Here is a 144,179-nt window from a genome sequence, read left to right on the forward strand (position 1 = left end):
TGTGGTATAAGGGAAGCTCCCTGTATTGTTATGTGCTTTGATGATTGGATTTCCTTTTAATCTGTTCTCCTAAAGCTGCTACAACCACTGCACCAATTCAGTTTCAGTGTCACGACTCAGTCCTACAGCTCAAAAGAGAGAGTCCAAGGAATGAGGATTTATAAAGCTGAAAATTCATTTCAATGTTTACCAAAAAATACTTTGTAGCATTTGCACTTGCTGCTTTCCCATTTCAGATTCTGTTTTAGGGTGCAATCCAACCTGACTGCATTAAGGTCAAACTATTTTTCCCACCTAATTCACCTTTTGGAATTTGGAGCAGACTCCACTCCAGAAATGAGCAGCCCAACAGTATATCTCACTAATATCAGAAAAGGCAATGCCTGAAGGGGTTGCAAAGTGAGGGAGCTTTGGAGAGATGGCTGACATTTCAGCTATGCAAAGGAATGAAGCTACTGAAGAGGGAAAAAAATCACACTAAGGAACCAGAGACCTCTAAAACAAAGGTTCGGCTCCAATTCTATTGAAGATACATTAAAGTCATCATGATTTTTCTGTAGGGTACAAAGAAGGCTTACATTTCAGTTTGTTACTTTGTTAATAAAAGTCAGTCCTCCGCATATAAATAATCAAATGTTTTAAGAAAGGTGAAATATTTGCAATATTTTGGTGCTCCCTTGAGGCATTCTCACATCTTCCATGCGTAGACTGATTTTCCGCTCCTTTTTTCTACCCATCACCTGATAGTTTTATCCATTGGTTGGATTAGAGATTATTTTGCTGTGATGGTTAATCACTTGTAAAGGATAAAAATATCCCAGTGGAGCAGGATGAGTTAAATTTAATGGGTGTGTAACTGACAGGCCTGTACAGGATAAGCACTTTTATTACGCACTCCTCAGTGCCACTCAGTTCACAGTGTGCTCCACAAATATTGGCAAGAAAATATGTCATGTGCCAGGGAATGAGTAAGAGAGATTTGTGTGAAATATGGGTGCCAAGAGTGTCTATTTATAGCTCATGAAAGACCAAACAATAACCAATAACAAAAACCAACAGAATCATTCCCTCAAACCAAAGGTGGATGAATGATTTTTGCAGACAACTGACAATACCAATAGCCACCGAAATTCCTGTGTGGTCAAGAACCCATGGGTAAGGAGTTGGCCTAGATCTGTAGAAAAGAGGCTCTTGCCATGACAGAATGCAGGATGAAATCATCTTTACTTGTGCAAAAGGCACTCCAGCATCTTAAATATAAAACTGGTGTTAAGCTATGTTGGAATTGGGGAAGGAGCAGCTTTTTCCCAACTAGAAAAAATAAATCTGACTTGTACTTCCAACATTCAAAATAAGGCAGCAGATGGAGTTGCTAGGAGACAGAAGGCAAAGAACAAGAGCATGAATGTGCTCTAGTGTCTCTACACAATAGCAAAGAGTATATGAAATGAGCTGGAGCTTTAGATCTCACCATCAGCTATGACTGTTACAAGTGATGAAATGCAGTCTTTGTGCTAACCAGAACGCTTAATCTGAACAATTTTAATAAGGGCATCTATGAGAATTGTATTATGTGATATTTAATGCTGCTCTGCAGGCAATCCTTGTAACCAGGGAATTACAGTATAATTCAGATGGGAGGGACCTTGGGAGGTCCAGCCCAGCCTCCTGCTGAAATCATGACCAGCTCTGAGATCAGACCAGGATGCTCAGGGATTTATCCAGTCATGTCTCCCATGAATGGAGATGATGTAACCTCTCAGCACAACCTGCTCCTCCTGACAGCGCTCATGGGAAGAAAGGTTTTCCTCATATCCTCTCTGAACCACTCTTGTATTAATTTGTTAATTAATACAAGCTGGCTGCTGCCTCTCAGCCTCACACCTCTCACTGTGGCTCCCTCTCCTTAGTGACATCCCTGCAAGTGCTGGGGGCTTCTGTCATGTCCCTCCAAAGCCATCTCTTCTCCTGACTGAGCAAGCCCCAGTCTCACAGCCTCGCTTCATGGGACAAATTGTCCAGCCACAACCATCCTGGCTGTTCCTGCTGAACTCATCCCTGTTTATTGCTGCTTCCTGTACTGGAGGCCTGAAACTGGGCACTCTTATTCATGTGACCTAAGAAATGCTGGCTTTTCTCCTGCCAATACAGTTCAGGATGATGTCAGCCATCTTTGGCATCTTTTGCCAAGGTGCACTGCTGGCTCGTGTGTGGCTCATGCCTAATTTTGAACCCACCAACACAGGAGGTCAGCAGGAACCTGCTGCCACTCCAGGGATTTTTGTTGACTGGCCAATATGAGTGCAAGGAGACAGTGCAAGGTGGAAAGAGTAATAGGGTCATGTGCAATGTTGATGAAATGTGAAGTGAAAGTAAAGCCTGTCTGAGAAGTTGTTTTGGGAAAGATGAAATGGATGAGGAATGAAAGAAGTGTCAGTAGAGTTTGATTATAGCACACTTAGAGTAAGAAAGATTTTGTAGCAATTAATTTTCTTGTAGAAGAATCTCAGGTGGTTTTACCAGCACTGAATAAGAAACCATCATGAAATGGGCTTTGTGAAATAGATTAGAGAACATTTTTAGAATATAGGTATTAAAATATCTATTGAATGCTTAAGTTCTTAATCTACTTTTTATGATAATTCTAATTGTTGAAAAAAATGAAAAGATCTATTCAGTTATAGAAAAATACTTATATTTCATAATAAATATAAGAAGAAAAGAGTTTGTTAGTTATAGTATTATGAGGTCATCAGATTTTCAGACAGATGTCTGTAGAACAAAGAAATATGGTGAGCAATATCTAAGTCAGTACTTAATTGGTTCTGAGTGGAGAAAAATTGCCAAAGAAAAAAGTTTGCTGGAGAAAACACTGGGTAAAAGGCATAAAGAAATATAGCTCTTATGTGAATTTTAATAAATTACTTGAATAACTATCAAGAATTAATTTAAATATTTATTTCAAATGCAATTTTCAATAAATTGTCACTTTGTTTGAATAATAACTCATAAACCTACAAAGATTGCCACTTTTGAGCAATTTATTGAATGTAGATGATGTAGAACTCTACTTGTTCTGTACAGAGTTCAGAGTTATCATTCTAATCATAGTTTTTAATGATCAAAGAAAATCCCCAAGCTTGAACTGTGTGTTTGCGTTCTTATGCAATAGGTTGCAGGTAATCACAGAGCTGACATAAACAAAAGGGAAAAAAAACAAAACACCAAAAACCCAAATAAAAATAGATAAAAATATCAAAATTGTTTACGGATCTTAGAAAATGCAGATAATAAAGCATCTGGACAGAACCACAAGAAGGACAGAAAACAGAAACAGACATTGGGGTGAAAGTGGACAATGAATCCGGGAGGAGTCACCAAACAAGAAAAAGCAGGGTGTGCATGATTCCGGAATCTGTACACAGCACAAAGCCCCAGGGCAGTGCTGCTTAACCAAACCTGATCTACAGCATTCAGCACTGGCTCTATCAGTGGTTAAAATAAAAACAAACAACAACACCCTCAAAAAATAGGCAAGTAAGTAAAGTAAGTAGGGCATGCAGTGCATGACTGGCTGATACTAGTTCTCAAGCTGGGACTTAGCAGGAAATGAGCTTCAAATAAGCTTCAGTAGTTGGCATGACCAGGCTGTTCTCAGTTGCAGCTTCTCTGGGTTTGGCTTGCACACAACCTCTGTCTGTGAAAGGATTCAGCAGGAAAGGATGATTGTGTCTGTGCTGGTCCCACCACCTGCTCTGAGGATGGATTCCCACCTCTTCAGTCAGGGAATTGTGTTCTACAACTTGCTGCACGCCCCCTCAAGCAGCCTGGCCCTATCTATAGCACTAGGATATGACAGATGCAGCAGCTATCCCTTGCAGCCACTTACTCCCAGGCATCTTAAACAGTGGTGTATTTGTGCAGGATGCCAAGGGTGTGTTTGCATAAGGAGTTATGTATTATGACAGATCACTGCCTGCTAGGAAGGGGTTGGAAGGCTGGGCCAGGTGGAGGTGATGGGAGCTGGCTTGCTTCCACCCAGAATGCTTATTGGAGCAGGCCCTGAGCTGGTTTTATCGTTGAGTCATTTCCAGGTTTAGCTGGGTGGATACCAAGTTGCCCCATGAAGGATCCAGCATGTGCACGTGGGCAACAGGAGCAGGCCCAACTGACAGCTCAGATGTACCAGAACTCATGGTTGCCAGGTGCTTTAACTCAGTCTTACCACCTGGCAAGCCTTCAAAGTGAAAATAGGCACATCTCATCCAGGAAAGCAAATGTTCACAGTCTTCACTGCAGTATGGAAACCTTCTTTCTGTTAATTTTCAAGTCTCCTCATCCAGAGTACTATAAATATTTACAATATTTTCCCATGTGCCTATAGAATGTAAATACCAAACTTGTAGAGAAATAATTTAATAAGATTCAGACCCAGCACATCCCTTTTTAATACCAGTATAAAAATAAATAGCTGATAACATCCCTTATTTTATTATCCAGGGACATAATATCTGTGTTTTAAAAGGCATAAATTCTAGGATGAAATTAGATAAGAAAAAAACATTAACTGAGTGGTGAGAACACTTTGTGGTGTCTGCATGCTTTGTGAATGGAACAAGTTCCCTAAGTGCTCAACAGAAGGTTCACCAAGTCAGATTTGGGGCGAAGAACAAGGCTCTGCACTTTCTTTGTGTCCTGGCTGAAGGAAAGGTAGGAGGGAGAAGAAAGCAAAGGATGGACAAAAACTTCCCTCATTGCACTGTGGTTTCAGAGTTCCTTAATGCCCTTGCAGCCATGCAAAGGTGATGTAGGTTTTCCATTCCTTTCCCAAGGGTAATAGTGGTTCTCTGCATTGAGCTGGCATTCAAAGCCAGACTGACTAGCACTTCATGGTAGGGCACCACCAAGCCAAGCTCAGCATCTGAATTGGCACAGCCTGTGCTCTGAGTCTTTCTGTGTCTTTCTGCTTTTTACAAAGCCTTTTTCTACTTGTGATCTACTACTACAAGTCTCCTCCTGAAGACAGGTTTTGGGGTTTTTTTCCTTTTCGGTGGGCACACTCTTAATTTTAAAAGTTGAGATTATAACATGGAATTGTTCTCTTTGCTTTTTCCTTTATAATTCCAGCTCATGCTCAAGCATTGAAAAACTAGGATTCAGATCACTGCTCTGCTGATGTAGAGCTCAACCCCACTTTCTCCACATCCTAGATAAATTATTTCTCTACCAGGCTACTTTGGGTTCAGATGCTCCTTCCTTCTGTTTCTGGAGCTGTGGCACTATATAATTCTGCCATTTATTAGTTTCTCTGCATGACTTGTAGCCCCATAATTAGATTACCTTTTCAGAGAAGGGAGATGTGGATTTGAGTCTCCATCAGGTTCAGCACAAAAGGTGGGATATGTTCCAGATCCTGATGAGTGTCCTAATATTTGTATAATTTGACACAGAGTGGGTAACACTATCATTTTTGGCTTTAGAGGTACATAAAGAAAAAATACAAAGTCCATTTGCTGTTTTTATGGAATCTCACTTTATTGCAATTTGTATTATTCTTAGATCATGCACTGGATTGGGATCTTTGTGGAGGTGAAGCAGATGGAAGGTATCAGGTTATGGAAGGTATCAGGTTAAGGAAGGTTGGTGTGACACTTGGGATATGTATGTTAAGTCAATCCTCATAAAGCAAATTAATACCAAACAAGTAGGTGATTGGTGTGTCTGTGTGATTCTGGGGGTAGGGCACACAAAGCAAACTTGCTCTTCCAATGTTGGATACAGAGCCACACGTTCATTCTCAATACTGTTTCCACCCCAGGCCCTTTTAGGCAGAATGAAATTGGATCAGCACTGGAGGATGCCTCTGTTCGTCTTTCTCTCCACATGCACATCCCTGGTGTGTCTGTGGCACTTGGCACATTGTAGTCTGTCATCATTCCACAACTTGGCTTCCTGTGCTGTGAAATCATTAGCTGATTTAGACTTGTCAGGATTAGCTCTGCCCATGGTGCAGAGGGAGACATCCCTGCAGAGAGGAGTTCAAAGCAGTGCTGCCACCTAGACAGCAGATGCCACAGCAAGTGGCACTGGCAAATTAGGACACAGACTTTTCTCTCCTCCGACCATCTTAGCAAAACTTCCAAGGTATCTCCATTATATTGTCAATTTCTTGTGACTCTTGCTGGAAACAAAATTTGCTTGGGGGTCCCTACATTCCTTAGATTTGTGTATTCTATATGTTGTTGTCATAAATTGTTATATGGGTGTGGCAGTTTAATGAAGATGTGGTAAGGAGGTAATGGGTGAAACAACAATTTCATAAGGCAGTAAGAAATGCTGAAAGATAATCTCCTGCCTTTCATTAGAATCTAGTGTGTTATTTATCAGTGAAAATGCCATTGCAGAACAGGTTCATACAGGAAATGAAACTTCAGCAAAAGTAGATGGCAGATAAAATCAACATTCAATTCAGCTCACTCTATGTAAAAGGAAAATATCCACATAATTTTGGGCTCAGGGACATGCAAAATCTTTGCTGGTTTGGGGTTTAAATTAATAACTACTTAAAAGAGCTGTTAATATGCTTTAGTGGTTCCGTGTACCAAAACTAAATTTATCTTCTAATTAAATGAGATAGTCAAAACCTAGCATTTAATCTATCTTAATGAATTCCTAAAGAAGGAGTAGTGTTTAATAGCCTCTTTTGACTTTGTTGTATTAAGAATGATAAAGGAAAGGAATTTAAAGCTGGTGAGTCTAAATGAGGTTTTTTTCATTTACAAGTGTAATTGAAGTAGTCCTTATTTGTTTCAAAGTAATTTTAAAGGTGATAGAAACAGGTTTTTAACCTTGGCAATTGGATAATCTCAAAAAGGGGCAATGATATAAAATTACCACTCCCTCCTCCAACACAAAGCAATTATTAAAATGTGTCAACTTGACTTCTTACTGTAGAGGCAGTGAACCTAACCAGTAAATTCAAATTAATAAAGAGGGCTTATTTTTGCTACTCAACCTGATGGTCAACTTTGTCTACAGATAGAAAATCCATTTGAAAAGATTATAAAGCATGATAATTTAGTAGACGTGCACTTGCTCCTTTCCATTCAGCTTGATTAGCCTTTTATACCTCACAATAGTTTGTCTAAAAAAATTGGCAAATTTGAGGGAGTTTACTCAGCATTTTGGATTTATAACAAAAGCCCACGACATGGAGACCCCATCTTGGTTTGCTGTAATGCCAACAGCTCCCAAAGCCCTGAAATGTAGTTGACCAAGATACAAAGGAACACAAAAAAATTTGAATCCTGAAAATATTGAACACATCTGCAAACACTGAGAAATAAAAAAGGAAAATCATTGGACTTTTAATGTCAAAGATGTGCTGGGAGGAGGCTCTTTTCTCCCTCTCCTCTGAACAGCATATCCATTCACTCCATCTGCTATCCTCCCTACTCAAATCAACATTACTGTTCTACAGGATATAAGCTGTTTTTCACCTCTCTGGCTCTCTTGGCTCTTCCACAAGTGCTATTAATGCTGGGAGTCATGCTGATTTCATCCCATTCCTAGTAGTAAACACCACAGATTTTGTCTCATCAACACAGGGCTATCCCTGTACTTGCAAATACAGCAGTGCCAGGATCCTTGCTTCAATCCTCTCTGGCCAGCTGGCATGAACTAGTCTTGTTCTTACCACTGAAGGCTCATAAACAAGTTTGCTACATCCCAGCTAACTATTGGGAAATAGTGCATGGCTTTTTCTAACTCTGGGGCTAAGCTGAAGATTTATTTGGGAACTCATCAGGGCCTCATATCAGAGACTGTTTTACTTCTTTAACAACAGAGAAGGCAAAAGCATAATGCATCTCTCTGCCAATGTAGACATAACCAGGTGGACTGCTTTTTAAGATATTCCTGGATCTCTTTCTGGATCCAAAGTCTCCTCCGGAGCTGTGGGAAACCTGCATCTCTCTGCTCCTAGCCCAGGCAGTAGCAATACAAGCGCAGGGGACCCCCTCAAAAATATTTCTTCAGTATTCTTGTCCTGACTGTGAAAAAGGGAGAGAAGTCTGCCTTTTGTTGTACAGAGACAGTGTTGCTTCTTTTTTACAGACAGTGGCTTCATTTTCTGTCCGTTTTGGGACATAAAATATTTCTCAGGGGTCAGTCTGAAAATTTTTCAGAAGGGAAAACAGCACAGCACAGCAAGGAGGTTAATTTTTAGAAGATTCATTTCAACTAACATCTTCAACAATCTGGTAAAATCTTACATGTTTCCTAGTAAAAGATACTTCTTTATTTCAGAAAAGATATTTCTTTATTTGAGAAAAAGCAGGTTAACAGCCTGATATTTCCAACCCAATGCAAAGAGAGCATTACGAGAGCTGAGGCGGCACTTAAGTCCCACGCAAATCTGACTCTCTGAGATTTATTTCTGTAAACTGACAGCCACAAACTCCAAATCATGAAACTGAAGTGTAAAAAAAAAAAAAAAGATTCCTCTATTACAGAGTATCTTGCATAATATTAAGCTTTAAAGATTTCTGTTTCTAATTTTATCAAAGCTTTTTTTTTTTTAAGTTTTTGTCACACAGCAAGAAGGGCAGGGTTGCCACATCCTTGCATCTTGTGATGTGGTATGTAAGTCAGCTGAATCCTAGTGTGAAAAAGAAAACAAAGCGTTTCTAGTTTGCCCCAAACACTTCTTTTAATTGTACATTTAATTCATCATGGGCCTGCCAGATTTCAGGCAACAGAATAAACAGGCTTTCAGAGATGCTGATCACTCCAAGCATGACTTTTTTTATATTGGAACAGTTTTTAGTTCTGTTTGTTTGCTACATAGTTATTTCCTCAGTGTTGTTTTTATGCTGAACTGAGACTTGGCAATGATTTCCATTGGAATGTAACACTGTCATCATGTAAGGTCAAAAGGGAAAATGCCAGTCAGTGTTTCCCAGTGATTGTACACATGTAACATTATTTCCTTTCATTGAACTCAGCTTTTATTTCTGAGAAATAATTGTTATTTTAGCTTGCATCACTGCAGATATTATTAGTCATAAACCTATGCAGCTATTTATGTCTTATGTTCAGTAGTTAAAGAAATATTCCTTCCTTCCTTCCTTCCTTCCTTCCTTCCTTCCTTCCTTCCTTCCTTCCTTCCTTCCTTCCTTCCTTCCTTCCTTCCTTCCTTCCTTCCTTCCTTCCTTCCTTCCTTCCTTCCTTCCTTCCTTCCTTCCTTCCTTCCTTCCTTCCTTCCTTCCTTCCTTCCTTCCTTCCTTCCTTCCTTCCTTCCTTCCTTCCTTCCTTCCTTCCTTCCTTCCTTCCTTCCTTCCTTCCTTCCTTCCTTCCTTCCTTCCTTCCTTCCTTCCTTCCTTCCTTCCTTCCTTCCTTCCTTCCTTCCTTCCTTCCTTCCTTCCTTCCTTCCTTCCTTCCTTCCTTCCTTCCTTCCTTCCTTCCTTCCTTCCTTCCTTCCTCCCTTCCTCCCTTCCTCCCTTCCTCCCTTCCTCCCTTCCTCCCTTCCGCCCCTTCCTTCCGCCACTTCCTTCCGCCACTTCCTTCCGCCACTTCCTTCCGCCACTTCCTTCCTTCCGCCACTTCCTTCCGCCACTTCCTTCCTTCTTTTTTCTGTAAACTCTTTAAGAGTATCTGTATACAAATCTATTATAGTCTCTGCTAGAATCCCTCCAAGTCATGTTTAGAAGCTTTTAGAGAAGGAAATGATTGAATTAATTCATTCTTGGATTTATTTTGAAACTCAGCTTTTGAATGACAGAAATGCAATGCCCATTACCTTGGAGATGGACACATCTGCAAATCTGTTAAAAAGCAGAGTATTGCTTGCACAAGCTGTAATTTAAAGGTTGAAAAACCTTGCATCATCCCTGAAATATAAAACCACAGATGCTCAGTTTCCCAACACTGCATTTTACAAAGCTCTGAGCCAACTCCTTAAGTAAGCCCTTATGTAGTCCTGTTCAGTCCTTTTGAAGAGAAATTAAGGGTATCTTTTTATTTCAGTATGAATTAGTCTGAATAGACACAAATTAAGAATATATCTCCTTTGTTCTGTTTGATCACTGGAATGTCAGTGGGAAATGAATCTTCTTCATTACAAAATAATTTCCCTTTCACACATGACCTTGTCTGAGTACATTTTTAGGCATTTTGCACTTGCCTAGTGCTATATTACCATAGGTCTCTAGCTGCAACAGCCTGTGTGTTTATATGAGAGGTGAGATGTCATAGGACTCTAACTCTCTATGATAATTGTGAGGGTTTTAATTATTTCTGAAATATCCTTTAAATTAGAGACCGAGGTCCAGCTATCCAGCTACAAAATTGAGTCACACATCTCAGTTCTTGATAAATGATCTTGATGTGATTACTCTTGGTGTTCAAACTCTTGCAAACCAAGCAACTTTGCTGCAGGAATGTCAATAAACACAAATAAAGGAGGCTTGATTATTGTTTCTATTTTGTAAGGTATCATGTTTGTACTGAGCAAACTCTCCAGTGAGTTTCAGTGAAGCAGAATGCACTTGGAATGGGCAGGTATGGCCCAGTAAATATCCCGTTGGACCATCAGCTCTGCTCCTCCAAGCAGTAGATGTGTTTGTGTCAGCACGGCAGTGGCCCAGGGTGAGAATTCCCACCTCCAGGAAGGGCAAATTCCCACAGGTGTAGTGCCACATTGAAACTGCATTGTGTTGCAATTAGGCTAAAGCAAGCTGCAAGATCTTCACATAGTGATGCATTTCAGACACATGCACACCAGATATGTGCAGCAGGTAGAGACTGCTCATCTCCAAAAGTGTATTTACACTACAACGTTGGTGAACCTTGTGTTTATCCCAGGTTCCAACACCTTGCATTGCAGATGTGTTATTTTAGTCTGATGTGGTTCCAGCAGGGGGATGGGGGATGTAACTGTGAACTGCTTTGCACTGGAGTCCATGTTATATAAAATGGATGTGTGCCTGTACACTCTCCACCCCTGCAATGCAGGAGCCTTCATGCTTTGATTGGTGCAAGGAAGAGAGAAAAACCATGTCCACCTCACATTATAAAAAAGCTGACCTTTGTTTGAAAGATTCCTGGATCAAACACCAATTTCTGCATGATGTGGCCATTTTAATTTTCTCTCCTCTGCCAAAAAGAATAATTTTTTTATTTAGGTACCAGTGCAAGGTGGGTGGTTAGAAATAATTTGACTATTGAACAGCTTACAAATTGAATACAAATAACTTGCACTGATTTGGATGGCAAAAGCCTCTTACTTCTGAAATTGAGCTTAAAACTAGAAATCAGCTTCTCTGTTGCTACACTTTGCAGTTAAGTCATAATTGTGTGTTTGACATTAGTCTGTTGCCATGGATAGTAGGAATCAGGGTAGGATGTGATGACATCAAAAGGTCACTTCAATCTCTAATAGCTATGGTTCTGGGAATGACTAATGGCGTTGTGCTGCTACAAATGTAGAGCTGGAGCAACATGATGAACTGTAACTGACTCTTGTATAAGCATAAATACCTCTGAGATTTAGAAGAAAGGATGACAGAGCCCTGTTTAAAAAGTGAATGGGTTTGTTTTTCATCTTCTTCCTTTCTGAAAGAGATTGCATGCCTGGTCATTGGAGAGGGTCATTTTGTTGGTACAAAAATGTAACAGCAAAATGGATGTATCAATAAATGTTATTTCTGGTACAAACCCATGATTATATTTAAACTATTAATTCTGGATAATTATTTACAGGGGATTTTCTTGGACCAGTAAACATCACTATTTTGGTATCTCAGAAATTTCAAGACTCTTTTAAGATGTGGCTCTTTTCATCTGATCATAGGAAATAAGGGATAATGTTTATTTTCAGAAGGACATATTTGAAGTGTCTAACTGAAACCACGGAGTTCCTGCTTGATTTGGAACAGTTGGGCTTGATCTGGCAGAAGAACATGACCAAGTCATTCTGAATTGTTAACACAGTCCTGGTGATTATGTCAGAAAATCTTTAGGGGATGGGAAAGAGATTGAGCACAGATTTCTACTACAGTAAAAACTGTTAAAACAAAAATAAACTCAGAAAATGTAAATTGTGGCTGTTTGGTAGAACTTCTGTGATGCTCTAATGTAATCTTTTTATTTACTCATGCAGTTCATCAGGAAATTTAAAAAAATATATAAAACAATATATATTAATAAATCAAAGTTTTTCCACCATCCCTCTCCATTTTGTTTCATATTTTCTCCCACTTCCCTTCCCTTCCCTTCTATTCCCTTTCTCCCTCCTTCGCTTCCTCCTTTCTTTCCTTTCTTCCCTGAATTTTTGAAAGTGAAGGCATTCTATAATCTGTCCTTCTGTTAAGCTGGCTGTTTTACCACTTAGTTGTGTAACCTGTGATGTATTTATTAATCATTCAGTGTTGCCACATGTTTCATTGCACATTTTGCATTCCTGAAAGCTGTTTGTAGGTGGTTTCCTGTGTTTGCAAATCTGGGCAATCCAGCCCAAGCTGCTATTCCCTGCTGCTGAGAAGAGGGGGAATCTCCTGGCCATTTGCAGAGGCAGTTGCACTTTCTCTGTAGCAGGAGAATAACCAAAGGAACAGTAAATCCATTCTTTAATCTCGAGTGCAGAGGTAATTTTTTCTCCAGTATTAAGTTTCCTTCTGAGGGTGCACAACTGTACCCTTGGAGCATCTGTCTTGTGTCTTGGCACATGCTAGAGATGATCAAAGTAGCAGCTTTCATTTCAAGAGATAGAAAAGCAGGGTTGCAGAACATGCAGGGATGGGTATAAAACCACAGAGCACGGAAGAATCACAAGAGCCAAACTATATTAAATGCATTTTTTTCAGCAGTTTGCCAGCGTGCAAAATGACAAGGTAGGTCAGGTGACACAGTTCTGAAATAGTTTAGTCACTTGTATAGAATTTGGGCATGTATATTTTTTTTTGGTATCCATTTTTTGGTTCTATAGATAATCAATCCATCCATTAAAATACTGTTGCTATTTTCCATGGCAGTGAGAAGCAGCATTTTTCTTACCAATATTTTTTGTTACTTATGAGATGAATTCAAACTCTGCTATTAAATGACAATGAATAAACCTAGGCATCTATTAAAGAGAAAAAGATTCTCAAAAGGAAGCTGATTCCATTCATACTCATACTACTGTTATACAAACATAACATTGAATCAAGCAAAGCATTTCCATAGTATTTCTATAATTCATGTATTAATTTCATGTCATTAGAGATTACATTCTCAATACACAAATAATCATTGAAATACATATTTTAGGCACCTGGTTCTTTTCAGGAACTTGAGCTCTCAAGTATTGCTTGTGAGTAATCATCAGTATCAGTAATCTCCACAAGATTTATTAATGCCTTGCTAAAAAGCACTGACGTAACTGTCCAGCACTCTTTTTCTTTTCATATAGGGAGATGAAAATCCCAAGCTCTGTCAGCATCAGCTGGCTTGCATCCAATAATTTGAAATGGATTTAAGTGATCACTGGGCGTGAACTTCTCTTAAATATCAGGAGAGTAGGTAATAAAATAAAACCAATCAGTCAAATTGTAGCAGCTCTTCTCTTTGTCCTAGTGGGAGGAGAGGGTGAGATCATCGTTCTGTGAAGCTGGAGTGACCTGCTGACTTCTTTGTGTGCTCGCCTGCGTGCTCTCCTCTGGCACAGCAAGGGACAGGCATTGCTTAGTGAAGCTCAGAGACCTGGTGACAGTTCATGTCTCCATAATTTTACTTTTTCTTATGTCGCACTGTAGAAAGAAACAGGTTAATTAATGAGAAGAGTGATGCACAGCTTTGCTTCTCATTGTTATGTCTCAGAGCAAGGCCCATGAGAGCACTGGGAGTAATTATGTTATATTTCCTTCTGGTTTAGCTACCAGGCCTGGATTTGTTCACAGCAGATTTTACAAGAATTTCTTGCTGTCTTTAAGACTGGCATTCATCCTCGATGTCTTGGAATAGTTTAGGATGTGTCATTTCAATTCTGAGGAAAAGATTTGCTGAGCTACCTTCTATGAATGAAAAAATTGCACCTGTGGGAGTTTTCAATTTTTTTTCTCCTGAAGTTTCATGTGCCCATACTGCATTGTAATGGATGGCATGATTTTGTGATTTCTTTATTCAAGACCAAAAGCAGCCAATTTAAATTTCTATACAATATGCATTTTTATTATTTGTCTCCTCTAGAGTGATAGAAGGTACAGTACAGTAGGTTAACACAAAATACTACAAACTGAATTCTTAAAATACAAGTTACACTTCTATATATTGAAAATACAAGTTACACTTCTATATATTGTGTGTAGTAAGACAAGATTTCCTTTTTCATGTGCCAAATAGGCTTCTATTTAAAGCACAGCTATGAGAAGATATGCTATCAGTCAAAATTCAGCTTGGTTTTGGATTGTTTATCTAAAAACCATCTAAATGAATTAATCTAAATAAAACAATGAAAAAGGAGTTGTGTCTACGTGTAACTGAAAGTCTGTTGTGATTTCCTGTACTTTGAGGAAACACCAGTCAATGAGAACTCCTCAATAGTTCCAGTAATTTCAGCTGGAAAGAAAAATATTTTTAAGGATCTCCAGTTAGAAACTGCAGAAAGGGGCTTAATATATTGTAGTTACTCTGAATTAAGATTAAAATGTTGCTTGATAGCCCCTGGCTTTTTTTAGTTGCAATTATTCTGAGTGCATGATAATACTTGTAAGGTGACTGTGTGTGCTTTAAGCTCTCCAGTCCTTGATATGCTCTTGAACTTGTGCCACTTTGCACGGGGCACTGAATCAAAGGTGCTGATGGGGTGACAGAGGACTGACATTATGAAAATTAACACGTCCTGAATTGCTATCCAAGAAACACAGACAGTGTATATTTTTAGAGTTACACTCATTGTTAACTGACATTAAATACACTCTTGTCATATTAAAATGCTCTTAGGGCTGCTACTTAATGATTCACTGTGATTTTATGATGACACATGCTAAATATTCTAAGAAATTTTCACTTATGAACTAGTTCAATAGGAAAGGGTTGTATCAACCTAATGTATTATTATATAAGTGGTATTTTCAGTGCTGCTCACTGAGTATTGTCAGATACTGGTCTATTTGGTTGTATGATATCATTACAGTTTATGATAGCCAAGACTGCTAAGAGAAATTTGATATAAAGGCAATTAAACACGAGTATGTTCATGCATGTGCACACCTGTGTATGCAGAGCTCATAACTAACTGCTTTCAGGTATTTTAGTTACCAAGAAGGAGACCAGCATCCAAAAGGTAAGCAAGCCACATAGGTAAACTGCTTTTTGCTTTAGGTAAGTCTTCAGCTTCTAAATATGTCTTACAAGCAGCTCTGCATCTAAGATGCTTACATTTTAATCAAGTGCTGTCAAACTTTTGTTGACTAAGGGAGAGATTAACCTATAGCTGTTTACTCAAAGATCGAATAGCAAATAAATTTTACAGTGTTAAAGGATGGTGGAAAATTATCTGTGAACCATTTGAGAATTCTTTCATGCCCTGCCAGTTTGATGGTCCAATTTGAGTAATGAGCAAATTTTTTTTATGCCCTGTATACGAATTCTGCAAATACCTGGATTGCAGATTTAGTATCACTGCAAGGATCCAGTTTTCTGCTACCTGTGATAAATGTATACTACAGTGGCTGATAAATTATATTATCCACTTTACCTTACAAAAATGCATTCTAATATAAACAAAATTCAGAGCAGTTCACAGTTTACAGGATGCCAATGGCCTTTACAGGATGTCAGAGTAAAGATCAAAGGGTTCTTTTTAATCCTAAAATATTTTATGGACGAAAATGCACAGATTCATAAGTGGATAAGTAGGTGATATAAGTTGCCACTCCTCACAGAGGAATCCTGACTTCACTGGAGTCAATCTTCTTATTTCTTTCTGTCTTCTTTTCTCCTTGAATTTTCTTAATAAACATTTTGAAAACTGTGTTTATATCTGTTTGTTCTGCTTATTTGAGATAGCAGGATTAGGCAGAGACTGCAAAGAATATGGCCACGAATGTCTGTTTCTTTCTATGACCACCTTAGTTCTAAACATTTGAAACAAAAATTCCTGATGTCCTCCCCTGCAAAAGCACAGTAGCAGTTTGTCTATTGAATATACTTATATTTACTTAACATTCCATATATGAAATTCCATTTTTTCTGTGTCAATTTGTAGCTTCTATGAATAAATACATCTTACTGTGGTCACCTGCTTAAAATCCAGTCTGTCTGCAGAAGATATTCTACACTGCCAAGACTTGTGTGATACTAAACCCAGGAAAGCAATTGCTATCCTCCTGATGTGTAGCATAAAGACACACTCTAAAGAACTCAGCTGAATGACTCTTGCTTTAACACAGCTACACACCCAGAAAATAAAAAATTAGTATGTAAATATTCCAGATAACAGTATAAGCTGGAATTTCACTTGGTCAAAACAAACAAGAATATAAAAGAAGCCTGTTTGAGGAAACAGGACAGGAAACAAGGAAATTTGTCATGAGGAGTTTTCTGGTAGAAGATACTGGCTCCAGATGCAGAAGATTTAAAGAAGTGGCCAGAATAATACAATAGAGAGGAAAAAAATGGGTTCTGAGGGAAGTTTCCTCCAAAGTGATCTGCAGTGTCTTGAGGCAATGCCATTATTCTATTGAGATCAATGGGACTTTTCTCTTGGCTTTACAGCAGCCAGGATCTCACTTTTGATGCTTATCACTCATGCTTGACCTTGCAGGCAGGGAAGTCATTGCAATTTCAAGAGCCTCAGAAAAGAACCTGTGCCACATGACTGTTGGGCTGAGTATGAAGCCAGTCTTTATGTGTCAGAAAGGCAGAGATACACAATGCATCTGAAGTGCTTCAAAGCCAGATTTCTGTATCAGATCCCTGTGTTTACAGAGCAGGAGGAAAGCTGGGCATGTCTGGATTTATCCCACATGTTGACTCACAGCTCTCCTATTCAGAGCCAAAACCACTCCTAGTAACACTTCCAGTCACTAACAGCACTGCCAGCCAGCAAAAGCAGATAACAGCAGAGGTAAACTTCCAGTCTGCTTTAGCCTGAAAACTTGAATCTTGGTGGAAAAGGGATTTTAGATGTTGGAAGTAATTGGAAACACATCAGGCATCTTCTATTCAGCGGTCAAGTCTTCAAAGGCTTGGTGAACAGTGGAAGTTTCTGCATTGGAAAGCTCTCCTGAGCTACAGTCTTCAGTGCCAAAATTGGTAAGTCTGTGTTGTAGCAATAAGCTTACCTGAGGAACTTAAAATGGGAATGAATTTGAAATAAAAAAAGAATATCTGTGCTTGACTTGCACTGTTTTCCATATAATCTCTGTTTACAAGTAGAATTTCCCCTGTACTCCTGCTATCTGTAATTTGGGCTCTGACTATCCTGAAAGGTACTTTTTTCCTTCTTATTTTAGAACCAATACGTGAATTCTTTAAGTTGCTGTCATGAAACTGTTCAGTCATGCAACTAGACTGCTAAAAAGTCCCATTGATACAAAATCCAGTCTCTAAATACTTAGCAGATTTGGAAAAATAGGATAAATTGAATGCATGCCAGTATCTTCTGACACTATTTCAAGCAGAGATGATAGTGAATGTACACAAGAACCTCTTAAAGATGTGTTTAACAATTCCTGTACTTTATTTAGGAATTCATCACCTTTCAGTTGTAAGTAAAAGATGAATGACACTCTTTTATTATATTGCAAGGAGATTTTCATGCTATTTAATGTGTGTCTTCTCTAAAAGATAAACAATTATAAGGATTGTGATGACCACCTCATGAGGGACAAAGGACAAAGTAGACACTATTTGTCTGATGGAATTTATTATTTTTTTAACTATTTTCAAAAATCTTCATATAAAACATCTTTCGTATAAAACATCTTTCACAATATATAGTGTCCCACTGGCAGGTTTAATTTAATGGCAACTGGCACTGAATTCCTCAAAACCTTTACACAACCTAAGGTTTTACTTTATAATTGCATTTATGTCTTGACCTATCTAACCTTCATGGTACACATCATGCACAAACTTCCTTCAGGACTGTGGACAGGAGGTTTATGCACCTACCTGATATTAGCTCTTAGAGTTTAGTTTAGCATTTGCTCCTACAGAGTTTAGAAAATGTGTTTGAAATAATTTAATCTTATTGAATATATTTACCCAGTAGATAGAAGATGATATTTTCTTGGATCTGGAACAATAGTCTTAGTTACCCCCAAGCTTCAACAGGTTTCAAGTTCAGTTCAGCTTTTGATTTGAATTCCATCAGTATGAGTACTTGCTCTGGCATCTGAGCCGATTGACTAAGTCACCTCAGGCAGTTGAAATCTGCTTCAATTCGTAAAATTGGCTTGAGATATGAGTTCTCTGGCTTCTTCTTCATTAAAATGTGGGCATAGATGCAGAACTTGGGCAAACATGTATAATGAAATTGAGCAGCTTATTGGTAATCACCAGTGTTTTATCTAAAGAAAAAAAAAAAAGAAGAATGTGGAAGAAGTGAAAATGAAACAGGGTAGCAATCACAAATGAAACAAGAGATGTCCCTTGCTGTTGTACCAGCTTCTTAATCCAGACCTTTCAGGCTCTGCAGACAGAGTGAAAGGGTGAGGGATGACTAGGTGAGGCTCTTTTGAGGCTGCATAAATCATGACTACATCCTTTCAATGGATCTCACACCATTGATCTTGGAAGTAACATGAGAAGGCCTGGGTGTCCCATCCTGCCCATGAATGCTTGGACCAGAACTGCTGTGGTGTGTCTCACTTCTGCTTTGTGGTTTCCAGTGTAATGCCACATCACTCCTCCTCATTTCTGTGGGCTTTTGCTGCAGTTGCATATGGACTTTTCTGTAGCCAAGTTTTCCACAAGCAACATAATATATAAAATATGGCTGCCATCCAAAGCTAAATATTGTTCCAGGTCTATTTCCTGAGATGAAAAAACCCAAAAAACATTATGATAGAGTCTCCTAGAACTGTCTGATAAAAGGAGCAAAATTAGGGTAACATTTCTTGCTCTGATTTTCTTGTTGCATAAACAAGTGAAAGGAAAGCATTACATTTCTATTTTCACTATTTTGTTGGCTTAGAATCTATAACAAGGAAATGGGAGCAGACAAAAGCAGCAGTATATGTTCAGCATAAAATCTTGCAACACTACAATAGCAATAGAGGAAAGATTGCTTTGTGTCTAATTTCCATGGAAAAATTTTAAGAATAGCCAACAGAAACGTATCTGAGCACTCTGAATAATGGTATCCCAAAATTTAAGGCAAGAAAATTAAAAATCAATTTTAAGAAGACTAAGGATAAGATTTTCTCTCATTTGTGTGTGAAAGAAGAGAGAATGACAGAAGCCCCCCACCAAAATGAAGTGGATTTTAGCTGCCATTCCTCCCTTCTGGGATCTGTCACGTTTGTCGAGAAAAGCTCTTCCATTTCTTGTGCCGAAGGGTCGATACCGGGTCTCATTTCCATTGCTCTGTTTCCACCTAGTGCTCAGAGTGCACATTGCACCAAGCTGTGCGTATGTTCTAGAACCCAGAACGGCAGTTCGGTGTCGCTCTCTGTTTTCGGGGAATTTGCAGTACAAATAAGCAAATGTGAGATTAAATATCACTTTTATAAAAAGCACCTGTTCCCGGAACAAAATCTGTCAAGTGTCTATATGGTCTTTGCTGCATGATCTGTGCAGAAACAGGAGTGTGAGTTGTTTGGTTTAACTCGTAGAATCCCTCTTGTGGATGCATTTTTTGGTGGTAGTTCTCTTTTTAACTGAGGACAAATAAATGCATGTGCATAAAAAGGACCAAAATAATTGAGATACATTCATTATGCTCACAGGAAAAAGTGCATGCTCAGGATGCAGACTAGAAAGGGATTGCTAAGACACCTGGAAGCTCTGAGCTGCACTCATCTGGATAGTCTTTCCCCATATAGTTCAGGGTATAAAACACCTTCCACAATTTATAACAATCATAACTTCTTAGTAACACAACTGGAGGATTCAAAAACCTGATGGTGTTGCAGGATGAAAAAACGGAGAGATTTTGTGATGGACTATGAAATTTGTATTTTTTTTCAGGAGGTTGAAAAGAGCTAAAGACAACTTATGGATTTACTTTGTCAAATGTAGCAGGAGGCTGATGTACAGATGCAAGCATACACAGACAGGACAAGTGATGTTTTCAATAATTTTCGGGTTCTAAGACAAAATTTTTATGGTATATATGGTTATAAAAAGCAAAAAAGCTAAATAACTCCTAGCTGTACCACAGGCACCATCTGAAAAACACAGGACAGTTATTTCCCCTGATGTCTGATGTGTGGGAAGACGAAACCTTCTGTTCCACAATTTGTAGTTTGAACACTTTCTTTGGAAAAACAGCTTGAGCTCCTGCATTTCTATTGTGCTTTTGCTTTGAGCATGTGCAAAATATGGATGAGGTAATGCCCAGACTAAGAAACTGCCATGTCCTTGGTTTAGGAGAGCATAGTAAGCTCTGCTTTAACAGGTAGGAGGCAGCACAGCTGTGGCCATCTTTTCTTGGGTAAAAGCAGGGTACCAATCACAAATGAAACATCTTAACTCTGAATAACTGAGAGGCCCCTTCGTACTACACCAGTTGTGATAACATTTGTTTTATAATAAAGCTTCTGCATCTCCTCTGGTGTATTATGTGCCCGGCACTGACTGCTGCATTAAGCCACCCTGAAAACCTGTAGTGCACCAAACTCCTTTTAGGTCATCTGGGTACTTCTCTCCCAGTTTAGATGAGAGGCAGACACCAAGCTATTTGCTACAAGCCATGCAGATACCTCTACAGAGGCATATATGTATGTCACTAGGGAACTCCAAATACAGTGAACTTCCAACAGAATTTACATTTTTCTGGGTAGAGGCAACAGGCAAGCTGAGGTTTTTTTACAGTTCCAGTTTTAGATTTAAATTTCATTTTACAGAACAGCTTGTTTAATCTTACAAAAGACTAAGTGCATAGGACTGTATAGGTGAGCATTTTTCTAGCAGAACCTCCTTGTTAAAATACTGTATCTTTTTTACCACTGTGGACATTGCTATGAACTCTGAGCTACAGAATTGTTCAAGTTTCCACCAGTTTCTGTTATGCAACCTTCTTGCTCAAATAGCAAAATCAAAATTTATTTAGAGTCAAATTCTCCTTATTTGTGAAATAATATTAATTAAACAGTGTTTTCAATGGAGAATGCATGGGGAGGTATAAGTGTACTGTACTATTGTATTATACTGTTGCTACCTCAGTTCCTCATTCCTGAAAGAAAGTTTCCTGCATTGAAGTGTAGCTTTGGTTTGAGTCCTTAAATGATCTGGCAGGAAATGTAAACTAGGGAAGGGCAGGGTCTGTATGTGGGGTCTGTGAGAAAGTCCCACCCCTCTGGAACCAGCTGTTCTTCTCTTGGATCATAGTAAGGCGAGGGGCTGTTTTATTCTCTGCATTTGCTCAGTCAGGTGAAGACTGTCTGAGTCTTGTATTATTTCAGAGAGGGTGTGTCTTTCCAAGGGGATGGAACACACTACTTTGTTACAGGAGAAAAACCTACTGCCTGTGTCTGAAAGCAACTACCAAGTGGTGCAAGCAGAATAAATTAATTTTTTAAAGAATGGGATGCCTCAGTATTATCCAATATAATTAAAATTAGTACTTTTACTTCTAAATAATCTTTTGTAATAATATGCTCAGAGTTTCTTGCCGTATCATCTTTCAAGGAACTGCTCTTGGCAAAATAAAAGCTTATTTCCTTAGAGGACTGTATTTATGTAAATACTTAATAGATGATTAAATTAAATTAGCACTATGTCTCCTCTTCAGACTTGTCTATATAGTCCTGTCCTGTGATCTTTGCACTAATGAGTATTTGGATGAAAATGTGTTTTGGATTTTTTTCTAGAGAGAGTGTAGAAAATTAAATCAATTAAATTAATTATCACACTTAAAAATGAGGGGTAACCCTGCTTCAATATTTGTAACATTTCAATGGCAATATCTTGGTTTGAATCACTCTTTTCTGTTGCAGAGGGTGGTAGGAAGAAGCGCACTTCTGCTTTTAATGTTTTCCTTTAGAGAGGCACGGACACATTAGATTAGACCTACCCACCATCCAGGACAGTAATTTGTTTCCGATGGAGCCTGGAGGGAGATGCTTCAGAGGAAGGTGCAAGGACCTGCAATCAGAAGTAAGGGCACTGCTCTTCCTCTAATATTAAAATTAAAGTAATACATCTGTCCATACACCTTGAGCAAGCTCCTGAAAATTCATCTTGTGGTGCCAGAAATAATGAATAAACCCTTCACAGATTTTTCTGTTTATTGCACTGAGTGATTCTGAAACAGCAGAAGTTCTCAACTCTGATCCTTCTTTGAAGCTTCAGTGTTACAAAATGGGGTGGCTGCTGAGACTTGAAGGCACAGCATGGGGTTAGGAGGCAGGGGCAACAATAGCTGGGGCACGTCCCAGTCCAAGATCTGTAAAAATTCACACCTGGACATGCCTAGGTATGTTTACAGAAAATCACTATCCACTGAGAGAGGTGAGCAGATATTTCCTTGTGTCTGTTCCAAGGGATTAATCTAATCCCTTGTGTTTGGTGTTATGTTGTGATGATTTCAGAACTTGCACTTTTCTTGGTCTTAATCTCAACCTTCTCCCTGAATTTATGGATAGAACTTTCAAAGGTCTCAACAATAAAATTAAAGAAGTTTGAGGGAGGTCAGACATAACCAGAGGTTATGTGACCTCACCACACCAGTGACTTGTCTGCCACTTTACACTCAAACCTGAGTCAGGCTGTCTCCCTGCCTTAAATATTGCATGGAGCCAGAGATCCCTGATTATGGAGCCACCTGAAATTCCCTTTCCCTTTGTGCAGTCACCTAGGAGTGGTCAGTGCAGAATTACTGAGGGCAGAGAATGCCTTACATCTGGCTTGCAGGAGCCTTATTGTGAACTGTACCCATCTGAAACTGGAGACAGGTGGGTGTTCACCACCGTTTCCTCAAGGTATTATTGACTAAGGACCACTCCATTAACTACAAATTGATGAGAAAGTAATAGAAAGGACATGTGGCCACCTTGGGGTCAGAGACTGCATGAAAGGCCCAGGGGCCAGAATTGGGACTCCACCCGATTGTACAGTGGCACAATTTTCAGGACAACTGTAGAGAAAGCTGGTCATGTGGAACTTTAATTTTGTACATGACCATATTTAAGCTCAGTAAACTAATATTTATATTGTACATACATTAAATTTACTGTGGAATTAAAACACATAAATAGTGCTTAAAGTTTCACTCATCTGCATACTATCTATGAAGTCTGCTTCTGGTGTGTGGTCATGTATTTACCTGAATGCATATTCTGTACCTTGTTGATAAATCAAAGCAGTTGTTTATTTTACCTTCCATAGTACTATTGCTAATGAGATACAGTACATCTGTACTCTGATTAACTTGGATGTTCATCATGGAACAACTTCTCTAGTACTTACACAAAACTGCAACTGATTAAATACTTCAGTGGAAATACTGCAATAAAACATGCCTATTTATTATGTTCATCTCCTTTGCTTCTAATACAAATTTATGCTTACATTTAAACATCTTCCTCTGTGTGAATTTTGGATTTTGGGCTTCTAATATTCTTTCTTTTTGCAAACTTTTTAATAGTAATTTCTGTCATAACAGAAGAAAAAAATAAATCAGTACATTTTAGTAATTACAAGAAATTATTTAGAAGGCAGTAGTGAAGATGGTTTACATTTAATTGACTTTATAATTATAGAGTTGCCAATGTATGGGTGATTACCTCCTTCCTTCTTGTTTGTTATTAAATGAAGGGTTCAAGGAAGCCCTTAATTTTTTCTGCATGGTTGTCAGAGATGGGATGTGGCAAGAATGGGACAAAATGAGGAAGGAAGCAGGTTAATGCTGTCACATGAAAAGAAGATCTGTATAATTAAAGAGAGAAAGCATGGGCTTCTTTTCAAAGTTATTAATTCTGGCTTGGTCTTCCCTCTGGGTAGTAGCAATTTATATGGTGTACATGCTGCTTAGGGAGAAGAGAAATTGGCTTTCATCACAAGAAGCAGGATGGTCACAAGTGCTTTAGAAGGTTGGATCTAATCTGGTAAAGGCACTAGTGCTGCATGCCAGGGCTTAGTGCTGGGGCTGATACTGCTCTCCATATTTATGAGGGATGAGGACAAGGGGCCCAGTGCACCTGCAGCAGGTTCACAGCTGGTACAAACTGGCTGGTGTGCCAGTGGTGGTGCTGCCATTCAGAGGGACTGAAACAAGCTGGAGAGCAGGGCAGAGAGGAATCTCAGCTTCAGCAGTGGTAAAGGCAAGCCCTTATATCTGTGCAGCAATAACCCCAAGCACCAGTACATGCTGGGGACATGCTGCCTGGAAAGTTGCTTTGCTTAAAAGGTCCTTGGAGTGAAAGTTTTCAGAAAATGGAAAACCAGATGATCATGAGCTGCCAACACACCCTTCATGGCAAAAAAGGCCACCCTTCCTGGGCTGCATCAGTAAGAGCATTGCCAGCAGGATGAGGAAGAGGATCCTTTTTCTCTTCAGTGTTGGTGAGGCCACATCTGGAGTACTGTGTCCAGTTCTGGATTACCCAGTACAAAAACAGTGTGGTTCACTGGAGTGAGTCCAGTACAGTGATGATTAAAGTACTGCAGCACTTTTGACTACTTTAGAGGTCAGACAGCTTCTTTTAAACCTCAAGTGACAATAGTTCCTGTCATTCAAATCCTATCCTCAAATTTTACCCTTCCCAGAAGTGCCTGAAAGATATCAAAGACCATTTATATGAAAAAAAGTGTTGATATCAGACAAAGATGCTCCATATGGAAAAGGACATGAATTGGTAATAATTGGCAAATCACCCATATGTACCAAATTATATTTTTACTAGCCTTTCCCATACTTATGCTTGTAGAGATCTGAACAAAATGTGATTTGTAGATGGAAGAAAAGCTAACGCAATACTTCAAGAAACTTTGGATACCATCAGAAAGGCCATAGATGGTTCCTTCTAAGTGCTAGAAAATCCTTTCAATTGAAATCCTGTGGGACACCTCTTGTATTAAAAACACTGTAACTGTTAGGGGAGGGAAATTACTAATAACAATCACTTATAACAATAGGACTGAATTTAGAGAGAGGTTAAAATATTGGTTTCAAGGGGTTTTTTTGGTTCCAATTGTTACTAAGTTAAGGTGCTAACTTGAAAGAGCTGGTTTCCTGACTGATGTAAACCATCCAAACACGCTCTAGCAATGGAATGGACTTGGTCTACCTGGAATATTTTTTTCTCCACATGCTTTGCTTCAGTCCTTTTGATTATGAGACTTGCAGTGAATTAAATCTTAATATTTGGCAATCTGACCAAAGCAATCTAGTTGGAGAGCACAGCCAAAGGCAGGACAGGCCAGGCACAACTGTTACTTTTGGTGGGAATGTGGTACTAGATCAGTTTAAACTGATAAAGAAACCAACCTTTGGTGTTCACTGCCAAACCTATTGTCAACACCCATTTACTGGATCACTTCACTGTACAATTAGATAAATTATAGAGATACTGGTTCATGACAATCTCTGTGGTATTTCCTGAACATGCAGTCCCTGCAGTGATACCTTTGGCTGTTTAGGAGGCTGACCTTGCAAAACCCTGAGAAAAAATTGTATTGAGAGGCTATGAATGCCCTTGCCCTCGTGCCCAAACTTCTGAGTATTGCTTGTTTGCGGCATTGTCTTCCAATCACTTGGTTCCCTTTTTTGTAAGTCATCAACTCTCTTTCCTCATCCTCTGTGTTTGCCTTTATTTGCTCCTTCTACAACATAATTCAGATATTAATCTGTCCCAAACACAAGCCATGTGGATGGAATAGCTGACATACCATGCACTGTTCATGGCATAGTTCTCATGCTCATCCTGTCTCTCTTCATTTGATTGCAGTTTTTCTAAAGTGTATAATTTCCAGACAAATAATTTTCTATTTTTTACAAACATCTCTATTTTTTACAAAAACATCTCTACCACTTCTTAAAAGAGAAGGAGACATTAATTTTCATTTACAAGGATACTGTTCTTGAAACCCTTCATGAACACTGCCATGGAGGATTTGCATTGTCAGGATATGAAATCAGACTGATCTTTGACCTTTGAGATCGTTTCTTGCTTACTTCCATTTTTCCTTTGGCATAGTTTTCCTTCATTCTTATTTCAAATCCTCTTCAGTTACTTTGATACCTGCTTCCAAATTTCAGTCTCCCTCTGCTCTGTGTCTTCCCAGCAGTGGCACTTGCAAGGCACAACTCCACTCTCCTCTTTTCATGGACTAAGTGTTGTTCTGGCAAACAATGATTTGTGGGCTTGTCATGGTGCTCCCTTATTACCTTTGGAGGGAGAATTTAAAAGATGTATTTACTCAAATAACTAAATACTGAACAGGTTTCCTGGGAAGAGGTCATGACACAAAGCCTGCCAGAGTTCAAGAAGTGTTTGGACAATGATCTCAGTCATGGGGTGTGGTTCTTGAGGATGTCCCATGCACAGCCAGGAGCTGGACTCAATGATCCTGTGTGTCCCTTCCAGCTCAGGATATTTTATGGTTCTCCTGGACCTTCTGGTATTGAATCTTTTTATTTTATTGAATTTTGAATAACATTGCAAGTACTATAGCATAATGCCACAGGAGAGAGAAATAAAATTAATAGATTTACCAGCTTGGGGAAGAAAAAGTGGTTTCAAAATGTTGCCTAGAGAATAACATTGAATCCTTCCAAACAAAGACTTCAGTGTTGTTTGCAATAATGGCAAATGGCTTTTTGTATGTACAGAATTTTGTATATACACTTTGCTCAGCTGATTCTATTCTCCTACACTAAACAAGTTATTGAAATGGATATTCCAGACATCTCTTGTGAAATCTGTTTAAGAAAGTTTACTCTTATTTTCAATTCAATTGGAATTTTCCTTGGTTCCAGTAGGATATCCAGAAGAAGGAAATACCCACTTGGTCTCCAAGGCTCAAAATCAGTGCTATGTCTATAAAAGATTTAAAATTATGTCAATTCTCCGTGCAAAGCTTCCAACAAACAAAAAAGATTTAGGTTCAAAATCACGTCACTTTTCCTAGGTTCCTGGGAACTTGCAGCCCAGACTTTGTACTGGGGAGTTTCAGACCTTGAAGTGGTGGCCCCAGCAACACTATCAAATAACTATTGTACAACTCTGAGCAGAGAAATTGTTTGATCCAGAAGCTGCTTGTCCTCACCACAGCTATTTTTTGCAGAAAACCACAAGATTTTACTGGCTGAATTCAATGGCATGTGGATTGAGCTCTCCAAGGAGTGCAGAGAGCAGCAATTCTGGCAGTTTCGTTTCCCCGCTGATGGCCAAAATAAAGAAAAAAAGGAGAGCAACAGTGTGACACAAAACTGCTACACTGGATTTTGTGGTATTGCTTAAACAGAGAGTCAGTGTGCAACTCAGCTGTTTGTAACCACAGGAACAGAAAATGTTATTTGGAAGGAGGGAGGATGCACACCAAATCTACTATGTTTCAAACCTGACAGTGTTTCTTTAAAATGTTCTTAAACCTGTTTAACACACCCCTACTTTTCACCACTCCCTGGGAACATGCACCACTTATAGCAACTTGTAAATCAAGAAAAACCAAACCCAGCAATTTATTCTCCAGTGCACACTGGATATTTTCACACACCCAGCTTGGCCATATAATTAAGTTACAACAAAGCTCACTGGCTTGGAGGTTTCTGCTTCAACCTAAAATGAGTTCAGCACTGTGAGTTTAGAATTCTCAAATATTCTGGAGCAGAATTGCTTATTTCAAAGTTATATTAAGAAAACTAAGAAAAAAATTTAGAATTCAAAGATTGTGATTATGTACAATGCTATGAGGTTCTATTCACAAATTCACAGAACATGCCAAAACTAATTTATACTGTTTTATCTGGAGGTCAGGGATGTGAACACAGTGAATATAGACACCTACAAGTAAAGTAGTTAAACACCAAAATTCAAGCTATAGCTAGAGGAGTCAAATGCAGAAAAATAGGACATATTCTTTCTAAGAATAAAAGTAATATTTCCTTTGTACCCATGAGTGAAAGTGATGAAACTGTCAGGAAAGCACTTTTTTGTTTGTTTGTTTTTCTCTCTTCTCTATTCTCTCATCTTACAATTTCTTTGTGTGTTAGACTCCTACATGGGCAGATTATAGTTTTCTAGACACAGTTTTTGTGTGAAGGGCTACAGTGCAGTAGGGGAGCATGTTTTTATAGATGCAGTTCTGTTGAGGCTGCAGAATAAGCTTGAATTTTTTCCAGACAGAGAGAAAAAAAACCCCTGCATCCTCATTTCCTTTTCCTTTTAATTTGACAAGAAGCCATTGCTTTCTGCAAGAGAAAAAAATATTTGAAATTCTGCCATTACATGGAATTCATCTGACATGTATAGGTATCTACACTGTAGGTGCCTAAATCTGACTTGTCATTTTCAGGCTTCCTTTCAAAACAGTGGAGAGAAATGGTAACTTTCACAGCCCAAGCCACTGACCTACTTTAATCTGCTTTTGTGTGAGATTACTTTAGGGGTGTCTTGAGTGATGAATTTAGAGATAGGAGCCTAGCTTTTGATGTAGTCTAGCTTTTTTTGCTAAATAGGACCTGTGATGGAAAGTCTCGCCCAGCTCTGAGGAAACAAGTGGTTGAAAATTGCTGTCACTGCTCTCTTGTCTCCTTCATTGAGTAGAATTCAAATTCTTTACTTACGCATTAATTGGCATTTAGCTGTCCCAGACTAATAGCCTGAGAGATCCAGAGAAGATGACCTAATGGAGAGAGAGATCCAGAGAAGCCTACACCTGAAATTACTGGGTTCTTCATGTTATGCTCTTACTCACTGTGGCAGGATCTGGAACCTGAGGAACTTATCTGGGCCTCTGTGATTACATCCAGATAATTATAATCATTCTGTTTTGATTCTTTCCCTTGTAATATCACCCACATTATTTAAAAATCATCCAATTTCAATGCCCAGCCTTGTTTTAATTTAATTTAGCAGCAGCAACAAAAACAAATTAAAAACCCTTCAATTCTCTTTCATGTACTGAACATTAAAACTCCTGTAAAAGTTCCTTTTTCTGCCAACATTCTTTCCAAAGTACTCATAATTTGGAAAACAATTTTTAGAAGAATATAATTTACTCAAAATAAAAGGGAAGGAAAAATTTATATTTAAAATGTACTGAGTTTGATATCAGTCTATTGGCCAGTTTATATCAAAGGACAAGTTTTTTGAAAAGGCAGGAAGAAAACTCAGTTATTCCTTCAGCTTCCCAGCTCATAAGGCCCTGTTTGCAGATGTGTTGATTAAGGAAATGTATTCTCCTTTCCCTCACATAGTTAGTGATTGAAATCTGCACCTGAAGTTTATTCCTTGGAAGATGCTTGGAAATGCTACTAAACCTTCTAATTCTGTGGATAAGGGAGAACAATAAGTCAGCTGAATTATTTTGCAGGGAAGGGGAATGTGGAGGGCTGATGCCATTTCCATGGTACCACTTTAAATTTTACTCCTGCAGATGAACTACATAAATCTGCTTTGCTATTTTTTCTGATATTTGAACAGGTGAAAAATTTTTACTGGATTGCAAAGGTATTTATTAGCAAGGAAAGTTCGTACATATCTTAAACATGTACGAACAAAGTAAAATTCTCTCCATGTTTACATATTTGCATACTTTCCACATTTGTCATGTAAACAAAGACAGTCTGAAGAATTAAAGTGACAATGCTCTATGACTCTCAGTTGAGGGGCTGAATGACAAATCCTTCGCTAAGATTTGTTTTAATACCTGACAAATCAACATTCCACAGAAAAAATGGTATCACTTTGATTGTATTGCTAATTGTTTGCATTATCATCAAAGAATTAGGAAAGAATTTTAATGCAGTTGAAGTTATGTGTGTTATACAACTTTTGACCATAGAGGCATAACATGACAGTGGCACTCCTTGGTCAGCCCCGTATTCTGTCTCCAACAGCTGCCAAAAGCAAAATTCTGAAATTAAGGAAAGAGTGGAAGAACAGGGAGAACATTTAAGTTGCTTTCCCTAAGTGTCCTTAGAGTCTCCATCAATTTGCTTCTCAAGGTCCTCTTTAGCCCAATGGAATTTCTGTTTATTTAGTAACCATCACTGCTTTTCTCTTCCTCAAGCTTGTGTCTCATTCAGCTATTTGACATATGGGTACACACACATGCCTATATAAGTACATGCTTGCACACACACACACATGCACAAGTACAGGCAGGCATGAGTATAAATAAACTATTTCATAAACTATTGGAGATACATCTTCTTGCAGCAAGGAGAGCTTACATCCTACATACAGAAAGAAACACCTCTCTTTTTTTCCTTCTCCTCTCCTCTCCTCTCCTCTCCTCTCCTCTCCTCTCCTCTCCTCTCCTCTCCTCTCCTCTCCTCTCCTCTCCTCTCCTCTCCTCTCCTCTCCTCTCCTCTCCTCTCCTCTCCTCTCCTCTCCTCTCCTCTCCTCTCCTCTCCTCTCCTCTCCTCTCCTCTCCTCTCCTCTCCTCTCCTCTCCTCTCCTCTCCTCTCCTCTCCTCTCCTCTCCTCTCCTCTCCTCTCCTCTCCTCTCCTCTCCTCTCCTCTCCTCTCCTCTCCTCTCCTCTCCTCTCCTCTTCTCATTGATGCCAAATAGCTCTTGTACTGGGGAGAATTGAAATACACCCTTCTCATACTGTTTATGATGTTTTTATACTTACACCTCCTTTCACCACACTAAGACAGTCTTAGCTGATGCATTTGTTCAGTGTGGGGAGAAGTAATTATGCATCTTTAATCATCTTTTTTTTTTTCTTCTCTGAACCTCTTAAAGTTCAATTCTATCATTTCCGATTCACGTTTTTGGTCTGTGTCTTATTTTTGCAGTAATTGATTTTAGAACACATTTTCTACTAACTCTTTTAAAATAAACTGTTCTGTGCTAACTATACCACAGCCAGCATCTTCTAGGAACCTTCCTTTCTTCCATGTCCACATTCAGCTTTGATGTGGATGGAGAAAAGGATCACAATCTGTAACGTTTGGCTATCATGCACAGCAGATAAGTGAGCTGATAAAACCAGTATGGAATGTACATCAAAGGAAGATTTCAGTAAATAGGTGGGATATTGGTTTGTTGGGTTGCTTTGATTGGTATGGAATTTCCATGTAGGCTTTCAAATGACAATCGATTTTTCAGTCAACTAATTTGATCCAAATAATAAAAGAAGGAATTACAAGAGAAAGCTGCTTAGGCCTAGCAGAAAATTGAAACACAATACCAGGGCAAGGAGAGGAGAACCAGTCTATCAGATAAGTGTAATGTGAACTTCCCCACATGGATATCATTCTTTGGGGCAGATACATCTCCTTATCTGCACTATAAAAAAGAACAGCCTGTGGGGGTTGTCTCCTATGTATTTACAGTGCCCATGACCAATTAAATGCTATAAGAAAATTTCAGACAAGGAGCAGGAAAAAACTTTTCTTTTTTTAACTTTGCCTCTTCTAACATATTTTAGAGATGTCTTTTCCTGAGATCTGCACTGTTTGTTCTTTCCCAGTGCTCTTTCAGTGGGGATTTGATAGAGATATTACAAAGTCACTTTTTAATGAAAAAAGCCCATCTAATCCTAATTCTCACACTCCCTCTACTACTCTAGGTCACAATCTGATTCTTTAGCCATCTATGTGAATGTCCTTTGTTAATTCAGAAACTGGTAACAAATTAACAAATAAGCTATTTATCAATGACATAAGCTACAGAACTGGTTACACCCATTCATCTGGTGCCACACAGATGTCATTGGATTTAGCCAGATTTTCAGCACAGTTTTCCTCAAATAACTGATCTTATCAGTAACTGATAACACAAGTAACTATGTTCTTTAGCTAAGGCAGTAATAGCAGTGGTGCAAGATCAAAATACTCAAGTTTAGCATGCTATGTACTAGACTTTTAGGGACTTCTGAAATATATTTTACTTATTTGCAGAGTCAGGACCTATTCAAATTGTGAGAAAATCAGGCCTAATAACATTAAAGACTGTGTACCTCCATGAAATGCACTGGCACCTGCTATGAACAGAAGACACTGCTCAGACATTTTCTGGGGCAACCAGAAGATGTGAAAACTTTGAGACATTTTGCATAATATTTATGACATTTTTTCTTCCTCCTTTAGTTTATGAACTTTGCCACACCCTTTTGGGAGAACAATGGGCTGCAAATACATCTGTATTGTGACTAAGGTTTTCTTAGCATTCAAAAAATGCATATGAAAAAGCTCTGACAGTGCTCCTTCCTGTATTCAGAAAGGTGTGGTTAAAAAAAGATTGCATGCCTTAATTTATCCAGTTGAAAGGTCTTCCCCAGGAACAGCAACCTACAAGAACTAAAGGAAATGGCTTGGCTGGCAAAAGTTAATCCATAAACACAACATTATCTCTGGTGCATTATGGTATTTCATACCAGACTTTATGAAATGCTGTTCTCACTTTGACAGTAACTTAATCTAGTGAAAGTGCTTATAAGTTCTTCTGCCTCTGTACAATAGCTGTTGCTACACCATATTACAAAATAATTCTTATGTCTACCTATTTTAATCATTCAAATGAGAAAGTGCTGAGAAATTTCAAAAAGAAAAAATGAGAAATCCATACATATTATCTAAATATTCATTTTGACAGTAGTGAGGCGAATATTTGTATGCCATAGTAAAAGGGCTGTACCATTATTCTTTCTCCAGTGAATATTTAAACTTTCAGGAGGTAAAAAACCCCAGGCAATTGTGTTCCCTTACACAAAAAAATTATAACTCAGTGGTTAAGGTAGTCTGCTGGTAAAAATAAGCTGTTACCAAAAGCAGGAATGATTTGAACTTGGGTTTAGTCATATGCTAAGTGACTCTTCCAATTGGTGAGCTGTTCCTTTCTTGTCCTGTTCTTTGAGAGAGTTAAGTGTGTGTCGAAGAGTTAAAGAGCACAGTTGCCTGTCTCAAACACTGCTAGGCCACAGAAGGAACTTGCCATAAAATAAGCCACCACAGTGGGCAGAGAAGGGATGAATTTGAGACAGGAAGGCCCTAATTTCAGGCCTGGTAAAGGCAAGATCTGGTCAGCACATTCTGGTTAATGGATCTGGACAGAAATTTTCACCATGGCAAACTGTGTGAAAAGAAACAATGGCTAATAGGCATATCACTGGTCAAACAAGGATCACCCTAATTATGGGACAGATGGCATCTGAGACCACCAGTGGCCACCAAGGCCCCCCAGATATGTCTCTGTGGATACCTGGAACTTGGGCTGGATAAAGGTGGTACTGTTGTCTGTGTGTTGGAGGATGAATTACTTGCCTGTAGAACTTGCTGAAGTTTAGGGCTTGACACACTTCAGTGATCTCAGGCCTAGGGGGAGGTTAGGAAAGCTTGGGAAGAAAAATGTATCACTGATTGCAGACACAAAGAATGCAGAGTCTACAGGCTACAAGGACATTTGGCATACCTCCCAAGATAAGAAAGACTAATAAACACAATTCACAGGGGAGATCATGACAACCAACTCATAACCCACTGACCCATGAAACCCACCAACTCAAAAAAAAGACTGAGCATGCAGACCAATTTGCTTTGGAGTAGAGGGGATTGTTTAGAGAAAGAATAGAGAAAGAATTCTAATTAATAAGAGATGTATAAAAGGGGAAAAGTTTTGAACAAGCCTGGGACCCTCTCTCTAACTCTCTGTCTCTCTCTTTTCCCCCCATCCCTCTTGTCCCCTTCACCTCTTTTCCATTTATTTCTATCTCTCTACCTCACACTCATTGTTCAAATAAATCTGTATCATTGACTTGGGTATATGGTCTCTGCACCTAAACCTGTGCAGAGGCACCTCTTAATCATTGGGTTGTAAAAGCATGAGCCTTGCACATGAATTAGGCAGAAGAATTCTAATTTTTGAGCATAAAGGAAAGAACAAAGTTGTTACAAAGTACTGCAGGTAGTTGGCACTGCCAGCAGTTGCCCTTTGCAAGGAAGCCCAGGACATGGCTTATTTACCTTTAAAACCCATATCCTAGAAGGAGTAAGGAAGCCCATGAAGAAAAGGCCTTTCCATCTCATTAGTATCATTAGATCTAATGATAGAATCATATTAGATCATTTTATTTTGTCTTTCAAGGAGCACGAGGACCAGAATCTTCAGGGGGAATTTATAATGTTAGAATAACCTGCCATGGGAGAAAGTCATACTTATTTCTCCCTCTCCTTTGTGTTGCAGCCATGAATGTTGGGATTCAGATTGATAGAGACATTCATAATCTGGTTCTGAGTCACACATACCTCTTGGTAAGGGTGTACCCATAGGCAATATATTCTCTTGATTAATTATTTTGACCAGAGTGAAAAGTAACTCTGTATAAAGACCTAACACAGGTCTCAACCATCAGCTTATTTTATGCAGGGCTGGACTGGGAATTTAGGGAGGAGCAGGCCGTGTGTTAGTCACCTTCAAGAGGAAGGTGTCACCCTATGCATGAGCATCACTTCCTTTTCTATTTGCTGCACTGGGTTTTTTGCAATAGTGACCCCTTCCCGTTTGACTCAACCTGTTGGAACTGCTGTCTATGTACATAGGTGAGCTGACATTAAGCTTAAGGAAGAAAAATGTGCAGGTGGCACAGATGTGCAACCCACATCCCCAATAAAGATTACATTAACAAGCTGTGTTAGTTTGCTAAATGCTGCCTTGCACCATCCACTGCCTACACCTATCTGTGTGTTTCAGAGTGTTTAGTTTTAGTAATCTTTTGACATGAGCTCTATTGAACACAATTAAATTTGGAGAAATCAGGGCCAATTATTAGGACCATACTAGTTAACTTAGTAGGAATAGGATCTGGACCTGAGCAATATCCTCTGTTTGTCCATATTATTATCACACACAGTCCTTGACACAGTATTGTTAATGACAATTATCTGTCTCTGAAAAAAGACTTAGGCATGGACAGATCTCCCTGTTACAAGCTCTGGACTGCTTTCAGCAGGAGTGTGGATGAGGCCACACAGTTCTTTTTGAAAAGCAACTTTAGTGATACAGGTACAGAACATGCTGTGCTCCTTGTCCTCAGGCCAGATAATGGGCTTTGGTATGTTTCATTTAATAGCTTAAATGTAGCTGCTTTACCCTATCTTGAAACTAAAAAAAAAGAATATTATTTGCTAGGCTGTTGTCAAATCTTTTGGACATACCAGTTATAGAATCTCCTAACCCATAACACCACAGTTAACCTATCCTTCTTGGAAAGTCTGAAGTATTACAGGACTTCTCTTCTGGAGGACTGAGTGTATTAAAAATATATATTCAGTAAAGTATTCTTCCCTTTTTGGGAGGAGTCACAGAACCTTATTTGTCTAAAAATTTTTTTCTGAGTCACTGCTCATTCCCAGCTCTGTGTTGTGAATCTACATAAAAGCTCAATAGAGCTAGGCTACACTATGCTATTTTCATTATGCTGTCTTATAAACCTTAACAAAGATGTGGAGGTAGCACAATATTTTGCAGTAGGGTTTGTACTGAAAAATGGAAAACCAACAAAAATTGACAAGGAAATAATGTAGAGAAAAATGTATTTTATTAGCAATCAAGGGATATAGAATGTCTAGAAAAGTGGATAAGCTGAAGCTAAGAACACTGAACACAATCATCTTGTTCAGAAAACTATGAGAGTTGGGAAGTATGGTAATGTATTACCACTGTAGGGTGCTATAAGCTTTTGACTTTAATGACACTGAATAAGCCATTCAAAACTAAATTATGGCACTTGTGAAATACTTCTGTTCAGTTTTCTGCCAGTGCTACTCTGTTTTAAAAGTCAACATCCCCTACTGGCAGTTTCTTAGCAGGCATTGTGAGAGTTCCTTGGATGGCAAATAAGCCTTCATTGTAGATGGGGTATTTAGAATGAGCTTGCTTGAAATGTCTTCCAAACTGTGTCAAAAAATCTAAGCTGCAAGAGAAAGTGGCCTCTCATTACTGATCACTAATATGTCCCAATTGCTGGTTATTAATAAAGGATAAAGAGGATTTATTGTAGGGAGGAATTCTAAGATATTTCTTGTTTTCTGTCATAAATTAGGACAGGCCACACACTCTGCTAAATCAAGGTATCAGAATGATTTTGATGGGGTTCTATAAGCCTAGGATGTTGCCAGTTATGTTTGTATCTACTTTTTAGAGAACTTCCTCTTTTCTTCTTGAGAGAATGACAAGCAAAAGCAGAGTATTTACTGAAGTTCCAGCAAGTAGATAGATAGATAGATAGATAGATAGATAGATAGATAGATAGATAGATAGATAGATAGATAGATAGATAGATAGATAGATAGATATGAAACAATTTACTGTTTGCACCAAAGCACCTCACTGGTTGAACTAAAAAGAAAAAGAAAAATATACTTGAAATGTGATAAATCAATAGTAGTACATGCCCAGTGCAATGGTTAGGTAAATTACACACTCAGTTAATAGTCATCAGTTGTCAATACAAACTTGTTTGTATTTTTTGCTCTTTTCTGGCACTATGGAAAAATCTGTGTCTAGAATACTGCCTGCCTGTGCTTCAACTTGGATGGTTTCTTAAGAGTAAGAAAGGTAGTAAGGAAAATATAATTCAAGTTCTGAAATAGTCTGAGAAATTACATTTTGCTGTATTTCACTTCTATCCTTCCTTGAATTTAACATGGACCTTATACTAGAGAATTGAAAGAAAAATGAAGCCTGACTGCGGAACAGTTCTCACACTCTGGCCATGGCTGGATTTGTAAGTGTTACATGTTATACTGAGGTCCAAAGGCAAAGTTTGAGTTCCTCTGAATTTCTGAAAGCTGAATTTCTTCAGAGTATGAGAAGTTTTTCATGGAAAATAGTTATGTCATTTTCATTGTTATGGTTATGCTGAAACTGTTCAATTTCTGATATACATCACTACATCATATATTCTTTATTCCCTAGGAACATTGCTTGCATGTAGTTACAATACAGAAAATGAGACAGACTGTTTATAAGTAAGTCAGATTTACTTCAGTCTAAAAAAAGGTTGTATTATTTTTTACAGCTTTGAAATATTAAGTAATCAGCATAACTAACACCAAAAATTCCCCATCCAATTAATATAGTGGTTGTCACTAAAAGACAGCTGTCCTGCTTTATTCCTAGGCTGAGGTCAGCACCATTGCTGGAATTTCATATGTATGCATGTTCCTATAGGCTGTCTACTCTGCCACACCAGACACCAAAGACTTAGCAAGGACTGCCTTAGAATAAGCCTTGGGCTTATTTGGGGTAGCAGAACTGGCCTGCTCTGCCCCAAAGTTTCTTCTCTGTGTTCAAAGGCCATACATGCAGGAAAATATAAATGTAATTTCTCCAGACTATATTGTTTGCATCTCTATTTGTGTTTCCCAAACACTTTGGCGAAAGAAGGTAGTGCTGTGAGGCAGGTTAAGCATATCTCTGATTTACAAGTGGGGCTTGTCTGGTTGAATGGAAACTGATAACAAATTCATATCACGTAGCACCTGAATTTTGAAAGAAAAGTGTTTCGAAAAGAAGGTTTTCCTACTCTCAGGTGTTACTGTGAATAAAAGCTAGATGTCAATTTCAAATTAAAGTGTATGTACGTTTTTTAAAGCTAATTCCCATTTAATGCTAATTCCTCATTTCTTATGGGGAAAGATATTTGTTTCATATAGGAGGCAACTAAATGCTCAATGTGTTTGTAAAGACACGTATTCACAAAAGTTTCTTCTTGACTGTAAAAAGATAAATACATAGTACCTGAAAATTCCAGGACTGCTGTAAGTATTTTTGACTTTAAGAGACACAGACCCTGAGATGCACAAAATTTAGAAATGTTTGCATGCTTATTTTCATTAATTCTGAGATTTGTGGTAGTTAATAGTTTATACTATTAGTGTAATATGTGGTATTTTCTTGTCTGCTGCTCTGCTTCATCAGCTGTCTTTTATCAAATAGAACCAATGTTTGGAGAATAGCTTCATACTACTAAGTACCAAGCCTATGAAAAGGTAACCATTGACAGAAATACAGGCTATTACTAAGTTAATTCACGCCAGTTTGCCTTTTTGTGTTCAAAGAAATTCTTAATTTTCACAAAAGATAATAGGACTAAAGGTTGCTAAATGATCTCTCACATATTTCAATTCAAAAGCTGCCCAAATATAAAATAAGGTGGACTTGTACAAGATACATTAAAACCAGCCTCCGTATCTTAAAGAAAAGCATGGAATTGTACACAGTATACCTATGAGAAAAGTACTGATTTCATACTGCTGTGTTTACTAACAGTAAGGCAGTTCTTAGCCTACAAATCTATTTGCAGCCATTTTAAAGAAAGAAAAAACAAAAGTGAACACAAGTTCTTCCCTCCTTTGTTTATTGCTGGCAGTACAGAAGGAGAAATGCAAATGTGCAGAGATAAGAGAGACATGCAACAAGATCTCACGTGGCAGGGATTTCCCCCCAGATCTTTTGCCTCTGCCCACGTACCCAAACGGTGCAAATAATGCAGATCAGATCCCAGCATGTGATACCCACGTAACACTTCTGCAGAACTTCTCTTTGGTGAAATGTGGTGTTTCTTCATGTTCATCCCTGTAAATACCTGCAACTCTGGCTGAGAGGCAGCCCTATAGCTCTGCAACACGTATTTCTGTGGAAAAACCAAATTACTCTAGCATATTTTTCCAAATGGTAATTGTTTGGTTTTCTGCTTTCAAGGTCTGTGAAGGCAGTTCATTTTGTGAAACCCAGCCCTACTGCACTTGAAAAGAACAGCAAGCACAGAAGGACAACAACTCACCCGTACTCTTAATTGATCTGGTATTTCTACAAGGTGCCACCCTTTTCCACACCTCCTACCTCCTCCTTAAGTGACTCAGCCTCTGAAGGAGAAATCTCTTGACTTTTCAGACAGCTGGATGGGGAAGAACAGTTCAGCTCTCAGTCTGCTTTGATTGCGCCTCCCTTCCAGGCTGACTAACCACACTGAGCCACACTAGGACACGAGCTTCTGCCATACCTAGGTAAGGGTGTTAACTGTTCTGGTTTTATACTGTTCCCTACCATGTTGGGAAATTCCTACGTTTTCAGTTGTTCTGTGATTTCTTACTGTCCAGTTTAGGATGCCATTTCAAAGGATCTGATTTTTAAGAAGTATGAAGAACTTGACTATGAAAATGCAGCTCTGAAAGTTATAGAGTTTTCGTGTTCAGATTCCTGAGAACTTTCTGACTTCTGTCCAGACCATATTAATTATTTCATTATTTATATTATATTGCTAATTGCATTTTATTCTAGTGATAATTCTCTGATAAATTCACTGTTCAGACCACTTTTCATGAATTGCTGTTTTAATGTCATTTTTGCTCTTCGGTTCATTTTGTTTGGTTTTTTTCTTTGTTTGGATTTTTTGTCTAAAACTAATAAGTATTTACTCTTTTATCATTTTCTTGAATTATTTTTATTATTTTGGGGAAAAAAAACCCCAACCCCAAAACAACAGTTGCCTTTAATTTTCACCTTTGCAAAAATACCCATTCTACTTAAATGCAAGGACTTAGCTATACAATGACCTGAACACATGTATAAACAGGAAGTGTTCTTCATCAAAAATCTAGTGAATTGAATGACAGAGCTGAATAAAGAAAATTAAAATTATCACCCCCTTTTCTACACTCTATTAAAAAAAAAGCCTACATTTACAACTGAATGAGTATTTCTAATTTGAAAATACATACAAATTTGGATTGTGATTTAGTTGATTTTACATTAGTGACAGCTCCACAGCTTCTTTCAAAACAGAATCTCCTCCGCCCACATCTTGAAAAACCAGTTTTGAGAGCTCTTTCAGCTACAAATACGTGAATGATTGCTGTCATATATTCACGTGGCCTCTAGTCCTATCTTGCCTTTCTTTCTCACACAAATACACGTTATTTTTGTTTTCTGTGTGAATTCTTTTCTGTATTATTAGTTCTGTGGAAAAAATGGTAGAGTAAAATATTTATTTAAACACAAAAATGTGTTATTTTCAGAAGTTCACAAACGTATTATATGGCTATTGCTCTGATGTGTAACTCCTGAAATAAAATCTGTCTAGGAACATATTTTTGTGATTGTTTAATATCTTGAAATAAATGTAGCAATTTTTAAATGTAATTTTCAGCAAAAGGACAAAAAAGACTAGCTAATTGCCAAACAAACAGAATCATGTTACGTGCAATTGTGTAGGGAAGAAATTAGAACATCAGTTATATATAGAGATCTGCACCTGACAGAAGGGGCCTTTAAAGCTGTTTGAAAAGATCATATTCTTGTCTGTAACAACAAGTTCGGATTTATGAAGGATTGTACAGCCTTGAATGGTTCTGGCTGTGATAGTGATTTGCAAAACAGCCTCTATCTGCAATCAGGAAATACTTATTTGAGTGTAAGTGTAGGTAGGCAGATCTGACAGCCCAGTCACAGCACTCTTATCTGAGGGGAGAAAGGATGGACGTGGACAACAGCAAAATTACTATTGACTTCCAGACCAGTAAGATTTTACCTCACACAATTATGGGTACTTGTCTAGAAGAAAAGCTGCAATTATGTGTCTTAGTAGGGCTTGGAAATCTTTATCCTGTATCAAGTCAGGATTACTTAATTCAGTTGCTTGCTCACACTAAATTCAAGAGAAATGAGGGAGGACATAATGAAGTTTGCTGACTTGAAAGTTGTTAACTGAAAGCAAGGAAACTCTGTTGTGTCTTTCATAACTGTGATTCAGACCAAATGTGATTTTCTTTAAACCATCGTGTTCTCTACATTCAACTCACATAAATCAAAGATAAGCCACATACTATAGAATTGAGATTAAGAGTTACAAGGGAAAACAAAAGGTAGAGCTGAAGTAAGTCTTCAGTTCTAAAGGAATGATTCTACAATTTTGAGCTCTGGTTTCTGACAGGATACTGACTGTTCAGCTTTGTTCAGAGCAGAAAAGTCGTTCAAGAAAATCAAATTTTGGTGGCAAGCTTCATATTTGGGATAAAGAAAGAACAAATTTTTATTTTCACATGGCAAATATTAGATGCTTTCAGAGAGCTGCAACTTGAAAATCATGTAGCAAACAGCAGCCAGCAAGCTGTGGTTGTGTAGAGCCATATACTGAACCCGTTTATTCCAGCTGGTGTTTAACGTGCTCATGCCAATCCCAGCAACTTCTCTACAATTGAGGTTGGTTTAGCAATACAGCATGAGAAGTTGGATGACAGGCAAATTCTGGAACATTCTTTTTTTTTAACTCAGTTGTTCAGTTACCACTTTTTGTATCACCCAGTTCATTAATAATAGTGGGAAATTTGACATTTTAGGTGTTTGAATTTGGCAATGTTTCATATGAAAAATCTCAGTATAAAAACAAATATTTTGACTAAAAAGAGAAGAAGGTGTATCCTTCTTGACACTCCTTCAACATTTACTATGCTGAATTCCTTATTATACAGATAATGCAGAGGCCTCTTGCCTCTAAGCTGTGGAAATTAATCTTGTTTTATTAGAAGCAAAATACATATCAACTGTCTTCTTATGAATAAGGTCTTAATGACTGTCATAGCTAGAAGCCAAAGAGCAAAGATTTTTGTGTTGGAACTAGTTCAGTCTGATGTGGAAAACATGAATCTTACAGGAAATGCTTCTATTATTATGTATTTTTTAAAATACAGCAATGCATATGTGTGAAGCCTAATCACACAGACAGCCACAGCCAAGAGCAGAAGGAAGGCAAAAGGACTCTGTGGTGGAGGAATGGGTGTGCTCAGATGATCTGAAAACTAGAAGGTCTGGCTTTCAGAATTTAAGGCAGGCCTGAGGTATTCTGCTGATCAGTCACTGCAGGAGATGAAAAGGAGATGCAGAAGTGTAAATATAGGTATTTGGGATAAAAATAGTATTAGAGACTTGTGCTGCTTTTGGAAGAATTTCTTGCAGGTTAGATGGACCTTTACTTTCCCTGAAGCCATGTCTGAAGTTTTTCTGAATTTCATTGGGATTATGTTTGGATTTCCCACAAAATGTTTGAGGATCTGAATCTAGGACTGGCATGTCTTAAAACCATTTAGGAGCTGCTTACTGGACTGGCCAGGGCAGTTTTAATTTTTGTTTAGAGTTTCCTGACGCTGTTTTTAAATTCAAATTACACTGGAGTTGCATTCCTGTTTGTTTTTGTTTTGCATTCCAGCTGAGTTGTTTTGCTTCAGTGGTTGAGATCTTATTAAAAATGTCTGAACATAATTTACTACTACAGCATAATACAGAAAGCTATAACTCTGCTTTCTCACAATCTCATTTACAAAGTTAAAAACTTTTTGTTTATCTCCCTATGGTCTGAAGATGAGCTGTTCTCTGACCTATGTGAAAAATGTGACAGTTCCAGATCTTTATGAGCTGATATTTTTAAACTAATGGGATCCTCATAATCTCTAGTCCACTCTCCTTTTCAAATACAAACACACACAGTTGAAAATAGTGAAGGCCAAGGAAAAATGCTTTGATGAGCTCTATTCTGCCTCTTTATGCAAGATTCTTTTCATTTCTAAGTCCTAACATGTAAATCTTACCCTGATGATTCTTGATTGTCTGTGCTACAGATTAAAGTAAGACTTTTTGTTAAATTTGCATTTTAAATTTTAATGAATTAATCTTTGATATACATCTTGAAAGCTCAGAGGTAAGAGGAAAGCCTTAAGGACAAAATGGCAGTATTCTGTAAGACTGAAATGCTTGGGTTTAAAATTTCAGACTACCTGGCACATTTTCAGTGCTGACTGTAAAAGGGAGTGTACCTGTTTCTTAGATTCATTTATGCATACTGCTTTTGGGCTAGGACACTATGCAGCAGTTTATTCTGAATGCTGTGCACATGTGAAACAGAAATATTTTTTTTGCCCAAAAATATTAAAAAATTAATATAGGATGAGAAAAAGCCCAGTATTAATTAAATGTTGGAGGATGAAACAAACACACTGGACTCTTATGGATACAAGAGGAGTTGCAAACCTCTTTATAGTTGCTTTTAATTTGGTTTAATTTTCACAAAAGAAGTCTCCTTTTTCAAAGTTGTATGATTAATTTCCCTAAGGAAATGGCTTTAAAAGTACTTAATAGAAAATAAATCCAAAATCCTTCTATGCAAACTACTACTTCTTGAGATGAAGAAGTTCTAATTCTCATTGCTTGAAAATGTACTGAAATATCAAACTTTCTATTATCCTGGGAATGACTGCATCAAATGTCCAGCTGTACCTAAGCTGAAAAAGTAAACCAGAGGCCTCTGTATCATCTTGGGACAATTCAGGAAAATTTATAGTGAAAGTGGTAACTACCTAAAAAATCTGATTGCTTTATAACCTACCTGAACAGTTTCTAGGAAATTCAGATCATATATGCTTAAAACCTTACATAAATATTTTTAAAAGGCATTTTATAACCTATTGCAAAATAAATAAGCCTCACCATAGCCCCGAGCATATTTTTATTGTGTGGGAACCAGATCCAGCAGTCACATGTTTTCTACACACACTGTGCCAATGCTTGCTTGATACCAACAACTAAGGTTAAAAAAAATGGAATGCGGGTAGGAGCCTTTCAAAATGCCAGAATTTTAAACTCCAAGAAATATTTGGAATTTCACAAATGGTTAAGATACATGCAGACTTCAGACTGCAATGTTAGTTTTTTTGTTTGTATCTTTACTTTCTAGAAAGATCTCTAGTTGTTTAATACTTCTTTTTGTTTGTTTATGTTGGGATATTTTTTGAGATGCTATTTTTTGGTGGGGGGGGTGGTTGGGATTCTTTTTGTGGTTTTTCTTTTTTTTTTTTAACCATAAGCTTTTTTTAGGAATAGTTGGGCAGCAAAAGCATAGAAAAGAAAAATCTGCTTTAAGTTCAATCCTTTGTGGCATCCACAATGTTTTATTGTGGATGTAAGTGTAAGCATTATTCTTAAGCTTTTGCCAGCATCCAAAAGCTTCACCTTCCATCAGTAAAGAAAGAGCCACAGGCCTTGGTATCGCCACTCTATTTTACATATGTGAACAATACACTTCACATCTTCAAAAAGAAAACAAGGACAGCTCTGTCATCCAGAGAACCAGGAATGTTTCTGATGTTTAAGAACTGTTTCTGTCAGTTTTCTGATGCTTCTGTAAATTTTAGCAGCCTGACAGTGGTGCTGGTTGTGAGCTTTCCAGCACAGCACTGTTTTCTTGGAAAATGCTGCTTTACAAAAATTAATCCAATGGGTCAGTTTTGCCCAAACTCCAAAGTCAATGTTAGCATTTGGAGCTTTTTTAACTTAAAGGAAAATTTTCTGTCATTAAAATGTCGTCATGTTCTGCTTGATGCTTTCTCTAAGAATCCTGGTATTCAAAATCCACTTTCAAAGCAAAACATGAAATCTTTTGAGTAGCTCGACTCCCAGTTTTGATTTTTTTTTTTTAATCATCAGTCTTGGAGGCTTTTAAGCTGATTTGAATTAAGGGGAGAAGTCAGTGACTTGAGCACTGTTGCAGAGCAGCAGAGCTGCTTTGTGTCCTGCCCCATGCATCAGCTGCTGGCCACTGAGCCTGAGTGACCCCTGAGCAGGGCTGGAGGAGCTCAGGGTGCCCCAGGTGCTGTGCCAGGGACTGACACCATCTTCCCCTGCAGCTTGTCACCTCTGCCCAGCCTGCACTGCTCCTCTTGCCCTGAGGGCTCCACCACACCAAGTGTCCCCAGGGCAGGAGCTCCCAGCAGGGAAGGGGCAGGGTGACAGCAGAGGGGCAGGGCAGGGATGCACAGAGCTGTGACCAGGCAAAAGGGAAAAGCCACCAGATTCACTCTGAGCATGGCTGTGGGCAGCCCTCAGCCATTCCAGCCTGTCAGACTAAACTTGTGCAAGGAGATGACCAAAGTGGACAGCAAACCTGACCTGCCTTTGGGGCCGACTCCTAATGTGGCTGACAACGCTGACTTCCTTTCTTTGTCACTTTTTCTTTTAGATTCCCGCAAAAGGACGGAACAATCGCACAGGACAAATGTCAGCTTTCAACATACGGAAACAGTCTCCTAATCAAGGAGGTAACACTGAGTCTCCTCCATTTCCTGCTCCAGGGGCACTGCAGGCTGAGGCCTCGCTCCTGTCCAGGCCTCTCCGTGCCCCTGGCACGGCTCCCTCACGGGCAGTGGCAGGAGGGTGACCAGGGCCACCATGACTGGCTTTAGATGCCAGACTCTGGATGTTGTGCATGTGGCTGGCAGGGATTGAGGCCACAACATCCCATGGGGTGTCAGAGTGTGGTGGAGCCGGGTGGTGAGGACAGGGTGGTGTGGTTGTCATGGAAAAGCTGCAGGAGCAAAGTGGCTGCAAGGGCAGTGGGAAGATCCACTGGTCTCCCCACCATCTCTTTGACTCACACAGGGAAAATGAGGAGAAACTGAGAAAATTAGAATGGAGGAAGGGGAGAAAAAAGCTGTTTAATCATTGTCTGGTAGTATTGTTTAGTCCTCTGGAGGAGTAAAACTCGAGGAGGGCTGGAATTTGCTTTCTGTGCAGAGAAGTAACCAGAGGCAAATTAGAAACATGATGAAATTTTCCATTTTCCTGAACCTCCAAAATATTTCTAATGACTGAAAGGTTTTGAGATGCATGAGGGCCTGGTTCGGGTGGGATATGCCAGGCTCAACTGCACCAAAATTCACATAGACACAGCAGGGAGCTGCTTGGCTCTGCTGCATTGAGGACATAAATTTTTATTGTCAAATGGAGACAGGGATGAGCTGCATCTGCCTGTGCTCGTGTGACCTAATCTGCTGGATCAGATCTATGTTTAATTTTTTAGCTGAAGCTCGGGAGAAAATTCATTAGGCCAGAAAAGAGTACTTTTCTGCTTGCCCAGGGCCTCAGGCATTAGCAGATTGCTTGCTAATCTGCTAAACACTTGTCAAATGTTTCTTGACAAGAAAACAATATATATTCCTACCAGCTGGGCTACCAGCTTTACACAAGGTTTCATGAAACATTCTTTGCATTTTGCAATTTAAAATGCCATGATTTCTGAGAAATCCAAGTGATTTTTGACAACCCACTGAAGCTATTCAGGCAAGCCTGAAATGCTATCATTTATTTGAAGTCTTTAAAGTCGGATTTTAATAAATATTTTTAAGATAAAAACTAGTTTAATAGGCAGTGAACAGGCTGATGCAGAATTCATGCAGTGAGGATAGATTAGCTTTTGTTAATCTACCATGATTGTCAGCTCATTCTTACAAACAGCATTGTCCCTGATCATTTATCAATTGGCTGGATCTATGCTGCTTAAAAAGAAGAAAGCCAAACTTGGATATCAAGGCCAAGAGATGGAAGCACACACCTCTGCTATCACAGCCATGGCTCCTAAAACACTTCTCTAGCACCTCAGTCTTGGAGAGAGCAAGTCCAAGACAGAACCAGAGAACATTTGTAACTAGGCAACATCAGTGATGAGTCCAAACCTTTCATTCCTTCTCTTTCACTAGGCAGGATGGACATGTCTATAGGGAATTGAAACAGGCACAGTTTGAATTAGAGACATTCATACATTTTTAGAATGAATTTTATCTCTTTTTACAGATCTGTTTTTATTCTTTTTACAGAATTTTATCTCTATTTTATCTACTTTTAGGAAAAAAAGTATTTAAAAATTCGCTCTTGGCTATTGTCACGAAAGATAATTGTTTTGATGTTTTATTACAATTCGGTCTTCCACTCAGTGTAGCTATTTGTCATTTTTTCATGTTATCACTACAGGTGAAGTTCTTGTATTAAATATATAGAGTACATTTTCTTATAAATCAGAGCAGAATGCCAAAACACAGCTCTGAAAAATGATATATTACTGTCTGCATGTGTTTTCTCTGGAGCGTGTTCTTTCTGCACACAATATTTACAATCTAGTTACTGAACACCAGATAGTGATGTCTCCTGAACTTTAAAAATCCTTTTACATGAATGCTCAGAGAGTGAGGAATTAATGGAGAAATCCATGAGGGTCTTTAGAGGAAAACACAAGATCCTTTGTATTTTCCACATTTTTTAAAATTATTATTTGGTTGTATTAACAAAGGTTTTGCATATTTAATATTTCACCCTCTCTTCTCTGGAAAAATTTGGGGCAAATATAGCAATTAAAAAGATGAAATTTCTGTTTGGTCTTAACTTCTATATTTTCATTTTAATAAGCCATGTTAAAGATATCAAAAAAATATTTGCTCTTACCTCAAACAGGCTGATGACATGAAACTTAGGTGGACTGATAATGCTAAGCAATAATAATTGCATATTTTGCTTGCAAAAAGGGCCAAAATTCTCATGAAAAAAACAAAGGAGATAAACATCAGCTTTCTAATACACTGAAGAATCCATATTCTCCCAAATCAATTGAACATTATACTGTTACTTTCCCAATACACTAAATATCAGCCTTGTTGGACAAAGATATTTTAGGTTGTTTTCAAAAGTAAATAAGGCTTCCATATTTGTTCAGCATGTCAGTCTGTCTCTCCCAAATAACCTCTGAAACCATACAACAATTTTAGTTAAATTTGGTGTAAAGGTATTGCTTTGATCAAAGTTCAGATTAAGATTAAGTAACTGACTAGTAAAGAAACTCTGTTCATTCAGCCTTTGAGGAAAAAGCTTCAGAGGGAGTCTGACTCCGAGAAACATGAAAATCCACATAGTTTGAGCTGGGTGTAGTAGGAGTGCCACGTGGTCACCTCAAGTTTAGCTGTCATTCAAAGTTTGTATCCTGTCACACATCTGCAAATACAAAACCCACAGACAACACCCCAGGAAACAGGATTCATTAGTTTGACTTTCCTGGGATTACTGTGGTATGCAAATTTCATAATTGCTTTATCAGATCTGTGAAATGTGTTTACATTAGAAACAGGCAAAGCAGTTTCATATTAAGGATGAAACTGAATTGAGTTTGCTAAGCTGGGCTTCTGCGGGCCCTTCAAGGTGAAACTGCAAACTTTTCAGGAAGCAATCGGGATTAAACAGGTGTGATAACTGAAAATTCAATTGGTTTTAAATTTCTACCTATTTCAACCGATGTAATAATAATTTAGGTTGACAAAATTTTTCTACATGTTCATTTTCAAGACATGTTTCTCTGCATTTGCAGATAAGAAGAGCCCCTCTGTTGCAATCAAAAGCAGACAACAGGCTACTCATGATATTAATAAACGACGGACCCTTTTGCAAGATAACAGCTGGATAAAGAAGAAGCCTGAGGAGGAAAGGTAAGAAAAATGTGAAATGCATTTCTTCCATATTTAGTTCAGTATGCCATGTACCTTTGCGTGGAGCATCTACTTTTGCATGGATGGTGTCAACCAAATTAGGGGAATTCAATCAAATAACTCTTACTTATTTATCTTTATGAGGTATTGATTGCCTTTTGGAAGTTTTAGTTTGATGAATATTCACTGACTGTTTTTCATTGGGACTTTTGAGTGCTGAGTATTTAATGAAATTCTGCCCTGCAAGTAAAATCCTACATTTTACATGCAAGATTATGATCTTTTTATAAGCAAGAGGATTATAAATCTTGGCAAGTTCTTTTAAGGACCCTAAGTCAGAATCAGTTTAAATTTCCTCTAGTGTAAACTAGGACTAAAATTACAGCAGAAACAATGCCTTGAGACCATGTTATCATTATCTGGTCCATGAACAGCTTGTAGGAAGAGATAACTCTTACTCCAAAATGTCTGGAGTTTTCTACTGCAGAGTTCTGGTGCAATTACAGTGGTAGTGGACAGCTGTGAAATCTGATGGAAAACAGAATATCTTTTGCCAAGAAAAAGTGATCTATTTTTAATACTTACTGTTTTCCTTTTGCTTGAAGTGCTGATGAAAACTACGGAAGGGCGGTGCTTAACCAGTACAAATCCCAAGATAGCCTACACAGGTATGGTGGAGTATCTGAGCACCTTTCTAATTATATTACCAAAAAAACCCTGAGTATCCTTTTACTATATCATGAACAAAGCAAAGAACTTGCTTTGTTCAGTTTTAGTCTATACATATTTTCACTGTAAATCTGACTCCAGTGTCAATAAATGATCACTGCAGTGGATCCAGAGTTTGATCTGTTGACACCTGGATGGTCTAAACCCCTGTATGATACTTTAATCTGAGACATAGATAGTCTTTCATTAATGAAAATTGTTTAATAAAATCAGTGACCAAAGTGGCATTTCTAAATTTTTTATTATAGCAGTAGCACAAATGGAAAGGAAGATCAGAAAGGTGTTCTTGGACGATACAGATCTGATACCACCTTGGACAGGTAGGGCTCTTTTTCTGGATGTATTGAATGTTGTGATTGTCATACCAGTGAGAGGTCTTTAAAAGGAAAGGACGAATGAAGTCAGTGCATTTTTAAAGTTTTTTTATTTATTAAGCTTCTAAGCAAAAGACTTTGAATGATATTTGCATGAATTTTCAATGGAACAAATGAAAATGTGATTTGGGAAAAGGTTCTTTTGATATCTTCTTTTTTTGGTACCTGTTTCTGTGTATTCTTGTTCTCATAAATGCAAGTAGCTTTCCACAACTGATAACCACTCCTACCCAGTTTCCTCCTTTTCAAATTCTAAACCCAAGTCCTATCTCCAATAGCTAAGCATAAGATGGCTTAAACCATTATTCTTTGCAAATACTATGATCAGTACCAATATCAGTCATGCTTATCATACAGGTGCCTAATTTGAACTTTCTGTTCATCCTTGACCTCTGCTGAGTGAAGACATGACCATGCTTGTGTTTGCAGATTCTTTCTGTGTTGCATCTTCATAATCCAGCTTCCATTGACGTGTGGTATCCAGAACATGCTAGGGCTGTGAGAACCAGAACTTAAATGCACACTGTGGGAAAAGTCCACTCTATTTAGCTGGGGTTTAGCACTGTGTTATTTTATTTTATGATCCTTAATTGTCTTGTAAGAAACAATGCAAAATTGTTACAACAAATTTACCTTCTCTACAGGAGTTTGAAAAAGAATAGGCTAGAGACCTGTACAGTACCATCACCCTGCCTATTCTTGTACAGCCCAGTGAATCCTGGTTCACTGCATTGTTTCATTCATCATGAGGAAGCCATTCTATAACTTCAATTTACCTGTTGCTCTTCTTTGTATCTTTTCTATTTCCATATGAGTTTTTTGATGTGGGAATCCAAATCTCCGTGTAGGTATTTAAGATTTGTGCACACCTTGTATGTACACAGAGGAATAATAACAATGATTTCTATTTCATTTGCAATTCCTCCCATTGTACTTCACAACATTGAGTTTGCTTTTTTGAGTGCTACTAAGAATTAAGTTTCAATTTTCACAACATTATCTGTGTAATTCTAAGATTTATTTTCTGCATGATAATTGCTGGTTCAGAGATCAATTGTTTCTCTTGGCAGACATTGCTTTGCATCTAAGAAAAGTGAATGTCATCTGCCATTTTAGAAATCTGACATGTTAGCAGATGACTTCTGAAAAGCTTTGCCAGTTGCCATTTGTTTTGACTACCAGGAAGTTATGACATTGGCAAGCAACATCATCCCACTCTCCTTTTTTCCAGATAAATCATGAATGTATGGAAGAACACAGGTTTTGTACAGATCTCTCCTTCCACTCTGGAAACTTGCCATTTATTTCAAACCTTTGTTTCTTACATTTTAAGCAGTTTTTTTCTCTACTACCCATGGGAGGTCAGTTAACTTAAGAACACTTAAAACAGACTTCTATGAAGTTTTTTGGAAATTCAAGTAGCATTATAGCATATATCACCTAAGTCACACCTATCCAAGTGGCTACTCACTTCAAAACAATTTTTAAAGCTTGACTTTCATGTCTCAAACCCTAATTGCTAATTTAGAAGTCATAGGACAAATCCAGTTTCTACAGGGTAACTGAGGAGTACTGTTCTTTTGTACTTGATATCTTTTTGGTTTATGCTGAGATATTAAAGTATCTGAATTATTTCAGGTTGTAAGCTGACTACCTTTGTCTTTTCATACACACAAATATCTAACATAAAGGGTTCTTGAAATGCAACTGATGACAGAGTACACCAAAAGAGGACTTTAGGTGTAAATAAGAATTGTACCAAGTGGAGAACATCCTTCCCAGAGGAAACAGAAATATTATTAGAAGCTAACTAAGTATTTGACAAAAGATGAGACAAACCTTATAAGTCATGTAGGGATGAAAATTACAATGCTATTTTTCCATGTACTAAATAATCCTAAATCCAGAATAGCTTCCAGCAACACTAAATCCCAACTGCATCTCCAGCAATTAGATCTGGATAGATGAGACAGAAGTAAATTACATACTTCAATTGTTTGCTTTATTAATGATCTAATACTTTGGAATTATAGAAATTACTAGGATTGGAGAGCAAACCAGAAGCCATTGCAGTGTGTGGCATGAACCTGCTTTCCACATCTTGAATGCTGCATGCATAATTTCACTGATGTGAAGAAACTACAATAGGAACAGAAAAAAAAATTAAAGAGGAAGGTGAGAAAGGATGGAATAGCCCTTATATGAAAAATGTCTAAAAAGACAAAAAGTCCTCAGCTTGGAAAAGAATAATATAGGGGAACTGAATAACGAAAGAATATTTTCTATTTGTGATACTGTAAGAATGGGGAGATAACCTATAAATGTTTGGGTAATGAATTTAAAAAAATGAAAGAGAGAAAGAGCAAAAGAAAGAAAGAGAGAGAGAAAGAGAGAGGAAGGAAGAAAGGAAAGAAAGGAAAGAAAGGAAAGGAAGGAAAGGAAGGAAAGGAAAGGAAAGGAAGGAAGGAAGGAAGGAAGGAAGGAAGGAAGGAAGGAAGGAAGGAAGGAAGGAAGGAAGGAAGGAAGGAAGGAAGGAAGGAAGGAAGGAAGGAAGGAAGGAAGGAAGGAAGGAAGGAAGGAAGGAAGGAAGGAAGGAAGGAAGGAAGGAAGGAAGGAAGGAAGGAAGAGAGAAAGAAAGAAAGAGAGAGAGAAAGAGAGAAAGAGAGAAAGAAAGAAAGAAAGAAAGAAAGAAAGAAAGAAAGAAAGAAAGAAAGAAAGAAAGAAAGAAAGAAAGAAAGAAAGAAAGAAAGAAAGAAAGAAAGAAAGAAAGAAAGAAAGAAAGAAAGAAAGAAAGAAAGAAAGAAAGAAAGAAAGAAAGAAAGAAAGAAAGAAAGAAAGAAAGAAAGAAAGAAAGAAAGAAAGAAAGAAAGAAAGAAAGAAAGAAAGAAAGAAAGAAAGAAAGAAAGAAAGAAAGAAAGAAAGAAAGAAAGAAAGAAAGAAAGAAAGAAAGAAAGAAAGAAAGAAAGAGGAAAAGAACATTTATTTTTCCTTAATGCACATATTAATTGTAGGAGTCACCACCACAGGATACTGTGGAGGCCAGAAATTTTACCTGATTCAGATAAACATTACATGGGACCATTGATCCAGGGGTGTCTGTTGGAAACAGCGTCGTGGGTGAGAACAGAGGATATTCTTTGATTCTTTATCAGAAGCTCCAAAGTTATACAAGGAGAAGTTAACACAATGCCTACCTTTCTTTTACTTTTTTTTTTTAAAGCAAAAAAAGTGCTGGCTTTAAAATAACAAAATACAAAACTATGTAAAACATTGTGCTGGAATTTTGAAAATACGAGATGAAACGTGAAAGAAATGCTTGTTCACTGGCGAATGAGAGGGAAAGCTCGTGTTTGCATCCGCAGCAGAGCCAGCAGGGTTAGTGAGACCTCTAGTGACCTTCCCGGCAACTGTAGCTGCTGTCACATCACGTGCTGCCCTGACAGGAGAGGGTTCTTCGCAAAATTGCGTTTAAGATTTGCAAAAGACAGAGCACACGCTAGTGCAGATTGTGTCCCAGAACTCCCCGGAAGGCTTCTCATTAAATACAACACGATCCTGTGCTGCTTGAAGGCAGGACTCAAAATATTTTATACGTAACATCAGATTACAGTTCTATGATTAATTATTTTTGCATCTATGGCTTCAGTTTATAGATGAGAATAAATAATCTAAAAAATATATGTAAATTGTAGCTCAAGATGTGTTTCAGCTGATTTAATCCAATATTTAAGATCACTCTCTCAACTTAGTATTTGTCCTCTATTTCAGTATACATCGGTTTAAGCTTTTCCGAGTCCCCCAGTCCTTACTAAAAAATATTCCATATATAAGAAGTAAACTGGAATAAAATAAGAACCTAATCTGCTTCAGCTATGATAGCTACATGGTCTTTTCTGTGAAAATTTTGAAGGCCTTAGGCAACAACTGTAGCATACATAAAGGGCTTGAAAAATCATGTGGTTGTTTCTTCATGTAAATTTCATGGCTTAGTGAAATCAGTTCAAGCACAAAGAATCCAACTGCTTTGATAGAAATTACTCCTGTAGGTCAATACTATACTTTGCCATGGATTTTGCACTAGATTATTTTTGATTTAATTTATCTATTAAATCTGTAAATAAAACAAGACTGTTGCATCTCTCTAGGAATGGTGAGGCAGAGAAAAAGGCAATAGTTCTGTGTGTACTGCTTGACTTAACATTGCTTTCTTTCTGGTATTTTGACCTAATTCAAAGGAGTTGTAATAAATTGTTAGCAACAGAGTGGTTTAATACAGAATGGTTTGAACATCATCTTGGAAAACTTGTTCAGTGAGCTACTCATAGTCGTCAGATAATAATACACTAAATTTATATAATTTCAGCTTCTGTTCTCCACCTTTAGTGATACTGGGATATTGTGGCACTGGGATATCAGTACACAGGGAAAAGTGGTACTACATATTTTAATTTAATTGAAAATGGATTAAAAAAATAGGGTGTTTATTATAAATAATTCCTGTGTTTCTGACAGAATTCCAGCCGGAAGTGATACTAATAAAATAAATAAGTCCCCAACTCTGAACCATAAGCAAAACAACAGGTATGAATTTCAGAATCATTATCATCCAAGTCTTATGTATTATAATTTATCATGTATCATTCATCATGCATTATCATTTAAGTGTTATATATTACCATAACTTTAGAATTGACATACACACCAAGACTATACAGAGAAATTATTTGCATGGCATATGGCCTGGTTTAGGCTTCATTTGACCACCTGACCTCTGGAATCTAAATTATCTCTTTTTATAGTTGGTGAGGAGAAAAAAATAATCATTAAAACCAGAAGAATTTTCTTTAAAGAATCCTTTTTCTCCACACAGTTTAAAAGGGACACCACCTCAGATTACACATTTACTCAGCATAATGATTATTTAATAATTACAGGATTTTAATACAAAATAAAAAAGAGTATTATGAAATGTGTGTGTGTTCTAGAGCTCCAGAATTCCCTGCATAAAATCTACCAAATACAATACATAATTCTGAGGAAGATAAAGAAAAAAAATCTATTTAATGCTTTCAGTAGAAAATGCTATTGTACACTGCCAGTGGAAAACCTGAGTACCAAAACATAAAAAATAGGTTTTTGATAATTTAGCTGATTTTTCCAGTGGAAACATTTTCTTTGGTCAGAAGGCCTGTCTTTTGATTAAAACAGTTTTAATTTAAAAGAGGTTGCTATGACATTTTTGAGACATTATTTAAAAAGTTGCTATGATTCAGAAGTGATCACTCTATATATGTCATATAATTCCACAAGCGTGAAAAATTATTTTCTAAAAAACTTCCACCTAGTACCTGATTGAAATTTTCATTATTTAAGGAAGTCAGAAGAGCTCAGCCACCCTACTTGTAAATGCATCACTTTGTGTCTTCATCAATGTCAGTAGAGTTGTGTCAGTAATAAATTACACAGAACATAGTTGCTAGAGAGCACAGCAATTAAAAGTCATCTTGTGGAGAATTGAGATATTACTCTGAAGAGAAAATCAGTATCTCTGGCATTTAAAGGTCAACTGAGGTCACTCTTTCAAATTATAATTTCACACCATTATGTTGTAAATCATGCTGATGATGACACATGAAGCATCATATAAATTGAATTTTATAGGGTGCTTTTTGGAGAGGGTTTTTTACAGACCAACAATTAATTCTGAAGTGGGACTTAAGAGAGACTTAAATTGTATGTATTTTTTTTCCTGACAGAGAGCAAAATGATTTATAAAGCACTCTTCTTCAATTACTGTTATTATGAATTGCCAATTACTATCATTAAGAATTGCAGAGGATAAGACAATAACTTTTTGATAAATGTTATAAGAAATCACTGGTTTGGATTTTTTATAGTTTAGTTTTACAAATATATCCTAACATAAAGCATTCTAATTGAACAAGAAACAAAATTTAAAGTAAGAAAATGAAAGTATTATTATTATAGTGTTTGGAGACTAAAGTATAGGTAACAGAAGTAAAAATTTTAAGAAGTCAGAAATTACTTTGGATATCGAGTAAAAATGCAGTTGTGTAAACATCAGAACCCCTTAAGGTCTCCCACATCTTGTGTCCTTTGAAGTATATAAACATAGTTATAGCATTTACCATACCCATTTGTATCATTCTGATAGCAGAAATGTGATATTTTTTTCTTTTAATAATTTAAAATTATGCTTTTTCTGAAGATTAACTCACTAAATATACTTCCTTAACAGACAGTCTTGGACTCCTAATGCAGCATCCACAACCACTACAGTCGTTGCTCCAGTCAAGAAAAAGAGGTATTCATTATCACCACTGCTTGGTTGCCAGGGTGTCTATAGCACTGTGTTAAACCTCAGTAATGTATCACAATTACATGAAAAAATTACCTACTTCCTCCTTCAGCACGCTCAAACTCCTCAGCAAGCTTCAAGAGTTAAACTTTTACATCCTCTGTCTTTTTCCATGGGATTTACTAGTTTTATCTCTGTAGAGCCTGTTTGGTGAGCTATGGCACAATAGGTGCTAACTCTTGGCTGCAGCCCTAACTCAGCTGGTGTACTCATTTTCAGAGTCCAGTTTTAAAGCATTGTAGCTCACTGTAATTGTGAAATCTCTGATGCCAACCTTGACCCTGTGCTGTTGCAGTGCATGTGAATCACACAGTTTTCTTAATGATACACAGCTACCTTTAAAAATCTGGATTTCAGATACCATTACCTAAGCAAGAATAAAAACAGGGTGTGCAACTAAATGCATTTTTAATTTAAAATGTACTGCTGGTGATAGCCATAATTTTCTGCATCCTTCCCAGCTGCAAATTCTGTTCATTCATGATTTTCTATTTTATATTTAATGCATAAAAATGTGATCAGTAGAATAATGAATGTAGAAATGAAAATGTCTCTGTATTTATATTAACAGACCTGTTTAGTGGAAGTTTATGCTGTTTTCAGTCCACTAGTTTTCTTCAGGCTCTTGGAAGATATGGAAGATATGCAATGAATTGCACTGCTTCTGGTGTAATTGTTTTTATCTTAAAAACAATTGCTGGATTGATAGTTGTGAGGGTAAAAAAAAAAAAAAAACCAAACAAAAAAGGAACTGAAAGTGCTTGTGCTGTTTATGTGATCTCTAATAGCCTGATTGTGTTTCTTGTGTTGATACTTGACACTCTTTGTGCATTTTATGTGATTGTCCTTTCCATTTATTTACAGCACTCAGATTGCAGAAAAAAACACTTAGAGTCACAGAACATTTTTCACAATAAATAAAATTACTGTACTATTTCCTTTTCCATTAAGTTTTCTGTCAGTAAGATCTAAAAATTATCAACATGCAGTCTTTAAAAATACTGATAATTTAAGAAAAGTTCCAGGTATTTTTACATCACTTCTATTCTAACATTCACAGCGTGCTGTTCAGGTCCAGAACATTAAACTAATACTGAAAAAATTATTTATTAAAATTTACAGGCAATCTTGGATGCCTCCCCCAGTTTCCAGTAGTAGGACTCCAACAGAAAAAGTGGAAAGCAAACGGTGTGTATCAGTGATCGCTGGCTATTTCCTAACTCTTGGCTAGAGCTCATTTTGGGAGCAAGAAAGCAGGGCAGTCCTTTGGTGGACTGAGATCGATGCAGAAGATGCCACACAAAGAGAAAGCATCCCATGCCTGAGTACCTGTTTGGGCTCTTGGCAGCCTGATGCCCAGCATTGACTGGGGCCTGGGCATATGAAGGGCCAGCAACCTCAGATTATGTGAGTGATCCCAAAATTTTTCTATCACGCTTGCAATTCTTTCTTCATGGTTTCACTTTGGACTATTCCAATTATTCTCCTCAAGGCAAATGTGTTGCAGAGAGACTGGCCATGAGGGCAGGGTGGTTGGTGCCATTTGGATTCACAGTCAGGGCTCACCCTTGGCCCTTTTTGGTACCAGTGTGAACAAAACCTCAATATTTACTAAGTATCCTGTTATCAAAGTATCCAAGAACAAACAATCAGACTAAAGTTACTTGCAGATAAATGTTTGGTGTTTATTTCTGAAGTTGCGATTGTTTTCTAGGAGAAAGAAAACAGGGAATGTTTCTTGTGCTTTTATCTAAAAGCAGAATTTGGATGGTTTAAAATATTAATAAATAAACCTTCATGATCTTTTTTTCTTGTGCCCACTATTTGCTGCCACGTGGCCTTCTGGTTCCCTAATTTTAACCTGAGAAATTTCCAACGTGAGTCTCATTTGCAGCAATTATGAAAATTAAATGAAACACAAATGAATGGATACACTGTGATATTAGATATAAGCCTTGGGAGACTATTGCCCTAGGAGTTTATGGAATGTCTGGAACTTAAAACCAAGTTTAGCAATTATTTTTAATCTTATGCTGTGTTTACTACCCTCTATCTTTTTGGCCAAGATTCAGTCACTCTCGCCCCAGAAGAAAGATGGCTCAAAGATGTTGAAGTTTATTTTCTTTGAAGTCTTCTCAATGTGCCAAATGAGAAGAATTTATCTGGCTTCCTTTCAATATCTTGCTAAGATCATAGTAATTTTGAAAGCATAGGATAAGGCTCTATATGGCATCCACCCAGCTTCCAACAGCAAGCTGGAATTCCTGTGTTCTTCTCAACACTAATTATCCAGTTACTCCTCCAGTCTCACAGTTCAGAGAAGACTGAAAACAGGCATATTCTTTCTGAAGCTTTCATGAGCCTTCCTACATCCTCTAACAATGCTGCCACCACAAACAGCTGATAAATAAAAAAGTGATGGGCATGTAATGATTACTTGGTTTAGCTTTTAAAAGTGCTTTGAAGATGTGAAAGCTATTTCAACTTGTGAATATTATAATAACCAAAAATAGTTATCAAAGGAAAGCCTTTTACTTGCCTGTGAGTTTCAGGAAATAAAGTGCCACACATAGACGCTAATAAGCAGAGTTTCTAAAGGTCACTATCCACCTTAAAGACTGAGCAAAGAGATATTTGCTATTTTTGTCTTTTCTTCATATTTGAGAATGGCTGACTGCTCTGCAATCCTCAGGAAGGGAGTCCTGCAACCATGGATATGTGGGTTTTCTTGGTCACGGTTTATGTACTTTTGTGATTCTGAGATGTTCTAGGCTTTTATAGTTAAACATGATATATAAACTTCCAGAGTTCTTTGCCTCAGTTTCAGCTGATTAAACACACTTTACAGAACACTTGGAAGAAATTGCAGTTGGAGCTACGACTATAAGCAGCTCACTGTATTTGAGTTTTATGGTTGTGGATTATGTGCTGAAAACAAAATACTATTAATCAAAGTGATTTATTGGAGAATGTTAATTGAAGAATGATTGTCTTAGTGATATAAAGAATATGGCTTGAATTTAGTATTATGTTTCTTAAGTTAAACATATCCTCTACATTTAAAAAAAATTATGTTGGAAGGAAGGGAAAGTAAAAGTAATTGCTGTTGCTTGAAATCTTGAATCTTAGAAATATACTAATCTTGCAAAGTGCTTCAGTACTAGCATTTGGCTACTTGGTTTCTGAAATGCTTATTCTTTTCTTTCTCTAGAACCGATTCAGAAAATTCAGAGGCTCCAACAACGTATGTCTTACTTTGCTTCTTAGAAGGTTTAGAAATTTAACACGCTCCTTTGCATAAACCTCAATTCTATTTTACACTTATTTTAATACAAACACTGTATAATTTACCTGGGAGGGCTCCTCTGTAGCTGACATTGCAGAACTGCATGAAGAAGACTTAATTCCCTGCAGAAATGCAATTATTTGCATATAGCTTAAAATATTTCACTGGATATTTATTTAAATTGAAAAGAACATAAAACTGCATAAAGCATTAAAAACTGCTTTGCAGTTTTAGTTCCACAGTCATATATGTTGCTAATGCAAATACTCTTTTGTATAGAACTGCTGCTCTAAAGTCAGTGAAAGCTTGTGAGCTATGCAAAGAAAAAGAAACTGTTAAAGTGTGTAAGCAATGTGAATAAACAGAAAGTTAATGCAAGAAGCTCTGCACATGCAAAGGCTTGTAATAGAAGGCATTAAGATGTATTGATGCAAAGTACTCTCAACTTTAGTGTCTGCAAAGATTGCTCTAATTTTAGAAAATAAATTTATTAAATTAATTCATTAATTAAATGTCCATTTAACATGGTCTAAATTAAGAAAAGATTACTTAACCAGCCTGCAATTTCATGACTTATAATTAAGACAGCTACGCAACTTGGCATGGTTTAGTTGCCATACTAATAGAAAAACACTCTAAAGAAGCAGGTAACCCTCATTAACTCTATCTGCCATCTTCTCCTTTTCTTATAATTACTTATAATTTTAGTGTCCCTGTAGTGACAAATTTGATTGGTCACATAAAGAAAAATAGGAAAGTGTAAATGTTTATTTATTTAGCTTTTTAAAAATCGGTACTTTTCTAGTGAAATAAAAGTTTTGTCTTTACTAAATAACATATATTAGGAAGGAGGTTTTTTGAGTTTTTTTTACTACTAAAATAATTTTTGAACAGTAAAGGAAACTCCACTTTATTACTATATCCATATTAGCCAAATAACTAGTCCAGGGATATTCGTTTTCCAAAAGGCTCAGTGGATGTGGTAATCTAGTGAACTAAAGCATTACATTTCTTTTTAATAAATGTATAATTCTTTATATACATATTATATATAGATATAAAATATATATTTAAACAAAAAACCAGAAAAAATTTCTCAAAGACAATGTGAACTCCTTGTAGTTATACCTGAAAGAAGGCGTAGTATCTACAATGATAAACCATTTAAGTGATACAATATTTTCAAATGTCTTCTTGTGCCTTAAATATGTTTTCACCATTCCTGTTGCAGGGCTGCCCCTTCATCAGAACAGGTGATCCCTCAGAAATCAGGGACTGATGTGGACAATCAAGCTACAGCAAGGTAACAGAAACAGTATAATCAAACCAGTGTTTTTATAAGCAGTGGTTATTGGGATATTAAGTACTCAGTTTGCTTTATTTCTATATTTGATAGCTTGTTTGGACATAATGTATGATTAATGCAGCATTTAAACAGTCCTAACCATAGGCGTAGAAGTCCAAACTCTGAATTCCCTCTCATTGACTTGCTAGGTTATAGCTGTTTAATTTTTTAATCTTCCAGTCTGTCCAGCCTGCATCCTAAAAAGAAGCATGTTTGTTCAGTTGCTGTAAATGTTTGGAAACAGAAAAATCAGGGTAGTATGGAATATACAGTGTATTTTCTTTGCATTTCAGACATTATGAGAGAGGTAGTAACTATACTTTACTACGTATCTAAAAACACCCCAACTTGTGCACTGTGGGGTAAGCATTTTGAATAGTGAAAACCCAACATATACCCTTTAGAGTGACAAAATTAGCATGTCTCAACAGATGGACTTGTTTCTGAGGGATGAGTTAGATGCCATATCAACTAATCCTTGAAAGTCTGCAGAATACCACAAAAATTGTTGGTGGAAAAGACACTGGCTTTTGGGGTTTTTTAAAACATTTTTAAACTAGAATTTCAGGAAATTGTAAGGTCCTGTACTGATAGAGATGTTACATTTTTCAAAGCAATCAGCAATAACTGCCCCATCCCTGGAAGTGTTACAGGCCAGGCTGGATGGGGCTCTAAGCAACCTGGTCTAGTGGAAGATGCCCCTGCCCAAGGGAAGGGAATTGGAATGGGATGTTTCTTAAGGTTCCTTCCAACTCAAAGACGTTCTATGATTCTATGATTCTATAAACATGCAAAAAATTTTACTCTGTGACCTTGATCAGAGTAAAATGCCTGAATATGCAATTATAAAATGAATTAAATTAGAAAGAGATTTCTAGATATGCACTGAGAATTACAATACCTCATTTGCAATTTTTATGTGGAAATATTAAATGGTGCAAACATTAAAATTAATTTAAATTAGTTAATTTTATTTAATTTGATTCATAAAGCTCAGTTTTATGAGATCTGAAGCTAGTCTTTACTATTTTGAATCCTGTTCCCCTCCCCCAAAGTCCTAAAAATGTAAAACCAGTACAAAATGACTAAGAAAGCATCCCAAAGATGTCTGACAGTGTAATCCCTAGGAAAAGGGGGAAAAAAAGGGCAATGTTTCTGTGAAACATTTTCCTGTCAACAAACGTGGGGGATCTTAGAGAATTAAATACGCCTAGTATTAAGTAGGGAAGTCACAGCCATTCTTCACTGCTAAGGGCTTGTTAGGGTCTGACTTAATCCTCACCCTCAATCAGTTCACATTAATCATCCCCTGGCTGCTCTCATTACCATACCAAGCTCTGTATTCCTGTCCCTTCATTGGTGAAGAGCTGGAGGAATATTTTACTGGTCTACAAGTTTCTATGGCAACACTGCACTGCTATTTGTGTCAGTATATAAACTGTAAGTAGTCTGTAATCTTAGTGGGCAAAATTCAGCCCTCTCTACTGCTGCTATAATTCCTTTACATTTGGCTGGTGCTTCAGATGTCATCCATCTGCTGCTGATGGGTTAGCTTCCCAAAACTACAGATTTTTGTTACATTTTTGTTAGACAAAAATTGCATTAATCAGCTGCTAGTAAAAGTTACCCTTTTTTAAAGATGTCACATAAATACTACCTTGTTAGCAAAAATGGTTGTGTCACACAGGGCAAGTAAACAGTTACATGAAGAGTACATATAGTAATATAAATGTGTATTAGAATACTGTTTTAATTTACATCCTTTAGTTACCTATATTTTTACTTGGAATAGAAGGATTTTCAGGTCATGCTTTTAACACCAGACTTAATTGATTAATTGTCTATCATTCAGGATTTGGATAGGGATGTTAAAGGAATAAGGAATTAATTTCAATATAAAATAACTGGAAAATGGCAATTGGCTTTCTAACAAACTGTTCAGTGATACAAGGAAAATCTTTCAGAAGGGATTTACCTGAAAAGGATGTCAGATACTCTCTTCTGGCTAAAATTGCAAAAAGAAAAAAGCAATTAATGCATTAAGGACAACACTTAGAACTGGAATCCATCTTTAAACACAGAGAGAGTGTGTGTGTATATATATATATATATATATATATATATATATATATACACACATCTCACATCTGAAGGCATGGATTTATGGACCTTCACCTGTTGGATATGATTAAGAGAATGGGCATCTCATGACTAGCTAGGGCATCTACAGATACTCTAGGCAGCACAAGTAGGCTAGGATGCAGAAGAGGTGAAGATCTGCCTAAAAATTGTGCACATTTCAGAGCATAACAGGTCAAATCAGGTCTCTTGGTATCTCACAAATGCAGCAGGAGATGAACACTGGATATATACAGAGACATTTTTCTGATTTCCTCAATGGGCCTATTATTCGTGGCTTATCAAGTCCTTTTTGTGCTTTTTTCCACATCAGTGAAGATGCAAGATTCTCACTCTGCCTTTTTCCTTTCCATAATTGTAGTAACCATTAAATGCATGTGTTTAAAAATTGGCATTTTTAAAAACAATGTTCTCTAGAAAATCATGTTAAACCCCTTCAAACATTGAGGGTGTTTAACACAGCTTTAGTTAGTCTTTCAATAATGATGACAGTTAGGATACAAAAATATCTGTGTTTCTATAAAAAGGCTTTTATAATGGTGTTCACATGTATTGAACTACACATAGTTACAGAAAGTAATGGTGTGTAGCACAGTGAGGCACATTATCCAGGGCATACAAAATATTACCACCCAATAATGCAGAATAATCAAGAGGTTGCATTTCCATAAGTTCATAAACTGTAGAACTAATTGATTTATCCTTTATTTTTCATGGATATATCAGAATTAATTCATGTTGGACATACCTTAGGAAAAGCTTTGAGGTGATAGTAACAGGGGCTATACAAGAGATAAGAGAGAGATCTCACTCAGCTCTTAAAGCATCTGTAGTGAAATTGTCTGCTAGCAGGGAAAGATTATTAGTCTGTGGGGACAAAGGGCATATTGCAGACACCCTTACAAAAGATGTCTTTTTGGTATGGCAGCTACAGAATTTGTCTTGAAGAAAATAGTTCAGCTGTTTATTTGTAAGTATGTGGGTGAGAGAGGCAATTTCTAGGGAAGAGAAACAAGGGACAAGAATAAATTTTTCTAGCATAATTAAGAGAATCCTATGTTCTTGCTCCTGTACAAGTTTTTTTCCCTAGTGTACAGGATAACTCACTATTATTACTCCTCTCAGGTAGCAGAAAATTCAGACAATGCTGTAAATCTGTGTGTACTATGCTCCTTCTTAATGATATTCCTGTTTGACCCAAGATGCGTTCCCAGTTATCATTGCAATAGATTGTGAAAGAAGAACACATTAATTACCTGTGCTTATAGTAACTCCTCTAATAAGGACTAACATTGCTGTGTCTATCAACACCGGGGAACTTGTAAAAGCAGAAAAAAAATAAGTTGCAGGGGTTCTATTAAAAAAAAAATTAGTGACTCGTTATTGACTTGAAATTTTCCAAACCAATGGAATTAAAACCATGATGTCAGGTCTCCTAAACAAACATTTATTGACAAATGTGTAAAGCTAGAGCTGTGTAAAGCACAAAATTGAAAGAATGTATCAATGCATTGTGAGGCATTGGCTAATTATGTGCTATCATTAAATTGCCATCCCTGGGAGAGTTCAAGGCCAGGCTGGGTGGAGCTTTGAGCAACCTGGTCTAGTGAAATGTGTCCCTGCCCATGGCATGGGCGTTGGAGCTGGATGATCTTTTAGCTCCAACCCAAACCATTCTATGAGTCTGTAAGATATGCAATTCCAAAGAGCCATGAGAAATGTTCAAACGACTTATCTTAGGTTGGACTAAAGTTTAGATTGCCAAAATTTAAAGGCATGGCTCGTACATGAGTAATTCCTGTATGAATTTTCCTTTGGGATGTCTTTTATTTGCTTTGAATTTTTAGCTAGACCATGTAGAGACCTCTAAAATGTTCTGGAGGTCACCTGTGTCCCTCAGAAGTTGTTGGAAGCAAGGATACTGAAACAGAACTCAGATAAGCACACCCATAATTCACTAGCTTGCTTTTGCTACAATGACAATTGTTTCTTTATGGTAAAGTGAAGTTGCTTTGCACTTTCTAAATTGTGTTTGATAATACAAGTCAATATAGTAATTTTTTTATTTTATTTTAGCAGAAGGGCCTTCCAAGTGACAGGGTACTTTTTTCTCTCAATTCTGATAGATTTGGCATTCACTGTAACACTGGTTTGCAGTTTTTCTGCATGTTGATACAAATTTTTCACTGTTGCACAGCTTCTGTGAAGAGATCCAAGCCCCTTATTCCTAAAGGAAATTTTAATACAGTGTTTACAGGGTGATACATATCCTTCCAGAAAAACAGAGTAACTTGTCTTTTTCCAGTGATCTTTCCCAGTCTATCTCCTATAAAACATTCTGATCAACAGCTTCTTCCTCTGTATTTAACTCCAAATTCCTCTGGGCTAAGCATTACACTTGTTTTGGCACATTATAAATTGGTTTTCACAGTTGACTGCAGTCATCTTCTGTGCCCTAACTCTCAGCTGTTATTGATGAAAGGTCTGAGCGAGGGCTCCTGGCACTGATTAGTGAGCATAGCAATGTGAAAGGAAATGCACCCTGCTCCAGGATAAATGCCAATCTTCTCTGAAAAAGTTCCTTTATTCATCCTCAGTTATCCTTGACAAAAGCTGATGGACAGGGATTTACAGGGACAGTAAAGCAGCCATAACAGAGGATCAAAATTCAGCTGGGCCCATGATGCTAAACTTTACCCAGTAAAATGGCTGACTTGTTTAATATACTCGAGACCAATTCTTTTATTTCAGCATTGGAAGGCCCTCTTGGCAATTGGTTGTGTTTTCTTCTACTATGCTGATATGACCAATTCAAAAATATCCTTACAGTTTTAGCCAGACTTTCTTATCGTGTTCTTTTCATATTCCATCATGTCAGAAGAAGAAGCTGTTGACCAGAATGCTTTGTAGGTCAACAGGGAGATCACTGAAGAAGGGACATCAGATGCACCTTGTTTGGTATCACATTTAAGCATATTATATATATCTTATTATATCATATATTAGAAATAGGGAATCATCTTGGTAGTTTTTATAATTCTGTTCAGGGCTTTTAATCAAAAAACAGATGCAGATCTATTAAAAATACGGTAGATTATTCCTTTAATAAAGCTGCCTCTTCATTGCTCATGATTATGTCGATGATGACAGAGTGACTAAATTCAAAACCTCACTGAGTATCCCTGGATTTCACATCAAGTGCCTCAACCAGTCTGAACTAGGCGTGGTCCTTTAGTTTTCTATTCCATAAAATAACAAAGTATTGGTGCTATTGGTGCTTGGATATTATGTCAACCGTTGGAGTAGCTGCAAAGATGGATGATAAAATTCTAGGCCTTCAAGAATTAGGGAACATTTGGAACTAGATAGAGGCTCAGGACTTTTACAGGTTAGGGAAGTATTCACTAAATAATGAGAGAGTTGTGGGATCATATTCTGCTTCCTGAATGTTGAGGTTCAAGAGTTTAGCTGGGGTCTGTTTAAAATTTTGTTTTTCACTCCCACATGTCTAGGATCAACTTCAATTTCACCTCAGCATTAGGGACAGTTTATTTGCATTGATGCTTTCGTCATTGCCTTCAGTATTTTAAATGCAAATATTAAAAATATTTTCATTGCTTTCACTAAAGAATAACATCACTAAATCTTTTTTGTAGGTGTGATTCATGTTTCCTAATTGAAACTTTATCTCTATGTTTTCAATATTAAAAAAACCCCAAGAAATCAGAAAGAACTAGATGTGCTTGAATGTGTGGATCAGATTAATTTATGGTTTTTTTTGATGGTAATCTGTTTTGTCACCAGATACACCAGAATTTCAAAACTACTATCTGAAATAAGTGAGATTCACAAGAACAGATCACAGTGCAGAACTGAAAAGTATTATGTTATTGCTCTATCTCAAGTGAACTGAGTTAGAAATCAAAGGCAGACTGAAAAGCAAAGCAAAATGTAGACAATTCAATTTCTCTAACTTTTTGATACAGAGCATAAAAGGAAAAAAATCACTCTTTGTGATTACATATTACATTAATTTTTCTGCTTTTAAAGATTGCTTTCAGAAGATGTTCATAGATCTTTCATACATTTAATCAAGGAAGGCATTAATACAATCAGGTAATACAAACCACACTTGTTCCATAAAGAAGGAACATTTTGATATTGATATAGGATCAGAGATATTAAGCTTTTGGAATTTAGCTGACTTCTGTAGAATTTGTCACACAAGCCTTATATAATTTCCCTTTCTGCTTGTGTCTGAGGGGCATAGGGATCCAAGATAAGGCAAAACAGGAGCAATACATTTTGCTGACTAAACAGCAACACATTTTGCATGCAGCCTGCCTTGACAGCTTTTTTTAAACCTACTTATACTCTTTGCTACTCTTTTATTCTGCTGGACTGTCTTCATTAGTTGTCAGATTTCTAATCCTATTTTACACAGGCAGCTAGAGGCAAAATAGCAGAGAGCAGCAGCAAATTTCATGGCTAACAAGTCTATAGCATGAGGCCCACAGCAGCACAGCTGCACATGAGCTTTTCTATCATTCAGGGTGGGGCTTTCTTTGGATTCACAGCGCTATTTTGTGCATTTTTTTTTCTGCAAAGATGTTGTTAAAGACAAAATAGGCTTTTTTTTTTATGAGGTGGTCATTTAGAAAAGTAAATGACTCAAAAGAATTGTCTTCCATACTTTAACAATAATGACAAATATACCTAGGTCTTAATCCAAATCTTAATGTTTCTATTTTATAATAATTTAATTTGTTTTCTTCAGTACTTGAGAGCCTTTTGTACAATATGCAATACAAAATCTTCTGTAGCGCCATTCTAAGTATTTTTATGTAGAATGCAAAAATGCATATTAGCTGTCCTGAGTTAGGTGCTCCTAAAAACTTCCAGCCATATCCTGAGTCTTTATTAAAATATTTCATCCTATTAAATTTGTCAGCAAACTATATATTCTCCTCCTGGCAGGCTGTCTGACCTACCTCATTCTCATCCATTTCAAAAATACTCACCCTAGGCAGAGTGTTCACAGGGATTTAATGGCTGTCTCAGAAAATACTATACTTTGAGGTGGCATCCTTTGGAATGACCTATGAAAAATGTCAACATCTATTCCAAGCCACCTACTGTATTTGAAATATATTCCCCCTAGTTTGTCTAAACTGCTTTGTATAGAAGTTTTATGCTGCTGTTTTCCATCATCACCTATGTTTTAAAAAGTTGTTGACAAATGTAAGAAGCATGAATTCAGTTCAGCCAGCCTTGGACACAATAATAGTTCATTTTTTCAAGTGAAAATTAAATTATACTTGCAACTGGAAATCCTTTTCCACAGGATCCTTTCACTGCATCTGATACTCTGATATTCAAGGTGCTTTTTAAATGTATGAATATAGTTTAGTCTTTTTCTAATTTAATAGTTGTCCTCTCTTTTAGAGGTATTAAAAAAGATGTAAGTTATGTTGCTGATTTTTAACATACTAATAACTCTCAAATGAAACCTTACCTGAAATACTGTTTAAGTTCTGTAATGCAGATCTACTCTAACTTTCAATGTAAGGCTGAATTATGTTCTAATATCAACACTGGTTGATAGTACTGTGTGCTAATGCTACAGCAAACATAGCTTTCTGAACAAAGAGAGATGTAAAAAGTCAGGAAAAGTATGCACAATCAGATAAATTCTGAGTCATGCCCCATGTCCTACAGCTTGTTCTACCTTACATTTTGTCCTTCTTGTCAATAACAGCTCTTTAATTTCAGTTGCTAATAACCTGAACTAACCTGAACCAGTAGCTTGCAGTTGTGTATCCCATGACCTCTGCTTTGCACCAAGCCAGCCATCTCAAGGCAAAGAACTTGCAGGACATCAGTCCTGGATACTTGCTGCAGTCATGTCAAGGTGTTTCCTGGGGCTGAAAGTCTGAGAACTGTACAGTAAATTACTATCTTCCAAGGCTCTCTTTTATAGAAGTTCTCTTTCATAGGAGCCATAATGTGTAGCTGAACAGGTCAGTCTGCTTGTATTTTTGTGCTGCAATCTGCAGCAGCAACTGTTTCTGTTCACTTATTAGGACCCTTCACTGTTGTTGCTCTATGAATCAGGCTGTAGATAACAAGGAGTGCACGTGTAGCCTCATCTAGATAGCAAGTAAAATCTCCCTTGCAAGCCAGTCAGTGCACTTTTGGGATACCCAAAGCACTGACAAGAACAGAATAATGTGAGAGGAAGTAACAAAATGCTGTCAGCGACAAAGTCAGGATGATTTAAAGATTACAGAGGGGAACTAACTCATCTATCCTTCAAGTTGCACCAAGGATTAATGTGGGCTAGTACATGCAGGAATAAATCTTAAATTATTGGAAATTTCTTTCCCCACTTATTTCCAAACAGGCAGTAGGCCAAGTTTGAACTATTTTAGATAACTGTCATTCTTTTTTTGAAAGCTCTGTGCAAAGTGAACAGAGCAATTTAAGGTAAAGAAATGTGAAGTTATGTGGGAAGAGCGTTAAAATACATGTGAAAACTTAAAACAAACATGTCTTAGAGCTAGAATCTTTCCTGCTCATTTCAAAGGAATTTCTTGCACCCCTTTTGACAGAAAGCTACTACCTAGAAGAACAAATATAGAGGTGATACAACTTCCCAGTGCTCTAAAATATATTTCTATAGCATTATTCATGCAATTATGTAGTATTTGATAAAATATTACTGAGATATTTTAACATTTTTTACAAATATTAACACAGAAAGTTCTAGTATTTGGACCTTGTGTGAGCATATTTTATCCGCATTGTATTGGAATATTTTTATAGGAAGGCTTCTTCAATTAAGGTATCTAATTCTGAAAGAAGAGCCCACAGGAATTATTAAAATTATTAAATTGAAAATCATACAAAATTGAATAGAATATTTTACATCTACAACATGAGTAACAATTTCAAACATATCTGTATTAGTGAGCAAAATCTCATTGGAAGCACATTGGGATTTGGTTCTGCAAATGCTTACATGCTTTTGACAATCAGACATGGGAGGATGCAGACACAGTGGCCTGCAGGGCACAGCTTTGCTACTGTCACAGCTTTTCCATTGCTCCATGCTGGGAAAGGCAGCAGAAGTCAGCAGAAAGGGTACTGATAACTGTGCTGAGTAAACTGCACATAATCCTGTGATTGCAAGCAGAATGTGAACAGGAGCCTAAATCTGCTTCCTGTGTTTTGGGTCAATATACAATACTGAGGCTGGCTTATATGTGCAGGTTGCACAGACCATAAAGATCATAACTGAGATTGCTGCAACTTCAAACCTTCAATAGACTTTAGAGAAGACTTGAAGTGAATATTTAAAATACCTCTAAGAACAGAAAGACATGGAGGATGCAAGAGACAAGAATAATAACACATATTTACTCAAGCCAGATATATGCACAGCTGGGTTTGGCTTTTTCTCTTTTTTTTTTTTTTTAATAAAAGTTGCAAAAATGTAAGTTAAGTAACTATCTGGGCTCTTATTTACTCTTACTATAATTTTAGTGTTGCTACCTTCACATAGTGAGGAAGCAATTTGCCATCCAGTTCAGCAAGGAAAGGATATTTTTGGATAATTGCAAGGCTTCAGCTTCTGAAGGAATACTCTGAAAAGTGTTAAGTAGTGATAATATAAAAATATTTTCCACAAGTACATAGTTTATTAATGACTAGTATGGAATTCTAGCTAAATGGCAGTTGACTCTATTTGCACTGAACTGTTTCATTCCTAAAAAAATGGAGATCTTGATAATCTTATCAAAGGCAGCCCCAAATCTCACCAATATGACCGAGAAGAAACCTGAAATGGCTACTTTTATGTTCCATGGAGATGTTGTTTCATGACAGAACAGGTCAGAATGAAAAGTCAGTAAACAAACATATGAAAGGAACATTGTTGACTGCCAGGTTATATAACAGGTTCTATAGGATGTCATATAATCAAAGGCATCATTCTTTCCCCATTCCTTTCTTTTGAGGAGTAAAATTATAATTTTTTTGTAGTGAGCTAATGTTATAGATGGTAGCTTTTTAGGTAAAGCTGCTGGAAAATTTTCAAGTAGAGGAGTTTACCTTTTGAAAATGCATTTTCACAGAAATGAAGTACTTGACAGAAATGTTAACACCAGTGCAATACTTTGAAGGAAAATAAAGGTACTCAAAGCAACAGTCCATGTTTTGCCATGATACTTCTAACAGTTTAATTCAAAAAATATCAAATACATTAATTTACATTTCTATTTTTAATATTGTCATGGTTTGACACTGGCACAATGCCGGTGCCCCCATGAAAATACATTTTCCCTATAACTATTTTCAAATAGTTTTGTTGCATTAATATATTTTAATATTAGTATATTGGAAAAGGGAAAATAACCGACAAGATGGAATTCAAGGAAGATTTTTTTGTCCTTACATCAGATATTAATGATAAATGACATTCTATCCCTGTGTGGAAGGGCAAGAATCAGTGGGTGTACCCAGATCTCAGCACCCCTCAGTTTATATATGACATTTCTTGTGAGAAGAAGGGAAGGAGCTGGTCAAGATAGCCTACCAAACAGACAAAAGAACTTGTTTGGTTTTTTTTTATTTAGACAGAAAGACTTAGTCCATAATCACTTTTTAGGTAAGATATGATTCACACACATATCAGGAGTACTTGGTTTATTGTGCTACTTGGTAAAGATATTTTCTTGTATCGTAGCATGTTTGAGGTCAGACACTCTTTGAAGTTGTCCACAATGCATGTTCAGCAGGAAATATCATTTGGACAATAGCACTAGATATAACCTTTTGTTTCCAAAACATAAATTGGTCTTTTTATTCCAGGAAGAGTATGTGCTTAATGTGCATACGGTGGGCATATTGCTGTATCTATGAATACATTTGAATTACTAAAATTATTGTCATTAGTTAAATTTTTTCTTTCATAAAGAATGTGTCAATTATAACATTTTTTATAATGAGTATTTAATTTGACTAATTGACAACTGGCTATACTAACTGTGTTTTGATCTGGGTTTTGTTCTGTCTCTAAAGGAACCAAGACCTCAATAACCTCAGCAAAGTGATTCCAAGTTCTTCCACAAGTGACAAAGAGTAAGTGTTCAAAGTTCCTCAGGCCCTACTTTTCTAAGGCAGTGAGTAGTTTGCAACTATGAGAATGTCAGGAAAGGTAATGTTGCTAACCTGTAAATTGTTTATAGATTAATAAGTAGCATTCCTTATACAGAAAGATGAATATAGTAATCTGGATTAATTCACTGGCATGTGCACAGTCAGCAGAACAAGTACTACCTAAGGCAAGCTTCCATGCATGCCTCACATGTTTCCACAATTGAACCATCACTGAAATATTTTGATATGGTTAGAGAAGAGGCAGTAAGCAAAATTTGTAGAACTCATGGATGGTAAGTGTTGCCCAGCAAGGTGCAACAATGCATTTCAATCAGCAAGGGAAGTGATCCATAGAGAACAGCTTGAACTTTCTTTTTTGAACAGTGTGTCAGTTCAACGAGTTTCAAGCCGATTTTCTGGAGGTCTGCAAGTAGCCCTTCAGCACAGAGAAAGGGAAGAACTGGTGGAGTACTGTGCTAGTGAGAGCTGTGTAATATTTGTCTCATTGAGCACTGATACTCTACAAATAATTTCAAGAACCATGTTCTAAACAGTAACAGCAGATAAATGTTGCTAACCTGTGATCATCTATTTTATGGTAGACAATCTTACATTTATGCACACATAGGCATACATACATTAGATATGTATAGAGTAGAGTTTAGTATTAAATGTATATATATATATACATTTAACACTAAACTCCATGTTGGGTATCTTTTTTAAAAAACCTGTTAATTCATAGAGAATTTATTAGGGTAGAGTCCAAGGCTTTGAGACACTACTGAATTTTAGTAGTATCCAAAGTGTTAAGCCTATCATGAATTGAAGAGACCAAATGAGGAGTTTCACAGAGCTAACTTGGCCTTCTGTTTTGCTCTCTCCTTCTACCCAAAGAGAACCATGGGGTTTTTCTTACAGTATTTTCATAAGTCATTCCATTCCTGAATTCATGGAACCATTTTAAAATAGTAAAGAAAACAGAAAAAAACCCTAGCCTCTAATTTAATTACATTTAGAAATCAAAGAAAAGGTTTCCTTATGCGTAAAATATGCAAGTGTTCAGAAACTAAATTTTCAATATAAATACAGACATGATCAGTGCTTTAATTGTTAACCATGATGACACACAGAGGTAACTTCTTGTCATTCCAGGAGTGAAATTTTGGACATGTGGCCATATATTTAGGTTTTATCTTCAGAAGCTGAAGTTTCTTAGTTTAAATAAAAATTTATTTTTGCAAATAAATGATGTAAACATGGATTAAGTTGCTTGGAATCTGTAAATTAATTATAAATTCTTTGAAACTTCATGTTTGTTCTTCACTGTCTTCACTGGCATAAAACAATCTTAAACTATGGAATTAATGCAATTTAAAAAAACATTTTTATTTTCTTGGATGTACTAGATAATAATTTTTATAAATAAATAAATAGTACAGAACTTTACCTTGCTAGGGGAAAATTACAAACATATTTTTTCGAAGAACACTCATTTTTGCAAAATTTTAATACAAAATTAACTAAAAGTTTACTTTTTTTCTTTTAAATGTGTGCATATATATTTCTTTCTTTTATGACACTTTATCCCTTCCTAGATAGAGGGAATATCTTAACAGCTCTATTTCTTTTTTCAGAGGAAAAAACCTTTCAGATTTGACTGAAAAAAATACTGCTGATCAGAAAAATAAGAGGTAAGCCTGTCATAATCTGCCTCTTATATACTTATAAAATATTTATGGTGGATTGGATATTGGTATTAATAGGTTCTGTTCAGTAAAAACAATTCGATTTTTATTTGTTTTCAAATGAGGACAACTGTGACCTTTTATCAAACTTTAACTATTTGTCAATGGGTAATATTTTTACTATAGAGCATTTAATATCTGATATGAAAGTAAAATTATATTTTATATACCTGACATATGCTAAGACATGAAATTTATTATATTAAATCAGCTTTTTCAGAGCCAGTGATTGGTGAGTTACTGGTATAAATGTGACCACATGGACCTAGAGATTGTACACAAGCCTAGATAACAGCAGTTGGAAGAGAGATTTGGACTGGATATGATAACAAAGCAAGGGACACGCTTTGATAGCCATTTCCATAGCTCATGGTACTGATGCATGAACTGAATGAAAGTCGGTTACCAAGTGAAAGTGACAGAGCCACAGTCAGTTTGGAAGATGTAGGCAGGACCTTCACTGGTAGGGTGGCACCATGATGTGACACAGTGGCCATGAGCTGAAACATGAGACATTCTGACTGGCTGTGTGGACAGCTGTCCAGCACTGGAGCAGCTTGCTTGGAGAGGTAGCCATCTGGGCCATCTCTCTCCTTGCAGGTTTTCAAGACCCAACTAGACAAATACTGGAGCAGCCTGGTCTGGCCTCAGTGCTGTCCCTGCTTTGAGCAGAAGGTTGGACCAAAGAGGTCCTGAAGTCCCTGACTTAAAACCTGAATTATACTACAATACTATCATGGACTTGACATTTCTGAGCCATTTGTAATTCTTTTGCAGTGTCACATTGGAAAGACACTGAAAAACATTGAAGCCTGAACAGATAACTTACTTATAGTCAGGAGTCTTACCTGGGAAATGCACACAGTTTTTTTCTTCTTCTTTAACATAAGTAATTTAGTCAATTTAATATATTTAGATTAAAGAAAATACTTATATTAATTCTGAGGTCTTTCTCACTTTCAGAGATAAGTACCTTGGGGATCACACTGAAGTAAAGTCTGCTGATGGCCAAAGTAAAAAGTGGTGAGAATCAATGCATAATTCCCTCTAATGTTTAATGATCAAATATCAAGACTTGTAGCTGTTTAGTGGAACCAGAAAATATGAATTACTATTACAGACAGTAATTTGCCCAGTGTAAGATATCTGTATTATTTCTAAATGTGCCTGATTAATCAAATATAACAGTAAAGCTGCATGTATTTTGATAAGCAATGAGTCAAACATGTAATCTCTCATGGAGAATGAAAATTACTAGCGACAAGATCATCCTAAGTATTTTTGTGCTTATCCAAGTGTTCTGTGAATTCAGCTGCTAGCATCTCAAGCAAATATAAGAAAATACATTCCTAGTATAAAACCTTTACTGCTACTAGATTTCATTATTTGCAAAATCTAGGGTCCATTTTGACAATTAAAGTGAGATCAGTACTATGTTTTTAGGTACAATTCTGATGGTGTCTTTTTTGAGTCTTCCATTTAGTAGTATATCCACATGAAGAGAGAGAATGTAGTTACCTGTATAGATAGGCAGTTCTTATATTTTTAACAGAAAATATTTTTATCCCAGTTCCACTGGACAGTCTGACCAGGGAAGCATGTACTGAGCATCTCCAGTGAATGAGTTTCCCTTTCAGTCCTGGCAGGGGCCTGCCCCATCAGGAGCTGGGCACAAAGGAGGTGCTGCTTCCTGCAGCCCCGCTCTGCATACAAAGCACCACGAGCACTGAGGGAGGGTTGCTCAGCAGAGCCTCTGCCCTTGGCAGGCTCACTGAAATAATCAAGCTGCAGCCCACACATCCAGAGTTAAGGCAGATAATGAGCACGTTGTTCCAGAATATAACCTCTGGCAGAACCAAACAAGAGCAGCCTTTGTCTGAGCTAAAACATCAGAAACATTATTAGTACTTATTCCTGATATCCCATAATTTGTATGACAAGGTCTATTTTTTATGTTTGTTTGCCTGTCATGTTTTGTGGCAGGGAAAACTGCAGGAGGAGGTTTCTCTTGCTTCAATCATAGTCCCACTTTTTAAAATTAGTCTATGTATCTACGTTTATTTGGTCATTTCTAATTAAAACATAACAGTAGTACATCCAAAAAAGAAAATTTGGAACTAAAAGCCTAAGAATACAACATTATGGAATACGGACAAGAAAATGTGGGATGCTATCAACAACTGAGAATTATTGCACAGCTGAAAACCCCAGTGGGCACTTTGAGGAAACTAGAGTTCAATTAAAGTTAGATGAAGTTTCCAATATGAATATATATGAATATATCAGCATAAAGGAGGACTAAAAATTGTAGATCAGTCACTGTATTATTTTTCACCAGCAATGATTTGACCAAAATAAGCTAAATTTATTTTACCTGCTTTTTCTAGTCCAAGCTTCTGCATTAATGACTGTAAGTGTAAATTAAAACTGTGTAGCTGAAGAAGATTTCTAAAAATTGTTTATTTTCTTGTTGTGTGGTTTCTTTTTTATTTTAGGATAATTGAGAAAGCATATGAAAATCCTCCAAGGGCTCAAAATAATCTCCCAGAAATAAAGTACTCCAGTGACAATGAAAGAAAGACCAGGTACTGTGGAAAGTTAATTGGGTACTGTAATGGCTAAAGTGCCATTTCTTGAAAATTATTCAGAAAAAGGTTTTTTTCATAAATAATTCACAAAATATGACAACAAAAAGTATAATATATATAGCTCTTGAGTGAAAGACCTTTTTGGATTAAGAGAACCTCTCTTCGGTATCAATCTACCCATCTATATGGATTAATTATTTATGTAGGAAGGATTGTTTAAAGACATAACCTAGAGGTTTGTATTGCTGTATAATAGTTGCAAACTGCCTGAGCCAGGGTTGATGACTCAGCAGGGAGAGGAGAAATCTATTGAGTCTTGCTGACAGGGAAAGTAAAAGGTCACAGTCTGATACTTAATAGGAATTATGGTCAATGTCCCCATCCTTAACCTTATGCACACCTGATCCTTGCTGTAGATATAAATGGGCACAGGATCTTTAATCCTTCATATTCTTACATCTGCAGTTGGAATACAGTTGAAATCTGTGTATTCTGAAAATTCTGCATGACCTTGAAGGACAGACCCATAAATAGGCTGAGAATAAAAGCAAAGGCAAACAGCCTACAGTTTAAGATTAAAAATTAATATTCAACGGAAAAATTAATTAGCATTTTTCAGAATTTTGTGCACATAATGGCTTTGAGTTTTAATATTCTGATTATCTTTGAAAGTTAAAATAGAGATCAGTAATAGAAGAATGACAGGGCAAAGAATGTGCTGCAATATGCAATGTTACCTTACACTTGATAGACTTTATAACCTCTACCTGAACCTCTAATCCCATTTTAATTCATGAAAACTTATTAAATGAATGGTCTTTGTAGGTTATTCTTTCAGGTTTTATGCAATAGGTTCTACAGAGTATTTTTGTTGAGTAGTTTGCTGTATGAACAAGTCACACCATAGCAAGTAAAGGAGCGACTGATATGAACTGAAAGAAGGGACGTGATCACACGCACAATTCTCAGGCTGCACTGGGACTCAGTTTTCACTTGGTGTCTCATCAAGCTGTCAGACTATGCATTTATTTAAATGTTCTGAGTTTCCTTACACTTTCAGTTGACAAGGTTAGAAACTGATGCTTTGAAAATATTTTTGCTGTAACTTCAGTGTTTTTTGTTTTACAAACTCCAGTTGAGGTTTCCTACCTAAGCTGTGATTATATATCTTTTTTGTGTATTTCAACCATGACAGAGTTAGTAAAATCAAAGGGTTGCTCTTCTCTACACTAGGACACTTGATTTCCTATAAGATAATGTTACTTTCAGGCATGCAGCATGTAAATACCCATATTATGTCGAGTGTCCAATGCACAGTACTCACTTTCCCCAAGATTCCACAGTTAAATACAAGTGGAATGGAAGATTTGGGAAAAAATAAGCTTAACAACAAAAATAACAAACAAAGACTCATACTTTACAGGAACAAATAAATCATATTCCTGTGACACTTTTCACTGTAGCAAGAAACTTTAGGCAACTGCACTATCAACATGTTGCATCCTGTGACATGTGTTGTGCACATTCTTGGTCAAGAGAATTTCTCAGTCAGAGAAACCCTTTCAAAAGGTGATCACTTAACTTTAGTTTGCATTCCTACTTAGTAAGCTTACTTTCATCTCACCGGAAATGTAAATGGAGGTCTAGGTGTTCATGTGAGGAGATAATTCCTCTGTGGTGAGCAAACCCAGGTTTCTTACATTCTGATTAAATAACAAGCCCATTGTTATTTCTATGTTATATTCTATGAAATATAAATAAAACATTTATCATTTCAGCTTATCAGTAACTGCAATTTAAATACATTTCTGGTGCTGCACAGAAATCAAATAAGATATATGTACTTTACAAAATACAGGGATGTAGAAAAGAGTATCTGAGCTTCGTAACACCTTACACACACATGTTATCAATCTGTTGTATTTCCTGGAAAAAAAATCAACATTTGGTAAATACACATGATTAGAAACAATTGCTCCTAATGTTGCAGAGCATTATTCAGGAGTGATATGAGACATGTAATAATTACTATATGCCTTAAGAATTTCTGGAGAATAGGATAAATAAATCAATTCAGAAATCTTCAAAACACATATAGCAAGATAACTTTTTCAACTGTCACATACATGTTCATCCCTTCCATGGAAACAAAATTGACATTTAAGTAACTTGGAAATGGGAGTGTTAAAAATGGAAGATTTTATTCCCTGATAATTAAATTCAGTATATTCCTTTCTACTCTGATATAAGGAACAATAAAGTTATTGTAGTGAACACAAATCATACACTGAAAAGCCTGTATTATAAAGACTCTCACTCTAATTCTATGGACATATTGTAATTTTGTTTGGCTGTTTGACAGCTCTTCGAGGACAAGTGAAAGAAGAAGAGGAAAATGAAAAAATGTAGTCTGTCACCATTTTCTGATATGTATCATTTAGGCTGAGATATCAGCACAGGAAACCCAATACTGTTATGTAAACTTTGCTCAATGGGCTCATGGATTTAATTTTGAAGAATCATTCAAAAATAGAACACAGTCTAAGGACACTATATTACAAATATTACTAATTTACACTTTTTATTTGATATATTATTCTTGATTGTTGTAAAAAAAACAGAAAAAGAATTCATCATCAAGTATGTTTTTTACAAGGCATTTTGTCTTGTTTATTTTGCATATTATCATCAATGTAGTGAAGCCTTTAAAAAATGTAGTACTGTTTAGTGATAGCTATGTACTCTTTGCTTCACAGCAAATCATCACTTGGTGGCTATGAAAAAAATATAACTGGAAATACCATCAAAACTGTTTATTCTACTTCTGATCGGTAAGTACACATTAATAACATCGTAGAGTAGCAAAGGACACAGACATTTACATAAGCATTCAAGTTTTCAGACAAAAGAGAGCCCTGGAAGTCACCATCATGAGACAGCTTTTCATACAAAGCTCTCTTTCAGTGAAATCTTGCCATCAAATCATTACCACAGCTCAGCAGTCTAATATTATGTTAGGCTTGTCACAGCTGACATTTGAAAATATCTATAGAAACAAGAGCCAATGCCTTAAGTGACAGAGTTGGCTTTGTGATTCTGTAGGTTTCTATCTCAGGCAGCCACTTACTCTGCAAAATTTCCTTCCTTTGTGAGAATGGTAATGATCAAATTTATGTACAAGCATGGAGGAATAGGTTCACGTGACAGTGCTGTTGAAAACTATCTTTTCACACCAGTAAGTAAGTATTTCCCAAATATAAGCAGGATATTTGCTCAAACTGTAATAACTTACCTCATGGGGAAAAAGAAGTTAAAAGTGCCCACAATTTTCAATTTCATTTGGACAGCTCTACTACCTAGAAATACCTAATCAGAAAAACTTGTATCCTTTCCAACATAAGGATAAGGAACTCTGGGGATGATTACATATTAGTACAGCAGATTGTCACTGACAGCCAAGGAGCAAGAGCCATTGATTTAGTAATGCTAAAACAACACCAACAGTTGTATCTAGACAAAGTACAGAGTGATGTCACATAGGAGTGCAGCAAGAGCTGAGAAAATTTTTTAAAATGTTATTGTCATGAATACCCTGTAGGCTGTTCATACATTAATTTGCTGTAATTTCCAAGAAGGTATGAGTTCTGTCTGCAGTGCAGAAAGTCAAAAATGTTTTCAGGCACCTCTGCATCACAGAGAATTCCATGAACCAGACTGATCAAATTATGGCACTTTGAATTCAATTACCAGTTTACTTTTGAGATTAAAACATTAAAATCATTCCCCTCCACCTTATCCATGTTTAGTATACACATTCCCAAACATTCAGCAACTTAATTCAGTTTACCAGAGAAGACCATTCTATCTACCAAGGTATTTTTGTTACTTGGCAATTATGCTCAGCAATTTGCCCATCACAGGAGTACATGTATAACACCTGTCAACAGGAATGGAGAGAATACACAAATGACATTTTCCCATTATGGCCATTGTACAGTATACAAATGTCTTTCCCACACAGTGTGCTAACCTTATCAATTTTCTGCTTGAGATTTCAATGGCAGCTCTTTTTCTGACAGCTGATGTTATATTATATACACAGGAGTATAATTGGAAAGGATATATGTACATACTGCAGGAAGCCCTTGGGTGTAGATGCCAAAATGATCTTAGATGCCTTGCAAATTCACTGTCATTCGACTTGCTTCAAGGTAAGAAGATTTCACCTGCTATCAAGAAATGAAATTTGATTGTAATACCTGCATTATAGTACGCATACAATAAGAGATTATTTAGGCCTTAGGCCTTCTCCACCTGTGAGAATAAGAAGTCTTGAGACTGGAGGAGATGATTTAGTAGGAAATACTAATCTCTCTGTTTGCCTCTCTTGCCTACACAATCCCTTCCTTTTTCTTTCTATCTCCCTCTCTCCTTCTCCCTCTACTCTCCTCCCTTGCAACCATAAGTAGGATAAAGGATGCAGCTGAATGTATTCTTAAAGTCCTACACATTTATAAGCCTTCACTTCAAGTCTGATACAGTGAATTATATCAACTTACATTTTCTTCATGTTGTAAAATTTTATTCAGTTGTTATGAAGTTTTTTAGTTGCTCTTGATTGACATCTAAAACGATCTTAATTATTAAAAAGTAGGTAATTTTTTCTTATTTCCATTAAGAATGAAAGCACAGAAGAAATTTCTCTTTTGTTTGTAATTCCAAATCCTAGGCCTCAGCCTAAAATTCACTCTTAAACTTTTCTCAGGGTATGCCTGGCAGTGCTCAGTCCCATAGTCTGTTTTCTTTCTGCTTCATTTGTCTTATTTCTGCTTGCATCTACACACAGAGTTTATTGTTCTAACAAACAATACTCAGCAAAGTCACTGCATTAGCACAGCTCATATTTCTGCCCAGTCCTGCACAGCTTTTCCTTCTGCTTCTGACAGCAGTCCCTATTTACTACAGGAAAAGTAACACAAATCAGAATACAGCAGTAAGGTTACATTTCACATGTATGAAGCTTCATGTGCTTTTTGTTAACTGTGGACATTTTGAGCTCTCTGAGCACCAGAAAGGCATTTTCTTCCATGGGAACTACTATGTAATATGCCCTCAATACTGTTATTGCAAGTAAATATAAGTTCTGGTCTGCTTCCACTCCTTTTAGACAGATCAACCCACATAAAGAAGAATGGGCTTTTCATTAGGAGTATTTATATGTTGGTAGTGGCTATATTATCTGTTAAATACTTATGTTTATTTTTTAAACTATTTTTTTTTGTTACCTGTTATCAAATAGGGACCTGTCTGGCCAGGAATATTCAGCTTAATTTTTGTATAACTACAAACTTATGAAAGCATTGGCAAAAAAATTTTAACAATTGATGTAGGTCTGTGGTTCATGCTTGTAGGTATATATTTAGCTAAGTAGTGCAATTTCTTATAATTTATATTCATTTAGTTCCTAGCAAATACCCTGTATCCATTAGAGATTTGCACATAGCTGTCAGCAGTACACCATCTTTATTTCCTTGTAAAGGTATATACCAAATGCCCATTAATTAAATAACCCAAATTTTAGATTTTTTTCCTCTGTGTAAAAATTCTAACCAATATTGGTGATCAGAGCTTTGAACACATGTCTACCCTTTTACTGATTTAAACAAAGAAACATAAAATCAATGAAGACAGCAGATTGTTTTAACAGCACCTTAATACTAATGCTGATTTTCACTTATCAGTGGATAAAATATGCAAAGAACCCAGAATTTACTATTCTTTCATCGGATTTAAATAAATAAATAAAATTATCTGGGTATCATGATCCTAGTTTCTGTATCAAATTACCATGCTTCTTGATCCACTGTAGGCTTTACCTGTGATATTGGTAAGTCAGCCTCTGCGTGTATGTGTGCATTTTCATATGTGAAACATGGGAAATGTTTCACTTCTCTATCTCAAAAAATTAACTTTTTTGAGATGTTTGTGAAAGCAGTGTCCAGATACTGCAAGAATGGGAAACATAGTTAACCGTTAAGATAAAGTGCAATAAGATATTTTGAAATAAGCAGATCTAGATTCTTTAAGATCTACTCTGAGTTAGATGATTATGTGTGATCATTCTCCCTTTATTCAGTGAAGAAGGAAAAGAATCTCAAAATGGTGATTCATCTTATTGCAGGATAAACACCTAAGCTAAGACAGAGAAAGTAAAAGTACCCTTGGGAAATGTCTGGAGGAGGGACAGGGTTGTTGAGTGTAATGAGTACCTAGGCAACCAGCTGAGACACTGGTATCTGATTTTTAGATATCTAAAAGTGACATACTCAGATATCTAACTTCTTGTTTTCTAAAACTACTCTTTCAGAGTTCATTTTTATATTGCAGTACTAATAACTCCTATTCTAGTCTGGGGTTGTTTGTTTTCTTAAGGAAAGCATGCTGGGTAAGAGTATTAGAGAAATGTTTCATTTTAATTTTTCTTCATTCTTTGACTTGTGTGTTGAAGTGTGAAGTATGTAAGAGACCTCTGGAAGATCTAAAAGCAGGAGACAGCATTTGGATTTACAAACAAACTGTGCACTGTGAGCCTTGTTATTCCAAAGTTAAAGGTAAGGCACAAGATGTACAATACTGGAGATGGGAAAAACCATTTAGTGAACTTCATTCAAAAGACTTCATTCAAATATATGACAACACAGCTGTTGCTTTTGACCATCGGTGTGTACTTAAACCTTTCCAAAGCACCTACTTCAGTAAGTTTGGGTGCTTAGGATGATATCCAACCCCAGGTTCTAGACACAATTATTCTGTATCTGTGAGGGAGATCTTGGTCTCATTGCAAGTTCATCTCTTCAAGTCTCTCTGTAGAGTTGTACCTGTGCAATCAATGGAGACCCCTAGAGGGAAGCAACGGCATCTTGCCCTGGAAGTGAGAACAAATTACAAGGCCATCTGAGAATCAGATTGTTCTACTGAAACAAGCCAGGGTGCAGAGGTATTTTCACCTAGTGGAATAACTGTGATGAGAGAAGATACAAAATCTATGAAATCATAATGAAGATATTACATGTGATTATGATTCTTACCTTTGTGAGGAGCAAAGTGAGTAAAAAAATGTGCAAGGCAGGGACAAATAAATGTTTTGTTTTATTAATTTTTCTAGAAGTTGCTAGATTTTAAGTCTTCTCTCTTCATGGCAATTATTATTTCACAATACTATAAGTCAGCACCTCTGTACCAAATTAATAAACAGAAATGTAGATGAAATACTCTGACAAGCTGGTTTTCAACTATGTAATTCTGAGATAACATGATGTTAACTAAAATTATATTAAAAACTTGTTTTCTTAGAATGCTTTTGTTAACTCATTGCAAAATCTGATGGGAATGGGGAATTTTGCAACTAATCAGATCAGAAAATTAATAAAGCATAGTAACAGTTATAAAACTGTATAAAGACATAGCAAGGATCTCTATATTAAACACAATAAATTGGCATGTCCTATTTCATCAAGTTACAAGACAGACAGACAGTCTTCAGTAGACATTCTAAAAAAGAAAAAAAATGTGAAGTTTCCTTTTAGGACACTTAGAGCATAATTATTTGTTTGGTATCTCTGACCAATCTTTTCTCTTTTGCAGAAAAATGGATCTACTAATTTTGACACACAGAACGTATGATGAAGAAATTACTAATGTTAAGATAACTGTATTGGCCTGTTAATTCAAAACACTGTGGGAAGTGATTCATTTTTACTGCTGGGAATTCTCTGAACAAAGTCCTACTGCATGGTTATTAAAATAATTATTTTAATGAGAATTTAGATGCATTTTCATACACACATTGCAGGAAGCAAAACAAGATATTGGTCAGTATATATATCAGATCTGTGAAACCACTAAATTTTAAGTCAAATCAATGATAATTTATTGAAATTTTCTGAATGCCAGGACATTCCTACATATTTGTTTTGAAGGGGCTGTATTCTCTTTTACTCCAATATAAAGACCTGTTTGCTTAATATAGCATGAATGGGATTTTCCTCTTCAAGATTAGCCATTTAGAAATCACTCAGTTTAAATGACTGTTTTTCATGCAGAGGGAAGTAGGTTCATATTGCACCTACAAGGGGAGACATCAAACTCCAGAGAAAGATTCTTCCTAAATAACTTGAACAATAAGTTTGAGATGGAACAAATAATTTTTGGAAAATGCATCTCTACTACTGCAGAAGGAATCTGGACAAAAATTGCTAGAGGGTTTTAAGAACTACCCCACTCCATGTTTGCAATTCTGGTAACTATTTAATCACCATTTTTTTAAGAAGTGTGCACTTAATAGTTGCCATGAAATAATCAAACACCTACTTTGCATGACAGTATGTTGTATTTATCTTTCCTACTTTTATTAAACTGACTATCAAAACACTTTGGATCGATTCATCTTGCCTAAATTTATACATCTACAGTGTAGATTTCTGTTTCTGAGTTACTTGATTTATTCTATCCTATAGAGAGAAGCAGACATTTGTAGGAAGCAATTCAATTGGTCAGATTGCAAACATCTATTTTACTGTGACATTAATCAATGTACATCTTTACTTCCATGGTTTGTAAAGGAACCTGGAATGAACAGCTCAGATTTCTAGACATCTACACTATGTCAGTCACACTCCTTCCTTTGAGACTACCGTGAAACCTTTTTATTTTTCCTTTTGGAGAGAATATAACTATTGAAACAGAATATAACTGAAAAAGAATTCATGCTTTCTTATAATATGTTGTCTGAAATAATCAATAGTTCAGTAGCTTACTGGACAGACAAAGGTATTGACTACTAGTCTTTGTCATGAGATGCTTTAGATTATGATTTATTCAGAACGGATTTTTCTTCCTTACATCTCAGCTTAAGTGGACTTCCTGGATGTGACAGAGTTAGTGTTTGAAGGCTGCTGGACCTAGGCAAGAGCTTAAAAGCATGCAAAGTATTAAAGCCATAGGTTAATAATAGACTGGTGAGTAGCTGTCCCAGTCAAACTCTCTCCTTGACTGCACATTTCATAGGGGAGGCAGGAGATATGGATGTCTGTGTAATTTAAAGCACTGGGCCTGCAGCTGAGTAAGTATGTTGTCTGGCTTAAAGGATGTTCAGACTGATTATGCAATGGAGACATGAGACAGCAGATTTTTTTTGTTAATTTTATTAATATCTTATTAATTAATGTCATTAACTCTAATAAATCTTTAGTTATTGATAATTTTTCTGGTGTGTGTCTCTTGCTGATGACATGTCCTAGTGAAACAATAATTATTAAAACTCTGTGCTTCACCAGTAAAAATGGTTCAACGGGGTGAAAAAAGTACTGGCAAAATTTTAATGTCACAAATTTGATCCTGTTGAGAGACCAAAACTTATTGCTAAAGCCCAGTTAAATGGAATATGTTAGACATTCATTTGAGCCAGCACATTAGAATCTAGGACTTCTTAGTGTTCGAGGGGATGAGAGATTTCAGTTCATTCCCCCAGAGACCAGGAGCTCTGGATGAAAATATCTGCTACTTAAACGCTCACTGACAGAGAAGTAGCAATAAAAAACAATAAATAATAATTCTGTGCTCATTAAGTCATCCTCACTGAACAGCCTTGGTAATTTTGCCATGTGTTTTTTTGTTGTTTTTTATTATATGTTGTAAGTTGACTAAGAAGAAACACCAGGTTTGTGATTTACCATATCTGGCAGAGCAGTACTCATTAAGAAAAATCATATTAACATCTCAATACCAATGTATCAAAACTTAAATGTTTTTTGTCCTTTTTGCATATCATTAGCCTGTACTGTTTAATTTCCCTTTGACTAGTCCTTCCATGAAACAATCCAAATGAAGAATTTGCTGGCAGCTGTTTTAATGAACGTGTTATCTTCAATAATGCATTAAATTAGACTGAAAAGCTGTATTGAGAGATGATGTACTAAATTATGTGGAGGTTTGTGATTCATCAGGCCCATTTTTTCAGCGTGCAACGGATACTTTATTTTACAAAGCTGGGGCATTGCTCTACGGGGAGGGGAATCAAGCAATCAGAGGAAAGGAGTGAAATAATGCATATAATGCATATTGATGCATTTAAATATGTAGATTGCTTCAAAACTACTGATACTTACAAGAACAAGGAATGTCATAAGAACATCTTTGCAGTGTTAATATATTCTGTTGTATCCTGTGTAGGGTCCCACAGAATGCTCAGCCTGAGCATCCCTCCATATCAGTGCTTGACACAGAGTGATAAACATCTGTAACACTGTCCCCTCATCCTCTTCCTCTGGAAATAAAGATCCTTGACAGTTTGACAAGACACAGTCTCTGCTACTTCACAGAGTCTCCTTACCTAGGCTTGTAAAAAACATCAAATAGATCTTGCATTTACTCAATAGGCCACCTCTGCTCCTTGCTTCTTTGTATAGGGATGTGTGTACTGTTGGGACAGCTTCAGGTGTTCAGTTTATGTACTCACAACAATAAGGTCAGAACTCTGCTTGCTTTCCTTGATACTTGATGTTTTAACATAATCTCATTGCTTAGAATGAAAAGTACCCACTTTCTTGGTTGGTTTTGCTCTCTGACCATACTTGAACATTGCTCATTGTAGCTAGTCTATTACATCAGAAACTGATTTCAGCTTTCAGACTAGTTGATGCCAGACTACAAGGGAGAAATGCCTCCTTTTCTTCCTTCTGCTGCACCACAACACGTCATTTTTCTTCACAGCAGCAGAGACATCCATCATTCCATAAAGGCAAAGGATAAAGAGACTAAATACATAGGTAGATTTGATGTGCTGAAGTCTGAAATTGTTGACCATAACAGCTCTGTTTAGCTGCTTAATTGATGCAGAAAAACTGGGTTCTTAACCTGATAAGGTCCTTCTTTGACTTCAAAGGCCTCCTCTTCTGTTTTGTGCTTTGCCTGGTCTGAGCAACTCAACTCTAATATCATCAGCAAAACTAGGACTTACAAACATTCCTTGCATATCAGAGAGAAGAATCTGCAGGTATTCTCAAATAAATATGTTTGGCACAATCTGCTAAAATGAGACCATCTTGAACACCTGAGTAACTACCACCTTTTAAAACCATGGACATTATGTTTTCTGAACAGAGAAACAGCCCAGAAAATGGGAGTGCCAAGTTCAGCGTCTCCCCCAACATACCTAAGCAGGTTGTGTAACACAGTGGAACAGCTGGATGTGTGGAATAAACAGGATGTTCCTGGTAGTCATTTCGACACATTTCCTGCCCAGAGCAGGCTGAATCCTTAAGGCCCACGTTCCACTGGATAGCCACACTGCTTGCACAGTCATTATATGCTTATTGATAGCTCAGGAATTACTCCTGAACAAAAAATACATTGTCTTGGGACCAAGGACCAAATCCTGGAATTTCCTCATCTTACCCAACTGGTCTAATTAAGAATTAAAAGCAGTGTCAATGATTAGAGGGGTTGTCTACATTAGAGGGGTTTGAGTAGGACAGTGAGAGAATGACATTTTGGGAGTTTTCATCTGAAGACTATTACAAATACATCTTTATATGATAATCTCTTCTAAGCCTTAGTGTTTTCTTTGCCTTTCCAGCCTCTGAGCCCTTTGGGACAGGAACTCTCTCTGGTTTGTGCAGTGTCCAGCACAGCAGTGGCCTCTGGGTGGTACTGCTGCACCTGTATGAATGACCCAAGAAATATCCAGAGTATACCTCCCTTTCCAAGAAAGCTGCTTGGAAATGGAATATTTTTTCACGGGGTTTTTATAATTGTGTCAGTTATAAATTGACAGCTACAGTGTGACCGGTTTGGTCCTGTTAGAATCAATATCTGAATATAATCATGCCAAAAGCACTTGTCTGAATCTTGGCACTGCTGTGCAGTCATTAGACATCTGTTTAGGGGGCTTAGACAGCTATTGTGGTCAAAACAATTGGCAGCCAACATTTTAAAACTACTTACTCAGGAAAAAAGACGGCACAATCAATTCTGGAAAGGAAGGACAAACTTCTTCTGTCATTCAAGCCATTTTTGAATGTTTACATACCAAAAGAAGCAGAAAAGGGAGAAAACATGAAAAAGATGAAAGCATTATGCAAATAAGTCAATTAAGGAATTTCAACAGTACTAGTGTTGTTGTAAATAATGGTGCCATTGAAATTAATTGTCAAACTTGACTGTAAGACGAATATTCCAGAAAACATTGGTCTGTCTTCATATCTTCTCCAAGGAGAAGATATAACTCCTCCAGGGAGTTTCCACCCACAGAACTTTGAATTATATTATCCTTGTATGTAGTTCAAATCTTGGAATTAAGAATGAGAATCCAGCTAACCACACTTGTAGCACTGTAATTTCAAATAGTTAAACAATATTTAGGAAAGCTACAGAAGTATGTGACTGATAATGCATTTGAACACTGGTTTTAGCTGTTTTCACAATTGATAATGCATTTGAGCATTGACTTTGTCCACTTGCCCAAGTAACATATGTGAAAGTAACAGAAAAGCCTTTTCAACAAAATACCAGTTTTCTCACACCAAAATTCTGTCTGGGAGCAAGCATACCAGTTCTGACATGACTGACATCTGTGGAAAGCTGAAGGACAAAAGCTGGGAAGGAACAATGTTTTTTTCTGCCTCTTCCACTCTAGTGAGAGACATCCCAAATATCCAGTCATGTACCCAGGAGGGCATATGCTTTGAGAACTGTGGTTTCTGGGTTTTAATTTGGAGATCACCAGGACTATTTAAAAACTCCCCTGCCTTCTAATTGAGAATCAGAATCTCCTCAGTAGAAACATAAATGAAAGTGGGAGTGAAGATAGCAGGGACTTTGCTTCTCATAATGAAATTGGAGCAAACACAAGGAAAAGATCTCGCTAAGAACAATACACTCCTTTAGTAAAACCACAGTTCATACATCCTCCATCAATCCAGTGAAAGTACTCAAGAAATACCTTTGCTGTACTGCATTTTTTCTATTTCCAGATTGTCCCAGAAAGGGCTGATTTTAGACCAGCTCTCCCCCCAGCCCTGGAAGTGTGTCCAGCACTGACTGTACATCTCAAGGATGGACAAAAGGGACCCAGAGGGAGTAAGACTGATAGATCCATCACTGCCTGTCACAGATCCATCACTACCCAGACCCAGGAGCTCTGGCATGGCAGGAGGAAGGGCAAGGGCTTTTGTGCCACTCTAGTGATGCTGCAGGAAAGATATCAAGTACTCTGCAAGTTGTACAGTTTATGGAACAGTGGGTCCATAAGTTTTCTCACTGTCCCTAAATTACCTTCTAGGTATCTCTGCCATTTTATTGTATCTTTTGTGATTCAGTGGGTTATAGATAGTGCAATGACAAGTTTTTACCTGCAAAATTTTTATACGCTATTTTTACAGGCTTTTTTTTCTATCCTACCTGACACTAAAAAATAAATTATAAAAATAAATTACATGAACTTTTCTGGATAGTCAGCAAAGATTCTTGCTCAACCAAACTGAACATGGATGAAAGTTCAGGTAGTTATTTTTTTAAACAATTCCGCATCTGAAAAGCTAGCACGCCACTTTGACACAAGAAAAGCCTTTCAAGCAACTGCTAATTTCCCATGCTCCTTTGACATGGTGCCACTCAGATGTGCCTTCTCAAACACAATCACTGCTGGCCTGAGGATTTTTTATGATTTAATTTTTTTCCTACGTGCATCACATAACCAATGCTAGGCACATTGCTGTTTATTTTTTTAGGATGATAACTTCTAAACCAATTTGCAGCATCACAAAGTCTTGAGTCTGTTGGCCTACATTTACTAACATTTTGCAAACTATAAATATCCCTTATGTATCCACATGATGGACTTACTAACATGGATAGTAAGTTTTTTCCACTTTTTTGCAAAGTTGATTAACTCCTTCAATCTCTTTCCCCAACTATATGCAAATAGAGAAAAAGTAAAGATTACAGAAGATGAATAAAGGGAAAAAAAAAAAGAAAAAAATCATAATCAGGATTAGATGATTCCTAGAATCATTTTATCAGGAAATAAGGCATTTTTCCTGAATCAACCACCACTGTTCCCTGAAGATAAGTCGAGCTGAAATCTGGAGTCTTGGCAGAAGGTGTGTCATGGATTTTTAGCCTTCTGGAGAGAAGCTGTATTTCTGTCATTATGATCTTCAGCACTTCACACTCAAACAGTGTTTCAAAAACTTTTAGATTACCAGCTCATTCATTAATAACCTTGAACACCCCATTCCCCCTCAACCTTCTCTTTCTTATTCATCAGTGGTAAACCAAATTATACTCCCCAATATCTTTGTATACTGGAGACAATGTAAATATTCAAACTTCTTTGAAAGTCTAATTAGTCTTTGTTATCGATGGAGATCATTAGAAAGAAACCCATCCTGATTTGCAAGATTCACCTTGACGCTTTCAGTTTATAATAAACAGAAGGGATGGGAAGGGGGGAGGGAAGGGAAGGGAGTCTAAAGCATTTGAAAGTCAGAGTGATTTGATAACAATCAAATAACAACCCCTTGAACAAGAGCTGTCATGGATAATTCTGTCTAGATGGATCTATGAACTAGCAGAGCCTGAGTTTAATTCACAGAGAGTATCTCTGGATACCATAAGCGCTGGAGCAATTTGAGCTCACTGAAATGATGCAATTTTGGATTTGTACTTAAAGTAAATCCATTCTAATGGTGATTACAATGTACTTCAATTTAATATTAATTAAATAAGCAAAAAGCCCGAAGGAATCATGGTAGTTCAGAGAAGGAATCAGTATAAGAAAGAAAAAGTCAATTAGCATGAAATTAGCAACAGCTAGGAAGTCAAAATGTTTGCAAGACACACTGAGAATAAAGAAAACACGCTGTAACTTGAGGAAAGTGATTAATTGCTCAAATAATGCAGAATAAACATATAAATTTAACAATAACAAATTGCTAGGTCTAGGATCTATGCAAAATCTCTATGGCAACTCAAGTGTGACAGTGTTGAACTTCTCACAAACATTTACCCTACCAATCAAAGCAGGCTTGGTGCCAAACAAATTGGAAGCATTAGCTGGGACATCAGCCTTGAAAAAACCACGAAAACTGCTCTGGGGAACTACATTTAATTTAGTCTTTTTATTTTTTTTAATCAAGCTAATTTGTACAAATTGAAATAAATATCAGAATACAGAAACTATGGATATGTATGATATATTGGAGAAGAATCTACAGGAGGAGATTTTTTCAATCTGTTGGAGGAGATTTTTTCAAGCAAGGCATGCTCATGAATAGATGAGTGTTTCTGAAGAAGGCAACATGCTTTTGGTTAAGCTGATTTCTTTAACTAAGAAAATTTGGTTTTATAAGAAAACATGAAGTGAGAATAGAAAGAAAAAAATTGGGTTAGAAAATTCCATTTTCATTATGGAGTGAGACAGGAAACAATGGGAGGTTTGGCCTGACTTCTGTGGGGATAAGGCTATATAAATTAGGGCTTGTCAGCTGGGAAGAGAAGTATCTAAATTTTATGTAGTCATGAATGACAAAGAGAAGCTGAATAGAGAATGATTAATCATTCTGTCTTTCTCAGAAAACCAGAACTAAGGGGCACCCAATCAAATTACTAAGCAGCAGATTTTAAAGTAGATAATAAGAAGTAGTTTTTCTAACAATACATTATTAAATTGCAGCTCTAATTGCCACAGGGGGTTGTAGAGCCCTCATGTTTAAATGGCTTAAAAATGGGTCTCAGCAAATGGAATATTATTACACATTGGTTGCTATCAAAATTAAATGATCCAGATGTCCTGATTCAATGACTTCTGAAAGAGGGAAAATATCCCTCAATATTTTTCTTGTTTCTGAGATATTTTCCTTACAAAGCTACTATCAGCCCTTGCTAAAGGCAGAATACTGGATAGGATGCACTTCTGCTGGCATGATAGTGGCTCTGTTTTTATAAAACAACTTTCACAGCCATTTTTCAGACTGGAACTGCACTTTAAAATAATCTCACAAGACTTGAAGTTTACTGTCCGTGCTCTGACCTTATTGTTACACATCTTTTGTATAGCCCAGACTGGATTACACCAATTAATTCTTTACTGGCTTGCCTGAAAGGCAGATCCAGCCTGCCTGCAGCTATTGCAGCATAAAGCAACAAGCTTATTACCAGAAAAGAGCAGATGGGATTTGCGGACTTCCTGCTTCTTTGTTCTCTGCATCGACACCCTATGAGTGACTACACTGATTCAGAAATTCCTAACAGAGGATACAGTGTAAGTAGAATTCTATGGTAGATTTCTACTGATTTAGGGCATATGATTTCCCAAGTCCAAGAGTAACAGGTTTCATGGCACATTAGGATGTTTGGGGTTGGGGTTAGACACATTTTATCAATGCCTTAAAAAAAAGAATGGAACCATCAAGCCTTCAGTGCGGTTTGTAAAGTGCTGATGAAGTTCTGGGTTTATCAAACTCATCATTTATTGCTGACATACTGAATAGAACTCATTAACAATTTATTAGTAATGTCAATATTGGGAGGAGAGTAATTTATGTTTAAAAACCTAAACAATTAGGTTAACTATTTGAATGACTAAGATGTTCAAATCATCTTTGCAGTATTCAAACTGACCAACCTGAGTACCGTGGGACAGTGTATTCATCAACATACATTTTACCTGCCAGCACCTCCGTGTGAAGCTATGTTCTTAGTGGAATTATGTGTTGGTGAAATTACAAGTACACTTAAAATAGAGCAACAAATACAACACAGTGAAATGCATTTTTATTCTTTACTAAATCCACTTGTACAGGAAAAGCCTGAAAAAGACAGTCTCTCACACTGACTGTGAGCATGGTAGCTGAAGTATGCACAACGTCAAGCTGCTTTCTACCCATACTACTGGGTATCTCACTTAAGAAGTCCCAGTCAAGGAGGAGCCAATCTCTGGGCTGTTTTCTTGGTGATATGATGTCTGTGATCAATGCATTTCTCTGGAGAAGATGCATTTGTACCCATGCTAGGGCACGACACTGAGTCCTAAGCTTTTTCTCTCTGGCAACTGAGTTCTGAAATGAATGCCTGCAAGCAACATTTGTGTAGGTGGCACAAACAATAGAGGGCATTTGAAAATTTTCAACTGCTTGTACTGGTAACTGAGGACAAGCATTCCCATGGTGACTCTTAAGATCCTGTGCTATGATGCTACATGCTCTGCCCTGTCTTCAAATGTGTCTCCTGATGTATCTCCAAACTGGTGTCTGCATCAAGATATTTTTAGTGATGCAATATCCACATCACACTGTCATATTCCTGTTATGAAAACTGAAACTTTAAATAATAAAACCCCATTTAGTGGTTTTTTTTGCTGCACTAAAAGACTTTGGATCCTTGGTTCAAATTAAAAACAAAACCCTCCATTTTGAATCTCTTTTGATATTTCACAGAATCATCAGGGTTCGAAGACACCTTCAAGATCATCTAGTCCAACCATCAACCTGGCACCACTATTATCACCCCTAAACCATATCCCCAACTGCCACATCCAGACACCTCTTGAATGCTTCCAGAGAGAGTGGTGGAACCACTAATGTAATAAATTACATGGGCAACTTATTGCAATGCCTAACTACTATTTCAGTGAAAAAAAATGCTATGATATATAACTGAAGCTTACTTCCTCATTGCATCCTCCAGGACTGATATTATAATAAACTTCTTCTTGGCTTTTTTTTTTTCATTGTACACTAGAGATGTATAATAAATTCAATATTACATACGCTGCTAATGAATCTTTTTATATAATTTTGCAATCTTGCTGGAGTAACAATGCACATCTAAGAATTAAGGCTAGTACCATTATTAGTGATAACAAACTGAGAGACACACATTTTGCCTGGGACTAAACATGTAGAAGCTCAATTCTCCATTCACTTGTGCAAATAAAAATTACAGATATCTGTAGTAGTGAAAACTGGATTATGTTACTCATTCTAATAAAACATGGTAGAATTGGGGTCAGATGGGATGGTTTTTACACTCAACATTTTCCCCTTCTTTCTTCCAAAGGGACAGAGAAGACACAACCAAAGTTTTGTCTTTGCTATCTGGTTGCAAAGTAGTACACTGGGGGCTACTGAGGGTATTTACTCTCTTTACTCTGATAGATATTATATCATCTGGAAGGCAATGCGTTGTACTCCACTCTAGCTTCCTTTCTAGTCATTCTTTTAGAACTGGTTGTTATTATCTATACTAAAAGAATGCTTCCAAGACTGACAAACAATAGTGCTGTTGTCCTGTGCACATGCAGAAGAAAGTTTCCAGATTATAAACAAAAGAGACAAAATTGTGACAGGCTGGATGATCCCAAAGTTGACTTATGCCCTGAACAGAGAATCACGGTCAGTTCCTCCTTACACCAGAAACCTGAGACAGCAACGAAGCGGGGTGAAGGCAGCAGTGGCTGACAGTGCTACTGCTCTGCCTAAAGCTGATGTTCAAGAGCTGGGTAGTGACTGACCAATAGACATTTTTAGTGGGCAGCTGAGCAACTTACAACCCTTAGACCCACGGAATCATTTAGGCTGGCAAAGGCATCAAAGATCACTGAGTGTGTTAACCCAGCACTGCCCACTCCTTGCTAAACCATCCCCAAGTGCCACATCTACACATCTTTCAAATAGATGAAAGACTCAACCACTTCCCCAGGCACTCAATTCTAATGCTTGATGATACTTTTGGTGAAGAAATATTTTATAATATCTAATCTAAACCTGCCCTGACTTCATGAGGTTTGTTCCTGATTTCATATCAGAGCCGTGGGAGACACAGGACTGTGACTTAGAATGTTGTCCCCTAAAGCTGTAGCCAGAGAAAATGAACTGAACGAAGGTTGTGTGATGCTTGAGCTGTCCTAGGCAACACTGAATCCCTGCTCACCTCCCAGGTGACACAAGGGACACAAGCAATGGCTTCCTACAGTGCTGGGCAATGAAAGACAACGCAAAACCACTGCTGTAAGTGAACACTACTCATACCGCTCTCAAAGATCTGCAAGCTACAAGCCCACCTATGTACCTGGATTGTGTTAAGAAAGACATTTCAATACGAGGGCATCTTTCACCTCAGGAGCTCTCCTATACATAACCAAAACATAGTTAGGTAGTTTTTAGCAATGTTCGATTCAGTGTTTGCTTCACCCCCAACGCAACTTCCAAAACGTGTCGCTTTCCTCGCTTTGTGCCAAAACTCCCAGAATCAGCATGTTTCAAACCTACAAACGGCGGCTTTTGGCTGAATTACCTCCTTTCAAGCCCAACAAAGCCTCTATTTGTGATTCCCATTCCCCTCACACTCTCAATCTGCATAATTACAACCCTGACACCACCAGGCTCTAATTACACGGCTCACGAGAGGCGCGGCGCTCTGGGCCGGCTCCAGCCCGCGGCCGAGGCGGGGCGAGCCGCGCTGGGGGCATTGGGGGAAGGCACTTTATTCTTGAGGCACCCGGGGCTTCCCTCGGAGGTGGTCCGTGCCGCCCTTCCCCGGGGCTGGATGGCGGGGGCGCCGGGCGGCTCTTTGTTCCTGCCGAGTGCGTGTGCGCGGCGCTCGGGCTGCCGGAGTGGGAGGGGATCCCGCCCGCGCCGCCGTTAACGGGAGGCGCAGGAGCGGCGGAGCGGGGCCGGCCGGGCGGGCGATTCAGCGGCGCAGGGCCGGACCCCGGCGCTGCCAGCGGCGCTGCCCGGCGCTCCCGCCTCCCCCGGGGGCCGGGCGCTGCCCTCCGGCGGCGCGGCGGAGCAGGTGCCGGCGGCGGCGGCGGCGGCGGCAGCGGGCCGGCAGGATGGAGGCTGCCTTGCTGAAGCCGGCGATGATGGCGGAGGTGAAGGGGAGCGGCGCGGGCTCTGCCGTTAGCGCCGAGCTGGAGGTGAAGAAGCTGCAGGAGCTGGTGCGGAAGCTGGAGAAGCAGAACGAGCAGCTCCGGAGCCGCGCCGCTGCCGCCGCGGTGGCCACCGGCCCGCCCAGCCCGCACCTGCTGCTGGCCCCGCCGCCGGCCCCGGGCGGGCTGCGCCCCGCCAGCCCCCCCGCCGCGGGCCCGCCGTGCGTGCCCAGCCCGGTGCCCACCCTGCTGTGCCCGCCGGAGCCCCTCGCCTACTTCAAGCCCTCGCCCGGGCCGCCGGCCGCTGGCGGCGGGCAGGAAGGCGGCGGCGGCACGGGGGCGGCGGCCACGGTGCTGGACGAGGTGGCGGTGCTGGAGCTGGAGGACGGCTGCGGAGAGGACGAGGATACATGGTACATGCGGCTCGGCCCTGCCCTGCTCCCCGCCCGGCCCGGCTGTGCCCCCCGGCCGGGCCTCCCACAGCGGTCTCCCCGCTCTGATTAGCGTTAGCCCCCAAATCCACTTGATCTCCCCGCTTAGACTGAAATCTGCTTTTTTCTCCTTTTTTTCCCCCCGTCCAAACCGTGCCGCCCTGCCGAGGGAGGGCCCCGTGTACGAGACGCGGCTCCGGTCGGGGCTTCACCGCTCGGCTCGCCCCGGGCGTCGCGCCCTCCGTGGGGAGCAGAGCTCGTTTTCCACCCCGAGGAATATCGTTCAGATCTCAGCCTAGTTTCAGCCCCGTGTTTACATAAGGAATTAAAAATAGCGGAATTTCGTTCCGGGAAAGCCTTGATCTGAGCAGCGCTGCCTGCTCATCCTAAAATCTCTGCCAAATTGACTCCCATCTTCAGGGATTTGGGAGGGCTTTTGTCTTTTAGCCGTTGATCTAAATTGTGTATCTTACGCGCCCATGTAGCTTGAAAAGGCACGGCAGGGTGCTAGGAAATGGAATAAATCGGAAATGAATAGCGAAATGGATAGAGCAAAAAATGAAATCGACCTGGACTGGTTAACGTGTGTAACCCGTAATGGTTACACTCCCGTAAAAAGAAACAGAAGGGGAGACTGCAAGGTAGAGGAATAAGTAGATCAGTAAAGCTGGTGCCTCAAAACCTGTTTCAGCAGCGTGGGCGAGCATCACAGGGGCAGTGCTGGAATACTGTATTGGCCGTTCAGCCATGTGGAACGTCAATTTGTTTTCAAGTGTCAATAGCAATATATAGATTACCTTTATTTAAATAAGTTTTAGAGTACCTGTCTAAGCTTCCATGTAGCTTTCCTTTTTATGAGGTTAGTTTTTGAATCAAGCTATAAGTTAATGTCAGATGAGAATAAAATGTAGTATAAAAAAGCTGAGATATGTTCAAATATCCTTAATTTTGGTCGAAATGTTAAAAAATTAATCTTAATATCAGAAATATTTCTGATTGTTCTACGTGCTTCATGGTACATAATATCGCGTTTCTGGAAATGGCTTTTGAGGATCATGTACAAATTGTGTGGAAATTTTTGTCAGCGTTACTTCATTGTGTGTGTGGTTGGTCTGCAGGGCTGGCTTGGGCTTGTCAGTCCAGACTTATCAAATTTTACATTGGTTCCAACTTCTAGCTTTCCTAGCATTAAGGAATATCAGATTTGTTTGATAATGTCTTGTTAAGCAAAATGCTTTCCTTGTTTACATTTTACGGTGGTAGTCAGTCATTGTGCCCCATAGTGAAATTTCCAATTTGATTTCCTCCCTGGGAGCAATCCTAGATTTGGGTGCCAGAATTTACCTGTATGTTACATATGTGTGTGTCCACTGGCAGAATTTCAGGACAGCAATTTGTTGACAAATTTATTGCACTAGGAGTAGTTGTTTCGACTGTTGAATGTTTTTAGTTCAAGGATAAATCTCTGTCGTTGTCCATGAAAGGTCGAGCGTGTGATGCCAGTTGCTTGGGGCTTTTTTGTAATCTCAGTCTTTAAAGCAAACTGCTACCTGGAAAGCCAAAGCCTTCAGTGCATATCCTAGTTTTTGATTTGCAATTTTGGCCTTAAATACCTTTGAGGTTTTGTGTTTTGCTTGCCTTTTTTTTTTTTTTTTTTTTTTTGACTGCAGTTACAAAAAACCCCAAGACCAACCAACCAACCTTGTCAAACTGCAGACAAGTGAAACTACTTTGTAGTGTTCAGCTTTTCACAGGAAAATCATCAGTCAGATGTTTAGCTTTTGAAGCACTTCTGCAGGTTAACAGGAAACCTGAAAGCTTTTCTTTCCTTTGCTTTTTGGTTTTCTCAGCATCATTTTTTTAAATGTGTGGTCAGGCACTGCAGGAAGTCTGGGGAAATGAGTCCTCTCCTCAGAGCAGTTCAGTAGTTGATCTCTGCTGGGATTGCCAAGAGAGGGAGATGGCAATGGCAGTGAGGATATTTGTTCCTTGAGAGCTGGATAGACAGTGCTGATTGACTTCAAAGGCAAAGAACTCCATGGAGCAGTCACTCCATGGAGAATGGGTGCTCTGGTGGGACTTGGGTAGCTCTTGAGCCAAAACTGTGAAGGTGAAAGGCTGCTGCTACCTGTTAGCAACCCCTTGAAGGGCAAAATCCTGCTTAGTGTTTGGTCTTGGCTTTCACTCCCCCTTTGTACAGGCCAGATCCCTTTAAGGCATGTGAAGTGTTTTTTGTGGTGCCTTGAGAGTCTGGCTCTGGGTGTCCCTAGCCCCGTGTCTCGGAGAGGGTCAGGCCAGGGAGCTGTGAGTCGGCGTCTTGTCCAGCAGACAAGAATAGTTTGCTCCCTGGAAGATTTGAACTCTCCCAGGTGAGTTGGCATCTGCTGTGCCTGTTAATCTGCCGGGGCGACAGCAGCAACCCAGATCTCAGCCTCAAGAATTCTCCCATGAAATCTGCTTTGAAACCTGCTTTCCTGATGTGCAACTGATCAGTGGCCAACTCTTGTCTGAGAATAATGCACGTACACTACCTTTTTTTGCATATGTGCTTTTTTTTCTTTTCTGCTGCTGTTGAATGTTGAAAATAGATTTTCAGTGTTTTCTCATTGAATGTTTTTTAATCATTACAAATATGACTTGAACAACATCTGGTTCATCTGTGTGAAGATAAGTTCAGATGCTGAAATTATCTAAATCTCCAGTAACTATAAGTATAGGGAAAAACAAGAGCACCTTTGGTGTGTGTACAGCACCTAATACGTTTGAACTTTGGGCAGTGCGGAAATGTAGACAATGGTAGTGATTAGACAGAAAATTTTAATGTGTAATCTACTTGAACTTTGTTTGGCCATGCCAGACCTGTAGAGTTGATATTTTGCCACCTATTTTTCTGAGGAGGAAAGAAAGAAAAGAAATGTAAACTCTTCTACTTTAGGATGTTTCTTTTTATTAGATATCCTCTTGCAGGGCTCTGGATGCTATAAATTATTAGTGATCTAATAGGAAAGCGAGCGTACAAAAGCAAACTTTGCAGTACTGCATATCTTGCTGATACTTCTGTGTGTTTTGGTTAAGGTTGTACGTCTTGCCTACCAAGACTCGCACTCCTCAAGAGAAATCACTGACTCCTCTGCAGTGGTGCAGACGTGTTCTGGATCATCCAACTCCTGAGATAGAAGCTGCAAAACGTTCCCTATGCTTTAGACTGGAGCAAGGTAATCTTATTGTGTTAATTCTGTTATTAGGAGATTGGCATTTCTGGTCTTGTGTTTCACTCCTCTTTGGTGTTTTCACAATTTAGCAGGCTTTACACATGGCAGATGTGGAGTTTCTTCATATGTATGCAAGTCTTCCTTCATTACATAAATGCTAACAAATGATTGAATTTTTTTGTTTCTGATCATGCAGTTTTGAAAGTATTTGCCTCCTTTGTTATCCATTTTTTTCTCCTGCACAGCTTGTTCTAACTTGTCAGTTTTCATCCAGGGCTTAAAATAGAGGACCTCCTGGCAAGGAAATACTGATGTTAACTTTACTATTGGTGTATCTATTGAGATTTGGAAAAGGGTGATTGTAGTTTTTTGTAAAGTCAGAATTATCATGAGGCTATAAATCTTTACAGACATATTTATCAACATATGATGTAGTGTTAGAACTTTGCTGAGTTTAGCACCCACCAAAAAGAGCTGTAACTTGTCTGTGGTGCTGTTTTGTTGGCCTCTCTGTAATCTCAGGTACTGGAATCTGTCTGATGGCTGATCAGTGCTGGTGAACTTCTGGAGTTCTCTCTGTGCTCTGACTTTTGTTTTAAATAAATATCAGACGGCACTTTTCTTATTTTTGTACCATCTGGGGTCTCATTAAGATTGTATTAAGTGGTGTTGAAGAAAGCAGTTAAGGAAGTATATTAAGGTTTGTAACTCACTAGGAAAGAAGAGGAAAATGAACGATACATGAACATGACAGAAGAAGGAATAAAGCTAATGACAGCATGAACATATGGCTGTATAAGTTAGCTACAGCAATCATTAGGAGAGATTGAGTATGTTCCTGTATGCTTTGGAGGATATGGGTAGCTGGATAAATCTTATCCAAAATCAAGTGTTTAAGTGAATCAGGCTCTGAAGACATTGGCCTCTTTGCATTGACTGCAAAAAAAAATATGAAAGATGCTACAATGATTATTGATCTGGAAATACTTAGTTGAGCCTATTTGCCTCAAGTTACGTGGGCCAAACCTATATTGGTGATCATCCCATCTAGTTTTAGGGTGGACTTTGGCTTGTTGATTGGGTGTCTGAGTTCAGGTGTCTGTAGGGTGAGCTGAGTGTCATGTTTGAATATCAATGGAAGATTTGTGTGTAGAGTCCGAGGAATTTGGGGGCTACTCAGGTGACAAGATGTGGGTGCTGACTATAGAATGAATTTAGTAGCTCTCTTGAGTCCGCTGACAGTAGTGGGTGCTTGGCACTCAACCCCACGTTTACCTGAAGGTGCTGCTGTGTGGGGTTGGGCATCCCACAGTGGGGTGCAGTCTGGTGTAGAAGCTCTGCTCAGATTGTCCCACATAGGTAACTAGTGCCCTTGGAGATGGCCTGTTACCCTGTTTTCTGTTCAGGGCAGATGCAGACCTTCCAAAGGTCCTGTGCTTTTAGTGTTCTTTAATGACATCTTGGCCTCCTCAGGGGCCTCTCAGGTGGGCAGGCACATCCAAAAATGGACAGTTGAGTCAAGCCTGTAATGTCAGTGTAGAGACAAGCAAGAGGACTGCATGACCTTTTTTCCTCCCCTTAAAAGGATTGATTTAAATTGAATAGGTAATAAAGATTTCAAATTAAAATCGCACTATGGTTATCACTTCAGTCTCTCTGCAGAAGTCACAGCAAATGGCATATGTCACTGACTTGTGTTGACAATGAGTTACTCTGATCCATATGTTCTGCTCAGAGAAATTGGCTCATGAATTTCCTGAGCTCTGTAAAAAGTTTCTGAGAAATTATGTGCCATAAATAAAACCTATTGTGGGAGCAGTATGTTCAATGTATTTATACTCCATCAATTCTTTGGTAAAATTGCTTTAATTAATAATTCAGTTAAGACTTGATTAATACTAGTATTTCTAAATATTTTCTATTAGCACCTGTGCCTTTTTAAGTAATACACAATCAGCAAGCATCATCCTTCTTACTCTTAAACTTTTAGCAATTGATTTCACTATATTTATTTATTCCTTAGTTTTTCAACCAGATGTGAGATTTTTGTAAGAATATTATAATTTGGTTTTTGAAGTAAAGCAAACTTTCTGTAACCTGACTTCCCCATGTTTTGTTTTGCAGGGCACTCAATCAGTATTATACATGTAAAAATATGTACACATAATCCATCCTAATTTTATAAATGACTCTCTACGTATGGCATTCTTCTTTCTGGTGCTAAAGTTTCAAACTTTGTACTTGTAAGTTGAATGCTGCTTTCCCCTTTTAGCCATATGCCTTGCAAGGGCATTTTCAAGGTATTTTGAAATCTACTTGTGCCTCTTCTGCTTGGCTCTGTATCAGTGGTTAACACTGAAGTACTTGAGAACTATTAAATGAGCAGTCAGAAAACATTTATAATGTACCAGAGTGTGATTTCTGAAATGGCTTATTGGTAGAATTCGCTTAGTGCATGGTGCATTAGCCAAAAATTAAACCAGTTTAGTTGTTACAGCTCTTCAGACACCATGGTGCACATGGAAATAAAAAGCAATAAAAACTGATTTTTGACTGCAAAGTCAGCATATCTGAATAAGTTCATGCAGGGAGAAGAGCTGTGAGCCAAAAGGAAAAAAAATAATTGCCAGTCTTATTTTTGAGCTGTAACTTATTCTGATTTTCTTACTAAGATTTTTAATCCTCCCTCATTTATTCCTACTCCGGAAATTTTTTTACTGTGTTACATCCTGATTGTCATAAAAGTTTTAATTTGATTTTTGAAATATTCCAGCATTAGGTTTTCTCATAACAAGGCTGAAAGTCTGGTGAGAGACTTCTGCCAGGGCAGTCCAAGGCAGTGAAATAGTCTTAACAGCTACTTGGTCTTTCAGGCCAAAAAATCACTTGAATGGTGGTATTTTCTTTTCACTTTGCTGTGCTCACCAGCCTGTTTCTTTTCTAGTCAAAATGACTGTTTTGAGTATTTCATGGTGGAAGTTAAGAATTCATTTTGGCATAAACTGTTAGGGTTTATTACAAACACAGAGGTGGTCTCCAGCAGGTGGTTCTTCTGTGAGCCACTCTGAGAACCTGGGCAAGCTTCTCAGCATTCCTCTGGTCTACCACTAAATAGGTAAAGCTTTTATAATGTTTATAATGAAGCAGGCTTATTACAAACCCTGTTTCTGTGGATTAGGCATGCTAGCTTTAAGGAGAATGAAAGTTTAATGTAACCTCCTATGATAGGATCTTTGCTTGGAATTGTGCCTGTTTTCCATGAGCAGTTACAGTGTTGAGGTAACATTTGTTTGCTGTTTGTTTCAGTTGTTTTATCTCTGTGGGCTGGACTGGATTGCATCTTTGTTCTCACTCTTCATCGGTTATCTTTTGTTTGAAACCTTTCTGGTTTGTTATGCTTGCAGCAGTTCTTCATATGTTGTAGGTCAATTAGCTTGCTGTTTGGATTTTAGTCTTGCTGTCTTATTTTATATTTTTAGGTTAATTGAAGTAACAGGGCCACCTAACAGTCTTAATGGTGTGGTAGAGCCTCTTCTGTGTCTTCTTAGCAGTAGTTGAAGATGTTGGGACATGCATTAATTCAGTGTGCAGAGAGATGTGACATACAAACTTCCTAGCTGATGCAGATGGGTGTAGCCTCTCTGAAAGTGATGAGATGGTGGTGACTGACACCCTGGCTGAAGATACCCTGCCTAACTTCACTTCTGAAAAAGCTCTGAAGCAGGAGGGTGGATAAACAGAGGACTTAAGAGGCTTAGCAAGGAGTCAGTCTGTAGGAGCTCAGCTTTTATGCAGGGCCTCAAAGTGTAACTCATCCAATTCAGCCTTCCAGAGAGGAAATATTGGCTCAATTCAGAATTGTGCTGAGATGAGTTCTTACTCAGAAACACCATTTCAGGTGTTTAAGAACAGTAGGCAGCTCAAGTCTGTAGGTTTTGCAGTTAGCTGTAACAGTTCATAGTTTTAAGGAGATAAATTCTTTTTTCTTTCTTAAATTATTATTGTGTTTCAGGATGAATGCTGTTATGTCATCTGTGGATGACAAGATTTGTTGTGAAACAGGTCCATTGCAGTTTCTCTCCTTTGCTTGAGATTCCACTAAACAAGGATTCTTTTTAGAGGAATTTTATTTATTGTGCTGTATCCCAATAATGCATACCAGTTAAGGTTGATAGCCAAACGTACAACATGCCCAGACGAAAAACCGTGTGGAGACCAAACAAAATGATTTATTTTTATAGTACTGTGTTCTTTTTACCTATTAAAGAAAAATCTGGTAGGTTACAGCTGGTAGGGCCCCAGTCAGAGGGTTTTACCTGGATGTATAACTTGTGGCTTATGCAGGAAGAGGCAGTGTTCTCTCCCGTGATCCTAACTCTCTTCTGCTTTCCATGGGTTCATAGTGAAAGAATGAATCTTCAAGATGTGGAGTACACTTTAACCACTGTTAAAAACCACGGTCATAGGGAATTTTTATGTTGTAGTTTATTAACACCAGAAACAAGCAGAAAATATTGTGAGGGGAAAAAAAAGTGAACAAAAGTTTTTATCTTGTATGCTTGAGGTGTATCCTTTGCTGAAACAAGGACAAGGCAGATTTTGTTTGGTTTTTTTTTCTAAGGTAAATTTTTTAGCTTTAATTTTATTTACCGTCCATTGATGGATTAGATATGTATGTTGTGATACTTAACTGGATTAATAAAATTTCATTTAGCTTTCTTGATCATATAAAATGCAGGTTAGTTTTACATAAAATGCTTTTGAGGCAGGAAGTAATAATGTGTAGAAGCTTACAGATGATTGTTGTTTCCATGATAAATAAAGTGTTTAAAGCTCTAAAAAGTATGAAAAAATTGGCATGAAGTTTTAGTTCTTCTTTGTGTATGTTTCTGAATATGAAAAATGACAAGCAGCCATAGCTCTTATCCACATTTTAGCACCTTTTGAGGAATGTGAAATCTTGGAGGCATCTTCTGCTTCAGTACAAGCTTAGTCCTTGGAGTGCCCCTATACATGCGCAGCACTTACTTTGTAATACATTTCATTTATTTGAAGTAGTTTCTTGTAACCGCTGCATAATTCCAAGCACTTCTTAGAGGTTTTGCACATGCTGATATCTCTGGATCTTGCAGCACAGCTATTGAGGATTTGTGTATTTCAGTTTGGGAAAACTCAGGTTTGATACTTGACTTGCATTACAAACAGAATATTTCTCTCTGTCACTGTAACATTGCTGCTCTGCAAGTGCACTTGAAGATGGAAGTGTTTGGTTTAAAACCCCTATGGCAACAAATTTGTACAAGATCAGACACTTAACTTTGGATTAACTTCAGAGATATCTCCTGCCTTTTTACTACAGCTCTTCAATATGATTTCTACTTTTTATTAAATTACAATCTACATACTATTTAAGAGCTTAATTTCATATTTGGGGATTGATTGTTGTGCAGCTCATAATTATTTGCTTAGAATAGAGTTCTGGTTGTCATTTTACTTGCAAGGGGAACCTGAATTCTGAAGTGTCTGCAATGATAGAGAGGTGGTGTTAGATCATGCCTCAGTTGAGAAGACACCCATCCCATTTTAGAGTGTGTTTTTTTTTTAATCCATGATGATTACTGAGCTGGGATTATCATCTCATCATGAGTGGTTAAACAGCTAGAAACACTGTTAAAATTCATGTTAGGATTTCAGTAGGCTTTTTCTTACTTAAAATAATTTATACTCGCACTGTAAGTTCAAAGCCTGTAATGCAGTGTGTGTCTAAAAGCAATAGAAGTAGCATGAACACTGCTTTTTGCTAGAAGTACGGGCACATGTAGTGTTACCTAGCAGAGTACTAATCCCTGGGTTGGCTTCTGAAGTGTGCAACTACTTTCCTGGATAGAAATTAAAAAGAAACCTAGGTTTTAATATTTGACTTGAGGGCATTTGGAAGCCTATCCTCTGGAGATACTTTTTCTATTGAAATGAGAATCTTTTCAAAACTGGACTGTTGTAGATGCTGTAATTTCATTATTGCTTCTGATAGTCTTATGTGTTTACTCACTGTTTGTTAGCCCCCAAATTATTGTTGCAGCTTTTGTCTTTCATGTTGTCTTTCTTTCACAGTCTGTTTTTTTTTTTTTTAACTTCTGCAGAAGAGAGCTGGGAATAACATTTCAGAATGTGATAGAGGTAGCATTGCTTCTTTACTAAAAGGTTTATTTCTGTATTTTCACTTTGGCTATTTGCTCAACTTAGCCAACCCTGTGTGCCCCTCTAATGCAGAGGGGGGCATTGCACTTTGTGCAGTGTGATTTGGAACAAGTCTCCTACTTCTCCTGCTGTTGGAAAGAAAGCTTCTTTGTGTTCACTTGTCTTTTCCCATTAGGTAGTACCAAGTACCAGTGTTGATTTTGCTGCCTGCCCTGTATTAATTCAGGGTGAGGAGACTTGTGCCTTGAAGTGCACAATTCTGAAATGGTTACTCAGAAAGTTAGGGGCAGATAACTTGGAAGATATCCTTCTGCAGTCAGATAAATTCTTCTGTAAATGTTGATGAATTGTGTTCTCTGCTGCATAGAAGAGATCAGTTGCTCTTTCTTAGTTTTGTCTGTAGATGATGGAGGATGGATTGTTTCCAAGTTAAGTACAGTAAGGATTTGTAAGAGCTCTTTTTGATACTAAATGTTACGCATAATTTTACGGAAACTTGAGTCATTTAAGCTAGAGACTTGGGAGAAACAGTCTGTCCACAGATGCTGGAGAAGCCAAAGCTGCAGTCCACCCAGCTGTTCTTAGGCAGTTGGGTGAACTGAGTCTGGAGATGGTAATTTCTCTCCACTAATTAGAAAAAGACCTTGGAGTAGTTAGCATCAGAAGGATTTCAATTTTTAACAAGTTTTGAATACCTTCTGCAGTTTGCAACAATAGCCCTGATGCCTTTCATGCAGAGATAGTTTCTCATGGTCTCCTATTTCTTCAATCAGGGTATTTCTGACCTTTTTTGTAATAATTTGTTTAGAAGCTAAGCTCATTCTCCAAAATGAGGATGCAGGATGCTTGCGGATCTTTTTGTGTTTTCACATACCAGTAGCTATCTGTATCTTTCTAAGAAATGCACAAAAGTTTTGTTCCACATTCCAATCACTGGTGAAATGGTGTAAATTCAACTGTTTTGTCTGCCAGTCTTAAGTTAGATACATGGGATATTGCTTTGTGTTGTATCTATATCACAGGGGGACATCCGTGTGATTGAATCTTCCTTGGACATACAGTTTGTGTCTCAGTTTCCATCTGCAGACATGGAGCTTTTCCTCTTGTGTCTGGCTGTAAGGACCTTGTTGTTGGGTCTCAGGTGTATATGTGAATTCATAGAATATGTAATGGTCCAGGTTTGTTCAACCTAATTTTAGGTTTATGTCTAGTAAATACACAGTTTAAGGTTCAGTCACTTTTTGACTGTGATCCATTGATCTTAGCAAGGGTACCAAGAATAATCTGACGCTCTTTTGCATCCTTGGCATATCTAGGTGGGCAGATGGGTATGATACAGGATCTGCACAACAGCCTTTCTGAACTGGACCAGCTGGAGCACTAAAATGTCATTACATTTTGGTTTTAGATGACTGAATCATGCCCTTGCTGTTTACGCTGAAGGATTGGTTCTGCTCCGGACTGTAGGTGTTAAAGTGAGGCTGTCTACAAGTAGGCCCTTCTGTGTGTATTTGTGCATTTTTTTGTCTTTTCTGTTTAGATATGCTTTTTACATATAAGAAAATACAATATGCATTTTGTATTGGTGCTGTCATTTCATAGAAAAATTAACAGTACACCAGAAAGTAAGTGCAAGATCACTCATGTGGTGAAAGTATGCCACTGCAAGTTGACTTTAAGTAGTATTAGCTGCTTGCCACTTCATTTAAAATCACTTGAAAATCATGTAAAGATTTGTGTCAGAATATAAAGTGATTTCTTAGGGCTAGGGGCTCTAATTTGTTTTATTCTTTAGGAGTGGCTCATATAATGTAATTCCAGTTTCATTGGGCTCAAGGTCCTACCCCAGTGTAGTTTTAACAAAAGAGTAGGATTGAGTATAGGTCTTTAGAATTTGTGTCTGACTGGCACCATATATTTTTTAATTATTATTTTATTTTATTTTAGTGTTAGTTGGTGCTTGATGTATCTGTCACTTTTATCTTCAGGCAATTTTTTCTTCATAACATGTTTGGAGTCCTTGCAGGGCAGGGTTTTGTGGCCTGCTGTTACATGGGTGATAGTAACTGAGTCATCTGTTGCGTTGTTGCCTTCGGATACAGAGGACTTGGCTCAGCATCCTACTGTCCTTTCTTCCTAAAAGTCCACCATGTCCTTCAAGCAGGTCTGTGAAATGCTAGCAAACCTTTTCCATGTTCTTTGTTCCTCCTTCCTAGCCCATAGGAAAGGCAGGATATAGATTGATTTGCAGTCTAGCATGAAACAGGGCAGGGTGGAGGAGTCGAATCTTGGCTTCGGCATGTTCCTCCATGGTGTCCTCAGTTTTCTATTTTGTCATTTCTGCTTCATGCATTGTAATTGTATAGCCAGTATTCAGACTGCCTCATGGTTGTTTCTTAATGTCCTTTGAAGCGCTGGGTGTGAAATACTTCAATGTAACCACAAATGAATCTTTATTTATAATTGAAAAAAATAATCTCAATTTGTATGTAGGCATATACATTCTTGTAGTGGATGTAGTCCAAAAAAATATTTTACCTGTTTCTGGTTTATGTGGATGCTGATAGATCTTTAATAAATATTTGGAAGAAATAAAATGTTTCTTTCTAGAGAGGCTTGAGGGAATAGCTCAAATTATATTGTCCAAGCCCATTTCTGCTTATTGTGGACATGACAGGTTCTGATGATGGAAACACTTAAAAGATGCTGCAGAGTACCTTTTATCCTGAACAGTAAGACAGGGCAGAAGAATGCTGCAGCAGTGTAATAGTTGTGCTGATGGTGCTTCTGCAGTTTGTGTGCTTTTGACTCGTGTCTGTGTGCCATTCTCATGCCTGCCCTGTTGTACCATGTTCTTGGGTGATATTATACTCCTCTCTCCTCTGCCAGCTTATAGCTGTGTTGCTTGTTAGTGAGGAGCAAAGATTGCCTCTCTGTTACATGTTTGGACAGTTCTTGGTGCAGTGCACATCTGGAAGGTACTTGCAAGGCAAAGTTTACCTAGGGAGTCTCCCTTGAGATTCCTGAAATCACCCCAGGGAACTTTAAATGTAGGAATGTGCTCTGAGTTAGTGTCAGGAGACATTGGTCTTTCTCTAGGGAATCTGAAGAGGCTGGTCTGCTCAGCTTCAATATTGTTGCAGAAGCCCTAACTCCTATGACAGTAATGATAATGGTATTTTTTCTGTTGCTTTACTCATTTTTCTGGTAGCAATTTTTTGGTTAGTGCTTCTTAATTTGACTCAAGGTTGTTGTTGAACCTTAATTCTATATGAGAATACATATTCTGAATATATTATTATATTTAACAGTCAATTAAACCTCTATTAGAACTTTATTAATCATCAACTCTCACAGATTTTTTCCTGTATGGTGTTTTAGAAGTATGAAAAATCTGTTTCACAGTAGCTTTTATTTTTTAAGTGTATCTTTTTTCTGCTTTTGGTAATAGTGTTAAGTTTCCCATGATAATGACATAACTGTGACACCTGCTATATTTATCCAAAAGCCACAGGGTTCCTGGAGGGTAAGTGCTGCTTTTGACCTCGATTTGAGCCTTAGATTTAGCTTTTTCAGTCTGCCTCAATATAGACAGCAGATACACTTGAACAAAGAAGGGAGTGGGGCATCTTGGAACAGTACTGAAGTCGGAAACTGTAAATTGGGCTCTCTGGCAGAAGCCTCCTGCCAGAAATTTAACCTATGAATACAGATAGCAAGCAGATATGGTTTTAGGGGAGCTGTAGTGTTTGTGTAGGTGTTGCTGGGATGCAGAGGAATTTCAGGACTAAAGAATAATGATAGGAAAAGTGCAATTTAGGGTTAATCCTGGACTAGTTGGACTAATTTTTTTTTTGTTTTTTCATCTATCATAAATGATCAAGAGAGTTATATCCCAACAGACACAAATATTTGAATTCTCACTGGTATATAACAAAGATACTGTTAGGAGAAGAGTGGGAAATTGTCCTTTTTTGAGTCTGTTTTTAACAGAATGGATTCCCTACCCTTTATTCTCGTCTGTTTTGCTGATGGTATTGCAGCAAAGAAAGAATCATGTAAGCTACCAGAAAATTTAAATTTAGGAAATGTAATTATATATTTTTAACTGTATTTTTCCTCCAGCAACTTGTTCAGAGCAAAAATACACCTTTGATTCAAATTCTTGCTATTCTGTCTGATTAGCAGTGTAGCACATGTCCACTTAGGAGAAGTGTTGTACATCCTGTGTGGCATGTGGAGATGAAATTCTCTTTTATTAACTGGAGTTACTGTCTCTGAAGAGTCTGCTAAACAGTTCATAATAGCATTTTTTATACTTGTGCAATGTATAGACTAAATGAGTAGTGTGTTTTCAGCATGAGAGTACCTTGTGTAGTAGCTGAGCTCTGATCTGCACGGGGAGTTGACTAATTCCTGTTCTTTAAATCACACAGAGAAGCCTTGCTCCTTATCCTAGAGGATCTCCCTAAGCGAGGACTTAGAGAGTGACAGGGCAGAGGCACCCTTCATCTTCGTTCACTTTGTCAGTAGCAGTTGAGCTCTTCTTGAAATATATTCAATGCTTTTCAAAAATAAAATTTTTTATACTGCCATTCAATGTTTGTCCTGATTATTACATAGTGGTGATTGATCTTAATTTGTTTTTCTGCAGTGGTGCTGTTACTATTGTCTTCTATTACTTACTCGACTTTGAAGACCAAAGCTGCAGAAGGGGAGTCTGTTCAGTAGAGTTCTTTGGGATTGCTGTGATTGCAATGACTCAGCACCGACCAATACAAATGATCGAAATTACAAAGCAGCTGTTACTTTCTAAGGATTGAGAATATTTCTGAAATAGTGGATGAATTGCTATCAGTGGGATTTTAAATCTGCTATTGGCTGCATATTGTGGGGATGTCTAATAGACTGTTTTAAAAGAGTGTGGAGGTTTATTTCTGCACCAACAAAAGCCTGATTAGGCTAAGTGGTCTTGAAAACAGGCCTTCTCAGGCTGAAGTTAAGAAAACACTGTAAGACTCAATTTTTTCGCTATGTAGAAAGTAGCTTGCTGATGAGAGAAGTTTCTTATGTTCTTAGTAGCCTTGAAGGATACAGAGCATATCCAGGCTCACAGAAGACCTCACATGTTCTTGTTGTGTTACCAAAACATAAGTAACCTAACAGGAGATTGTAAGAATTGATCCTGTCAGTGCAACACAGCCTTTCTACACCCTGCAGAGCATGCCAGGCTCCAGTATATCTGCACAGCTCAGTGCTGCATGGATAATGCACATTGGTATGGCTGTCACTGGTATCCAGCGTGAATGAATGTCATGATAGCGCTCATATTTTGGTTTTCAGGTTTCTAGTTACCATATCTGTTTCCATGTGTGTTAAACATTGTTAAACATGCTTTAAGTGCTTTCAAGATAAGGTTCATACTACTTTATTTAAGCCATCTTAAACTTCAGGTTTGAAATTAGTTACTAGTTGAAAAAAAGCAACATCTTCAGAGCATGAGATCTCTCTTCCTTCAGTGACAGAGAGCAGCATCATTTGTTAGGTAGGACTGGAGGTCACCTTTGAATATTGTATGCTAGTTGAGATGAATACAGGTCACAGTTTCTTAAAAGATGGAGGATATGCTGTGTTTTGCCAAATGTTCTCCTTCTCCTCTGTGACTGAAATTCATATTGGCTTCTGTACTGTAACTCTCATAAGAATTTTTAATCATCAAGCAAAATTAATTTCCAGCTTTTACTTACCCTGTGGTATACTGGAATTAAATCTGTTGAAAACAGGCTTTCTGCAGCTTCAGGACTAACCTGAGGCAAGAATCAAGTGTCTCCAGTTTTGTGGTACAAAGGAAGGTAACTAAATAAATACCATTTTAAAAACCTTCTGTGATTGTGTCTAACATACTCTATATAGGAGTAGAAAACTTAAAATCGTAGAAATGTAGTAAGAAAAAAACTGTATGGATTCAAAGCCTGCTGAAGTCACTGGAAGTCTTTAATTTACCTGGGATTTGTGCATTATCTTTATATTCCTTCAGGTATTTGCTAATGAATCATATGCTTTTTGGGATGAGTGTCAGATAACTTGGAGAGGAGTCTTCTGCTTTATGTTTGAGGTGGTAAAATGTGGTAAGCTTTCCACATGTGTATTGTTTCCAACATGACTGAAAAAGAAGTAATTTTATGCTCTAGATTTGACTGGTAGTGATCAGTACAAATTATTTCAAACTCTGGAATTTGATGCCCTATATTTAGAGATTTTACTATAGGGGGACTTTGCAAAACTTGCCTAGACACCATGGGATTCTTCTGACTCATAACAGAGCTACATATGGTATTTTTGACATTGGTAAAAGTGTTGGAAAGATCAGGTCTGTGCTAAAGATGTGAATGCAGCATGGTTTTGTTCATCAGGAATGTGAAAAGCTGTACATCTGTGACCTGCTTTGGCCAAAGTCCCTGGTATATACCTACATTTGTTCTGGGACGTTTTCTTTGTATTGATATAGCCTGTCTAGTCCATGGCAATGCTTGTGGAGTGTTCTATAAAGAGCAACTTTGCTCAGTGGTGTAAAAGTCATTTACAGATGTTATTCTACTGTATTGGCAAAATGCCTCTTCACCCACAGGCTTATTTGGTTTTCATATTAAGGAATGTAAAGAATTGAGTGGGTGTGTGGAGTAGACAGGTTAGGAGAAGCCAATATCTTCTAGCTGCAAGGCAGATGCCCAAGAAAGCAGCATGGTCATAAGGCATATTCAGGGAGTTACCTGACAGAGAGCTAGCCAAAAATGAATTAAATGAATTTACCAGCTTCTACTGCAACTGAAAAAAGTTGTCACTACAACCACCATGATGTGTGTGAAGGTGGATGAAGCCCTCTGAATAGGGGGCATGAAACTGCTTCTTCCTCTTGGATGGTGGGGCAAACTCCTCATATAAGGATAGCCACAAGGCACAGAGCTGACTGGCTGGGCAGGAGGACGACCTCTAACAAAAGTCACATAACCAGCGTATATACCAGATGGGTTTCCAAAGAGGCAGCAGGCCAGATTCCTCTCAGTCAGCTTCACCACTGGATAAGTTTTAGGATGATGAAGGGCTTATTTAAGTGCACAGATTTATGATCATGGGCCTACATTAGAAGCAACTCTCACTCCAACATACATTATTAATTTTAAATGTAATACCAGGTTTCTCTCTTCATTGATCCAGAATCTTGGCTATCGAGAGTTGTAAGTTAGAGGGCTCAGCCTGCCCCAGGGAATTGTGTCCAGGGAGAGTTGGAGTGCTACAGCTCTCCTGTTCCTTTCTGTTAAGTGGTTTTCAGTCTTGCAAAATAACAGCTCTGGTACCTATTTTCCGTATCAAAGTGGAAGGAATTTTTTTTTTTTTTTTTTTTAATATCTTGATCGAGGCCTGACTTGAGACTTTAAACTTTCTTTGTTTCTTTATACCAGACCTGAAAATCAGTGGCAAACCCTACAAACAACATGATTTCGAGTGAGGTTGCCAAAATTGTGCCTCTTTCCTCTGTGAGGATATGTCATTGATCCAGTTACAGTCAAGGCACCTCTCTGCAAGATGATAAGTATAGCAGTTTTGAGCCAGAGAAAACAGATCTACCTACATCCTCATAATTCTGGGTAATGGCCATAAGCCACAGAACTGTGCTGGTAATAAATCTGGCACAGTGCCTGTGAAACTCCTGGTCACCAGAATTTTACCACCTGAGCTGCATCCTGGGCAGCCATGTTCGCTGAAGATGCTGCACGTTTGGAATTGTGGCAGCTGTGGAGGTGATGGCCACAGCCACATACTTCTTGCTGCCGAATATCTGCAGACATTCCCTTGACTGTTGCAGACAAGAATATGTCATACTGGTCTGCAAAGCAAATCTCCACTGGATTTATAAGCAATGAACTATATGGTAGACAAAGTCTGCTAGCACTCTGCAAGCAAGTAGGCTGTGAAGAGATGTCCTGAGGCCCAGACATGCTGTCTCTTAAACCTGGGAGATGCCACAGACCCAACCTGCATTTAAAGAAAAAGACAAAAAGACCTTTTTCTGTTCAAAATGTACCTGTTTTTGTTGCTTGTGGAATGTTGTGGCAAGCAGAACAATTAAACCAGGTCTGAGTGATTGCAAAATACTCTTCCCACAGTATTCTGTGGGATTTTGCTGTATCACACTGTCACTGAAATACAAACAAAGTAGTTGCCAAAGGTAGCAAATTCAAGAGAGAAAATCAGGTTGGGATGAGTTTCGCAATGTTTATGCAAAATGAATATGAGACTTTGGCTTTTGCCTGTCATGTTGTGGTAACGTGTGCATGTGTGTAGTCAATGATAGACCTGTGTTTCATTAAGGAAAATATAAACTCTTTAACAAATTGTGCCAGCAGAAATGATTTCCCTTTGGATTAGTAGGCAGTGAGTAAAATGTGATTCATGATGATCACAACGCTCCAACAATGTTGAAGTGATATGATATGACTTGTGGCACAGCTCTGCTTAAATCTTAGTGCCACAGACTGCAATAGCAAGTCTTTAGAGGAGTAGGGCCACATTAGAGGAGTAGGGCCACAACTCCGAAATTAGTGTGGTATGGAGGTTTGGCAAAGTTATTTCAACAGATTAATTTTCCTCTGGGGCACAGCTGGCTGCTTTGAAGGTACACTGATTGTAGAAGAGACATTAGTTTCTTACTGCAGTTCTACCTTCCTCTGGTTGATGCACTAGTCTTCTCAGAGCTTCTTCAGAGCTCTTCATTTGTGCTTACAGAGGTTGCTGCCCCTTCAGATCTACTAGCTGAGATGATTGGATGATGCCCAATTCAGTCTGTACCTGCTGGGTGTACCTTACCAGACACCTGGGAATTTACAGCCAGAACCAGCAGAATCAGGAAGTCCATCCAGCTGGCCCAGAAAGAGTTGGGGAAATATATTTCAGTGGCCTGAGGTGCATTGTCTGCACATCCTGATGGTAGATCTTTATCCAGTGAGTGACATCATAAGGTGGTTACAATTTTCTTTTTTGTTGCTAATTGTTAAAATACACTGAAAATGTCTTGCTTTACTCTGTGCTGTGTGGGTGTGTGAATGACTGGATTCAGACATGGAGTTCATCTCTCCTGCCCTTACGCACACCTTGGAGGCTGTTCTCTGATGTGTTTCTTTTGGAGGCAGTGTTACTTCAGCTGTCCCACCTTCCTGCCACTGTTCTCCACTTCTCCATCTCTCCCTTAAATGTGATGGTACAAGTGATCTTCATCTTCCTGGTAAAGGGGATTGAGAAACACTTCCTTGTTTAAAAAAAATTAATTAACACAGAGGTCCCCTTCCTACTGGAAGTGCTGCTGAGAAAGTTGCTTGGTGACTCCAGTTGAATACCAGCTGGTTTCAGGAGGAGGCATGCAAGCATTGCAGTGCTCTAGTGCTGCGAGAGTTGTCTTTTTCAGTTGTTTAGAAAAAGTGAAAACTGAAAGCAGTCTTTGAACTCTGTTTTTAAGCTCTGTTTATTGTTCTCTGTAATGAATTCAGTCAGAGAGTTTAGTTTGTATGCAGAGATCTGTATTGGAGCCAGTCACACTGGGCTGCCATTGTAGGCAGAGCAGACAAAGGGGTATAGCTCCCTTTGCAAGGGGTGCTATACCTCTTTGTCCTTTGCAAGCAGAGGTGAGATGAATCATTCCCTCTCCTTCCTCTTGGAAATATAGTGTCCTGAGGTGACTAGGTCAGCCATTGATGTCTGTACAGAACAGCATCTTCCTTGTGGCTGGGGCACAGGATCCAGCATCCTAAAGCACCATGAATAGATACTGGAAGAGAGAGAATGTGGGAAAGTACTGTATATGACTGCCCTGACACCATGCTAGCTGTATAGCCAGTTCAGTGACTGACAGAACCAGATGTGAACTCTGAATTAGATGTGATTTATTAACCTTTGGTGGATTCTTCTTTAGTGAGTTTGTGTATTCTTCCTGTGTTAATTTTTGCATTCACAGTGCCCTTTGGTAAGAATCCTTACCAAAATCCTGTTTTTGAAGGCTCTTAAGGCCTTACTTGAAGGCTTTTAAATTAAGTGGAGTAAACACTCTTCCTAATAATGAGATATTAATAGTTTGGTAGAAGAATCTGGGGCTGTGTATTTTGTTCCGGGTTACCCTGTGTATTGGTACATGAGAATGAGTCTTCTGCTCAGAAAGGTCTGTCTTACTTCAAACTAGCTGAAATGTGAGCTGCTCATGTATGCTCATAGGTTCTGGTCAATCCACCAAATAGAATGGAAGTGCATCAGACTGACTTTTGTGTAAAAACTGGGAGCTGGGGAGGGAACAGATATTTGGGCCCTAGGTCATGCCTAAGGCTTAATATTTCAGCATAGTAATTGGCCAAGTTCTCAAAGGAGGGAAGCCAAGTTTGGCTGTTAGCTCTAATCAGAACATTTGCTTTTGGGTGTGTCAATGCAGGTAGAGTTTTGCACCCAGGAGGAAGATGAATGCTGAGAGAGTTGCATTTTTCACAGAGCCTCTGTGCTTGTCTGTTTACATAGCTGTACAGTAAAAGGCTTGCCTTAAACAAAGAGCCAAGTTAAAAAAACCCACAAAACAAGACTAAACCCACAACCTTACCCTCCAAAGGGCATAGCTAAAATCCTTCTTTGGGATTTGTAGGAAGTAGCTTGCACCTTGTGATTCCATTTCCTTTCTAGTCTTTTGAATCCTTTGATGTCATAAAATAATTTTTGTTACAAAATTGGGTCAGTGAATGGTGTTTGGAGTTTCCATGCTGTTCAGTGTGCTGCAGCTGGGCCGTGCTGTGGGTGTGTTTTCAGCATTCAGTGTGTACAAAAACAATTTTCAGGTCAGTTTTTCACTGGAATACATCAAACTAGAAGAGTAACTTACATTTACCTTTGAAACTTCCCTGCTCGCACCAATGGGTAATCACTGGCATAACTAGACTGTGTCATGCAAAGTATTAGTCCTGAATCTTAGATTTACATTTTTGTCACCAATAGCAGTATGTCAGACACCACTGCTGATTGCATTCCTTGCTGTGCTAGCTGAAAGTGACAGGAACTGCTGCAATTTAGACAATCTTTCTGATTCTGCCTTTAAAAGAGGTCTGTGCTATTTTTTCTGGGACAGCTTTTGAGGTATATGTTGTAGCTGTGTATATCAAGCAGTTTTATATTAATTCATACCAACTGAACTGCTTTCTCATTCTATGCTAATACTAGATCAGTTCATGTGAATGAACTGGGAAACAAATTTCTCAGGTACTCCCAGTTTTCTCACATTTTTAAAACAGAAGCTCTCACATACTCTTGAAGTTGCTTTTCAGTTTCCTAGGCTTAGGGGCAAGTGGACACTCTTCATTGATTTTCTCAGCTCCTCCTAATTTATCACTGTTTGTCCATGTGGTGCATTGCCCCTAGCTAGACACCAGCTGCCCACCAAAACTCTGCTATTGTTCCCATCCTCACCTGCACAGGGAAGAGAGAATTTAATGGAAGGGTTGTGGGTCAAGATGAGGACAGGGAGAGATCAGTCACCAGTTAGTATCACAGGCAAACCAGACTCAACTTAGGGAAAATTTATTTTATTGCCAACCAAATCAGAGTACTGATAATGAGAAATAAAACCAAGTCTTAAAACACCTTCCCCCCACCCCTCAATTCTTCTGACACTTGAAAGGAGTCCCTTTGTGCAGCCTATACTGGGAAGTTATTGTTCTCATTGCAGTTGGGAATGAGGGGGTGCTCTCCTTCTCGTGATGGAGAAATCAACAGACAGAAATGACAGACAAGCCTCAAGCATTTTATGATCTCTGTGTGACAGGGCAGGGAAATAGTTCTGGGCAATGACAGTTTCAGTGTGACTGCAAATGTGCATTAAGCATATGAGGTGTGACTGCCTGATAGCAAAGTTTCTGCCACTAGCAGGATGGCTGGCTGAGCTCAGCTGTGGTTAGGAAATCAAACTGGAATAAGCTGATGGGATGACCAAAGCTGATGGCTGTGGGAGACGGGAACTAGGAGTGTGCTGCTTGAAAAGTCAAGAAGTTTGCTGTATAACATTCAACAAGATGGGAAAATGGACGTGTCCCAAACTAACTTCCAGATTTACAGGTACAACTCCATGCTCTTTACTCACAGTTATTAGAACTGAAAACGTTGCTGTCTTAAGCCCAGATTTTACAATCTTGTAAATGATAGACCCATAATTTTTTCCAAAAAATGAATTTTTAGGACTTGAAATTACAAAGGAAAGCTTTGAACACTGTGTTTTTGAAGAACTGTGGAAGGTATTACAGTCATTCTGAGCACAGGACTGAGTGCCTCACCCTGTGAAACAGACCAAAGATTGCACGTAGTTTGAAGGTTCATGTGTTCAGGAGCTACTGAGGTACTTGAAATACAGATTCTGCTTTTTTGAAAGCTTGGCTCCCTGAAGTTCTTCTATTGGATAGGAGCAACAGTGTTGGTTCCTGGTAAGTATCTAGCAGGATACTTACTGTCTTGTATTGCTTCAAGTTCTCACATGAACTCTGGGTTTTCAAGTGACTCAAGTAAATCTCTACAGGCTGCTGACTAGTGGGAGCCCATGTTCCCTGCTTCTTGAGCCAGTACTGTTATTGCATAACAGCACTAATCAATGAGTAGTGGGGAATATTTTCATGTTTTCCTCTGTCAGTCTTTTCAGGCATGTTAGACACACAGAGATTCCCAGATGTATATCTGACTGCAGGAGTAGTTCTCAAACTCTGCATTGCTTTTTAACAGGGACCAAAAGTGAAGGTAAAATACCTGTCTTCAGGAGGGAGAAGTTAGTTGTGCCTCACGGAGATGATGCCTCTTAGTTGGCTTAGGCATTCCTATCTATGGTAGAGTGAGGGTTTTGAATTCCCTTCCAGCACTCTGGATTTTCTCCTGTGATCAGCTAAACGCTTCTGTTTTCCATGTAGGTCTCTGTGTTTTATTCCCATGAGAGAGATTTTTCTTTTAAGCATGGCTACTGTGCAACCACACATATTCAGAATACACCAGGGATTTGGTTTGGGTTTTCTGCTCTAAAGAAATTGTGTTGGCAGAAAATTATTTGCAGTGCTGCAGATTCACAGTATTGTAAGTGTTCCTCCAGTGCTGGCTTGAAATGGGAGTTTGTTCAGGCTTTGTAATTAGAACCCATATTCAAATGTCTGCATGTATGCTATATAATTTGTTTTAAGCATGAGCTTAAAAGGTATTTTTGACTTTGCCTGGAGGCCTATACAAAAATTAACTAATTGAGTGGATAAACAAGACAGATGATGCCTGATATAATTTAGCATGTTTAGTCAGTAGTACAACACTGATATATGTGATTTTATTGTTTTCTGTCTTTATAGCAAAAAAATACTGTTTATTTGTGTTGCTTAGAGTGAAAGAAAGTTCTTGTCTGGCAAACTGAGCTCACTGAGTGTCCTAATGGAGTCCTGAAAATGGGAAGGTGTTTAAAATGTGCACGTACTTGGTTTGGTTTCTTGGAAACCCTTATACCCTTAGCTAATATGACAACAGAATCACAGAATGGGTCACACTGGAAGGGACCATAGTGGGTCATCTGGTCCAACCTCCCTGCTCAGGCAGGGCTATCCTATAACACATTGCACAGGGTTGTGTCCATAGGGCTTTCAAGTACCTCTGGTAAGGGAGCCTCCACGATCTCTCTGGGCAGCCTGTTCCAGTGCTTGGTCACCCACATGTCCTGGATATATCACATGTGATGTTCCAGGTGTACCTGATTCCTCAAGTAGAGAATCTGTTCTTGAGCTGTCCCTGTTCACACCAGTGTAACCCCTCATAACTAAAACAACGTAATGAGGATCTCTACCTGTTACTACCTTGTGTTCCAGCTGATGAACATTCCCATTAATTTAAATAGCAAATTTCATCTTCCCTTTCAAAAACATGCTTCTGTATATGTTTAGGACTTCTTTTTTTACCTTATGTGGCTTAAATGAGGAATTAGTTTTAGGAGGGGGATTGCTTTAAAAATGGTACAGAATCCCGTGGTTTTGCAGGGTGTGTGTTCCTTTTGAGTGCTGTGGATGTTCTCATATTCAGGCTTTCATGTGAAATTTTGCAGCAGTTCTTATTAAATACTGATTATTCACAGGATTCAGTATGGTGAATATTTTTATTTTTAAATTACTTCTTCATATTTTCCTATATGAGTTACTGTTTTCATCTGTTTTAGCATTTTGATATCTCCAGGGATGTTATAAAAATAAGATTAATTAATTTTTAAACCTTCAGTTCTATTTGTAAATATTTAAAAGGTATGAGCAGTCTCACTTGTTGCTGATTTTATTTTTGGAAGGAAAGGTTTTGATTGCTCACTTATGTGGTCAGTTTGAAAGTCCTTTTTTAAACATATTAGAGTAGGTACTGTGTAACACAGTGCATTATCAGCAGTCTAGTTATTAAGAATTTATCAAAACTAAGGAAATAATATGCAGAAAGTTGGACACTTCTAATAGCTGTAGACTTAAGATGACTGGGACAATTTATGCTTATTTTATTACAATATTCATTCCACCACCTTAATGCATCAAGAAGTGAAATTTAAAGTGTTTATGTCTTCGATGTCAGCAAATGAAATGGATTTTTTGGCTTCTTTTCTCTTGGTTGTTGTTTTAGATGCCTCTGCTTTCCTTTTCACGGCTGAATCTCTTCCTTCCTTCAGTGCATCTTCAGTATAACTTACTCAGAGCAGAATTATCTATGTTCCTATTCAACTGCAAAGATTAGAAACTTACTTTGTTTTTAAAGGGTACCTGATAGTCTTACTTCACTGCAGATAACTGGCATTGGGGCTTTAAGAAGAAGCTACAAATACTGTAAAATTCAGAGCTGAACAGCCAGGAATTTAAACTTAAAATAAAGGTCTTAACAACATTGTCTCATCCATCACAGCAGACTAGTGCCTATCATGCTAACCAGGACAGTCTCACATTCAGTTTGGAGCAAAATAAGTGTTCTGAAATGACTATCTATTGCACAAGTTTGGGATTTTACAAATTTTACATGAATTTACATATTTGCTTACATGTCTATAGCGCTCACTTCCTACGTAACTTTTTATGGTTTTGGCATTAGCACAAGACTTCAGTAAGTCTTAATTTTGCTGTCTTTCTTAGTACGGTAAAGTGCTCAATATGTATGTTGATATTCCTATTTGAAACCTAATGAAAGCTGATTTTTATATTTGATCCTAAACAATGGATTAACTCATATGCCTAAAAAGTATCCATCATTTCCTGATGTTTAGACTAGAAAGGTTTATTTTAGGCAGAGAGGCAGAAGTTTGTAGGATTGGGAATGTTTTACATTGGTGTCCCTAGAGATTTTATATATATATGTTTTACATTGGTGTCCCTAGAGATTTTATATATATAGAGGTTAGTGTAGATAGAACTTCTTGGCTCCATCCATCCATCCATCCATCCATCCATCCATCCATCCATCCATCCATCCATCCATCCATCCATCCATCCATCCATCCATCCATCCATCCATCATCTTTCCTTGAGAACACATGCTGTTTGAAAGAGGAGTTTGAAATCTGGTTAGCCATAAATATTAATTAAATTCTTGGTGTGGATTCTTGCTTTCAAAGTCATAATAACTGTTGCCTTGTGCTCAGTGGGCCAGCTCACAGTGGTTATTGTAGAGGGTAATGAATGATGTTTATTTATGCTGTGTGCCTGACCACATCTGGGGGTGAGAACATGCTGGCAGCTAATTGGCCTGGCAAATGGTCAGGCTGCTACAAAGCAGTAGCTTGTCCTAGGCAGGAAAATAAAATCTCAGGCAACTGTCATCCCTTGCTCTTATTGATGGTTCCTGGTGGAAATGACAGACATTAGCTGTGGATGTGATATTGAGATCTGCTCTTATTGTATGGATTTCTTTTCAGTGAATACCTTAGATCAGTTTGCTGTTATTAACACCTTGTAAATTAATCTCAGCCCCAGGGACTCATGTTAATTGCTAGTTTGTAGAGTTACATTCATCTGTGTTTGCTCTCCTTTTTGTCCTGAGACACTTGCATGCTTCACTTTAGAACTGATCCTGTTAGTGAATGTTGAGGACAAACAGTCCAGCTGGGCAGTCTGTGTTGTGTGCCTTGGTTGGCATCGAGCAATTTCCTGAAAGTGGTGCTGATGCTGCCTTTAAAGATCTCAGAACTTTGGGTGTCTTTGAGCTCGAGGGAACCAGAATCACCAAAAATGAGAGAATTGCAATAATTCTTCAGTGAGGGGACAGCAAAGAACACAGTTTGAATTTTTATGCTACTTATGTGTACTAAGCTACCTTCCTCAGAGCCTGAGCCATGCAGGTACTGCCTGTCCCGGCAGAGTGCTGTGTGCCTGTGCTGGAAGCAGGCAGTTGTCTTCATTCCAAGCTTAGTAGCACTTGTGGGAGGAGTTGAAGAGGCTTTTACTCCTTAAAAACCCAGGATACATTTAAGTAGGTCAAAGCAGAAGGAACAGGAGGAGAAATGACACTGTTTGGATTGGTGACAAACTGATTGTTCCAAAAGTTGTGAGGATGTGATTGACAGCCCGCCAAGACATCCTTCCCATGGCTACTTGAAGTTGATGTTAGCAGGAGGGAGGAATAAAGTTTGTATGCCCTGCTAAATAATTTTGGTGTGAAAAGAGAAAACTTGAATGTTATTTGAATGGCTGTTAGCATGTAAAATGACCAGATTAACAAGTCCAGATAACACAGCAGATTGTAGTATTAAGTAGCCATGCGACGGAGAATGGCTTTTGGAGGCTTTTGGACCTTTCTGGTTTTGAAAATCAGTTTGTGGCACCTGACACTGCAAAGAACACCTGCTGAACATTGAGGTTATGCCATTGATTTCAAAGCTAGGTGTAAGTATTTTCCTGGCTCCCTCTGTTGTATACATAACATCTATGAGTAGAAAATAGATTCTGTTTAAAAAAAAGCAATTCCATCATATGTTTTTCATCTTTCCTTGTATTTGAATGAGTTCTCTGAAATTTATGTATTTTTAAATTTTCCTTTTTCTTAAAACAATTTTAGTACTAATATTTATTTATTTTTGGAAGAGCATGTGAATGTTGTTTATTCTACTTTTTCAAGGTATGTAAAATAGGCAAAGGACAGTTATATTAATACTGGGTGGGTAAGAAAATGTAAATTAAATAAATGTAAATGAAACAAGCCTTTAGCTTTATTTTTGCCAACTCTGAGTGCTTTGTGATATTGCTTAGAAAACCAGATGCCTTGCAAGTTTTTTGTAAACAAGGTATAGAAAAAGGGATGCCTTGTTCTGTTATTCAAGAAACAGTGGGGAAAAAAATCATGCTTATGCAATCAGGAATTTGGTGGTGTAAAAAGAGAAGGGAAAATATGGTAGCTTAAAAGCTTGATATGGGATTACAGTTGTTTTTAGCACTTGATGGTTAAGCGTCTTTTACTGCTCTGTCTCTGAACTCCCATAACTCATAATTTAGCTGCTGATTCAATTGTGTGATGATTAATTGTCATGAACAATTCCTTGAAGAGCACTATAAATTTCATTTTCATTTCTCTGCTAACTGTAGCAGTTTTTACTTCCTGTTATTTGTGTGTTGGTCACCCAGTGATGTATGTGATGAATATATACCAAAAAGGTGCATATGCAAAATATAGTCAACAGATATATTTGCTAGAAAACCTTTTAGAGCTCACTTTTACATGCAGAAGACTGTGCTGATCCTCTGATTTGCTGCTGAATTTTCACAATTTTTTCCTCTTGTATTAAGTAGAAAATGTATGATGAACAGATTAAGATGAGATGATTTTTCTCTCTGACAGTACTGTTCTATTAATAACTGTAAATCTTGTTTTCTCCCCCTCCTCCCTCGCATCCATAACAGCTAGCCGATGGCGGAGCCTCTTCTCTACGCCTGTCTCCTTGGCTTTTCCCTATAGTCCTGTTGCAAGACTCACCCCATATACCAATGGCTGTAATAGTCCCAGCTTCTCTAAAACTTCCAGTAAAGCAATACTAACACCTGAGCGGACAGGTAATGCTTATCTTTTTATTGATTTACGGTGCTTACAAAAGGGCTTGATTGTATCTAATCCTGCTAGCATTTAACAGCAGTACTCTTTTTAAATGATTGTATATGAACTCATATCTCAGAGGGAAATTGGAGTTTTGGGCATTTTTTTAATGCCCTAAAATTTGGCTGTTAACTACAAGTGTTATGCGGCATGTTACAGGAGAGTGATGCTAGTAAATACCACTAATGATTTACCCAGTGGTACAGTTGTGACTGTGTCAGCTTTGACAGTCCCCAGCTTTGTTGCTCATTTCTGCCCCATGGTGCCCCTTCCTTGTGTCCACAGAAACATATGTACAGCTGTGTAATGAAATTGGCAGTGAGAATTTATAATAAGAAGAGCTGGCAGAATCATGCCTGTTTTCAAGCTGATATTGTTGCTTATTTTCAAGATTTGTTTTATGTTTTCCACTATTTTTCAGGGTACACACAAGTTCTAGGAAAATAGAAAACTTTCTGTGGTCTGTAAATTGCAAGGATTTTCATTTTCCTTCTTCACTACAGATATCAGGAGTCAGTTTGTATCTGTGACTGCCCTTAAACTGCAGTGGCAGTGGAGAAAACAATCTTCTGGGTGAAAGACAGTTACATTTCATTGCTGGCAGGAGCAGGCATGGGCTGAGGATGGGCTGATGATCAGTGTCACACCCATCTGTGTGCAGTGTTCCTTACAATGCTTGAAATCACTGCAGAAATTCCTATTTTAAGGGATATGAGCACTGTGGGTGAGAAACAGCTCCAGACAGAGAGCCTGCTGTAGCTGTCTGCGTGTGAGTGAAACATCTTCCCTATTCAGTGGGATGAAGCCTAGTTCCTAAATGAACTCATGCTGTTTGAGGTACCCTCAGGTACCTTTTCTAACTTCCCTCTGCAGCTCCAAAGGAGCACAGCTGTTACTACCTCTGCAGAACCTCAGGGACTGCTGTAACTTAAACATTTAAGAAAGCAAACACATTTACTCCATACAGTCCTTCCAAAACAAAGTAATCCCCTGCTTATCCTTTTCTTTTGGAGATATTATTAGAAAATAGCTGAATTTAGGATGAATTTTAGGTGGCTGCTTTCAGCAGTGCTAGAGGATGCAGACACACCTGTGATACAAGCACAGCTGGTGAGCCATAGTCACAGCAGTTCTTGCCCTGCAGGCTGTGGGTCTCTGGTGGTCCACAGGACATTAGAAAATTATTTACTGTTTTAGTTGATGGGATTTTTCTTTAAAGTTGGACAACAACTAGCTCATGCAACTAATTGCAGGTTAGTTTATATTTTACTATTACACTCAGGGAAAAAGTATAATCCAGAGCCTTTCAAAAAGGTAGCTCTTTGAAGAAAGTAATGCTTTCTCTGTTGCATAATGTTCGACCCTAATTGTTACTGAGATTGAGTTATATGATAATTATATATAGTTTAAAAAAATAATAGTAAAATTTAGCTAAATGGCATTTGAGTATTGAGCAGAAGTCAGTGACACATATCCATTTGTTTTTCAAAACAGAGTAGGGAGAATCACAGTCCCATAAGAGAGATGCAAATGCAGATTTTGGTTAGACTATACTAATCTGAGCTGTATCAGAACATTATTGGGTAAATTATTCATTGTCTGGGCTATGCAATGCTATTTTGGGAACAAGCCAAGGAATTCATGATCCATTCATACACTTACTACTTCTCATGAATATCAAAGCTCTTTGCTAATTGTTAGTGAATTGCACTACACTTCTGTAAGTTTTTATGTGCTATTCAGAAAATGTTTTAAGCTACTGTAATGTAAATTCAGATGATTCTGAATGAAGTTGGCCATATTTGTAGCCTAAAGTGTATGCTTTCTTACTTAGGGTACATTTCTAGGAGTTCCCCTTTGAGTCCACAGTCATCGGTAGACAGTGAACTGAGCACTTCGGAGCTGGAGGATGATTCCATCTCCATGGGATACAAGCTGCAGGACCTCACTGATGTTCAGATCATGGCTCGTCTACAGGAGGAGAGTAGGTGGCACTTTTTTGGTTTTCACAATAGTCTGAGGAAGACTTCTTATTATAGTTAAAACTGCTCCAGTCTGGTCTCAGTGAAGTAAATATTTTTTAAGTTGTATTGCCTCTTGAGTGGCAAGTGGAAGTACTCTTCACCTGCATGGAGAAGGTGTGTATGTTGTTGGGTTCATGTTAATCTGAACTGGTACTGGATCTTTCAAAATCTGATGTTTATGTTTTCCTGAATATTAATTGAAATAGTTCTGTTTATGGACAGGGAAGATCCTAAAGCATTTTTTCTCATACGTGCATTTAATGAGAAAGGTAAAAATAAGCAGCTCTCTTGGCTTTCTTTGGCTCCACTTCAATTTTCTTATATTTTCAGATGAGTTTGGAAATGAAATCCTGCTTAAATACAGAATTGGGGCTTTTAAATTCAATATCTTGGTATAAAACTAGTAATTATGCACAAATCTGAGTCTAAAGTCGTCTTTGACATAGATTTTAGTTTGGCTTAATAGTAATTTTTGTAAAATGTCTTTATTAATAAATAAAACGCATTTGACTTAGAGGTTACTGAGACATTAAGTGGAGTATTTCTCCTGTATCCTGTTAGTGCCAAGTGAGATATCAAGGAGGAAGTGATGAGATTAAAAGCAAGAGAAATTCACAGACAGGGCCTGAATGAAAATGCCAAGTAATAAGTGATTTTATAAATCAAAAATAATAAAATGAGAAAAAAAATTAGAGCCATGATCTGGCTGAAGCCACCAGACTGGGCAGGCAGTGTGATCACCTGCCAGCAGGAGAGCTTGCTGAATATCTGGTGGGATGCATCATGTTCAGCAGAGAAATTAACAAGTGTTCTGATTTTAAAAAGAAAAAAAGTTATGACTGTCAGGGTTACAAAGGATTGCATTATTTAAATGACAGCTGTGCTCATCTCCTTCAGAGTGAGGTTTAAAAAATACTTCAGGTACTGAGCTCTTTAAGGAACCAGGGCATTGGCAGACTGGAAAGAAAAATGCTGGTTTCTCTTCAAATCTGTGTCATGTGCAATTGATTGTATGTCATCCTTGTAGTAGCAGCTGGTGGAGAATGTTTGAGCACGTGACAGTTGTTGACCACTTAATCCTGTGGAAAGTGGCAGTTCTATATGTGCACACAGGCACGCTCTCTTCACAGCCACAAATAGAAACTCCCACTTGAGGAGAGGGAGAGGAAGCATATTAAGAAAGTTTGCATTATGAAGCAAAGACATCTGTTAAAAATCAGGGCTTCTTGAAGGTCTAGGAAGGTTGTTATCTGCAGCTACTTCAGAGTTACTTGTCTCCTGGAAGTGCCGTGTTTTTTCCTTGGTTGCTGTGCATCTGGAGAGAGGAGGGATGTGCAAGTGATGTAAATGTTTCCCTCTCACTTGATCTGGAGCAAACAGGCTCTTACAGGGTAGTGCTTATTGTAAGATGGTTTTCAAAACCTGGCATTCTGAGAGGGTGTACTGTGTAAAATACAGTCTGAGAAGGTTGTGTACCTGTGTAAAATGCAGTTGTGTTACCGCTAAGCCTTGTCCATGGGACTGGATGCTATCAGGAAGTAATTCTTGTTCAGGGAGTTCAGAGAGCCAGAAGATTTAGGTGGGTTGTAGGCTTAAGAAATGTCATTGTAAACATTTTTGTTGCATGAATACAAATGTTCAATAGCAACAGCTTGGAAAACTAATGTGTGTGTAATTCCTCTGATTAAGAGTATTGAGAAGTTAAAAACTTAGTACTCATGTAATCTTTATTGGCAGAGAAATATGTGCCTCCTGAGAGTGGTTCCTCTTAGGAAAGGCATCTAAGACATCGTCTGGGGACTCCTGTATTCTTTTTTAGTATTTTATTTAAAAAAAAAAATTCAAGGAGAGAATTCAGGCTTCAGAATTCAGATGCCTGAAAAGTGGATCAGATGAATCCTACATCAGATCCTCAGCCTGATTACATTTTAAATTCAATTCTTGATGTAAAATTCTGTCTACTTACCTGTGTAGTTTTCAAGATTGAAGTGCATATTTAGAGTTAATCACTTAGCAGAAGCTGAATCATCCTCCTCTTGGAATTTACAGGCCTTAGGCAAGATTATGCTTCAACTTCAGCATCTGTGTCAAGGCACACTTCCAGTGTTTCTCTGAATGCGGGAAAAAAAGGGACATGCAGTGACCAGGAGTATGATCGCTATAGTCTTGAGGATGAGGAAGAGTTTGACCACCTCCCACCTCCGCAGCCACGTCTGACTCGCTGCTCCCCCTTCCAGAGAGGGATTCCTCACTCACAGACTTTCTCCAGTATCCGGGACTGCAGAAGGAGCCCTACTTCCCCACAATTCCCTACAAATACCTATCAGCAGCCCTTCTACTCTCCTCAAGCCCAAACTCCAGAGCAGCAACCAAATAGGATTAATGGAGGTGGGTTGCATGCTTTTCTGAAAAGTGGTCTTTTCTCTGCCAAGTGCCAGTGCCATTTTAAAGATGAATTGTACACAAATTGTGACAAACATTGTGACAGTTTAAGCCTGTGTAAATGATGAAGGGATGTTATTGTTAAGCGGTTTTCTACAAAATGTAATCTGTGACCTGGTCATGAAAGTTGTGGCTTTAGTCTGTTTTAAAATGCTGCCAAGATGACCACAAGTGAAGAAAGAAGGTAAAGCATAGCATGTTTTAGCAGGCTGATAGTTGGCTAGAAGAACCTCTGGGGCTTTCAAGCTTGATGAACACATGTCCATTCTGGATGCAGTAAAATAGAGATCCAGGTTTTCAGATTTTAATTTTATTTCTTATTCCTGAGTTTGCTGGTAATGCAGCTGTGCTGTGATGAATGCTTATGGCCCTTTGCTTCTGTTCCAGGTCTGATAGGGCTGATTGTTAAAATAGTTGGAGATAATGTCACTCCCAAACTATCCTGAGTTATTGCTGCTTGTTTGCACTGCATTTGAGATGCATTCCAGAATATGGAAGATTTGTATCTCGATGCTTACTCACGATTTAAGTTTCCCTCCATTTTTGCTGTTAGCTTCTTTTCTTTCCTTATTATGATCACAATTTTTCTTCTTTCTGCTGCATTTTACTTTCCTATACCTTCACTCTTTCCCCCAAGTTAATTTTTAACAATCCATTTCCATCCAGGGTCTTGTTTGTAACATTGCAGGTTACAGCTCTCCCTTGGGCAAGAAAATAAATGTGTTGTTCAAAACAACATATAGTTGCTATTTATGGTGCTACAGGTATGCATGTTGCTTTTCTGACAAACAAGACATGACAGGTTGGTGCCCAAACCACTTCTATTCAAAGTAAGCCCTGGCATGGAAGTATAATTGACAAGTGACAATATAGAAGGAGAGGTGATGTTAACAGAGGGTAGAGCAGCGTGGGTGTCTGTTGGTACAGCATTTGTGCCATATTAATTTTAATGTTACTTCTCTTGTCAGGGAGGTACAAGAGTGGGACAGCATTGCTGGGCTTGCAGAAATGTTGGCAGTTTGAAAGGAAACCTTTGGGACATTCTTGTTCAGGAATAAGAGAATGATTTGTTGCTGCCATGTTTTTATGTGGCTCCCAAATATGTTTTGAATGGTTTTTTTAATGTTCTGTGTCAGTGGAACTTAAGCATTGAATTTCCTGCATGGAAACCTTTAAGGTACTAAAAACATTAGACTCCTAGTTTATTAACTGTGAAGTGTATACATGTGAAAGATTACCATTTTATCACCTAGTTGACTTTTTTCTCAAGATCTTTGAGGTGTTGGATAATGTGTTTGGCATAACCCAGAAGCTGGGGATGTGACTTCAGTTACCTGTTTGCAGGATTAACAAACAGTGCTATAATAGTACCACTGTCTTTAGGAGGGAATGATCTCCTCAGCTTCTACACCTTCAGCCTCTAACACATGAAACTCTGATCCATGTAAGTGACAAATACTGATGGTGAGAAACATTTGTTTGACTGTGTTCTTTTGGCAGACAAGGAGTCAAGTGTTCACTGTACTGAGGGTGTCTGTGTAGTATTACATCTTATCAGCACTTACCATCTTGGCAACAATTTCATTATCTCTCAAGAATTCCTGCACATTGAAATGGAGGTAGACTGCAAAACAAGAATTTGTCTGTAGCTCTCTGTGATGGATGGTGTGTTCCACACTGTTAGTTTACAAGGGCAGTTGAAAAGGAAGGATGTGAAAGATGGAAAAACAGAACCTTTAGTTTCTGCCTTCAGTATATGTGGAAAGCATGATCCATTATTAATAATTAAGTCACACATACCACATGCTGTACTGCTCTTGGCCATTCCAGCAGTCTTCCTAAATTTTTATCCCTTTGTCTTCTCCCAAAGAGATCACTTTTGCTCTTGTATGTGCAGTCAAGGGATTTGCCTCTGCTTCATCTGGCATTCACAGAGCTTTTCATAAAAGAAGAACAAGCAGCAAGTAACTGTTGAATTTTGACACTCAGTCTAGGGTAAAAAACCCAGTATTTAGCTTTGAACACAGTATTTCTAGTGTGTCATAGTCTACATATTTAGCTTAATTACAATTTTTTGCCTTTAGGCAAATAGTTTGAGGGATGCTGCCCTACTTGCTTTTGGTGAACTTGGTTTGGCATGGTCCTCTAGGCGAGGTACTTAATTACCTGCATGTGAAAAATATGGTGAAGGTGTGATAAGCCTGGAAAACTTCCATAATTCTTTTAGGAGTATAATATTGTTTGCCTGATGAGAAGCACCTACATTTAAGTGCTGAAATGTGGATGCCCACCTCTGTATGAAGGGCCTGATTCAGCTGTGCAGGTAGAATTGCATGAGGTACTTTGCTGCACCGTGGCTTCCCCATCACCCTATGTCAATGCTGTTTAGCTTCCATAAACAGCCCAGGATCTGTGGGATGCCATGAGGTAACCTTCACATAGGCACTGACTTGTGCACCAGGTGTCTGGTCTCTCACTGTAGCTTGTTCTTCATTCACAGGATTATATTTTAGGTAGCAAATAAATGGTTTGCAGTTTCTGCTCCTCTAGTGTTCTTCTGCCTTTCCTGGGAGTGAGAATAGTCTCTCAAATGTTTTCCAGGTGTGTCTGAAGCTATACTTCAGTGAGCTCATACATTGTTCTTGCCAATGTATTGTACCAAAGTGCTGCCCTTGCTGTAATATTGACACTCTGCCCTGTTTTAAATTGCTGTACATCTATTTGAAGATAAAATTGTGTACTTATGGACCACACCACACCATGTTACCCCCACTCCCAGGTCCAGGTTCTTTATCTCACCTTATTCCACTCATGCCTGAATGAATGGTGTCAGTCACATTTACTGCCAGCCCCAAAAGCTTGCTGTACTGGAAGGCTCCTGGTAAAACACTAGTGTAAAGTGGCAGGTGTGTGCCAATCTTAATATGTTTAGATGTGAAATGCATTGCAATGTGTTTAAGGTGTATGTGGGGCACTCCCAGCATGAGCTGTAGGTGTACTGGTTGTTACTTTTAAACAACATTTTCACAGCCATTGTCTGTGGAGTGTTTATGTTATCTTTGCTTTCTAAAAAGTTTTATTGCCGGTTCTGGCAAGAATATAAATAAGCTTTGGGTGAAATCTGTCTGGATTTGTTTTCCTTGTTGAATTGCACCTTTCTAAATCTGCTGAATTTTCTGTAATGATGAGTTACATCAGAAAAATTACATTTGTAAACTTTTGAAGGTATCCTGATTTTTGGGGATTTTGTAATTGGTCGATGGGTCAGAAAATAGATAATGTAAAGAAAAACTGAGAGATAGGGTGTGAACAGCTTGTGAACTATCTGTTTCAATTAACTTAAGCGAATTTGTCTAGTTAGTGAGTGTTTTATACTTAAATAATGCTTTTAATATGTTTGCAGTGGAAAGATTTATGCTTATGTCTCTCTCCCCTTAGTCTAATTTGAAGAAGTTACTATTTAGCAACTTAAAATGCTGCTAACTATTAATATCCAGAATACTTTATATATAATCATTTTCATAGAAGAAATACCACAGAAAGTCATAAAACCAAGCTGATTTCTGCTTTATATTGTCCATAAGTATTCATTCTTTTTGTTACTTTGATGCAAAAGTAACTGCCCTCTCTTCAAATTTTAAAATATTTATTTTATTTCTGTTAATTAATTTTATTAATTAGCTGATAATATTTTTGCCCTTTATGCTTCTGATTTTCTGAAACCAGAAGTAATGGTTAACTGTAGTGCTGGGAAATCATCCAGAGTAATCAAAACCCAGATGACAAGATACTGAAAATGGAATTGATTTTCTTGTGTTCAGGCCTACTTTCCATCTCTTGAGATCAGCTTGCTCACAACCTTTTATCCTGGCAGACAAAAGATATTGTAGATATTTTATGTAGATTTTAAAGTGCCCATTTTTATAATACGTGAAAATTGGAAACTTTGTATTTTGGATAAATTATTCCAGGTAAAGAAGGAGTTTATTATAATGCAGTAAGAAGAAGTGGATGAAAAATACATGGTTCATGGAGTCACATCACATTCAGTCTGGTTAATCTTACTGTATATTTTCTATTTCCTTTTCATGTTGTTTTTTAAGTTTTTGGCTTAGCATAAACCTTCCTAAAAAAGCCACAGATACCATTCACTTGAAAAAATTCGCTTTTCCAGAAATTACTAGTTATGAGTAACTTTCTCGCCTACGCTTCAAAAATATTAGGGACATCATTGGCAGTTGCCCCATTTTGAAAGCTGCAGTTGTGGTTTCTGTTTGTTGGTTGGGTTTTTTAAGCAAACTCCAGGCAGACATAGAAGAGCAGCAGTACATTGTGTTTAGATACAGGTTCAGCATAGACTTACGAGGTGTTCTCTGCTCATAACCTTTCTTGCTCAATAAGAAAGGAAAAATTCTTTCTAGGCGATTGTTGCAGACTTTATTACAGAAAAGGAGTAAAACAATATTACTTTGCTGCCTTTGGATTATATTGAGGACAGTGATCAGTGGGAGAACTCATGGAAGGCTAATGGAAAAATCTTTAATTGGCTCTATCCGTGGCGGGAGACATATGCATGTGGAGCCAGGATGAGATGAAGTAATAATTCTGAATAAAATGGAGGTATTGACATTATTGAGAATGACATCACTCACTTAACTGAAGGTCTTGCTTTAATCTGTATCTGTGCTTTTACACACTGATGTCTCTGTTGTATCAGCTTGTGATTCCACAGACCATTAAAGAGACCCTGGTGTATTTGGGATGTTACAAATGCTATAACTGTGACAAATGTAATGCAGATACTCATCTCACGTCCTCAGAGATGAGGAAGAGAAATTAATCCCATAAAGTGAAGTTGTAATAGAGTCTACAAGAGAAGTCTACAAATTTATTAAGGATTTCAGAAACACACTCTGAATGTCTACGTAGTATAGAACGTAATACTTAAAATCAAGAAGCACAGGTTTTTTCCTTATAGCTTTATCCTGACCTGTTTGTACATACAATACATGTAAAGCAGAATTGAACTTGCAGGATTTCTGTGAAAGATTTAAATATGTGTGAGAAACTGCTAAGGTAGCTCAGACAGTGATACAGATTTCTCTGAGACACCAATACTTCTGATTCACTGTATTACATTTCTGTGCTTTTGGTGAGGTTTGGGAGTCCTTTTGTTCAAATAAAACATTGACAACACTTGCAGAGAATAACTGTGAAGGAATAAAAGTGTTTTAAGAAACTTCACTGTAGAGTCAACTTAAGCCCTCCCTGCAAGGAGGACCTCATTGGATGAGGCATTTTGTCAGATTAAAGATGATACTGACCAAGGACTGCTACAGAAGTCCCCATCTGGCAGCCCACCAAGAGTGCACTTCTTCTGGAGCAGCTTTGCTCTGAGGACAAGGTCTGTTTGCATGCTACATGGAATTAATCTTCGGCCAGTGATAGTGTCAGGTCAGGGAAGGGAAAAGGAAAGCAGCGGTGGAACGGGGACAGCCACCAGCGGTGCGGGGATCAGAAGACAGAAGGCAGGTGCTGCCTGTTCTGGTGTCCTGCCAGAAAGAAGCTGGGCCCCTGATCCTGAGCTGACTTCAGAGAAGAAATAGCATCAGGGGAAGAACTTCCTGGCAAAAAATCAGAACTGAGGCAGCAGCTGGGTGAGAGGCGAACTGTTGTCTTCACTGGAATTTTGTGGAATGTTTGACAAGAGACGCCTTTTCCTGCTTTTTGACCTGTTTCTAATAGTAGTGAATACAATCTGTGCTGTGGGGTGACACCTTTTCGTGTGCATTTTCAGTTGAGGGCATAGGATCTGTATTTCACAGTTCCCAGCTTTTCTTGTGCTGTAGAGGCAATGGGCTAATTCAGCATGGATGCCACATATCCATGTGTGGATGTAAATATGCAGTAGGCAGTTCTACTGCACATATGTGAAAGGGCAACGTATGCTGCTGAAAGAAAGCTCATGAAATTACAAGCATGTGTGTATATGCATGAATTATTCTTAGAAGGTAGTAAGAGCCAGGAACCAGTTATTAACTCCCCTTGCATGACCTATCCTTGAATTTTCTTCACATGTACCAATACCTCAACAATACAATCAATGTCTGTAGGTCATAGTATTTATCTCAAAGAAGGCTGGGAAAGGCAAAGATACACCTGTGATGCTTTATATGGCTGCATTCTACTTAAACACCCTATTTTTTTCAGCCTAAGTTATAGTTGAGACTCAGTAGTGGGTCACAGTAACAACTATGGATGCTGTTGGAGATCATCAACTCCAGTCTTTGACTGACAACCACCTTGCCAGCTAGACCATGGCACCAAGTGCCACATCCAGTAATTTCTTGAACGGGTGTAGGTCCTTTGAAGTCTCTTACTGGTGTCACTATCCACTTCTTCTAAAAAACCAGCTGCAAGCAACTGATGACAGTTTTAGGTTTGTCAGAACCTAAAATTTGAACCAGATTAGCGCAGAAGAGGTAGCAGAAACTGTTGCAAATTCCAATGTTCATCACAAACAGGATGTTTGAGCAAATTAATTCTCAACTGAGAATACATCTCTATTCCATCTCCTCTCTATTAATTTTCTCCTCAGTCTTAGGACAGCAAAGAGGTCTGAAAAGTGAAGCAGCTTGGAAAAATATTTTTTTTTCTTCTCATAAATTTTCAGCAAGTTCATATCTATTCACATCTCAGTGGCCTGAAATTATATTAAAATCACATAATTCCCACCTTCTGGTTCCATATATTAAGCTCACAAGAGCCATCGTTTCATTTACAAACAAAACGTCTCTAAGACTCTTTCTGCTGTTCTTAGGAGGGAAGCAGGTGACAGAACAAACTTCAAGAAGAAGATGAAAGAGGATGCATCATCCACAGAGATGAAAGCTGCAAAATGCCATCAAGGCGAACGTTTCTGGGTTTTCTCCAAACACAGAACTGACCCGCTATTTTCATTGCTTTTCAGGGCCATTTATCTCAGCAGACACAAGGACCCATCAAAGAAGTAACACAGCTGCTTGATGGATGAGAATTTGCAGGTGCAGCAGGAATCTGCTGCCTGAGGAGTGAATGAATCAGCAGCAGAGCAAACTGCTGGAACAAGAGGGGACTAATGAACAGGAGGCAAAAGACGTGGCCACCCAAGACATGGAGGAAATCTGAGCTACTTTTGTACCTATTTTTCTGCTATTGTCGCTGCATCCACTGGATAGTTCAAGGCACAAATAATGCCTGGGCTGGCTGATGCAGTCTCTAAGTGGAAGAGCATGTAGAGTCCAAAGAATTCTGCTATAAAACATGATACTTAAAAAGCTATTTTATGCAGTGCTGTCTTTCCTACCGCCATCCTGCTGCTCAGACCTTTCTTTGCCAAGTTCTGTGATGTTGAATTAGGATTTCAGAACCTAGGACTTTGAAAGGGTAGGCTAGGACTCCAGAATTAACTGTAGCTACGGACATCCCATACTCATGATTTTTTTTGTCACTCTTGCCCAAGGATTGCATCACAGGGTGACAGTTCCCTCTTCAGTTTGCAGAATTCTTGAATATTTTAGAGATAGATACATACAGTAGCTGTATGGGTGCTATAGTTTGCATCCCCAGGACAGTTTTGGAAGCCTGATAACTGTTTTATCATTGTTACATCACTGATATTAATACTCACTACCTGGCTGCACCGCAGTGGTGATCCCCTTGCTGTTCATTGCTGTACCACTGACAGTTTCAGTCAGTAGTTAGTCACTGAAGCACAATTCTGACTTGTTTGGTGAAAATTGTCTGTGCTGTAGTTCTTTATTAGGATTTGACTGTACCCTGGATCCCAGGGATTCAAACCTTATATTTCCTTTTCCTGCTGGAGATACAGCCTTTCTGTGACACAGGTTGCTAGAGTTATGTAGGCATCACAAATATTGAGGCTACCGTCAGTGACTCCTAATAACTTGTATAGATAGAACTGTACTGTCATGTCTTACTACTTTTCACTTGTTAGCAGCTTTAAGGATTAGATGAGCTAATAATGGTGCTAAATAGGTTGTATATTTATGTGGACTGATGAACGGAGATTTCTAAATAAATATGCAGTTTCTGTGAACTGAACCAGGAGGTTGACCCATGCCAGCAGTTCCAAGGAGTGTGCTGTGTTGATCCTATGCATAAAACCAGAGCATCAGTCTGGAAATGCCCTGCTCTCTGTGGGAGAGAGCACCTGTAGCTGCTGTGACAAGACAAGCACACACCTGCTTTCTGTTGCAGTGTGAGAAGTGTCTTTCTGCCAGCCTTTGGAACCTATGTGGAACAGGAGCTGGTGATCTCTGTGCCGGCCATTCTGTGAGGGGCGACGTAGCCACCTCGGCAGGGCACAGCACTTGTGCTTCTGAACCTGGCCAAGAGGCAAACCTCGGTGATGTTGTCAGTGACAATTGAATAAATGCCCCTTGTTTTCCCACAGCAGTGCTTTACTGAAGTCTGCCATGTCACAGGACCAGTCTGCCTTTAGTCTGTGCCTTTCTCCCAGTCCCTTCTGATTGCACATAACTGAGTCATCTCCCTTTGGCCGGATGGCAGAAGAGACCAGAAGAGTTTTCCCTTGGATTCCCTCATGGTGGTGTGGTTGGGAAGATGCCTTGAGATGTCAGGAAGGTTTCAGTTCCTCTCTTCAAATGAGCTGGTGTGACTGGGATTGAAGATGTCTTCTGACCTCTTTAGACACTTGCTTAGCTGTTGTACCTGCCCCAAAAGCATCTGGGGCATTTGCAGCTTTCTTTTTGTGAAAAGCCCTACAAAAAACCTTACTCTGAAAATGCCTACCAAATCAGGTACCATAAGTGAGGTAGGAGGGCGAAACACCAGATGTGAAAATTCTTATATCGACACAGGGCTCCAAGCAACTGAACAGAATCAAGACTCTGCAGTTTTTGCATGTGGCTGCCTGCAGAAACTTAACATGCTAACAAGGTTAGGTTCTGAATGGAGTTACTTAGCATCTTACTGGCACCTGAAAGCAAGACTTCAGTCGCTTAGGATAGATTTCTCACCTGTCTTTCGACATCCATAGAGTACATAGCTGTGTCTGACTGCCAGTGCAGACTTGCTTTTGTATTCACTGCAAAGAAACAGGCACATTTAGGGCATGGTTCACCTGACCTACTTTACACATCTATGTGAAACTCATCATTATTTATTGTTTAAATCCTTGCAGTTCTGCAAATGTACTGCCTATTGGTGTCTTTAAAATTACTTGTGAATAATCATGCTGTTACAATAGACATAATGGTTCAATTTGAAAGCTGTCAATAACATATTCATGTTCTTCTGGTAGAGCAAAACCTCTCTTTTTGGTGAAATAGTTTGTTATAATTCTGATTTTCTGCAGGAGTGATGCTGAGGCTGCTTGTGTTTGTTGGAAGTTCTGACCTGACCGTGTGTGTTGTCTTCTTTTGCTGCAGACAAACTCCGCAGAAGCATGCCTAACCTCGCTCGGATGCCAAGCACCCCCACCATCAGCAGCACCCCTGGCTTTGCTGGTTCTCCTGTCACTGTGAGGAATAGCCAGAGCTTTGACTCCAATTTGCATGGAGCCAGTAATGGGATTTCAAGGATGCAGTCGTGTAGTAAGTACCTGTGTTCTTCACCTGAGCACAAGACATGGAGAAAGTGGTAGAATACACGTCCTGGTCACTGATCTTTTGTTCTATGAAAAATTAAAAGCAAACTGCTCTTTTGCACCAGATTTTAATAAACTTCAGGATTTTCAAAGTTACTGTTTTGGAAAGCAAATTCTGCCAGTCTTGTTATTGAAAGTTGTTTCACTTTTTTTTTCCTTTGCCCATTTATTTTGTGCTAGCCTTAAAACTGAAATAATAATAATTATAATAAATAGTAATATTGTAGAAACACCAAAAATGCAATTAATTCATGTAAGCTCACATTTTTAGTTTTGATACTACAATTGAAAACTGCTTTTCTTGGTAATTTATACAATACTGGTTGTACAGCACTCTGTGTAAATGCTGTTTTAAAATACATGACCTCTCTCCTACTGAAGTTGAACCACTTTCTTCTGAGGAAATGCAGTAAAAAGACTGTTATATTTTCAAGTATAATATACTTGTTGAGTGGGAGAATTAAAATTTCTCTGTAAGTGGTTTAATTTAGGTAACTTCTTGAAGGGGGGATGAAGGAAGTATTGATCTAGTAGCTGAAATATTAATTAATTATTAAATAGTATGTGAGCAAGATAGATCAAGATCCAAACCCATCTTTTCTAGCACAGTGGTTGAGGTTCTTGAGTGGAAATGGGAGAAGTGGATTTCACTGGACACAGGCAGAAGCCTGTGAAAAAGAGGAAGAAATAAGTAATTTGGGAAGAAGGGCTTTAACTTATGCTCTCCATTTCCTGTGAGGTTTTGGAAGGAGCAGTTGGCAAAAGCTTGTTGTGGGTGTTTTCTTTCAAAGTTGAGCACAAGTTATAAAAGTCTTCAATTAAATTGCTTATTTTCTGGAAAATATTCTTGACTGATGGGTTATTTTGTTGTATTTTTTCCTGCTTGGGTATGAGAATGGAAATAGTTCAGGTTTTCACATGGATTTTCATGGTTGTGCATTGAAAATTTAATTTTGTTTATTATTTTAGAAATACATATTTCTTTGTGTGTTCATGCTCTTATATATGTGTGTGTATAAAATTCCATTTTTCTGAAATACTTCTTAAAAAAAACCATTCTTAGTAAGTGGCTGTGCTGGGGTATTTTTGGAGCTATGTGATAAGTGTTCCATAAAAATATATTGACTGTATAGTCTAATTAAATCACTCCCCTGCAATTTTTCCTGTGACTTTAAATGGTTTAAAGATGTCCTTTTTTCAAAGACTTGAAAAAGGATTGCTCTAAATGTAGTGTCTTAATTTATATGCTTCAGGCTATTGACAGTGGACTTAGAAAGTGATGCCTGCCAAATGCACACCAGAGGGCAGGATTGGGTAGAAAAATCTATACATATATAAAGCTTCTGGAGCTCCTAGCCTTGATTTAAAATGACGGTTTGCATAACATCAGCTGTGGAATATGCTGTTACATTCAAGACCTTTTATAGCCTTTTTATTGTTTTTCTGCATAGAGCTTAAACTTCGGTGACATTTCATAATGCTTTAATGCAATGTTGCTTGAGCAAGATGTGGTTGCATTCCACCTCACAGAAATCAAAATCACCTAACAGTGACTAATTTATACCTTCAGCAGTTTCTCCTGTTTAAAGCTCTAAGTGCGTAGGTGGATTTAGTGTGTTTATAATGGCTAATTTAATCTCTTTGAGGGGAGGAAAAGGATGAATATGGACTGGGAATTTTTTTTCAGGATGGGGGTGGAACAAGATATTTTAGTTCAGTGCTGTGTTACTGGATACAGTATTGGATTCAAGAGGTTTTTCAGCAGTTTGTAAGCAGCAAGTAAATTGTATAATGGTGTGTTTATCCTTATTCAGATCTATCTTGAAATGAGCATTACTACCTGGTCTAATTTGTTGCATACTGACCTTGTTGCTTTGTTTTCTACCATTCTTCGCAGTTCCATCACCGGGACAGCTTCAACACCGAGTTCACAGTGTGGGACATTTTCCAGTGTCTGTCAGACAGCCTCTCAAAGCTACTGCCTATGTAAGCCCAACTGTACAAGGGAGCAGTACCAGTAGCAGTATTCCAGTGTCCAGCAACTCACAGCTGTACTCCAACACTGGGATCCCAATGCCAAACAAGACTGCTGGTCAAGGCATCGTAGGGCGCAGTGCTCTTCCAAGACCATCGCTGGCCGTCAATGGGAGTGGCATTCCCAGAAGTAAAATTGCACAGCCAGTTCGAAGGTGAGGGTTAAACAGGCCTCAGTCTCTGTGTAGATGGCTTAGGCCTAAATTGTGGAATTTTTTTACCTCCTGAATATGGAACTATAAAACAAAAGCTTCTGTCTCCCAGTGCTGAGTCACTGAATGGGTGAAGATGGCTTGCCAGAAGTAGTGATGGACAATGCATGCTGGTAGCCCATAGTAATCTCTGATAATGGATAGTGTGTAATCACATGTGAATAGGAATGGATTGCCACCTGTCAGTAAGAAATCCAAACAAACACAAGCCTCATATCATTAACTGATGTGGCTTGCCTTCTCCCTGACTTGTGCCTACTGCTATTTCAGTCACGGCATGAGCTAATCTTAGAGTGCTGACATAGAAAGAGCTGCATCCCTGTTGTTGTAAATGGCAGTAGTCTGTAAAAATGCAAGTTGTACCATTACAGCATTGTGAAAAAGGAAATACCGTGGATAGTGCAGTCATGGGTTGAACCAGCATCTTTTCAATTCCAGCTGGGAGACAGTAAGCACAGGGAATCCTGGAATATCACGTAGTTGAAATAAGCTTTACTGTAAGCAAATGCAAATTTTTGCATGCAAAACAAAGAGAGAAATTAATCTTCAAATTAGTTAATTTTAGGTCAAGCAATAAAATAGTCTTGAGGAAAGATGTGTTTTAACCACCTTATCATAGCTGGGAGTTAAACTCTTAGCTGCATGTTCTGTAATTAATAGGAATTAAGTCTTCTCAAGGAAAAACTTCTCTCAACTTGCGTTAACTCCTCCAACTATTTCTTTGCATTGCACACATCCCTCCTCTTGTGAGGGCCTGCTGTGTGGCCGCTTCATTTTCTGTTGGATGAACTGTCACTGTTTAGCTCTCATCATTTCTGTACTTTTCACTACATACTGGCTAGATCCAGAATAAGTTCAATTGCTCACATTCTTTCTTTGGTTGAGTTACTTGGGGATTACACTGATGTGACTAACAACAGACTTTGACCAACTGTGGTGAAACTTTGATAAAGAGCCGTCAGGTTTCTTCTTTGATGAAGACTGTACCATGAGATTTCTATTATAACCTTCTTTGCTCTCAGCAGGAAGCTCTCTCAGTTAGACTTCTTTATAGCTAAGGGTTTTCTTTCCTTTTTTCTTTTTCCTTTCCTCTACTTCATGTTCTTCTGCAGAGCTCTTAAATCTTTCATAGCAACATGTGAGGAAGCCTTTCTGGGTCATGAAGACCAGTCCCTTGCTATTTTGTAACTTCTCATACAACGGACAATATTAAAGAAAAACAAAATTAAGAGGTTTCAGTGGGAGACTGAGACACTGTACTCTCAACACTGTTTTTATTAGAAGCTGATTCAAATCAGTAACAAAGCTATTTACAGTCCAGGAAGTCTGGGCTCCTGTCTCCTTTCCTACCAGTGTGCCTTAGCAGCATCCTGTGTTGCCATAGAGCCAAAGCAGTGATGGTTGAAGATGGATGGTCTTGGCACTGTAGGAGTGCGGAGTTCACGGGACTTGAAACCCCCAGGTAGACTGGATGTCAGCCTGCAGTTCCTCAACACCCTTGTTCAGTTTTATAGATTAATTTGGAAAAACACAAGTGGTTTCAGTTTTCATACAGACTTTTCTTGGAAGGAATTCGGTTGTTATTTTTTTTCACTGTGGTATTTTCTAATTAATGGCATTTCTGATTATCAGTTTAAGAGTCTTCTTTCAAACTTAAATTGTGTTTGTAGTCATGACTTGATTAAAAATAGGTTTTTGTTTTTTTAAATAAATCAGATGTTTAGGGAGAAGTGCACACTCAGAGTAAATCTGTCTTCCTACCTTTGGCCATACTGTTAAGTAGCCAAGTTGCTGGTATTTTAGATACATAAAATGGGTTCTTAGACACATTATATTGGGGTGGATTAGGGAACTTGAGTATTTACTGCATAGAATAAAACACTCGCTGAGGGAGTGCCTTTAATAATTTATAGTAAAAAATTATAATAATCAAGATAAATAACTAAATATTAACTGGTTTTCTCCTTACCATCAGTGATTCAAGCAGGGTAAAAGAATTGTGATAGTGTAATTCTTAGCCTTAGAATTCAGACAGCACCTTTGTTGAGTGGGTCCACACAACCCTTATCCCTCTCCAACTCCAGTTGTGGGGCATTTTGCAGACCCCACCTTCCAGTTCTCTGTGTTTTAACCTTATGCAGTGTGAACAGCGGAGGGGGCAGCTGCCCTTAGGGCAGGGTGAGCAGGGAGCTGAGGGGGACAGCTGGGCTGCCCTGGAGTGCCCAGCCTAGAGCACCATTGATGGTGAGCAGGGTCAGCCAACACTCCCAGTTTCCAGACAAGGCCACAGTGGTGAGACAGGTTCCAGCTAAAGCCAGAATGTCAGTCAGCAACTCAGGGTCTGGGTCGTGCCAGATACCAAGCACAAGTGTGGCAGGAATGTAAGCATACCTGTGGAGCCAGGGCTTGCTTATTCATGCTGCCTTGTACTGGAGCCAGTTTCTGCTATCCAGCTGGTGATGGAAAAGTAGAAATGCACTATGGCCCCTCCAAAACTCTGTTGTCTCAAACCACGTGATGTCATACCAACAGCTTGTGCTTGTTTGAAATGGTTTTCATTGCTGACACATTTTTCTGTCAGTGCCCTGTAGCAGAGATGCACCTCTAGATACATAACAGTATTCTTACAAATTATTTTTAAGTTAGCTTTTTTTTTTTCTCCCTCTTTGCGTTGGGGGTGTTTTTGAAGATTATTAAATATACTTTCTTTTTTCTCTGGAAACAAAAGCAGCAGTTGCAGAAAACAGCAGAGGCAGATAATGTTCTTAGTCTCAAGTAACTGGATTTACATCAAAGATAAATGATGCTGCACTGAAATGGAGCTGCACAAAAGCAGCTTGGCTGAATCTAACTTTAACCAAGTGTTTTTACTTACATGCAGTGTTTTTGCTACTAGAAAAGCAGTGTTAGCAGAGAGTTGAAGCTGCTCTGTCAAGTGACTTACCGACTGCCTACTTTACAAAATATCTCTGCCTTTTTACAGCAAAAAGCATTTGGAAGGGAGAGGAGGCATCAGTAACTTATAATAAAAGCAGAGTAATGTGAAAACAAGGCTTGAGGTCTGCTTTTACATGAAATTGAACACATTTTTTCAGCAAATTGGGGTGTGACATAATTATGGCTGTGGCAAATTGGGTACACAGCCTGCTGTGTTACCAGTAGTTAGATCAAGTCAGATGGTTGTTTTTCCTTTGTTTAGTTTTACTTGAAATAGTTCCCTCATTAGTACCTGGAGGGTTTGGAAGATGGTCAGGAAGTGTTTTGGAAGTTCTCGTTTATGAGTGAGAGATGCAGCCCAGGTGTGAGGGTGGTGACCCAGGGGATGATGAGTTCCCATCAGGAGTTGCAGTGCTGGAACTGGTGGCTCTGGAAACACATCATCACATGTCTTGTGACAGGTAAAACAGGGTCTGGAGCAGAATTGGTGGAGTTCTCCAGCTGATAAAATTCTTTGCTGCTTGCACGGTGTTTTTACAAACTGCTGGTTCTTCATGAGCATGCTGAGCACAATAGCTTTTTGGAAAGTGTTTC

The 144,179-nt window shown here is 38.1% G+C and overlaps 2 protein-coding genes across 9 annotated transcripts in view; both read left to right on the forward strand.

Annotated features, from left to right (window-relative positions):
• The first annotated feature begins 17,055 nt into the window (after window positions 1-17,055).
• SCEL (sciellin) lies at window positions 17,056-85,623 on the forward strand. 5 transcript variants are annotated; one of them, XM_063149497.1, is made up of 19 exons: window positions 17,056-17,295; window positions 39,027-39,141; window positions 39,219-39,331; window positions 45,331-45,409; window positions 48,499-48,616; window positions 49,222-49,284; window positions 49,594-49,665; window positions 54,232-54,300; window positions 55,979-56,044; window positions 57,221-57,286; window positions 60,616-60,687; window positions 71,950-72,009; window positions 73,665-73,721; window positions 74,739-74,798; window positions 76,271-76,360; window positions 79,120-79,194; window positions 80,466-80,574; window positions 82,872-82,974; window positions 84,008-85,623. In XM_063149497.1, the coding sequence occupies exons 4-19, from the start codon at window positions 45,367-45,369 to the stop codon at window positions 84,022-84,024; spliced, it is 1,140 nt and encodes a 379-aa protein (XP_063005567.1). In that variant the 5' UTR covers window positions 17,056-17,295; window positions 39,027-39,141; window positions 39,219-39,331; window positions 45,331-45,366; the 3' UTR covers window positions 84,025-85,623. The 5 variants fall into 5 exon arrangements, with proteins under 5 accessions (XP_063005567.1, XP_063005568.1, XP_063005566.1 ...); XM_063149498.1 differs by having other exon boundaries at window positions 39,027-39,128; XM_063149496.1 differs by having other exon boundaries at window positions 39,027-39,331.
• A 10,624-nt stretch (window positions 85,624-96,247) lies between these two features.
• The window catches only part of SLAIN1 (SLAIN motif family member 1), a 49,389-nt gene continuing 1,457 nt past the window's right edge, over window positions 96,248-144,179 (forward strand). Inside the window, exons 1-7 of one of the 4 annotated variants that reach the window (XM_063149501.1) lie at window positions 96,248-96,703; window positions 99,797-99,936; window positions 124,077-124,226; window positions 126,101-126,250; window positions 128,340-128,678; window positions 138,185-138,349; window positions 140,300-140,591. In XM_063149501.1, the coding sequence (XP_063005571.1) occupies window positions 96,255-96,703; window positions 99,797-99,936; window positions 124,077-124,226; window positions 126,101-126,250; window positions 128,340-128,678; window positions 138,185-138,349; window positions 140,300-140,591 (1,685 nt within the window). In that variant the 5' untranslated portion in view covers window positions 96,248-96,254. Of the gene's footprint in view, window positions 96,704-99,796; window positions 99,937-124,076; window positions 124,227-126,100; window positions 126,251-128,339; window positions 128,679-138,184; window positions 138,350-140,299; window positions 140,592-144,179 lie in introns of those variants that run through there. The other 3 variants (XM_063149502.1, XM_063149503.1, XM_063149504.1) reach the window with 3 other exon arrangements.

Source organism: Melospiza melodia, chromosome 2, assembly GCF_035770615.1.
Source record: "Melospiza melodia melodia isolate bMelMel2 chromosome 2, bMelMel2.pri, whole genome shotgun sequence".
NCBI classification, from domain to species: domain Eukaryota; kingdom Metazoa; phylum Chordata; class Aves; order Passeriformes; family Passerellidae; genus Melospiza; species Melospiza melodia.

Bases quoted from the DNA above. Each gene is read 5' to 3' on its own strand.
- SCEL (XM_063149496.1), top strand. From the start codon at position 45,367: ATGTCAGCTTTCAACATACGGAAACAGTCTCCTAATCAAGGAG. The intron at 49,666-54,231 runs GTAGGGCTCTTT...TGTTTCTGACAG, and splicing joins TCTGATACCACCTTGGACAG to AATTCCAGCCGGAAGTGATA. The intron at 80,575-82,871 runs GTAAGAAGATTT...TGTGTGTTGAAG, and splicing joins GTCATTCGACTTGCTTCAAG to TGTGAAGTATGTAAGAGACC.